The sequence below is a fragment of the Cupressus sempervirens genome, chromosome 11 (genome assembly GCF_028749045.1).
Source record: "Cupressus sempervirens isolate cs-2001-9-10 chromosome 11, ASM2874904v1, whole genome shotgun sequence".
Classification (NCBI taxonomy): Eukaryota; Viridiplantae; Streptophyta; class Pinopsida; order Cupressales; family Cupressaceae; genus Cupressus; species Cupressus sempervirens.
Genome location: NC_143128.1, coordinates 783,270,099 through 783,414,277, shown reverse-complemented (window position 1 = coordinate 783,414,277; position 144,179 = coordinate 783,270,099). Strand labels below are relative to the sequence as shown.

Here is a 144,179-nt window from a genome sequence, read left to right as displayed (position 1 = left end):
AGATTATTGAGAATGGAACATCTCCCCTCTAAATAAGGTTCAAGTGGGAATGGAACATTGACTATTATTCCCCCACAATGTAAAATTTTCTTTCACTCTTATATTGTTGAACAATATTGTATCAAATATGACAACTCCTTTCTAAGTTCCAACTTGCTCTTTTCGTCCATTGTGTTAGGATTAACCTTAGATAGAAATAACAATTACATGCAAATATAAACAATATTAGAAAGTAATAGATCGTACAGAAGAGAACACATGACACCAAGATTTACATGGACACCCAATCTCTAGGCCACGTCCACCAAACAACAAGTCCAATATTATTACGATCTAGTGATTACAACCTGATTACAATCTGCAATCCCTTACAGCTCAATACCATCGCAAGAAGCAATTTCACATCGCACATTATAAAAGATTCCTAACCCTAAGCACTTTTATACAAGTATTTTCATTGCTTTAGGGTTATAATTAATTATTACATGTTGGCCCAAATCTTGATAAAATAGGGCCCAAAAAATTATGAAGTATGTACAATACTTCCCTAATCAGTCACTACAAACTAACAATCTCCTACGTGGGGACTGATCAGGCTCCACACTAGACAACAATCTTCCACTTGAATATTGATCTTATAGCTATACCACTACTCCATGGGGCTCCCACTGGATCAAATCACCCTAGACTCTGTTGTTCTTTTATTATCTTTAGTCTAGAAGACCAACTGAAGCTAAAGAGGAGTTCAACTTCTCCCTTGTCACTAGCTTTGTAAACATATATGCTGGATTGTCATTTGTATGTATCTTGTCCAGTTTTAACTATTCATCATCCAAAATTGACTGAACGAAATGGTACCACAACTGTATGTGTTTTGTCTTTGAATGCAGAGCATAATTCTTTGCAAGATGAATGACACTTTGACTATCTGTAAACAAATAATTATCCTTCTAAAGGTGTCCGAATTCTTCTAAGAAGAGCTAAAGCCATATCATCTCCTTGGTTGCCTCTGTAGCATCAACATACTTTGCCTTTGTAGTGGATAAAGCATTAACCTTCTACAATCGAGAAACCCAACTCATTATTGCCCCACCAATAATAAATACACAACCTGTAGTACTTCACCTGGTATCAATATCCCTTGTCAAATCTTAGTCAACATAGCCCTGTGAATTGGTAGTAGAGCCCTCAAAATGTAAACACTTATTGGATGTTTCTCTCAAATATCTGAAAATCCATTTGACTCTATTTCAATGCTCAATTCCTTAATGACTCATATACCTGCTAACAACTCCCACTGCATGTGCAATATATGGCCTTGCACATACCATAACATACATCAAGTTTCCTACAACTGAAGCATAAGGTACTTTGGACATCTTATCCTCCTCTTCTTATGTCTTTGGATATATCTCCATAGTCAACTTCAAATGACCAAGTAAAGGTGTGCTGACAAATTTAGCATTTTCCATAAAGAAATGTTGCAACACCTTTGCAATATAATCCGCTTGAGATAAAGTCAATTTTTTATTCTTCCCATCTCTGCAAATTTTCATACCAAAGATTTGTTTTGCTACCCCTGAATCCTTCATAGAAAATGCATGTGCTAACTAAAGTTTCAACCCCTTAATGTGATCCATGTTAGACCCAACTACAAGTATATCATCAACATATAAACATAAAATAATGTAACTGTCATCATCCAAACTCTTAAAATAAATATAATGATCTGAATAACACCTACTATATCCATGCTCATGCATAAAATATCAAATTTTAGAGACCATTGTCGAGGTGCTTGCTTCAAACCTGATAGAGGGCCACACCACCCTTACCCACTCACAATCAAGAAAGCAACAATATGGAGACCAATAAAAAAAATGCTTCACAAGAAATTTTATTATACTTGAAGATCCTTACAACACCCACAAGATGATATCAAGCTTCTCCTTGAGCTTCCACTCCTCGAGCTTCTCCTTGAGCTTCTACTCCTCAAGCTTCCCCCTTGAGCTTGATTTAGAAATGCTCATATGCCTTGCTTAAATAGACACTTCTAACCCAAGACATTACAAACACAACCAATATGGGATACAACTATCTTTAAATAAATATTAAATTTCCACCCAAATACAACTAAGCACCCAACAAATATTAAATACATGATTTATCCAAAACCTTCTAGAATTTTCACCTACACACCTCGATTAATGGAATGACAACTATTTTTCTATTTTATGCCACCTATGCACTTCGAAAATAGAAATTCTTTTTTTTTTTTCTTTTTCTCATTTTTATTTTTATTATTATTTCTCCTCTAATTTTCGTCACTTTCTCTCTCTTCCATTTTTTTTTTTTTTTTCAATTTTTTTTAATTTTTTTTTTTCAATAATTTTTCAATGCAAGATGCTCCTGCATCAGACTCCCCCGGTAGATAGAAAAGTGTGTCCCACACTTGGACGCCAAAAAGAAAATCTACAACCATCTTCATCTTCACCAAAGGTTTCCACCTCAATAGGGACAACAAAACCACCATGCAAATCTTCCACACCAACATCTCAACCATCCAATCAACAAGCTCATGCACAAGAACAAACTGAACATAATGCTTCATTAGCAAACTCCCATTCACATCAACAACTAGTGAATCCACACTAGCAGCAACAAATCCCGCATCAACAACAACAAACTTCATATCAGCACCAACATGTAGATCTCCATCAATACATGCCAAACTCTCAACACCAACAACCTCATTGCTCACAACAAGATGCTCTGCAATACATAACTCACCCCCAACAACTGGATCATCCACCTCCAAGTGCTCCATAATCTCCATGTCAGATTCAACCAATTGATCATGAAAACCAACCTCCATCCCAACATTAGCAAGGTTAGGAATATCCTCAACAACAACCTCTATTTGCTCTATAGGTTCTGCATTAGACTCCACAGATTGATCAGCAAAACCAACCTCTTCCACCTCAACCTTGTGATGCCATCTTCTCTCACGAACCTCCTTAACTTGATCAGCCAATCTATCATCCAACCGAGAAATCATCTTAGAAAAATACCTCTCCACTATATCATGGATTTTGGCAATCATCTTAGGGTCCAATCCTCTTGGAGCCATCTTTCAAGATCTTCGTAAACCCTCTGCAACAAATCCTTCTCACGCTCCTTGTGACAATCAAATTGTTTGCAAGTCAGATCGCAACCTTCCACCTCGCACGAACAATCAGGAACCACATCACAAGTCTAGGACAATGGATTTGCAATCCACAAGCTCTCTACGATCATGCCTCAACAAGTTCAAACTTTCATCTTTGCATCCATCAATCAATCTGCATGTCCTCCCAAGGTCTTGGTGCAAACTGTCTCACACTTCGGCGATCTGCTTGTACACTCAGGAACTCCTGCTCTGATACCACTGATAGAGGGCCACACCACCCTTACCCACTCACAATCAAGAAAGCAACAATATGGAGACCAATAAAAAAAATGCTTCACAAGAAATTTTATTATACTTGAAGATCCTTACAACACCCACAAGATGATATCAAGCTTCTCCTTGAGCTTCCACTCCTCGAGCTTCTCCTTGAGCTTCTACTCCTCAAGCTTCCCCCTTGAGCTTGATTTAGAAATGCTCATATGCCTTGCTTAAATAGACACTTCTAACCCAAGACATTACAAACACAACCAATATGGGATACAACTATCTTTAAATAAATATTAAATTTCCACCCAAATACAACTAAGCACCCAACAAATATTAAATACATGATTTATCCAAAACCTTCTAGAATTTCCACCTACACACCTCGATTAATGGAATGACAACTATTTTTCTATTTTATGCCACCTATGCACTTCGAAAATAGAAATTCTTTTTTTTTTTTTTCTTTTTCTCTTTTTTTTTTAAATTATTATTTCTCCTCTAATTTTTGTCACTTTCTCTCTCTTCCATTTTTTTTTTTTTTTTTTTTCAATTTTTAAATTTTTTTTTTTTTCAATAATTTTTCAATGCAAGATGCTCCTGCATCAAAACCATATAAACTTTTCTTCAATCTGCACACTAAGTTTTCCTTACCTTTGACCTCAAATCCTTGTGGTTGTGCCATATATATATATATATATATATATATATATATATATATATATATATATATATATATATATATATATCTTCATCCAAATCTCCATAAAGGAAGGTTGTTTTAACATCAAGATGCTCTAAATGCAAATCTTCAATAGCTACAATACTTAAAACAGTGTGAACAGAAGTCATTTTTACAATAGGAGAGAATATCTCATCAAAATCAATGCCCTTTTTCTGTGCAAATCCTTTTACAACTAACTTGGCTTTAAATATTTTCTTACCTCGATCCTCTTCTTTCAAATTGTAAATCCATTTATTCTATAAAGCTCGTTTACTTGCAGTTATCTTGTTTAATGCCATAGCATTGTATCAGTTTCTACAACAGTTGTTTGTTCTCCCTGCTCAACTGCAACAACTATTCCTAAATATTCATTTTTCTCTGAAACAATCAAAGTATAAGATATAGTATGACCTATACAAAGATATAAGGTGGCTACTTTCACACATTTTGCTACTACAAGGGAACTTTTTGAAACCTTCAAATTTTTATCATTAAAAGTAACTACACAACCCTCATCACCGAGTTGCCCTATTGAAACTAAATTCCTACTTGGCATTGGAACATGTCTTACCTCATTTAGTAGCCAATGATTCCCATTCTGCAACTTAATCTTAACTTTTCCCTTTTCAACAATCTAACAAGGTTCATTATCTCCCAAATAAACAAGCCCAAAATCCCCTTGGACATAATCAATAAAATAACCTCTATGAGGTGTAGCATGAAATGAAGCACCATAAACTAAAACCCATGAATCATCAACACTTTTTAAATAAGGAAGCAAAACATCCTCTTCGAATTTGTTAGTTACCACATTTTCCTCTTTGTTCCCTTCTGGTTTATCTGCTTCATTGTTATTTCGAGTCCAATAATCTTTCTTCTTATGCCCTGATTTACCATAGTACCAACAATCTCTTGGTCCTCTGGATTGAGACCTCTTTCCTTTTGACTTTCCTCTTAATTTCCCATGATTTCCAGAATTATTTCCTGTCTCAATCGTTGTGTCTTTGCCTTGTGCATTCAAAGCACTTCCTGATGTAGATTCAGCTGAGGTTTTCCTACGAGTTTCCTCACTTAGAATAACACCAATCACATTATCAAAATTTAGGGTATTAGATCTAGAAATAGAGTTACTCACAATTATTACCAAGCCATTCCAACTTTCAAGCAAAGAACACAAAATCAAGAGAGCCCTAATTTCTTCATCAAAATTAATACCCACAGAAGATAACTAACTAGTAACAATATTAAACTCATTTAAATGATCCGCAACAGATCCACCTTCTGCCATCTTCATATTAAATAAATGCTTTACGAGAAATGCTTTATTTGAAGTGGAGGGTTTTTCATACAATTTCGCTAGGGTTTGCATCAACTCTTTTGTCGTCTTCGCTTTTGTAATGTTAAATGTCACTGATGGTGCCAGGTATAACTGAATACTTCCAAGTGCCTTTCTATCTAAAATCTCCTAGTCCTCATCTGCCATAGTTCCATGTTTTTTGGATTATCTTCCAACGACTTCTTTAAATCCTTCTGACAAGGATAGTCTTCCGTTTGCATTTTCCATAACTGAAAGTTTTGCCCATTAAACTTGTCAACCTTCATCCTACTTTTGTCTACCATCACTTCCACTCAACTGTGAAACTTTCCTACAAAGGATAACTGAGAAAATAACCTCACTTTGATACCACTTGTTAGGATTAACCTTAGACAGAAATAACAATTACATGTAAATATAAACAATATCAAAAAATAATAGATTATATAGAAGAGAACACAAGACACCAAAATTTAACGTGGTTCGCCCAATTCCTGGGCTACGCCCACCAAACAAGTCCAATATTATTACGATCCAGTGATTATAACTTGATTACAATCTGCAATCCTTTACAACTCAATATTGTCACAATAAGCAATTTCACATCACACATTATAAAAGATACTTAACCCTAAGCACTTTTATACAAGTATTTTCGTTGCTTTAGGATTATAATTAATTATTACATGTTGACCCAAAATCTTGATAAAATAGGGCCCAATTTTTTTACAATACATAATTATAAAGTATATACAGTACTTCCCTGATCAGTCACCATAAACTAACACATTGAAGGTCCAAATACTCATTTAGTTTAACATTAGAAGCGAACATGTCCTTCCATTTTATCAAACTTGTCCAGAATACACCAATATCTTGATTAAGTATGATTGTGCCACATGAATGACTCTACAACTCATTCATCAAGTTTCATTTATCAAGGAGAGACTCATAGATGGTTCAAATGAATTCTTAGAAAACTTCATTAACATCTCACAACAACTCAAAGTTTCTCACAGTAACTTTTGTAAATACAGTGACATCATTTAGAAGTCATCACTTACTCATGATGTATGGGGTAGGCCCATTAAAATCACATGGTTGCAATGTATGAATTATAATCCTCTTGATAGCAATAATTTATTGATCACTAGAGAAATCCATCTCAACATTGTTAACTTTGTAATGTCCTCCACTAATAGGGTTAGTCAGGGACAAGTAATACCTGCAAAATAAATGTTAGAATCACAATAATAATAAAACTACGTATATTATTCCACCCTCTAAGTTAACCCTAATCTTAAGGATGTCTCCAGATCGGGCTTCTTAGCTCATAGCTACCTCGTCGTCATCCTAGGAGTGCACCCCTTAAGATTCTTTTTGGATAGACATCCTCTATCAAAGGTGAATGCCATATGCATATGTTTGATAATATCAAAATATTCTGGCACATTGATTATCGGCCATGGTGGACAATGGAGATCTTAATATCTCCATGCTTCATGCTTTGATATCGATTCTCAACCATGGCGGATAATGTAGATCTTAATATCTCACATGCTCCATGCTTCGAGTTCACATTGATTCTTGGCCATGGCGGACAATGCAGATCTTAATATCTCCATGCTCCATGCTTCGAGTCTCATTAATGTCCATGGTGTTAACCCCATGAGTTAACACAATACTATCCACAAGTATGATTCATAAATATAAATAAATACATAAACATAATTAAACAAATATAATCCATAAACATACCTTTCTTACCTTCTTTTCCAAGAGTCACGACCTTTCATAATATAAATCCTTTGGAAATTCACAACACTTCATAGTTATAATCCTTTCAAAAAGTCACAACACTTCATAACTAAAATCCCTTGAAAAAATTTCAATACTTTATAATCACAATATTTTTGAAGAGTCGCAACTATTCATAATTATGACCCTTTCGAAGGTTCACATCCTTTCAATATCATTCATACCTTTTCAAAAAATCACTTCCTTATTTTCTTCATGATATTATTTTTCTCTTCCATTTTTCCTTTTTGAACTCCTCTCTTCCCATCTTCCTTTTTTGCCCTCTCTAAAATAAACTCTCCTCCCTTTTATATCTGAATTTTAAAGAGTCATTTCTGTTTGTTAAATCTCTGTTGACTTTTCATTAGATTTACTTAATTTATATTATTCTTTGTTATATTATTTATTTATTTACTTATTTGTGTTTAATATTATTTATTATGAAATTCTATTTAGAAAGTTAACATACTTTCTACAATATTATCTCTTGTATTTAATTTTATTTCTTTATTTACTTTTTGAAAATTTATTAATTTTAATTATTTAAAATATCATACAAAATATTGTTTCATTAATAATATAGATTAAATAATAATAATTTCCTAAATTTATAAATATAACTTTATTATCATTATTTATTTAATAACATTTTATTATGTAATTATTATTAGAATTCTATCTTAAAATGAGGATATGATAGTCCGCCCTTCCTCAAATTGCTTGACCTCAAGCAATTATATAACTTCTTTTGTTGAGTTGAAATTTATATTTCTTTTAGTCCAAATTCTTAGGTTTCTAACATGGGTATATTTGAATCATTTCTAATAGTCATTAAATTTTTACATTAGTCTTTCATATAAATTATTTTCTAAATTTCCTTTAACCCTATAGATAATAGGGTTAGTTAGGGACAAATAATACCTGCAAAATAAATGTTAGAACCACAATAATAATAAAACTAACTATATTATTCTACCCTCTAAGTTAACCCCAATCTTAAGGACATATCTAGATCGAGCTTCTTAACTAATAGCTGCCTCGTCGTCATCCCGAGAGTGCACCCCTTAAGATTCTTCTTGGACATGCATCTTCTATCCAAGACCAATGACATTGCATATGTTTGACAATATCAAAATATTCTGGCACATCGATTATCGACCATGGTGGACAATGGAGATCTTAATATCTCCATGCTCCATGCTTCAATATCAATTCTCGGCCATGGTGGACAATGTAGATCTTAATATCTCACATGCTTCATGCTTCGAGTTCACATTGATTCTTGGCCATGGCGGACAATAGAGATCTTAATATCTCCATGCTCCATGCTTCAAGTCTCATTAATATCCATGGTGTTAACCCCATGAGCCAATACAATACTATCCACAAGTATGATTCATAAATATAAATAAATACATAAAACATAATTAAACAAATATAATCCATAAACATACCTTTCTTACCTGCTTCTTTTCCAAGAGTCACAACCTTTCATAATTTAAATCCTTTGGAAAGTCACAACACTTCATAGTTATAATCCTTTCGAAAAGTCACAACACTTCATAACTAAAATCCTTTGAAAAAATCTCAATACTTTATAATCACAATTTTTTTGAAGAGTCACAACTATTCATAATTATGACCCTTTCAAAAGTTCACATCCTTTCAATATCATTCACACCTTTTCAAAAAGTCACTTCTTTATTTTCTTCATGATATTACTTTCCTCTTCCATTTTTCCTTTTTGAACTTCTCTCTTCTCCTCTTCCTTTTTTCCCCTCTCTAAAATAAACTTTCCTCCCTTTTATATCGTAATTTAAGGAGTCATGTCTATTGTTAAATCTCTCTTGACTTTTCATTAGATTTAGTTAATTTATATTATTTTTTGTTATATTATTTATTTACTTACCTATTTGTGTTTATTATTATTTATTATGAAATTCTATTTAGAAAGTTAACATACTTTCTACAATATTGTCTCTTGTATTTAATTTTATTTCTTTATTTACTTTTTGAAAATTTATTATTTTTTAATTATTTAAAATATCATACTAAATATTATTTCATTTATTATTTAGATTAAATAATTATTATTTTCTTATTTTATAAATATAACTTTATTATAATTATTTATTTAATAACATTTTATTATCTAGTTATTATTAAAATTCTATCTTAAAATGGGGATATGACATCCTCTTAATCAATAAGACTGAGATCACTGAAAGTTGATGAAATAAGATCCCCAGTCTTCTCCCTCTCTTTCAAGGTTGCCTGAAATCTCAATCTCCCTCTTTTTCTTGCAATAACATTCTTGGAGGAAAAGATCAAGGCACATAGCTTTTATAAAATAATATAAGAGAGACACTATAGTGATTAGATAAATAAAATACCCAATGATAATTTTTGCACAATAAGATCATTTTAATATAGATAAAATAAATATCTAATTTATATTTAATCATTTTATCATATTTGAGTATTTATTAAATGTTACCACTTTATATTCACTAATGTTTCAAAATAGTATATATATTTACATGTATATTATCACCCATATTCATAATTATATATCCCACAATATTCTATAATGATCTAAATCCATAATAATATCAAACATGGAAAGGAACATTTATAAAATAAATGTTATGAATAGAATATACCTTTATTACACTTACTTTATCTTATGTATTTTCCCCCTTAAGGCAGGTATCCATGTACCACGCACGATTGTCATCCATTTTGTTTTTGGTTAGTATCTCTATATTCTCCATGTAATGGGGATTCGCTTTGGTCTTTGTTTTCCATTGCAAACTCCAATATCTAAGAAACAATAGTTTGTCATTGGGTTGAATCACTTTATTGTGGAGATGCCCCTTGGTGATTGATTTATTTCCCCACATATCTTGATGGGCTTCTTATATTAAATCATTAGATAAACCACATGGGGAAACCATTTTAAATTCATCCATTTTTTTCTATTACACATCAAAATCTTCCTTTTTTATTCTATATTCAGAATGAAATCTTGAGTGAGGAGGCTAATATTTTATATATGGCAATGTGGTAGATGTCATATCAACTTGGTGGAGTAGCCTCATATCATCTGTATTATTGAATTATACCAAATAATTTTGAAAGCTTTGTTGTAATTTCTATCTTCAATAGATATCGATGAACAATATTATTTCATCCTTTCTTTGGGAGCCATCAAATCCAACTCATTCATATATGCTTCATAATATTAATGCTACTTTGAACATATCTTTCTTCATTGCAACATCTGATCACACCTTCATTTAAGTATAATCAAGATGCAAACCTGAGTACTTCATCGATAGAGGAATACTATTTTATGATCTTTTCAACCCAATTGTCAATCAAATTATAACACCAACATAGTTGTCTATTTTATTGACACCAGTTCCTTGAAATATTGGTGTTCTATCTCATGTTTCTTCCATTCCAATACACTTACCACTATTGCAACTTCCAATGAATGCAGTTTCCTCTTCCCACCATCTAGAAATGTCCCTCTTTTTCTCCTTTTGTAAATGTTATGTCTTCATTCGATGCTACAATTCTCAAACTTTCATTCAAGTGGTTAATTTCCTAGTCATTGATTCAATATCCACATAAATGATTTTCACTGGTGAATTATTTAATAATCATAACATACGGGGTAGGGGTGAATCACTTTGGAGCAAATTTCATACTTTATTCCTTCTCTTTTAATTTCTTCCCTCATTCTTCATTTCTCCATCTTTGTGTTGTCCTTAATCTTTACATTTGCAGTTAGGCTCTGATACCATGTTAATTTCTAGGATCGTTTATGCAAATATAGAATCGCGGCCGTTGTTATTGATGATTTCCAAATGCAGATTTGAATCTCATATAAATATGAGAAGAGACATGTCTCTATGGTGTAATCATTATTTAAATATTATTATGCTAACATGAATAATAATAATATGTATAATTACACACACACACACACACACATGTATATATGTATGTATATGTATGTATTATATACAATAATATATATTATTAACATGGATAAGTATATATAGAAAATGGTAATTACCAATAACAATAATTTATATTAGATCAAATAAATCTGACTGAAGCTACAACTTTAATAATAGAAACTATCTATTATCGTAATATATATATATATATATATATATATATATATATATTAACATGGATAAGTATATATAGAAAATGGTAATTGCCAATAACAATAATTTATATCAGATCGAATCAATCTGACTGAAGCTACAACTTTAATAATAGAAACTATCTATTATCGTAATACCCTCCCTTAATGGTTAATCTATCCAGAGCATGAACTGTCAAAAAGCGTAAAAGATAGATTATGTTTTCTTAAGGTGCTCCGCATTGTGTGTTGTTTGCTTAGATAGGGAAGCTAAGTGCTTTTGACATTCAACCTTCATGTGCCCATACTTGTACAATTGTTGCATTGAATGTTCTTTTTCCCGGAGCCTTATGAAGTTGGAGCAGAGGACCTCTATTGAGAAGACAGTTGTGAACTAGAACCACCTTATGGTTGTCATGATATTCAAAGATGGTTCGCATTTGTTGTTTCCACATGCCATAATCGTGACCGTTGAACTTGTGATTTCCCTCGAGCAAATATTAGTCAGAGATGCCATAACACATTTTTCAATGAAAAAGCGTGAAAATATGTGAAGGCACTTTCTTTGAGGAAAAATATGAAAGACCCAAAAAAATTGAAGGGTGGCCTAAAAGAGAGCTCGAAAAACTCATAAAAAATATGTTAGTTTCTAGATCAACTGGTTTGAAAATTGAGGCACCCAGAAAAAATAGGCGACAACCTAGTTGAGATCTCAAAAAACCCATCAAGAATATTAAATATTTTTTTGATTTGGTACCAAAAAAATAGGGTTTTGAACAAAAATGACCCTACTACAAAAAAAAAAACCTCAAAAAATGGTAGAAAAAACAAACGGACCTGGACATAAAATGGGTTGCAGAACCAAACCAAAAGTCATCGGATTCAGATCTCTAAGAATGGAAACCCTAGTCAGATTATAGAGAGTTGGAAGCACATATGCATGTAAATAATTTTGAAAATAAAAGGCAGATAATTTCAACCAAGAAATTATAATTATTTTTTTAAAAAATTGAATATCAACTTTGATACCATATTACAAAGTAATTGGGAAATATTTGCTTGTTATTAACAAGACCAAGAGGTCTATATATACAAAAGAATGGAATGATGTTTTCTTAGGAAACAATCATAAAGAATAGAAAATTCTAGCTAAGAGAAAATTAATAGTTCTCTACAACTAACTAAGTAATAGAAACATTCTATTATAGATATATAAAACTAAATATTAGAAACATTCTAATACTTATAAAAGATTACAATAGTTATATAACCATTAGATACTAAACAAAGATAATATAAACTATCTATTATTGTAATATATTGGTGATTGGATTGATCAAACAACTGAATTGACTAAGTATTGGATGAACATAGTAAAATAGAGACAACTTTGGTAATTTGAGTGCGCAATAGTTTATCTAATGAATTATGATGCATAACTCACATGATATGTTTATCAAAGATGTTTGAAGATATTTGTGAAAAAATATTACCAAGTATTCATAGGAAGACAAGATTTTACAAGGTTCACATGACACAAAGTGAAGAACAATGAATTGATAGAGTACATGATTTTAAATCAGTTGAACCCAATACAATTTATAATGGTGACCGGTAAAGTAAGAGGTTAGTCGAGAAGAGGCCAACATGAAGGCACAAAGTTTGAAGAATTATCTCCCATTCTTAAGATTTGAATTTATTTTGAGGTTGGATTGTGGAAACACATTTAGGGTTTTCCTACTACCTCAAAAATAGTATAAAGGTGATGTAAGATCAATATGCGATAGAATTTGATGATGTGAAGTGAAAAGTTTATGAAGAATAATTGCAGTAAAGTAGTGTTAGCATTGATCTAGAGAAGATAAGTGATCAGGAGCATAAAGGACTTGTCATGCAATAAATGCAACTTTCAGATCATCCATACAAGAGAAAATTCTCTAACAAGATTACTCCTAACAAGGTGTGCATGATCCTAATAGGTCTAAAGAAGAAATCTTTTGACTACTTGACTCTTAGAAGGAGTTCTAAATCCATGAATAGGCTTGAATAGGGTATATCCTAGCATATCTTATTTGTAAAGATTCTAAGAAGGCTTAGCACTCTTAACTAGGTGAAACCTTAATTGGGTGGATTGTAAATCTCATAATATGATAATTTATCACTGTAGTGGTGAAGAATTGTGAGTGACAATTCCCTCCATAGTTTCTCTATCTAACCAAGGGTTTCCACATGAATAATATTGGTATCAAAGTGTTTGTTTGTAAATGTTTGAATTAATTTTCTATTGCTTATTTGTTTCATTTGCATGTTTCATATTAAGCAAGTTGGTGAAATTAGATAGATCTGTGGTAATAGTAATTCACCCAATCTTAATGTTTACTACTATTAACAACTTACACTTACTTTTAAGAATGATCCTTAACCTTATCAAGCCTAGTTGAAAGCTTAAATTGTTGATTAAAAGGGATTCTTTCATTCCTATTCTCATGTAGTTGATAGTGCTTGAAGTGTTGCCAATAGCACAATTGTGTTACACTTGCAAGATGGTATTCTTGCCAATGTAGGAGTGGATAACAGTAGTTATAGAACTATTTGTATCCCACGATTATGAGTGTGGAATTGACTAAGATTATTGAACAAGATATACTAAGGAGTTTATCCTAGGTAGGAATTGGATGACATTCATCATTGATCGTGTACTATGATGTGCTTTCCTGTAGTTGGGAAATGCTATTAGCTTTGGATTCACTATGTTGTTGGACTATTTTTTAATGTCAGGAAGATTGTGCATGATCCTTTTCCAATAGATGATTACTGGAGATGAAGACTTCTTTGGCATGATCAAATTGTTGGAAGAAGGTTGTTAGATATAGGTATCGGTATCATTTTTAAAATTTTTTTTAAAAAAAATTTAAATTTATTATTATTATTATTTTGGGTCATCATTTCCCTCAACCGTATATGTAGCTATTTTATAAATATTTTTAGGATTGAGCAAGATTTTGTTTGCTCAATATGAGGATTATGCTTTAAAACTTTGATTACTACCTTATATATATTAAACCGAAAAAAAAAAATCAAAAGAATTTACAAATAGTAAATTTGAAATATTTGAAAATGTTTACTTACCAAAATGTCCAACTCATAAAGGAGAGATAATAATGACTAAATAGAACCAAAAATTAAAAGACAAAAGAGACAAAATTTATGAGGAAAATAAATACATACTACTACAATAAAAATTAGTTAAATAATAACACATTGTGCTTAAGGAGGGATAATGAAAAAACTCTAGATGCAAATTATATGGAATATTTAAAAAGAGTTTGACAAGTGCACACATTGTATTGAATGACATGTGTTAAATAATACCCAATCTAATGAAATATAAGAAAACAACCAAATTTAGTTTTGAGTAAATGAAGTGATAAATGACTTCAATTCAATAATTGGATAATATCTTAACTAATCTTATTCCTCCCTACACCCTTGAAGTTCTAGGGATTAATTAAAGAGCTAACAATGAGTGCAAAAATGGATCTTGAGAACATGGCCTTGTTGGAAATATAAGAGGAGTAACTAATAGGGGAGGGGTGAATTAGTTACCACAAAAATAAATCTCAGATCCCTTAAATGTCAATCAAAGATAAATTGTATTTTGTTGTTACTCAACAAACACACAAGCACTCGGTTAACACTAGCAAATATTGTAACTTGGTAAGCACTAAGAATCAACTTTAACTTGGCAATAATTGAATGAACTAATCTTAATGTGATTAACCTTAAATTTAACTTAGTTGCATACACATAAAAGAAATAGCATGAACACAAATGACACCAAGATCTAACGTGGAAACCCAATTTGGGAAAAACTCACAAATTGCAACTAGTTACTGATTTTCACTCTTGTGAAGTGAGCCCTGTTAGGAGCCAACCTATTAAAGGTTACAAAACACATTGTTAGGTGTAACCATGTTAGAAGATTTAATCACCTTGTTAGGAGTAGCCTTGTTAGAGGTCTTTAGACACTTCAATCTAGAAATGCCACCTTGTTAGAGGATTTACAAATATTTGTTAAGCCAACTTTGTGAAGAGATTTAAGTCACTTCTACAATGGTTAGAGAGTAATAATGAAATGACCTGATTTATGATGCAACTAAATTGTTGATTATAGATCTCAATTCTATCTTGTATACTTGATCCTTTTTAATCAAATGTATCTTTACAACTCAACAAGGATATTCTTCTTATCCTTCTGATTTGCTTCCTCTAAGCATCTTCAAATATTTTGTTATGTTCCACACATTCAATTCTCAACTTGACCTTATATTTATATCTTACACATTATCAGTCAACTTGAATACAACTTAGAATACTTAATATTCATCTCCACAGTCGGCTAGAACCAACAAAAAAATCAACTGAACTCAATATGCCAAAACAAAAAAATCCTTCATTAGCCGACCCTACTCGGTAGACGCTAACTCAGAAATGATTTTCCTATGTTAACCAAATGAACTCGATTAACATTGCATATACATAGAGTTCCTTTGATAACCAAGTGAGTTCGGTTAACATTGGTTCCATCCAACATTTCCTTCATTAAGTGAGTGAGCTTGGTTAACACTCAACTTTTGTGAACTTCCCTTTGACGCTTGAGTGAACTCGGTAGATATTGTCTTATGAACTTGGCAAACTCTGGAATGCTCGATAGACACAAGAAATTGACTTCATTGCTCGAGTGAGCTCGGCATATATTGATTGGAAATCATATGACATTTTGTGTAACATTAAAGACAACAATTAACCAATTGTTTTCAATAGGCCTAACTAAGTCGCATGCCTACAAACCAATTTGAATTGCCACAATTATAACATGAGAAAAAACTCCTCTCTAAAAGAGAGAAAAATTGCATTACTGAAAGAAGGAAAGGATGACTCTTTCACATAATACAATGAATCCCCCTCCCCATCAAGGAGAGGAAAATGAGGGTAGAAATACCCCAAATGAAAAAGTATGTAGCTCTTGTGCCAATGATGGAATATTGGAGATAGAACATGATCTACCCACAAACTATGTTTTCCCCCTTAGGATTAGAAGACATTCGAGGAGTCATCCCCATGTATTAAAACTAGGAACTTGAATCCAAATAATGCATGCCTTTGAAAACCACTCAAACATATCTTGTCCATGAAGGATAATGATGACACAAAGTAATCAAGTATATGCTTAATCAATGTAGAAAATGACAATCTAGGAGTCTTCAAAAATTGGTGGAGGAAGAAGAAACATAAGTGATGAAGATAAGATGACAACACTGATGTGACTATCAACAAAAAGAACATGAATGCTATCAATATAATCCTCTAAATATACAATATGAGACACCATAAAAAAGGATAATATGTATGTAAGACACAATTATGAAGTACCTATGTTTTGAAGAACAACATATCGTTGCACTAAATCAACAAGTGTTATGCATGATCTAATTTCAAGATAATAAAAAGTAATAGATGTTGAATATTGGGATGGTTGTCTCAATATGAGTAGTGTGAATTGAGGGACAAGTCTATGATCCATTAGACTATATAAGACTTGTGATCAACTTAAGCATCTCAACAGTACTATGATCATATGCATGCAATCTACATGTAAGAATTATTATATAATTTGTTACAAAATCGTCTAGAAATAGAGGGATAAGAGGGTCTACATATCTCTCCCAAAGGTGTGTCCAAAGAATGTGGGAAGAGTCAATATCCACTAAAGCACACATGGTATCAAGATCAATGCTAGAAAAATTAACTCTTATAAAATGACCATTAATGATCCTTTAAACTAACCTACCCATCATTGTGGTTAGTTTAGGTATAGACCCATATAATAAGGCCAACAATTAGGCCACCTAACATGTGTTGAGACACTATTTTGCCACGACTCATACTTTCCCTTTGTTGAGTTGATAAGAAAGGATGAAAATAAGAACCAACAATACCTCCTTAATTGAAATAGCTAGTTCCAAAATCCTTAGTTCATATAAATAAAGATCTCTCCAACAAACACATCAATTCCATGTGTCAAAAATATCCAAGAATTTAGATAAATGTACCTACTACAATTTGTGTTTTTTTATAGATATATAAATCACATGTCCAATTCTATAAGAATAATGAAAATTGGAGATGCTTATGAAAAGATATGAGTTGAGAAGCTAACATTAAAGATCTAAATTCAACTAAATAACCAAAATATGGAGTTGCATATGTAGATCTAAATTCAACTAAATAATCGCCCATGCTAAAGGTTATCAAAAATATCTTCCTAATGATATCATGTTTGTCCAATTTTAACATTATATACAAGTTATATATTGCTACTTTTGGAAAAGATTGCATGTTCTATTTTGCATTAACACTTCATATCACACGTAGTGATCCACCATTAGGATGAAAGCTAAGAATTTAAGGATGAGAGATGGCTTCTCCTTTTCCTTTCATTTTGATGATAGATCAATTAGTGGGAATCAAAATGCCAATGCAAAAAAGGTTCACATAATCATTTCCAGAAGTAGCAACATACAATCTATATGGTTTGTGGAAAACTACTATCTTTAATCATGTGCAAATACTATGAAAAAAATTTAAAAACAAGATTAATTTAGCTAGTTGTTAACCAACAACCGTGATCCTTTTGATCTAATTAATGAAAATTACTTATTGCATGCAAAGTATGAAAAATACCTGGATGTTTTAGAGCTTTGAACAAAATCTAGAAATATTTTTCTCATAAATTTGGATAAAAAGGTTATTGCTAGATCTTCCTTCCTATTTTTGTGTTATTTTTATTTTTTGTATTTTTCTCACAGATTGAGACACTTTGCCAAATTAAAAGTGACTTAGTTAATTTCTTTGTGGATGTGAAGAAAATCATGAAGTTATTTTTTCCAAGACGAGTCAACACAAAATGAACAAAAACATAGTAGATTTGGAGCTTTGATATCTTGTTGGAGTTATTTGTTCAACTCCACAAGCCCATGCATCGTCTACAAGCAAAACACTTGTCATATTTGAAGAGAAAAGCCATGGTTAATGTTATGCAACCTTGAGAGAGATTGATACCAAAAGGAATTTGATATGTAGATTAATTTGTAATGCAATTGGATGAATATATTATATTCTTATAAAAGCATAATGATAGAACCATTGATGCAAACCCTAGGAAAGAATAAAAGAGAGATGTACAAGAGTCCACATTACAACGAATGAGACATCATGTATTCAATAAAGATCATTCAAATAAAAGATTAAAACGCACATAAATTTAGCATAAATGAATAAATTAACAAAGGACTTAATTAAATAAATAATTAGATAATGTATTAATTGCTCCAATAAATGTGACTTATTAATTTCACGTATTACCAATCATTTGCTACATATTTCCTATTATATTCTTCTCTTGTGGAAGTCATTTATGTTACAAGCTAGGGTTGTCATTGCACCAAAAGATCGACCTATTAATGTTTGATACAACTACTAGACTTATAGAATACATGAGGCACTTAAGCCAGTCACAAATCTTGAAGGGGAAAATGACTAAACTAGCAAATAGTTGAATGTTGGGACTCACTTGCCTCGATCTAATATTCAAATATTTGTGAGGACTTTAATAATGTTTAGGAACCTCTTAGGAGATTAGTAGAATTGTGAGGGCAATATTTTCCTTGTTTAGACCCTAGTTGACTAATTTAGTGACTTTAAAACAATGATTAAGGATGAAAAACGAAATGCAATGGACCTATGATGATGCATGTCAATGTAGTGTTTTGCTAATGCAATGTTCTATTAGTGCTACTAGATTTTATTTATTCCTTTTGTGAATCAAAATTTCTTAGGTGATTTTCAAGTGGATGTCCAAATGACTTGAAATACAACAACATAATACTCAAATCAACACCAAATGTGTTAGGTCAGTGAAGGAAGTTGATGGGAAGAAATAATTGAGAATTATTTTGAATTTTAAAAGCTGAATGTTCAAATCCAAAATTATGAAAATCATCCAAATCAAGTCCACTTTGACAAATCCAATCTTCGATGATCAACACATTTCTAGAAACTGCCATAAATTCTTTATCAAAATCAGTAAATATAAGACCTATACAATAATTATTAGTTTTACAACACTCTTAACAAAAATATATGAGAAATATAAAAACTTATAAATTTTCAATTTTCACCGGTCTAAAAACATCTGACAACAGATTTAATCTTTTTGAATCACATCACCATATTCTAGAGCGAAGATTGATGTACTTTTAACTCCATGATTTCTGGTCTACTATCCTTGGTGCTATCCAATTATGAGCCGAGCTGAGGAAGTGGCCCCCGTCCCATCGAGAGCCCAGCACTGGATTACAGAATAATCTCCCATTTATCAATCTAAGGCTTGCGTAAGTTGGAGATCAAATTATCCTGGAATGACTTGGCATAATAAAATGCAGAGCAATGCGAATTTGTAAAATAAAACCATCATTTGCAGAACAAATTCCCTTGTATTAAGGCTCACTAGTTAGGCTGTACCAAAATTGAAGAACTGATAAAACCCGCTAAATCTCAATCATACATTTATAACACCATTAGTAACTATGTTTCGGCGAAATGGCTTTAAATCCTTTGTTTTATTGTATAAAACATAAGTAATTTGCCTTCCGATGGATTGCGCTTGGCAAGGCAAGGATGAATCTTAAATGGTAATACTTATCCCATATAACAGACAATGTTCTACAAGATCCAGGCCTTTGATACTTCACTAGAGAACTTGAAAAGTATCAGGAGAGATCTATAAGACATGCGACCATATACATTAATAGACAGATTCTTCAGATAAAGTCTCCATCTTTGGCCAGACGAAGACTCAGTATGAATAACAAATCAGGTAATCAGCATAAAAACCCTCTAGGGCTTGGGGCCAAACTTAGCTTTCAAGGATCTGACCTCCTTTTTACTAAGATGAAAAGCTTTCTGAAGAAGATGGTCTTCAATGCCTGATCCAAACAGAGTGAAAGGAAGCTTCAGGGTTCCGGGATTCTCACTATTGAATGTCGCCACAAGGACAGCAGGCCCACGTCCCACATTCATCTGAAAATGCACCAAACCTCTCGGAATCACCATCAGATCCCCCTTATGAATAATCCTGGCGTATAGCTTGTTTTGTGAGGTGACAAACCCACAATACACTCGTCCCTCCAACACATACACCATCTCCGTGGCTCTGGGATGAAGGTGAGGCACATTTACTGCCCCTTTCTCAAAATCAGCCCTCAGAGCCGACATTCCCAATGTGTTAAGACCAGGAAATTGGGCAACAGTCACATATGTGCTAGCAAATTCAGTATTAGTAGCAGATACATTGCCCACCGTTCTTATTCCTTCGTATACAAAGTCATCCACATTTACCTCCCTCATATCCTTGCAGGGCAATCCATTAAGATTTATGCTCTGGGTTTCGCCTTGCTTGAGCATTCCCACACAAAAATCCTGAAGAGGATCAGAATCTGCCGCTACAGAAACCACGAGAACAAGAATTACAATAAATGGCTGGATCAAACAACTCATCTGCCCACTAGCCATTGTGTTCTACACGCCTTTTGTCTATATGCAAAACAGAGTTCCAATAACATCAGTCATCTACCAAAACATTCAAGGACTAGAATTGCTTCCGATTGGGCTTTAACAGCTTCCTGATATATTGTATTTATAGGTCTACGGCTACCCATGGCCCAACCAGGTTAATGGTTTTAGAATCATGGCGTTGCTCCCATCTGATCATCGGCTTTTCCACATCTTAACCAGAGTTGTAGTAATTGCATCATAATGCTTATGCTTTAGCATGTTTTTTAATTTGTTGTTATGTGGGGTTCAATGTCCAGTCATTCTCACTCTGCTTAGCTGCTACTGTTCCGATCTCTGATTCTTCATTGGGTTTGTATCATGCATTACCCTGGTTGAATTCATGAGCAATATCACTTGGCGTGCCAACTTAGATTCTCACGCCCTGTTAGTACAGATGTCAATCAAACATGACAAAAGGTTCAACTCAGCTAATGATGGGAGAGGAATATTTTATTAAATTTTAGTTCTTTTCGATAAAAATTTTGAGACCTGATGACGTTGAATACACATCATAGAGCCGGCAAGCCTAACTTTGCTTCTACGACCCATATTCAATCATGGGTGGATTCAAGGGAAAGAAAGAAAACCAAGAAAAACAGAGGAACTTCAAATTCGATGCTGAATTATGATGTGTGGTGGCGTCAATTGCAAAATTTGAATAGTGATAAAGTCTTATCATTCAGGAAAATGAGTTCACACATCATTAAAATTTGAGTGGGGAGACAGCACTTTTTGCAGAAAAGACTGAAGCAATGAGAACCTTTGTGATTTTTCATATGTCGTTAGCCAAGCAGAGCGTGTAAATCTCAGCTGACAGACCATTAAAATCTATTGTAATGGAGGGCAAGGTTTCATGTCAAGACACGCCAATTGGAATAGTCACAGATTGAGGATGACATGACATATAAAAAGACGTGAATTTACATCCACTGCAAACATTATTGTGCAATTAATACAATGCTGGACAGCTACTAACCATAGCATTTGTTAAGACACGGATTTTATTCCACGCCTGCCTATATGGAGTCAGGTCAAGAGCACAAATTTCAATAGAACATCATTAGCCTTGTGGAACAGGGCAGGTGTAAGGAAACCAAGGCCTTACTTAAGGGAAGGCACTGCTTTCATGGGCTCATGATAAGCCACTTTGGGCTATGAATTCTATAGATTGAATGTTAGAGTGGAGTTGTTCTTGCGTCAAAAGATCGATGTGTTAGTGTCTGATTCAACCACTCAACTTATAATACAGAAGACACAAACCATAAAACCTTTGTCACAAATCCTGAAAGAAGCGCTGAACATTTTGCTGACATTGAAGGCTTGAATATGGGTGGCCTGAAGTACCAAATAGTAGTAGCCGTAATAATAGCTTTTATGATTGCTCACGCTGTAGTGGCAGATCCTGATCCATTGAAGGATTTCTGTGTGGGAAAGATTCTTCAGCCAAATAATACACACGAGCTCAATCTCAATCTGAATGGAATGCCGTGTAAGGACCCCAGTGAGGTGAGTGTGGATGACTTTGTGTACGAGGGGATAAGGGAGGCAGGAAATGTATCTGATAGTAGCACTGGATTTGCTGGTACATCTGTGAGTGTTACGCAATTTCATGGACTGAACACATTAGGTATGTCAGCTGTGAGGGCTGATTTTAAGAAAGGGGGGTTGAATGTACCTCACCTCCATCCCAGAGCCACTGAGATTGGGTATGTTGTGGAGGGAAGCTTGTATTGTGGGTTTATCACTTCAGAAAACAAGCTATATGCTAAGGTCATTCAGAAGGGGGATTTGATGGTTTTTCCAAGAGGGTTGGTGCATTTTCAGATGAATGTGGGACACGGGCCTGCTGTGCTGGTGGGAACATTCAATAGCGAGAACCCTGGAACGCTGAAGCTTCCTTCCACTGTCTTTGGATCAGGCATTGAGGACCATCTTCTTCAGAAAGCTTTTCATCTTAGTCAAAAGGAGGTCAGATCCTTGAAAGCCAAGTTTGGCCCCAAGGGATAGAGGATTTTTAATGGATCCTCTAGTTAAACCCCATGCTTTCATCTCTTCAAAGACCCTCAACTTTATCTGAAGAATCTGTCTGCTAATTTTATTAAGTTGGTTGTGGTGCCTTCTTTCTGCGTTGTGAAGAACCGAAGTCTCTCGTTCAGAATCACCTAATGTAAGCTCATCTTTTTGAATAAGGATCAAGTCCAGTAATTTAAGTCATTCTGATATTGCGAAGTTTAATGCATTGCTTTTGTTTGTTCTAAACATATCAATGAACGGTGAACAAAGCTAACTTGTTATGTTTAGATTGATAGATTTCTAATTTTGCCGGACAGCCACTTTCATTTCCTCATTCTCTACGCTTATATTTGATCACCCTGGCAACTTTTCATCCATGTATCGGGCAATTTCATTTGTATGAAGCTACAAAGGAAGCTTGGGTTTAGTTACTGCATGAGTGGTGAACAAAGCTATTATTAGTCGGTGCATGAGCTGAAGAGTAAGCACTTCTAGAATTAAGCAAAATTTTAGATGCAGAAGGTGATTTTAAAGTTATGTTTAATGGTTGTCCTTGTAGTATAGTATAATTGATGAGAATGATGATATTTGATATCAAATTCATTTATCAAGGTTCGAATTTCTAGAGGTGCTTCTTTAAAAATTATATTGATGAAGTAGTATTTATTGATTAAAGCTTTAATAAAAAATTGGTTGGCAAATACAAGGGTTTCCTAACATTCATTTTTGGCTAAAGGTTATTAGATATTGAGGAGACCAATAAATTGGTGTCCAACTTGAAATGGAGAATCATGATTTTTTTGTCAAACCCTTCTTAGTTTATGTTCTGATTTTCAGCAATAGTGTTTAACGTCTCTCCATAATTAATAATGTTTAGTACCATTTGTTTGGTTCTCCGGTACCTTATGTTTGCAAGTGCGACAATGATGCTTCCTTATGAATTTGTATTATCGTCTCTTTAAAGGAGGATGATTGATGGCTTTCTTCACAATGGCTTTCTTCAAAAGAAAGTAGACATGCAAAATTTGATTCCTACACTAGTTTATAGATATGTATATTAAAGAAATAACTAAATCATATAGTTACAAAAATAATAATAGAAAAAGAAACATATCATAACAAAATGATTGTCCAGATAAAATCCAATTGAAAGAAAAAAAACCTATACATTTAGAAGAAACTAAGTGTATTATTCAATACTTCATCATTACAATTTAGTTGCAAAGTCTTAGCCGTTAAAGGAGTATAACCACTAAGAGATCCGAAGTAATTATTATACCAAAGAAGTACCTATAAAACTCAATATGAAACCTGCATCTCAAACACCTAATAAAGAGGTAAAACAATAGATGAAATCATAAAAGGGTAACTAAAATTTGTGATCTAACACTACCAAATTTTTTAGTCAAAATTTGTGCCTAAAGCCCAAGATGAGCCAATGGGCTAACGATTACACATTCCTTTCACTTGTCATAAGCTCATCACAATATGTTGACCAATCTAGGATCTTAATTTTGACTTCGATATATCTAATCAAAATTATATTATGACGTAACCTAATATGAATTGTAAGTTGGTCAACACTTGTATCTCTCTCTCTTATAACATGTTTTTTAATATTAAAAGAAACAAATTAAGGGTGTTGTCCCTTACAAAATCACAACTCCCAAGCATGAAACAAAAGATAATTACAACTAGGTCAAGAAAAGACCATTGACAACAAACTAGCAACATAACTAGTGTCCCACATCAAGTATGAGTAGGAAACTCATCCATGGTATTGGGAGAAGGGTGATAGACTACAAAGTGATTCTTCTATTATCAACGAATAATGCTTAGGGTGATATAACTAGCTGGATCCCCAAAACGAGATGGTGGGACACTTAGAGAGAGAATCAACATCATCAATAGGATTAGAGTGCTAAAAATGTTGAAAGTAGCTACATGATGAAGCATATCAAGAGTAGTCAGTAGTATTTGAAGAAGAGTAAATATTGCTAGAGGGAACTAAATCGACAATAGGTGGAGTTAGATCCACTAGGACGAAGAAGGTAAGAGCATAAGGAGTATCTCCCAAGGGTAGAGATCATCAATCTAAATAATGTCATTGGAGGAACAATCAACAATCATGATAGTCAAATGACCTCATTGTTTCCTTCTACTATGTGGCAACATCCTTGTGACATAGAAATAAGCCTTTTCATCATGTATTTTCATCCTTTTCCATCCTCTAATATGCCATGGAGAAAAACAATATTAGACATCTTGATGCTATAGCCTCTCACAAAGGTTGAATTTTAAGCCAAACATATGACACACAAATTTTCATAAAGAACTAGAATAATTCCTTGATGCAACACCATATTTGAAGACAATTTATTGAGCTAGATAAGATCCTTAAATTAAAGGGAATTTTTGATGTGCTTAGCTTCTATAATGCACAAAATTACCATGGTCTATGTCTTTTTCATTCAATTTATAATGCCATCACATAAACTAAACAAGTATGCATCAAGAGATCTCCTACTATTGACATCTTTTAAGTATTGATCCACACATGTCCACCAAGTTTTCATCCCTTATAGAATCATCATGGTAAAAAATATATACTCAAAGGTACACTACAAATATTTGAAGAACCTCTTAAATGCACCTCAATCATCTCAACCAAGATTAGTCATAAAGTAGCTCAAGGTTTCTATTTCTTGAGTAATCTTTAGTCTAGTGAAAACCACAACATACACTAAACTTCTAATCATAGTGTTGTCATAAGGAACATGCAACAAAACTTGCATATCTATCAATGCCATAAGATAATGCTCCATTAAGGAAATATCCAAAAAGGGAAATTCAACAATCTATTATTTATCATTCTAATAAGTCACAATATTGTCATGCCCAATATTCGAGGCAAAAACACACCAATTTTTTTTTTATAACAATAGTAAAAACACGTTTCCCCTAACAATGTCTTGACATTTCCATTTAAATTTATAAATAAAGAGTATGAATAGATCGTCAAATTTAAACTTTCATTGTTAAATCGATTAATTAATTTAACCAATCCAATTTGAATATTAAAAGATTTATCACATTGTTACTTGTATATACTTTTTGAAAACATTAATGAACAATATATTTAAATCATTCAGAGAACATTAGTTAGTAGAACATCAATTAAGAAAATTATTAAGTATCAATATGATTGGTTCATTCGAATGATTATAAGTCTAATTATTTCAAAATATAAAAATCAACGAACTATCTATTGCTTAGATAGTGGTCTATTAATCTCACTATTTTGATAATAATCTAAAGGAATTATAATCTTAATAAGAACAATACCAAATTTAGATACCACTAAATAATAAAATATAACACTAACTAAAACTTAATTATACTAACTTCAATTAAAAAAGTAAAATAAAATCTCTTAACATTAAAAAAAATACTAAAACTTAAAACATTTTAATTTTATTACTAACAGAAACAATTAGAACTAATTAATATTTTAAAACTACAACTATCACTTAGAACACATATTATTTAAAACTACAACTATCACTACGACACATATTAACTAACTTAACATTAAATTTCAAAACATAACTAATTAAATCTTAAAACTTCATTTAATACTAAAATCTATAGCTAACAAATACTAATTACAAATTACTAAAACTAATGCTAATACTATAACATAACTTAAAGTAAAACTTAAAATAATAAAAGATATTAACATATACAAAGAAATTTACCTAACAATTAAACTAATCTAACTTACTATCATTCTAATCTCCCTAAACTTTTCTACATCCCTTAATCCATGTGCAATGACCCCAACTAACTTTTTACTTACAAAACATACTAACAATTTAAAAAAAAATAAAACAACCAAACACTAACTACCCCTAACCTCTTAACAACCCTACCCCCTAACCTCTTAACAACCCTACCCCCTAAACCAGTATCACCACGACACCGGCTACGGTGCAACATATTTGCACCGAGCCGGGCAAGCTGCCCAGCCCGTCTACACACCTGCGCTACTCTCACTACCATGTCCCGTGCTGACAGTACAGTCAGCGAAATCAATCATGCTGTCAGGCGTCCTCCTCTGACATGGGAATAGACAAGTTCATGAGTGAACAGATTTTTTTTTTAATTTATTAAAACAATCCTTTTTAATATTTTGAAGTTTAGTTTAATGTCTTAAAAAAATCTTTTTATTTTAATGTCTAAAATTATACATAATATTTTCTTATTTGAATATTTACAATGATATGTTGATTGATTTATTTATTTATTTATCTTAAATAATTTTAAAATAAAGAATACTAAAATAATGCTTATAAAATTATAAAATATTGAAAACACTCATTAAATTAGAAAAAAAAATTCAGTTTTAATTCAGTTGATGTACAATCATAGTTTTATCTTTGCTACCACATCAACAGACATACCAAATTGATCCCAAGCCACCAACTTGAGTTGAAACAAGAAAAAGCAAAAATTTTATTGGACACATGTTATTAAAATTATCGATCCAATATACGAGATGCTATATAACAAAATGAGAGGGAGTAGGGCATAGGTGAGAACCTATATTTTTAAAAAGATCTACAACTAACTATTTTAAAAAAAAAATCACATAAATCAAACTTCTCCCACACATTATATAACTCATCACATATATCTCTTTACTTCATATCTAGTTATATCTACTCTAAACTAAGCATGCTAATAGTGGGAACATGGTGCTTTGCTTCCTTTTATAATTAATGTTTTAAATTTTTTTAGATATTTTGCATTTAAAAATTAGATATTATTTTCTAAAATATTTTTTGTCCATTTTTAATTTTAAATTGTATGTTAAATTTTTAATCAACATTTTAGATCACACTCTACGATCTGTTATTGAGAATTGATAAGAGACCCAAAGAAGAAAGCTTTGATTTAGAATATATATATTGATGCAAAAAAATCTGACACACTTGAATGTAGGAAACACAAGCATTACTAACATGAATTGTAGAAATTCCATGTCTCTTATTATTTCATACTTATGATCATGTTTGCTATTTATTTAGAGGCATACATATTTGCTTTGTAGTAAGACAATGAAATTAGATCAAAGAACATATGAACAATTATTTACTTATACTATTTTTGCTTTATCTAATATACAAGTAATAATTCATCTTTGCAATACATACATACATACATATACATAAGGTTTTGTATTGTTCTATCATTGTTAAATTTGTATATTTTTTATTAAGGGGTTGTGCTTTATTATGCACTTAATTTTTACTTACCCTACATTCCCTTTGACACTTCACTAGGATTTTACTTTTTAAATTATGTAATAATACCATTGATTTTTATAAATTTGAAATTAATGTGTAGTTCTTTATCTTTCATGCATTCCTTGTAATGGGCAGTCTATATTGAATAAGCTACTTATGAGTACAATGTTCCATTAAGTAGGAGTTGTTACTTACACCCTACTTTTCTGATATATATATATATATATATATATATAAAGAAGTGTAGATGTTCATTTTGAGATTCACTGTAATAGTCTACAAGAATGATCACGAGGTCCATTTGATTAAATAAAACACAATGTTCATCAAGAAAATCTAATATGATGCATTTACGCAAGCCAAATCTCATAATCAAAGAGTTGGTCTATTTTATTAGATATTAGAAGCAAGTCCATATGATACATACATGATTATAGATCCTTATTGTCTAATGATGTTTGTATTTGGATGTACATATTCTCCTTTTGAAGGTATCTATAAGCTTGGTACTCTTATGAACAACTCCTAGTACAATACATAATATCAATATCTTTCTTACTATAAGAATTTTCCTTAGGGCAAGATTCACTCAAGATCGTAGAACTTGAACACAAGCACAACTGTAGACCAAAAAAGAGTATGATCAATATTTCAGAGTATGTTCTCATACATTGCTCTATATTGTATGTACAAACACACTAGGAGTGTCTGTATATAAAGGCCTCTTAGGAAGCGCCCAGAATGTCTCTAGAAAGAGCTAGGAGACAAGATAAGCATGACAACTAAGCACACATCTTATCCATCATTCTAGATGAGTGGATAAGAATGACAAGGTGTATCTCAAGTGGAGATGTTCTAGACACCACGTGCTTAATTAGTGTGTTAACTCTTGTGTTGTAGACACCATGTGTATAAATAAGCTGTGAACCCCTGTATTAACATGACAACTCACAAGAGTATGCATACTCCTAGGTGACTAATAAATAAATAATAAAAATATGCATTAACCCTATATAGCCTACCTAAAAACTATAATAATATAAATGCTCCTTCCCATATTACATCTAACTCTTTTGACTTCCATTCACAAGTCATCCTTCCATAACATTCTTCATTTACAAACCACATATCATACTACTCTACCATTCATCTTATGTATAGCCCTTGGAATTAAATCTTAATATGTGATATTTAAACCATCAGCTTTGAAAGTAGTATAACACATGCCTATATAAGCAAAGAGATACAAGAAAAGTGGCAAGCACTAACCATTATATTTTGCATCTTTCAATCCATTATAGGATGTTATATTTTGATGGTTTAGGATACATGGACCAATCCATTTTTCAAAGCTCAAAAGCTATTGCTCACTATCTACTTTAAAGTTTATAATGGGAAATTGGCAATCATATATCCAACTGAGGTATCTTCAAATATTATAATGTCTCTGCTAACAAAAATGTGTTTAATATGATAATTGGTAGGGTACCGGCTACGGTGTAACATATTTGCACCGAGCCAGGCAAGCTGTGGCTACACGCCCTGGTCTGCTCTCATCGTATGTCCTTAATTGACAGTACAGTCAGTTGCCATGCAAAAGTATTGTCAGCCAAATAGTTCATGCAATGACAAAGGATATTAATACTATACTTTATTTTTTTAAACCAAATTTTTTTCTAATACTTTAGTTTGATGTGTAAAATTTATTATATTTTTTTAAAAATAGATAATATATATTGTTTCAAACGTGCAATTATTTTGTTTCACTATATATGGGAAACTTTTTAAAAAAAATTAAACTATAATTTTTTAAAATATTATATGGTTTAATTAGATGCATACATAGAGCTGAATGGTAAGTTCATATTATTATATGTTATTTTAAATATCTTAAGTAAAAATTATAAATAATTTTTTTAATTTAGAATTAAGATAAAAATGTATATTATTTAGTTTTAAATAATTTATTAATAATAAGCTCTTAGATCTTTTTAAACTTTATTATTATATCATATTAAAATAATTAATATTTAAAATATTAATCAATTAGATATATTACATATTATGTAATATAAATTTTCATACTAGTCAAAATTATCAAAGGCACGGTAACTTGATTCTTAGTGGACTATTTTGTGAAGCATTCAATTTCAACACTAGTAAACCAAGGGCCCATTGATATAACCTTGTATTTTGTTGGTGCGATCCTCTTTAATACCGTTGAACTTGTTGCATCTATGTTTAATAAGAATTAATAGAAAAAAAAATGTAATATCAATAATATAATTATTTCAATATATAAAAGCTTGAATAAACTTTAAATCATTAAATGTAAGTATTAACATAGAAATTTTGTTTAAATCATAATTAAAACTAGCAACTGAACCTTCAGTAAGATGCAATAGGTAAGCCCAAGAGATATTGAGGGAAATAGACTAGGTATTTTTTAAATACAAAATCTTAGTTCAAATTATAAAGACAACCTTAACTCATTATCCTAATCTTAGTCATTTAAAAACCTCTGACTTTAATCACAAAACTAACCATGCTTCTTAATGTAACCTCAATCCTTACCTTAACACTAACTCTAATCCAAATCGTAACCCTAATTATAATACTAAGTATGATTAACCCTTTGATTATAACTTTTAAATATTAATCTAATCATAATTCTAACTATGAAATAAATAAAAAACTAATTAAAAATATTATTTCTAATATAAAAGATAAATGTATGAACACTAAGTCTAATTGTATATTGCAATTTAGAATATTTTTTGTATTTGCTATTATAACATTTTGTAGACACCTTAACACTCACTTGAATTGAATCAAAATTATAACCCCAATTATAATTAACCCTTTAACTATAACTCTTGAACTTTAAATCTTATGTAACCGTAATTATAATCATAAAGAGAAAATTATTTAAAATGTTATGAATAATATTTTAACAATAGATATTTATGATACACACACACTTACACACTTTAGAATTATAACAAGACTTAAATGTAAAAGTAAAATTTAAATATTTTTTTAATTTTTATATTATAACATTTTGTCAAATGGTTGACAAATCAAATTAAAGCTAAAAAATAATTAAAACATGGAAATAACCAAAAAAATCTTAAGAACTTTATAAATAAAACAAAAATCTTAAGATTTATGAAAACTAAATAATTTTTTTTCTAAATTATAACTTAAAACTAAAATTTAAAAGAAATGATACATGAATGCTCCAACAAAATATTATTAAAATATTTTAATCTCTTTTTAAAAATTTTAGATTAGGTTTAATTTTTTACATTCTATGACCATATTATCGCCACGTTGTAGCACCTTTCAATCTACATTTCAAACTAAAATATAAATTCACACAAAAAGTGGATTTTGACTTGAATACGAACTTTGTACATATTCATGCAAAAATTAGTTTTGATTGTGAATTCAATTTACAAAATTACAAGAATTAGTTCTTTTAATTTTGATGTGCACTAAGAAGAAATTTTATTTAAATCATAATTAAACATATTAGTATAACATAATCTTAAAACAAAATTAATTTTTCTATCTTTTATAATTACTTTGTTTAATTTTTATCCAATAATAATTTAATTCACAATCTTATAATGCATCATTTAAATACTAATTTTATATTACCTATTTTAGTTAACTAAACAATTATGAAATAATACTTATAAATAAGTTTTCGATAAAAAAAACTATTATCATTTTAAAAATTATTTAATATTTTCTAAAAGATAATAATTATTTTTAATTCTTTTAATATTTTTTTATTTTAAAACTATCCAAAAAAAATTAAAATTTTTTTTTACTCATGATTCGAAATATTGAAATAAAAAATTATTATCCATAATTTTTACACATTAAATTAAAACTATAAAGAGATTTGATTAATAAAAATTCATAATTTTTACACATTAAACTACAACTATGAAAATATTTGGTTAATAAAAACAAAGTATATATCTTCAATTAAAATGTTTTGCAGCGCAATTACTATATTTGGCTGACGGCATCTGACTGTACTGTCAGCATAGGACATCATAGTGCGGGCAGCCTAGGTGTTTGGATGGGCAGCGGCTCGGTGCAAATATGTTGCACCGTAGCTGGTGTCGTATCACCACCCCCAAACCAGCGTGCATGAGCCTTCCCAAGGTAAGGCACGCTCCCCAAAGGCTGGCGGCTCAAGCCTTTCCCTTTCCCCATGTGAACCAGCTGTAATTAAGGGTAGCTAATCCCATGAAAACCTCTTCAACCCATAATATTTTAAATGGATTGCAAGTCAAAACCCCTATAAAGACTAATTTATTTCAAAATCCACCTTAGCAATTTGATATGATGCACCTGGTTTGGAAAAGATGGGGGTGACGTCAGCACTTATGAGGGATTCTTATTTTATTTATAAATGGGATTATGCATTAAAGTGTGTTTGGGAGTTAAATTTTATTAGGTGAGTCCAAGTGTTCCCTTTGATGTATTTAGTTAAAATTCATTTTTAATTCACTCAATGTTTATTTTTTTGTGTTTATCCAAGATATTTTAAGGAATATTAGGGGAATATTCTCTGTGATTTTTTTTTTGAATGCAAAAAGTTCTCATTTTGAGTATATATATATATATATATATATATTTTTTAAGGTCCTAAAGAGCCAAAGTTACATGATTTTTAATTTTCAACTTCCTAGTGATAATATTTGAATCCAATTTTAGTAATTTAAAGGACAACTTGAGAGGTAAGAAGCATGTATCTCAACTTATATTCAAATCTAATGATCTATCGACATGTCTAATAAACAATTAATCATATCCACAATAGGTTTATCCAAGGACTAAGTTCTCGATTGAATTGGCACTTGTTCTCGTATTGGAGACTCACACAAAATATACTTGAAATCAATCCTTTCATTCTTTCCTCATTTATATAGTTTACAAGGGGTTATTTTTACTTTTTACTATAATGTAAAACAACATTTAAATAATCATTGAATCCTCTCTAACATAATTTGAACTTTTAAATTGCAAAATTGTATATCATCTCCTCTCTTTTTTAAATCTAATTTACCTTAATCGAATGAGTAAAATTTTGAAACAATTTTTTTTTCATATGAAGAGTAAACATCAATTTAACTCATTTTCGATATACATACATATAATTGAAAAATACGAAAATCTCATAAACAAGGATATTACTCAATCATTTTTTTATTATATTAAACCACCTGATTCAAGGCTCTGTCGGGAAAGAACTAGTAAGAAAATCCAACATCCTTGCCACTTCAACAATAACTTTAAAATACATTTTTACATGGGATTTCAATCTCGAACATAATTGACATTCAATAACAATTTGAATTTTCTTCTTGGCCCTTAACAAGGGATCCATTTCATTTTCTGCAATACATTACGAAGATCATCGAGAGAACAAAAATTGACCAGGTAACAAACAAACAAATCATGATGACAAATCAGACATTCACTCCCATCTCGGGGTTTACACAACAGGTTTAACATTGAACCAGACTAGGGAGAAGATGGATTTTTCCAACAGGAGATGTCAGACACAACACCATAACAAGGGCCCAATCGGGGCTATAAACTCAAGAACTTTTGTTCTTCCATAAATGCCCTTTCGAGGCTAATATCACAAAGTCTTTCATTCTTTCACTTTTCAAATTTCAAAACTCAAAATATGGTTTGTGCTGATGAGTAGGGGCCCATAACACCCTACCCTCTCTCCCTCTTCACCCTACCCTCTCTCCCTCTTCTTGTCCTGAGAAGAGACTCTACATTGTTGGAGTCCAACTAAAGACCTTCCCTCGTACATGGCCACTTCTCTGCCCTATCTGAGGGTGAGTAATGCCAATACAACCCATACAATCCCTTTGAAAACAAAGAAAAACCATTCAAGAAAACTTGTTTCAATCCCTCCCAAAACATACTTAACACACATACAAACATTCAAATGCAAACACAATAACATAAGCATGAACAAAACATAAACAACATGAGGTGAAGTATTCCTACCTTCAAAATCGAGTTATGGAAAATGAACAAATTTGAGATGAGCATTCCCTTCCTTCTCCTTCTCCTTCAATCCTGAATTCCACTCTAAAACTAGAAGTTGGGTGAACACTCAAAACCCTCTCAAAAATGCCTCTAAATAAGATCATAAACTCAACCACCCTCCAAATGCAATAACTCCCCACCCACTTGCCTAAAATTCTAGAGGCTTCTAACTCAACTAGACCTAAGGCTAACCTCAAGGTGGAGTTAAAGTCATTCAACCCATGATGAAATCATTCAATTTTCGCACTAAAGAAAAAATGAGATTTTTGAGTGACCATAAAAGTCAACAAAAGGGGCTAAGGGGGTGGAAAATATCCTCAACCCATACCCATACCCTTACCCCTTAGGTACTTAGATTTCATGATTTTAGGCCTTTAGGATTAATTAGGGAACTATCAAAAGCTAGGAATATTTTAGGACTTACTAAAAACCTTCTAAAATGCAGATTACTCACTAATTAAGATTAGGGTAATTAACCTCGATTACTAACTGATTAGCAAAAAGGTCACTAACCTACTCCAACTTAGATCTTTAGGTTACTTGGTTAACCCTAACTATCATGTTGGAATGCATATACAATTCACGAATGTCAAGTGACACTATAAAATCACTATTGCAAAACATCAACACTTTATGATTACAAAATGATACATTCATTCAATCTATGATACAAATAAAATACGAACAATGAGGTTTGCATCTTTTGTTAGATTCAATCTTAGTTTTTACAATTGGTACATAGGGTTTAGTTTAATTTTTCCATTAAATTTTTAGGTTAAAATATCCTGCACACTCATTGCACACATCAATAGCTTAAGAAAATCACATGCATATATTCAAAACATATCTGGATAGTTACATAAATCAAAACATGAATCTTTCATATAATCAACTGTTTAATTCATTTATGCTCACATTTAATCATTACAAATCACATAATCAATATAACATAACTTATTCATTAATTCAAATTAAAATACCAGAATAATCATTGTTAGGCATGCATATACCTAACATCATAAACATCACTAATTAAGGAATACTGAACTATCTGAAAACATAAAATTTAATCATCGAGGTACCAAAATCAACACCCTTATCATCAGGTGAAAATGCCTCGTATCATCGTTAGTGAAATTTTAATATTTAATAGTTGAGATAATGTAGTAGTTCTCGAATCACTGAGCATTAAAACATGGATGTGTCAACTGCTCTCAATTTCATTAGCACATTCACAATATAAGCATTACTTCATATCCATTTCAATCTCCTATAACAGTTTTAACAAAGAATTCATATTTGATAATTACATACGAGGAGGGTCCTTACAAATATAGAGTTCACTTACTCTAGGCTAACCAAAGATTTTAATTCACTCCAACTATTTGGATCTCCATAACCAAGACATAGTTGACAACTCCCAAGTCCCATATAATAAACTATACTAAAAATTTAGAATTTAAATCACAAATCTCATACTCAATATTACTGTAATGTCCTCGTTTTGGCTGACATCATTTTGCGTGCTAGATCGGTCTATCACGGACTTTCGTAGACGGGTGGTTGTGATGAGAGAGTCATTTTGGCATTTATTTGGTGATTGGATGGCTCATTATGCTCTTGGAGATATTATTTTATTTATATTTTATCATTACTTCTTATATTGGGCCTACATGTTATAATTCTAAGTTGAGTTGCACTTTTTATTTTATAAAGTTATTTAATTATAAAAGTGCATTATAATGGGATTTTATAATGGAAGCTTCTGGAAGTTCTTAGTAACTTCTTAGAAAAGTGAATAAATAGAGGGCTTGGCCTCTCATTTGAACATACTTGATTTGATGATTCTACTACCTTGTCTCTATGAGCATTTGTGGCACTATCTAGGTCTGCAAATATTCAGCATAATCCTTTGAGAATGATACCTCTCAAGAGATTGCATAACTGAGGAAGTGAAAGATCTTCTGAAGGGTTGCACTTCAGAGATAGTATTCGACTATCTCAAGATAAGCATAATTTGTGGCCAAGGGCCAACATCTAGAGGATTTGTTTGAAGGAATTTTTATTGGATATCTTGAGGAAGTTTCTACTTCAGTTCAGAAGGGTTTGATCGTGCAATATTCAGTTGGGCAAAATTGGAGTTTCTAGTTGCATTTTCACAATCAACTATATGCAAGATTTCATCATTATGTGGAGGAGAAGAAAGCAATAAGAAGGGTTTGATTCGGTGGCAGAAAGGAAGGGATTCATGCTCAATTTTTACATCATCTTGGAAGCAATTTTTGAAGAAGGGTTTTTAGCAGGAATTCTGAGTTTTGTACTTGTAGTAGAAGCCATTTCTTTGTTTGAAACACCCTGCTAGGGCCACATTTTTGCTTAGTGTTGGTTTGGTGGCTGTCCTACAACCTAGGCGCTGCTAATTCATGCATTTTCGTCACCAATTTGGAAGGAAAAAAAATTATTAATTTTTGTAGGTTGCAGACTGTGTGTTTCAGGTGAAGTCTGGCGCTAATTTCTTAACATGTTTGGGCATCAATTCTGAGTGTTTTTACTTGAAGGATATTTGAGAAGATTTTAGGGGATCAACCCAATCCAAAAAAGGTGAATTTTGACACTATTTAAAGACAAGAAAATATTTTAAAAATCACAGGGTTTGCAGTGACTTCGCACTCAGTCTTGGGTTTAAATTCACAGTCATAAATAAGGGATTTGTAGGGATTTTAATGACCGAAAATCATGGGTTGATTTTATAATAAAAGTGTAGAAGTTTTAGCAATAAATCATAGAATGATTGGAGGGAAAAGAAGGGGTTAAAGTGGGATGAAATTGTTGCTAGAGCAGTCACAATTCATATTCACCCTGAGCAATAAATTTTGAAACAAATCTTGAAGGTTTGTAAGTCATGAAATTAAATTGCAATCTTCTGATTGAGTGGCGGCTTGGTTGGTAGCTGTGTTGGCATCAATACAAACACACATTCGCAGGCCCAAGTACAGGCCCTGACAGTAAAACAAATCTTTAATTCATTTTCAAGCTATTAAGAACTTCATTCTCAGCTTGTGGTGTCTCCATAATTCTAGGTTCCACCATTTGGTTTTCCTTTGCAAATTGTTACTTTATTTAGCAAAGTATTAATGCTTCTCAAATGTAATGGAAGTTTGAAGGGGGCAAAGATATTATATATCAAAGGTTGCTAGGAATGATAGTTGGGAGTAAACAGATGTATTCTAGAAATGCCACAGTAATAATATTTCAACTTGAGTCATTTCCCTTGACATTGAAAGCCTATTAGCTCTTATGGTGAATATACTTCAATGGAAAATGCATGATCCATTTACACACATGGCATTATTTTAGTTGGTACTTGTCTATTCATTGGAATTTTATATCAGCATTCTATATTCATTGTATGCCAAGTGTTTGACGAAATTTCACAGTTTAGTATTAGTGGTTTTTAGTGGCCTATTTGGTAGGGGTCATTACAATTACTAAAATCTGCATACATATATATAACATTGTGAGAAGAAATTTATCACTATACAATTATAATAAAAATAATGATCCAATTTGTATGTCAACAAAATAAAAACTCTTTGCCATTAACAATATTGTTATTTAGATATATTTTGTTATGCCAAATAACATGTAAGAATATTTTCTTCATATCCATTTATTCCATTTCTAAATCAAAATTTCTTTAGATAATAAGAATATGATAAAGGTCAACTTAGAAACTAAAACTTGAGAGTATCCTTTGGTTGTAAAAGGGATTAGAGTCAAAAATATTATCTGATGTTTTGATGGATTTATCCAAGTCATATATATATTGTTGCTCAATCTCAGTCCACAAATGATTTATGTTAGTCTCATACCAAATAAGAGGTTGAAGTTGGTCTTCATGGCTCTAAACGGGTTGATGTTGGAAGCCACAAAATTGTTTTGGAAGGAAAAATCATCATTGTGGAGGAGTGATATTATGTAGTGCCTCTCATGTTTTTAGTCTATACCTTGTTTATTTTGATTCGAAAGATACTTGATACTCATGTTATGCTTCATTTTGAAATGACCCAAGGATAAGACGTTATACTTTGATTTTAGTATCATAGATGCTATATTGCTATGCAGTTTAGTTTATCATATTTTCATGTTGATGCCATTTTGAGATGAAAGCGGGTCTATGATGATATCTGGTTATCCGGTATTTGGACATGTCTCTGATTTTGTTATGTGATAGTTTTTATGCTATAGATATTTATTTCATTCTTGCTTCATTATGTTTTATGCGAACATGAGTGATGTAAATGGATTATTTCGGTATAGTTGAATAAATGGTTAAATTAGTTATTTAATGCATTTATTGTGTTGGCTATGTTATTATGTGCAATTGCACTTGATTGCATGTTTTAGTGTGCAAAATTTATATCCCTGATAGTGACACATAGAGTTAATGATTCAGCTGTTAATATTTTATCAATGGCGTCCTATATGGTCGACATATCCTTAATTAATTGTTTAAATTAAACATTTTGATGATTATTAAATCCAAACTGATTTGCATTATGTGATTAGACCAATGAGCGTGTCTGTGAATTTTAAAGGTTCACATTGTCGCAAAAGTTGTTAAAGAAATTTTTTGGATTTTGGGTTTTCAGGCTTGAAATTTTATTGAATTTAATTTCTAGCAGCTTTGCCATAGATGAATTCTTATTTCTAAGAATAACCTATTTTTGTTTGGGTCAATTCAAAGTCTAGCTAGTCTAACTGGCTATTTGCCCTAATCAATTATTCACTCAAAAAGTGAATGAGTGTTGAAAGAGGAATTTAATTCCTCACTTCTCACTTTTAGAAAATACAAAATTGAAAGATTTTTTAAGAATCCTCTTCTGGAGGATCACATTTTTGTTTGCTATGAGAGTTGTGAGCATGGGATCTTCACGAGGTTAGTCTCGTTGGATTCGGCTTTGGGAGACCTTGTTGTGCCATGATTTCTGCCAGTTTAGGCAGGTGATTTATTTTATTCTATTATTTCATGTTTCAACCCCTTTTGTTGTTAGGTAGGGCTCTCCCATTTTCTTGTTTCAACTCAATTTCTTTATCTATTTTTGATGGCTATTTTTTTGGAGGCTTAGAATTGATGTTCTCCTCTGTTTCTATTTGTTGATTTTGCCTGGTTGGTCAGGTATGAACACTTTCCCAATTTTTTGGATAAGGGTTTAGGATTTCGCATCGTTATGCTGTTCATTTTTGCATATGGTATATGAACCCATATTTTATTGGATTTTCTAGGCTTTTGTGCCCAAAGACCAAATGGGTTTTAATTTCAAAATTTTTCTAATTTTTGGGGTTTTTACCTCGTTTTGTATGTTGCCCTATCTTCTCGGGTTTAATTGACATGATGTTGGTTGTGGACCTGGATCATCTGTTTGGATGTCATTTGGACCATTGTTGCACTTTTATGTTGCATTGGGATGCGTGTTGCATCTGTTCTCCCAATTTATTTTGGTTGACTAGTAATTTGCTTATGTTTTCATCTAGTCCTTGTGTTATGATCTTTGTGATGGTGGTGCGCCACACACGAGTACGTGCGCATACATTTGTTAGGTGACTTGCGAGGCCCGATCTTCTATGGTACTTTCAAGAGTTTGATCATTGGGGTTGGGTTGGGAATATGCATGCCTATGGGCACTCACTCTTGGATGAGCATGGGTAGGGTAGGGTAGCATATGGAGGGGCTTCTATCTTGCAACTCGGTGATCACTCTCAAGGTTGGCAGAGGAAGTTTAAGTAAGTGATAACTAAATAAAATACTGGATGGTAATAAATTTAAGATAAGTAAAAAGTTGGGATTGTGCACCTTCCTTTGGGAAGAGATGACACTTGGAGTGTGCGTCTTCTATTGGGGGGTTCAACTACCAATACTATCTTGGGCTTTTGGATGCCAAGCGACTCCATGATGTCAGCCCCTACATAGTAACTCATTAAGTGTCTGACCAGGACCTGTAGTTTATGCATTGTCCCATGATCTTGGTTTCAGTCATCATTACTTTCTGGCGTGAGTGTTAGAAATGGACATTTTCTTTGAGCGTGTTTGTGGTTGGTTCATTATCTCCATCAGCACAACAGGAGTGGACCTGTAGGTTTCATGTGGTTGGGAGGCATAACTACTTATACCACTACTAGGGACTGATGCACAGAGATGGTCTATTGTTCCAATGCAACTATTGTTGGATGTTTTCACTTGGTACTTCAAGTTCTGGAATATGCTTTCTTGTGATTTATGCTTTCATTGGAAATCTTATATATCATGTTTAGATGATATTAGTTTATTGACGCATTCCCTTATTATGATGTTTAGCATATGATAGATGATGTTATTTTCTAAGTTGGAGTATCTATTGCTTTTGGTTTGGCATGTTAGATTTCATGTTCTTATGATGTTATTATGCTTTAGTAGTGATGTCCTTATAAGACAGTTCTAACTATCTAGTTGGAAATTTGGGATGTTACACGTGAGAGATGCCTAGGATCTTCTAAGTCTCATGATGCTATTACGGTTGGGAGGAACCGTGCACTTAATTCATTGTTTTAGTTCATTGTGTTGTTACTTTTGTAAACTACGATGTTGCTTTCAGTTATTTCCCTTCACTGCTATGTTTAAATTTTTCGATTCAAGTTTTGGCTTTCCGTCTTTCGGTTATTTGATCAAGTGCCTTTCCTCGATATGTAGATCTAGTACTCCCTGGTGTGGAGGAATTTCAATTCTTAGCTTTTTCACTTTTTGGTTTCTAGTGTGCTATTTTGGGTTCTCGCATGAAATTGTACATTCTCACTCAAGAATGCAAAAGCTTGCATGGTGTGTTGGGTTTTCTCACATGGCTTATGACACTTTCTTGCACGAAAACCCACACCAGTGTTGGGGTACTATGGTTGTTGGGCCAAGTACTTCCTCACGACCTTTGATGCATTTCCTGATGTGTAGTGTTGCACTTCCTTGCGTGAAATTTTGTGAGTCTATTGTCCTCGCACAAAAAAAGGGGGTGTCTCCACTGGTTTTCGGGAAGCGCATTTTAGTGGTTTTTAGTACCCTTTGGGTTTGCTAGTATTTCCTTGCTTCTACAATTTAGAGATTTTAGGTTCTGCTATCATAGTGGTTTTTTGTCCCTCAGTTGGTCGTATTAGTATGGTAGTGGCGTTTGGAGATCCATTGGGTCAAGATTTTTGGTTAAGTCTTCCGTTGTGATCTTCATGATCCTCGTATGATGGTTTTCATGTGCACTCATACTTGTTTTAAATTTATTTTATCTTGACTTATAATTATCCTTGTTCCAAGGATCTCCCCGGAGGGCATTACATATTATATCAAAATGAATATTTTGTAGCTTATTTTTTGGATTTAGGAGAATCAAAAGGGAAGGTGTGTTGGTAAGATTTAACTTGTAATGTATGACATGTCATTTATGGGAATTGCATCCATTGGTAACTAAGAATAATGTTGCTCTAATCCATTCCCCCTCTAGATGCTCCCTAATCCTACAATTGATATCAAAGAATAGTTCCTTGGAAGATGTTTAACTATAGAAACATCTAGTAGTGCTTAGACTTAGCTTTAGAAAATACTAGAAGATCTAGACAAACAATAATGCTTGCATTCTTTATTTGGTAGTTAAGTTGAAAGAAGATGATAGATTTGTTAACAATTGAAAGAGCAATTGAGCCAGATCCAAAGAGAAGACAAAAGATCTTGTAGACCATTTATCCCATAAAGGAAGTGACTTTGTATCTACTAAAGCGAAAACTTAAGAGGATGGATAGATTAAAAAATAAAAATATAACCTAAAGAATGAGATGGAAGCCATGACAATCAAAATTGCTAAAGATATCATCAACAAAATCGGAGAATTGACACATAACCTTATATCATCAAAAAAATCACAAAGACACAGTAAAAGAAAATTAGACGATCTAGTATATCTCTTCTATTGATTAAGCAGAAAATACAATGCTAGGGTCTGAAAAATGAAATACAATTAGTTTTTATTAGTTTTCTTTTAAGCCATGAACAAAAGACTACTTGAACAAATTCTTTAGATCAAATCGAACTCCCAAATTGTTATCCTTTATTACAATGTACCTTAAAAATGCAACTACAAAAGGATCATTGTTTGTTCCATGTGGAAGCCTCATCATGGTGGTCGTTACAATTGCCTCAAGTGTGTTGATCTTTGCATGATTGTTTTATTTTCACGCAATCAACATAGGTTCCACCCATTCCCTTTCAAACTCCTTTGTCATCCTGAGGGCATAAATTCCTACTTCACTCCGAGGGATCACTTCTTCCTCGCATATGGGAGAGATTGCATATTCAGATTAAATCTATCTCAACATTCACCACTTAACTAAACAACAACGTTCTACCTCGAAGAAAATAGGCCCTGCCACCTTTTTGAATAATGTGACCTATTTTTTAAACTCTATGGTGTTGACACATAGTGCTCTGGCAGGCTATCTTAAGTGTTTTCCTTCTCTTTGGCCTTCAAAAACTCCATGGTACTAACACGTTGTACACTCTGCAATAAGCACATTTGAAAATTGGAGTTCGAAGGAAAAGAGCTCAAGTACATGGTAAAAACTATGCAATTTGGCATTTGGTTACCCTGACTTTGTAGGTCATAACTTTAAACTTAATACTCAAAATCCTAAATAGAATACACTATTTGAAAGGTTTTTGAGATCTAAAATCAGTCCCTCAACACAATGTCTTTAATACAACTACTAAGGGACAAATGACATTTTAAACCTCAAATTCCACTTTGAAAGAACCTCCAAAAATGCACTTTTTGTATAACAAAGAAAATTACTAGAAAATGGGATTTTGTTTTTTCTCCACCTATCACTTTTGTACTACCTAAAATTGTTTAAAATGCCTTTGAAATGCTATGGGCGAAGGCTATAGTAGACCACATCTCCACTACAATTGAGGAGTGCATTGTTTCCTTTCAAGAATATGCAGAAGAGGGGAAAACTCCCTGAATCTCTTTACCAAACTTAAAATTTGGTAAAGATTCTATCATTGATCTTATGAATCTCTCTTATTCCAAAAAATAATTTCAAGGCTATTAAATTCTTGTATTAGGGTGAAGCAAAAAAATGATGCATATCTTTTGTACAAGGGTTTGGACATGTTCAAAATCTTTGCTTACCTTAAATAAAAAGAGTGATCTACTTTATCTTAGGTTATTTTTATGGTTAATTGAACAATGAATCAAATTAAGTACTCATTCTTCCATAACAATTAGTTCAAGGGAACTATCTTCATAGGACTTTGCTCTATGCATTGATTAAATATTGGTTTGGCATATTCAATGTGGATATTCACACACAATCTAAACTTTCTTACTATCCCTTAAGAATGTTAAGAGATGTCATTGTCAATAAAGAAATGAATGGATTCTCACGAGTATTTTGAGATAAACTAGTTAAATTGTTATAATTTTACTAAGTATTTAGGATCAATTAACTAAGTTACATTGGTAAATAAAGTTAATTGAACATTAGAAGCCGAATTTAAAATGGACAAACAATTAGAATAATAAATAATAGAATTCATGTCAATATATTGGCAATAAATGATGTTAAATATTTTGCCATTGTAATAAAATTTTGAGGTGTTAAACAATGATTTCTAAAGCTCAAAAAATGAATGCTTAAAAGTTGGGATGGATCTCCAACAACAAAATAGCTCTATAATTAAAGTATGATGCATTCAATTTGAGTTTCTATCTTTTCATGAGTAATTTCATTCTTCTAGATTCTCTACTAATAAACTTGTTTCTCTTGATATTTAGAGATATCAAAATCATTTTACTTAGAAAAATAGGGTGCATTGAAAAGCGTATGGACTGGTGAAGGGTTGTAGGAAGCACCGACTACTATCAGTAATAAAAAGGTGTTCTGGCCAAAATCGTTTGACTTCAACATTTTTGGCATCAACAATCATGCTAGGTAATTTACTGGAATACAGCCGCCCGCGAAGCACTGGAATACGAAGCAAGAACTTCCTATCGGCCCGACTGTGTTACAATAGTAAGGTAAAATGTTGTAGAATTTGCAAATCTCTACCAACGCACTAGTTCAAGCCCAAGACAACAACAACTGTCATTTCAGACACAATATATTGGGTATCCAGGTCTAATACATTTTTGGTTTCAACTATTTGGCGAATTGTGCATCACATAGTTGTATACTGTTTGACAAAATGCTCGATCTGTGATAAGGCTATGAGCATCTAGGGGCACCTTCTTTTGTAAGCTATGGCACCCTTATCTGATCCAATTACACTCCAACAACTCGTTGATTGCTTGGCTATAGTGGAGTCTGCTAATGTTGTCCTACAAAGTTGTTGCTCAATCAAAAAAATCACAGAACAGTTGGCTTTGTTGGAATCCAAGAACTACACACTATAAGATACTGTGCAATTTCTAATTGTTGAAAATACAGGTGTCAAAGCTAATATGGAATATGCTACCATACAGCTCAAGGAGCTAGACACTATAAAGGAGAAACAATCAGAGATCATTGATGGGCATTCTTCACTATTAATAGAGACTTAATTAAAGGTGAAGTCTTGGGCTTCTTTATGCAATTATGTGGCTAAGGTTCCTCTTTCAAGCATTGAGAAGTTAGTTCAAGGGAAAATGGACGATAAGCGGGTTAGATGGACCCGTGAACTAAAATTACGAGTATGTGGTCTCTCCTCCATTGATGATCCCTCGACTGTTGGATACTCTTTCCTCAAGGATCAGTTGAACATTTCAGACATCACTCTTGAGAGGTGTTGGTTAGGCCCTAATGGTACTTCATCTAGTTCCTCTCCCTCTCTGACAAGTTGTGGACTCTTAGGGCAAAGAAAAAGTTATTCTCTTTCCCCTAAGATCTACCTAGATGAGAACCTCACCCAATCACAAGTGGCAGAACTCAAGCAAGCTCGTGCCCTCATTGTGGTAGCAAGACAAGAGGGTAAATATGCAGTGATTAGAAATCTTAAAGCAGTAATTCGTGACACATTTCCTATAGGTTGGGTTCCGACGACGGCCTCTAAGGCCAAATGACTAGCATAGCAGTAGTTGAGCACCGACTCTTTGTGTCTCAACTGTTGGAACGGTAATGGTATCCTCTGGTCTATGCCTGGCTTACTCAATGATGCTATTTGTTCTGCCGACCACCTTTTTATTACAGAGACATGTGAGAGCCCCATGTGTCCTCTTCTCGGTATTTATGGCTATCAATGGCTCTCCTCTTTTAGAGACAAAGTCAGGTATTTTGGTGGGGTTAGAGGTTCTGGTGGGGTCACCTATCTTATTTGGGACCACTTTTTCAGTAGAATTTCCTTGGTTCACTTCGACAGCTATGTCAGATTCATGTGGATTCGCATTGATCGAGGAACCTTGCTCTATAGAGATACCTATATTGATGTCTATTACTTCTCGCCAGCATCTTCGTTCTATGCAATTCACATCACTGAGGGTGGGGACCCCTATGTGGACCTTCTTGAGCACATTACCAGATTATTTTCCATGGGGGACATCCTTGTTTTGGGAGACTTTAACACACGGACTAGAGACCTACAACCTCCTCTCCATGATCCCAGGTCTGATCTCATGTGTATGATTGCTTTTGATCCTGGTTCTATGGATCTGCTTTGGCTTTCTAAGGATTGTTAGGGACCCTTCACCAGGTATGGTTAGAATTTGTTACAGCTTACTGAGTCTTCTGACTTAGTGGTCTTGAATGGACTCTCTTGCTTTCCTGGATCCAAACTCTTCACTTGTTGGCCACATGGTGGTGGTGATAGCGTTGTTGACTATGTGTGTTCTACTGCCTCCTTCATCCCTCTCATTTGCCACTTTACCATCTCTCATCTTCCTCTGGCTGACCATGCCCTCCTTAGCATTACCCTTCGGGGACCCTTGACACCTTCTCCTCCTTGCTTATCTTCTTCTTCTTGCCCCCCTCTTCCCTCCCCCCATGCTTGCACTTCTTTTCGCTTCTGTGATGATGATGCAGAGCTCTTCATCCATCACCTTAGACGACTTCTCCCCCAAGACCTCTTCCCTGACTCTAGGGACGTCACCTCCATGTTCCACTTACTTGTATCTACCTTGTGGGAATCTGTCCTTCTCTCCATTCCCCACTGCACCTCCTCGCTCACCCCTCGTCCCACTCACAGGTCTTGCCCCATGAATCAGTGGTTCGATGAGGACTGCAAATCCTTTCATTGCATGCTTCGCTCTGCTCCACCCACTACTTCCTCCTCTTCCTCTTAGTTGAGGCTCGACTATCATCGCTTTCTTCACCATAAGAAACAAAAGTTCACTTTAATGCAGTGCAAGTCTCTTTGTGCCTTGTTCTTCCAGTCCCGAAAGCTCTTTTAGCGCACCATATTTCCTCGCAATGCCCCCCCTCCCTCTACTCTAGACTTTCACTCCCTTGCCTCCCACACCTCCACACTCTATGATATTCTTGGCTAGCCCCCTCTCCATCTCATCTCCCCCCCACCCGTTGTCACCTCTTCTCCTTCTCCCACATTAGTGAGGCAGTTAGAGCTATGAACAGTAGTAGAACTCTAGATGATGAAGGATTTCAAGCTGAATTCTTCCGATAGGGTATCTCTGTCCTAGGTCCCTTTCTTACAGTGCTCTTTAATCGAGTGGTTTGTGTTGGCTTCTCCGACTCTTGGTCATGACATATTATCTATCTGATCCATAAATCTAGGCTAGCCTCTGACCCTGGAAACTACACGACCATCATGGTTGGGCATACCTTCGCCAAATTCTATGCGACTATGTTGAATGGTATCCTGTGCAGTGAGCTCAATTAGCGACATTGTCGAGTTCGAGGCCAAGCTGGGTTTCACTCAGATTTTTAGACCACTGATCACATTTTGACTTTATAGGCCATCATTGAGGAGGCTCGCCACCACTCGGCGAAAGTTTATTGTTGTTTTATTGACTTTCGCAAAGCTTTTGACTCTGTTCCTCGGGCGGCTCTCTTTCAGCATCTTAGAGACATCAGAATCTCAAAGATTCTTCTTACAGCTATTATAAGGTTATACGAGCACGTTGTGGGTAAATTCAAGACTCCACAGGGCTTCTCTAATCCTATCTAGAGCACTATAGGGGTGAAACATGGTCTTCCTCTCTCCCCCACTCTCTTTGGCATCTATATTGACCAGCTTGAGGCTTTTCTTTGCGATTGTTCACTCCTTGGTGATGGTTGTTATTTACATCACTATTTTCCTATTTGTTGATGATGTGATTCTCCTAGCATCTTCTCCCGAGGGTCTTCAACAGCTCCTTGATGGCTTGGCCTCTTTCTGCGACTCATGTGAGCTAGTTGTAAATTTGGACAAGACTCGGGTTATGGTCTTCAATTGTTTGAGGACATCCCATCTCCATTTTTACTTTCAGGGCACCAAGATTGAGATTGTGTCTTCGTATACTTACTTGGGGGTTAAGTTTTTTGGACCTCAATTCAACCTAAGACCAGCCATGTAGCCCAGAGTCAACAAGGGGTTTGGCTCCCTTGCTCTTCTTGAGCAACAGTGCTTTCAACACCACTTCCAAGACACCATGACTAAGATGTGTCTTCTTGACTCCTTGGTCAAGCCGACTATCCTCTATGGTTCTACTGTTTGGGGCCCTCTCTCTTGGAGTCTGACTAGGCCTCTATTGAGAGAGTCCAAACTCTTTTCCTTCTGCATATTATCAGATGTCACCAGTTCACACCACACAACATCGTTCTAGCTGAGTTTGGTGCTCACCCTTTCGGATTGGGGACCATCTTTGATTTAATTTAGCTACTTCACTAGCTCTGAAGCTTCGTTGATTCCTCTGACGATCATCACAGATATTCCTACTTGGCTTATTACTCCTCTATGGAGGTGGCGAGTTCTGACTCTGGTCACAGATCTTGTTGTTGGTACAACCAAGTCTCTGCTCTCTTGGTCTCGATTGGTATTAGTTTAGATCGTCTTCCCCCCTTCTAGTTTTCGCTGGACGCTCCAGCTCATCTTCTTCCACCTTAGTGGGAGTTGAATGAGCGTGTTAGACTTGACATCTACAGACAGTATGTTATCACGACCTAGAGGAATCCCCCAGGTGGGCTCTGTCTGCACATGGCTTTCTATGCTAAGCACTTTCTTGAGATCCAGGATAGGATCATCTTATGTCCCTGGTACCTCACCCGTTGTTGGACTCATGCTCTTCGCATCTCCTTGGGATCTTTCAAGGTGGGTTCTCACCAGCTACGTATTCAAACTAATCACCAAATTGGTAGGGAGGACAGTATCTGTCGGCTTTGTCACATCGGGGAGGTCGAGACCGAGTCTGTCTTTATTTTTCGTTGTCCCATTTACTATGAGGTCCGAGGGAGATTCTACTGTTTATTTAGAGAGTGTCGGTCTCTTCCCTCATTTTTCAGATATATTGACCAGCATTATCTTGCACTCTATCTTCAGGAGACCATGCAGCTTCGTGAGCACACTATACAGCGCCAACTTTGCTCAACATCAACCCCTATGCAACTTATCACCTCTTTCTTCAATCCTACAATTCTTGTCTGAGGACTGGAGCAACCTCTCTACACTATCTTGGTTCACACCAAATCTGTGAGACCTCGTAGAGATTACACTCAACAACGTCCCTCTACATGTGACCTTCCAGAGTACCTGATTGCTCTAATGTCCATCTTTCCATTCTGGACTACTTCTCGCCTCTGAGGAGTTCTTAGCTGTTGTTATTCCCTTTTCTTGGTTATTTTGTTGTTTTGCTTTCACATTCTTTCTGCAGACATTCTTTGGTGCTCCCTCTGCTGGCGTCTACCCCTTTGTATTGTTTCGAGTCCCTTAGACCTCATTGGTCTCTTGTTGGACATTAATAAATTTATCTTATCTAAATACCAATTTATCTTCATATTTAGGCTACAATGAGTGATTAGTAATCTTGACAAGCACCTTTGAGTTTGGTTAAGTTAAAACTTGGTTTTTTTAACAATTGAAGACATGGCAAACAATTATATACTATGTAACCTATGTTGCTATAGATGTCTAATGTTCAATGTGATTATTTAGGGTATTGATTTGTTATGTGTGTCTTTGAGACCTTGTTGGTAAGGAGTTATCATATAATACAACAAAAAATACATCATATGGTAACTCCTTACAAATCAATACCCTAAATAATCATAATGAGTTAGGACTTGTCCTTTTTAAAAGCACCCTAGAATAAAATTCTTATATATTGTGCTTAAATTAACAACTACTCGCTAAAAGGGGTACAAAATGAGGTAAAATTGAAAAGGTTCAAACTCAAAACTAAAGTTTGTTCCACTCAATCTAATGTTAATCTAAATTAATAGAACATTAAAAGTTGAGTTTAACCTTTTTATTAAAGAAAAAATCTTGTAACTTCTACACATAAATAGACCAATTACAAATGAGACTTCATGTAAGTAACAATCTAATCAAAATGAATCCAAACCTAAATCAACATATTAGAACACAACTTATTGCTAAATTACTATTCAATTATTATTTTCTTAGATGAGCATTTCACACAATAATATTTTCCTTGTTGAAAAGAAAAGAAAAGAGCCATTGATCTATTTGTAAATATTAAACTAAAGAATGAAAACCTTCAAACCTTTTAGTTTATTATCGTAGTTGCATCGCCTTAGGGGATATGAGGGCGATAGAACAAGGGGGCATAGGGGTATTAATTTGAGGTCGGCAAGGGGATAGTAGCAGGGGACAGGGTGGGGTTGTATATACCATATATATGGTACTTCAAATGTTAATTACAAAATGATATATTGCAATATAAGATGTCAAGATGTAAATGAGTAAATAAATGAACATTGCATTGAATTGGAACATCAAACATAAATAGTCAACACTGCAACGTCCCTCCATCCTCGATAGAGGTGGCGAAATTTGGTGGCACCACTAGGGACAAGGGAACAAAGTCCCCAAGTCCTCGATGCATCCTTGTCTCCAAGACGTGAGACAAAAAAAGGGAGGACATGTCCCTACATTACTATGTTTATTATTAATGATAATCGGAATCAACAATTTTATATATATATATACATACACACACACACACACACACACACACACACACACATACATGCGCAAAAATTAAATAACAAATTGTATATTATGATCTTTCTTTTATCTTTTCCATTGTGCTCATGCTTTTTAACTCTCATTTTTAAATTTAAATGCTAACAATAAAAGGGGAGCCCTATGTTTGGGGTACGGAGAAAGAAAACTCCATTAAGGAATTAAAGACAAGATTGATAGGGGCACCAATTCTAGAACCAAAATATGCATTTGTTGTTGCAAAGCCATTGATCTATTTGTAAATATTAAACTAAGGAATGAAAACCTTCAAACCTTTTAGTTTATTATCATAGTTGCATCGCCTTAAAGGGATACGGGGGCGATAGAATAGCAGGGCATAGGGCTCTTATTTTGAGGTCGGCAGGGGGATGATGGCAAGGGGGTTGTATATACTATACATATGGTACTTAAAATGTTAATTACGAAAAGATATATTGCAATATAAGATATAAAGATGTAAATGAGTAAATACTTGAAAATTGCACTGAATTGGAACATTGAACATAAATAGTTAAATCAGCAAATAGTCAAGACTGTACTATCCCTCCATCTTCGGTGGAGGTGGCAAAATTTGGTGGCACCACTGGGGATGAGAATGGAGTCCCCAAGTCCCCGGTGTGTCCCTATCTTCGGGACATGAGCCAAAAAAGGGGACATGTCCCCATTACTATGTTTATTATTAATGATAATCGGAATTAACAATTTTATATATATATGCGCAGAAGTTAAATAAAAAAATTGTATATTATGATCTTTCTTTTATCTTTTCCGTTGTGCACATGCTTTTGAACTCCCGTTTTTGAATTTGAATGCATTGCTTGTTTTATTTACAACCATATAGACTACAAAAAATTTTACTTAATCAATTCTATTATCAGATCAAAAATGCAAAGTTAGGCCTTGATTTGGTCTTCCATATTGCAGTACATCTCAGAAATATCTTCAACAGTTGAGCCTTCTTTTTTAGTCTCTTTGACCATATTAGCTTTCAGTGCGACAGAATAAGCCAGGCGTGACGCTGTATATAAAAAAAAAAGTTACTAATCACAAGCAATAATCAAATAGAGATTCCCTCACTGCCCCTTCAGCCTGTGTATTTTCCAAATGAACATTCAAAATCCTATGCGCAAGCAATTGCATTCCTCAGAGACTAGTTGAATTTATATCCCTTCAATAACAGAACTACCATTCCTAAAATAGAATACACGGGCATGAAAACTGGAGATATCCCTCCATTTAACATATTTATCAAACTCAAATCATCAACTTCCATGCCTCAGACTGCCGTTGGAATCTTTAACTACAGAAGCCTCAGAAGAGATGAAACATCCTGCAGGGTTGTTAAAAAGTGGCAGCTCTCTCATGCCCCGTAAAGGTAGCAGCTCATGCAGGTCTGCCTTGGATTGATCACTTCGAAACTTGAATGTGGTATAGATTTATATCTGCTCAGAAATTAATCAATTTGAAATTTGCACATCGTACCATTTTCTATCTTTCTATATTGAATGCAGAGAACGGAAGAAAAAAATTAAGTTAATTTTGCTTCACAAATATCAACATCAACAAAAGGTACAAAAAATCAGCAGTGTAATAAAACTACAGTCTTAGGCATTACTTATACACTGCAAGCTAGTTTGAAAATCCGGTTGGTAAAGAGAGCAAAGCATTGCCATCCAAAGGAAACACTTAAAAAGGAGATATTATGTTCACTAAATAGCCACAGCCACATCAGAACGTTGTCTTAATGCTTCAGTACGTTTACTTCTTTCCATGGCATCAACCAACCAATTTATCCCATCTTTGATACCCAACCTGCAGCAGATATGTTTGTACTGTGAACAGTCAATACTAGCAATGTGAACATCACATCATCTTTTTTCCTAGTTTCCATTACAAGCAATGCAAATATATTTATGCAACTTCAAATGTGAAGGATTCTACATTCTAGTATCTTACCCATCATATGCAGAAATTGATTGAAACATATATGGCCTTTCATCCAGTTCTTTCAAGTCAAGATATCGTGCTAGATCTTCAGCTGGAACAGCACCAGCAAGATCCTGTGTTGAAGAAAATAATCGCATTACATGAATAGGTGAAAACAAGAGACCGTAATTAAAAAGAATTGAAGTGAGCAGTATTAATAAATTCATTCAATCCAAGCTCGACCAAGGAGATATAAATGAATAAAAAGTTTCATTCATGTTGTGCATCATATGCAAGACCTCTAAAGAACATTAGACCAAAACTAATCCCAACCAAGCCAAGCGACAGCTCAAAGAAGGTGCAATAGCAAACTTTTTCCCAAGGGAAACAGCTCCAAATAAATCTAAATACCCAGTTCTGGGCATTGCGTCTCTCATAACAGGATTAACCATATGCATCTCAACAATTTCACCCTTTAAGATATTCAAGTAAGGCCAGTGAAATAAAATCTAGAAGAGGGCTACTGCAGTAGACCAAAAAGTTAAAACTGATATCCTATTGTTCAATGGCACAAAAAGCACCATATCCCTTGCCATGTCATTCTTTTACTCAATTGGATGTCGAAACTTTCTTAATATGAAAAGCAGTTTTAGGGAATAAGAATGAATCGGATCTAAAACCAGAGGATCCATCTCCCTCAGCCCACTCAAGTATGCCAAAGAAATACATAACCTGGCCATAATCAAAAATTGCAGGCCTAGTCATCCCTATAGGATAGTGTCTGTAACGAGAGACGCAATGCATCAAAGTTCTTGCCAATAATTTGAAAAGAAGGAAAATAAAGATTTATAGATAGAAAGGAAGGATACGAAGAGAGAGCTAAAAGAGAGAATGGTATGTTGTTATAAGGACAAGTAAATGTAGAGTGATAGGGAGAGAGGAAGGGAATTTTAAATATATTAATAATTATATATTATTTTTAAAAATATATAAATAACAATAGAAATTATATTATATGAATAAACTACTCATTTCTACCAATTCAATTATAAGTTGAAATATTTTATTTTAAAAAATAAATTGTTGATTACTTAATTCAAACGACCAGAATATCTAGTAAGTTTGAGGGGTAGTATTAGACTATTAGTTTTACAATTTGTAAAAAAGTATAAAAAGAAATAAGAGCAAGATCGTAAAATAGTAGCTAGTAAAACGTTAGTGTAAACTTAAAGAAATAACATTTTACAATTGGCAAAAATAAACGTCAATGTAAAACTAATAAATATATTTAAAATAAGAAATATAGAACATTTAATTCTATACTTGAACTTGGTAATAAAGTAGATTGCGATAATTAATATAGATTAGACATTCATTTTTGAGATAGAAGATAAAAATGATTATTTTTTAAAATCTAATAACTTGTCACAAATGTGAAGAAGTTGTAATTAATGCATTCATTAATGAATGATAGAGTTGTTAGAAAATATATGTATTTTTGTTGAAGAAAATTGAATTTTCTCCCTATCAAAAATAGTATGGTCCAATATAATGAATGAAAAATGTGATTTATAAAATAATGAAAAATTTAAAATATATATATAAACATTTGAAGTTTCTTGTAATCTTTTATATTTTATGAGTTGATTGGTCAATTGAATTGAATGAAAGCAATAGTATCCTGCTAATAATTAATTAAAGATAATAGAAGAGGCAATTACTGCTACTAGTTAATGGTAATCAACAGAGATCTCAAAAGCACTAAAAATGACAAATGAAACATTCTGCTGGACATTTCCATGATTATAAGTCCAATGACCAACGTATATACATTTTTTGTGGCTAGCAAAGTTGGCTCCAATTTTGTTGAGATAAAATGAGGTAAAGCTTCAATTTTGTTGAGATCAATTGACATAAACAAAAAGTACAGTAATGAATGACATATAAAACTTCACATTCAGAGTTAACTTTTGTATATACCCAATTAGAACAAGTGAGGGATTGCTTAAGCTTCAAGTATTGATAAAGAAGAGGAACATGAATGTATGAAAAAACTCAAAATGAACTGCTATGCAGTTCAATTTCAATGTGCTTCAAACTGCAGAGAGACTAGAAGACATTAATCAATATCCCCCATCAACTAACCGAAAACCATGATTTTGAATTCATAACTAGAAAATCATAGAAATTTTAACCAGCATTTGCCTCTAACCTGTTTGCATAGAGTTACTGTACCAAGTCATAATGATTACAAATCTTAGAAAGCAGTAGGTATCTGATTACCACTCAGTCCTACTCCTGACCAAAAGCTTCACTCTGTTGCCATACACCAAACTCGATTCAAATAAAACCCCTCAAGGCCCTAGACACCTCTTAGGCTAAAGTCATAGACTCAACTAAGACAAATCTGTCACCTTAACCTTAACATTAGGTCCCCACCCTCTATACCCATGATGCCCTTCATTGTAGCTTTTACGTCCAGAGAGATGGATATGGCTTGAAATGAACTGACCACATTAAATATAACGTGCAAAATTTTATTAAAGAAAAGGGCATATGTCAGCAATTCCTGTTGATTTATCTAGCTCTTGGTACTGCTGCTCTTAAAAAATATTTTCCTTAAAACTTTATACTTGCTAAACAGTCAAATCCTCAGGATCTTCTCCAAACAGCTTTGCCACAACAGTTTCAAATATAGAGGATGGATTCTTTTGTTGATGCATCCAAGACCAGCTATCATCCTATTTGTTGCTGCTAGGATCTCTATACTCCTTAAAGATCACCTTTTGTCACATCACCTTAGGTAGAGATCAACATGCCAAAACTTTGTCTGTCAGACAGGCTCTTTTGGTGAGATTATTTGATTTCAAGTTATAAATAGTGTAATTTAATTCATAGTTAGCAAACTCTCCGAGTACTCTCAGAGTTTCCGAGTACTCTCAAGTTTTTTGCTAGGAGAGTACTCTCAAGTTTAACTCTCATGTATTTATAGATGTAAAAAAATGTAGGTAAAAATGTTGATCCAGGGAAAACGTTGGATTAAATGCATTTTTCACATCATTTTAGTGCTATAAAACTACACATTTTCTCTATTGAAATGTCAATTACTAATTTAATACATTTTGTAATTGTATTCTACAAAAACATATATGTTTATTTAAGAGATTTTAAATTTTAGTACTTTCTGAGTTGCTGAGTTTTCACTGAGTTTTTGTCAACTATATGCCGAGTTTTTTCCGAGTTGAAAATTTTGGGCTTGCCGAGTACTCTCCGAGTCCGAGTCTGCAAACTATGGTTTAATTGCATGCTTTGTACTAACTTTTGCAGGCCATTGAAGCTGCCTGATATATCCTGGGAAGCGACATCTCAATGCACTAATGCCTTAAGCCTGATGCGTTTCTTATCCTAATCTCTATTTACCCCATAAGAGTAGTGTCGAGACATGATTTCAATAATTGCATGAAGACTTGTATTTTCCTCTTTCATAATAGGGAAATTTCTAAAATTGGTCAACTACAAATTGGCCAACCACAAAGCTATTCCCCTCCTGATCAATTTCACATCCAAATACTTACTCCACCTTCCACATTTTTATCAAGATTTTACTGTAGCCTCCTACATTTCAAAAATTTCAAATCTCTCGCAATTATACTTTTGCCAACTCTCTAAATCACAAACCTGATATCAGGCTCTCAAGTGTCCAGTTCAAACTACATTTTTATGCGTGACTGCGCCAAAGAAAATGTATTTTTCCAATACATAAGAAATCACATCAGACTCTGGCAAAAGCGCTTCCCATTACCCATAGGGTAATTACAACAAATACCATGCCTCCAATATCTTGTGCCAGGAACACAAGTGCTCCTTAAAAACTCCTCTTGAACAACCCCAAACCAAGTCCATTACACCTAATACACCATGGCAACCAGATTAAGTTGGAGCCCCACCTATAGAATCTGAACCATTACAATTCAATTATCCAAATATTGTTACCCAGAGATTCCAGGCAGGCCACGTTCAGATAAAACCCACACAACAAAACTCCAGGCAGCTTCAGAGATCGTGTCAACCCAAACAAATAGACTCAAATGAACTATCAAAGTTTTTCCATTGCTCTTTTTTCCACAAAATATTTTTAAATGAAATCATGTTCCAATTCTTTGAAACATTCTCTAAGGTGTGACTTTTTTGGCAAATCAAAACATCTTGAATCACTTTGCGATTGTTGCACCCAAGCATGAAATACCCTGCAAGTACATGCAGGGATCGCGAGTATTCATGGATCAAATCCGCAGGTCACTCATTCACCGAAAACAATTGAGACTGATTTTATGAAATAATGTGACAATTTTTTGAATCACTCAAGTAAAACACTGACCTTGCCCTAACACTCATCGAAAGAATAAGTCAAAGGAAACGCGTTTCTTATTTTAGGGATATTATTGTTTTCTCACACAAAGTGGTGGGAAAAGGACGCGACAGAGAACAGATTGGGGATGGAAATAGAGTACATCTCAGCAGAAAAAAAGGCCCAACTCAGCAAAGTCCCGAAGGAAGCAACTGAGCAGATTTTCCATTTACCATAAAACATATAGACTTTTAATTTTGAACAATATCTAATTTGTGAAAGTGTGGACAAAATTACAAATTAATTTTATTGTTTCAAAACTTCAACAATTAGGAAGCCTAATTTATGCTAACAAATAAATGCATCATTTACATCAAACATGTAACTTCTGATTCTGTAAAACTGGATTCCTATATTAGCATTTATCAGGATCTCTTTGTTAACATTTCTACAGAATCACGAGACTGTCTACTTCAATGCATTTATGGATTGAAGGTCATAAATATTTGCAAATAAATATAATCTGTGTCTCTGTAAAAATTATTGCCAAATATTATTACGATAATAGGTAGATTCTATTATCCCTGTTTAGTATCTAATGGTTATCTATTGTAATCTTCTATAAATATTACAACGTTTCTAATATTTAGTTTTTTGTTTCTCGAATAAAATGTTTCTATTTGTTTCTTAAGAAAACATCGTCCAATCTCTTGTATATACTGATCTCTTGATCATTGTTAATAACAAGCAAATATTTTCCAATTACTTTGTAATATGGTATCAGAGCCAATACTCTAATTTTTTTCGAAAATAATTATAATTTCTTGGTTGAAATTATCTACCTTTTATTCTTGAAATTATTTACGTGCATATTTGCTTCCAACTCTCTCTATAATTCGACTAGGGTTTCTATTCTGAGAGATCTGAATCCACCAACTTCTAGTTTGGTTCTGCAACCCATTTCTGTCTAGATCCGTCTATTTTTTCTACACATTTCCATCAATTTTGTGGTTTTATTTGCAACAAGGCCGTTTTTGTTCAAAACCATAATTTTTTGTACCAAATCAAATAGATTGTTTCATTGTAAAAAATATTAAAAGCTTTCATTTAATTTCGATCAATGAAAATGTGAATATATCATTTTATCAAAAAATAATTTTATAACTATCTTTTAAAATTACCTTTATTATTTCTAAAGAAAGTTGTAATCACAATTCATAAATATGCTCTATCTTTTTGTAGTTTCGTTGATTTGTTCCTCTTTATAAGTCCTCATTGCACCTATAATTAACCTTTAATTTTACTTACTAGTATATAACTAATGAATGGTTCATAAGGCACAACACTTACTGAAGGTTTTGCAAATGGGGTTGCAAGCTTTGGGTTTAACTATGGAGGAAACTATGTAGTTAAGTGCACTCAAGCTGGAGTAGTACTAGGATGGGTGACCTCCTGGGATGTCCCGATGCTTCACCCTTGTGAGCATCACCTAGATCCAATGAGTGCTAAGTGTTCCATTTATTTTCATGAGAGATGGGTTCACGTTGAATCACTACTCATGAAACATGGGTCAATGAATTTGACTCAAAATCACACAGTTAAATCCTGATAGCAATATCATAATTTGACTTGATGTAGAAATTGTCTCCTACTTATCAATTGATGAGCTTAAGGGGCTTTCTAATGAATGGTTCATAAGGCATGACACTTGGTGAAGGTTTTGCAAATGGGGTTGCAAGCTTTGGGTTTAACCATGGAGGAAACTCTATAGTTAAGTGCGCTCAAGTTGGAGTAGTACTAGGATGGGTGACTTCCCGAGAAGTCTCGGTGCTTCACCTCTATGAGCATCACCTAGATCCAATGAGTGCTAAGTGTTCCATTTATTCTCATGAGAGATGGATTCATGTTGAATCACTACTCATGAAACATGGGTCAATGAGTTTGACTCAAAATCACACAGTTAAATCCTGATAGCAATATCACAATTTGACTTGCTGTAGAAATTATTTCCTACTTATCAATTGATGAGCTTAAGGGGCTTTCTAATGAATGGTTCATAAGGCACAACACTTGGTGAAGGTTTTGCAAATGGGATTGTAAGCTTTAGGTTTAACCATGGAGGAAACTCCATAGTTAAGTGCGCTCAGGCTGGAGTAGTACTGAGATGGGTGACCTCCCAGGAAGTCTTGGTGCTTCACCCCTATGAGCATCACCTAGATCCAACGAGTTCTAAGTGTTCCATTTATTCTCATGAGAGATGGATTCATATTAAAATACTACTCATGAAACATGGGTCAATCAGTTTGACTCAAAATCACACAGTTAAATCCTAATAGCAATATCACAATTTGACTTGTTGTGGAAATTATCTCCTACTTATCAATTGATGAGCTTAAGGGGCTTTCTAATGAATGGTTCATAAGGCACAACACTTGGTGAAGGTTTTGCAAATGGGGTTGCAAGCTTTGGGTTTAACCTTGGAGGAAACTCCGTAGTTAAGCGCGCTCAAGCTGGAGTAGTATTGGGATGGGTGACCTCCTGGGAAGTCTTGGTGCTTCATCCCTATGAGCATCACCTAGATCCAATGAGTGCTAAGTGTTCCATCTATTCTCATGAAAGACGGATTCATGTTGAATCACTAATCATGAAACATGGGTCAATGAGTTTGACTCAAAATCACACAGTATAATCCTGATAGCAATATCACAATTTGACTTGTTGTGGAAATTATCTCCTATTTATCAATAAATGGATTCATGATGAATCACTACTCATGAAACCTGGGTCAACGAGTTTGACTCAAAATCACACAATTAAATCTTGATAGCAATATCATAATTACTAGTATATGTTACATTATTTTTAAGCATTTCTTAAAATTACATTAATTATTTTTTATTTCTAATGAAGTGCAATCCCAAATCACAAAACAAATATAAGAACTTTTAAATACCACAGGGATGGCAAAAAATTAATGCCTGTTGGGTTTTATTGCTTGCTTTGTTAGTTATGCCATCTCGTCGGATGTCATATGTGGTTGGCATGGTGTGTTATACATTGGGTGCGGCTATCCTCCCTACAAATTGCACCACTGACTAAATTTCAAAAAAACGAAGACACGATGAATTTTTTTGAAATTTTCAACATTTGATCTTCATTATCTATATATTTTGTGATAAAAAACAACAAAATTTTTGAAAATTTTGCTTTGCATTGCGAATCTGAAAAAGAATCATGTTTGACTTTTTTTGTCTTTAGTACATTTTGTCTGGAGATTAGCTAGCACCTTAAACATCTACATGCATAACCACATTACCATTTATTTAGCATAACCCAAAAATATATATCCTTATTATATATCATAGCACCTTAAACATCTATATGCATAACCACATTACCATTTATTTAGCATAACCCAAAAATATATATCCTTATTATATATCATCTGTCAAAACAAATAAATATATTTATCCATCCAGCAATTGTTCTTTCCTCATGAGCTAAATTTGCATACCACTTTGAAGATTTTTATGCAAAAACATATTATATCATACCAATTTTTATTTTTTTATTGTATTCTTTTATATGGAGGATAATCATAACTGTACCGGGACCATAGAAGTAACCAACAAGGAGGCATTCGGAAATCTAGAACAGGGACCATAGAAGTAACCAACGACCTAAAGTTCAAACACTACACCAGACACGCTGGACTATTCACCCGATAGAAACAAGTATTCACTATCAACTATAGCTCTACAAAAACAAGTGTTCGCTGGTGAATTATAGCTCTACAAAAACAAGTATCCACTAGATAACACTTTGTTGAATAAAAAAATAAAATAAATTTTATGTAGGCTCAAGAAATTTCACACTTTGATAAAGAGTTCAGTGTAGGGAACATAAGGATTGCTTTTGCAGGTGACTAGCTCAGATGTAAACTCTGGGGCAGTGTGTAAGCAGACCCTAGGAGTGTGTAATACACTGACCCAGAGGTTCTGCAAACTTTTCCTGTAAATTTACCATATTCAATGCAAAAAATAATCGGTCTTTGTTTCCGAAATGCCGTGTTGCAGAAGCGTCTGTTATAGGTACAGAGGAGTGTAAATAATAATCTATATTTGGGCGGAAAAGAATTCAATCACATTTTACAGAATGGGAGAACCAGAAAGAAATGAAGATGATGAGGAGATCTGGGCGTTAAGATCTCACATGTATTTACGGCAATTGGGTGCTCCACAGTTGCATGGATCTTTATCAGATTCTGGAGCGGCACCAAATCTGTAGTCAAAATTCAATTCTTCCCCTGCTTTAATATCTCTGGCAGCAATCAGTTCAATGCGGTCTTCGCCATCGATTACCTTTGCACTGAGGTTGGGATCACATGAATGATTGAGTAGACGAGCCATATTTCCTTTCTTTGTTGCATCAATGATTTTATTTACTGATATTGTGAAAAAATAATTGTTTATTCCCTTTCCCTTATATAGTTTTTCTCTGGAATCTGCCTCGGCAGATTTGATTTTCTGACCTCTGTATTCGATTACCATTTCGCCCTGTAAGATGGGTACCCGAGCAAACAAGTCGAATCCGTGTACTCCAGATTTCCCAAAACAAACCCTCTTTTTTTCGTTCTCTAGGGCATAACGAAGGCGTTCCTTGAATGAGGAAAATTCTGGTTGTTGTTGGTTGAAAGAATTCATGGCTTCTATCACCTTTGCAGAATGGTGACAGTAACCCTTTGGCCGGTGCAGAATGGGCTCTACTTCCTTGTTGTATTTGAAGGGCCATGCCCTGCATCTGCTCGCTGTTGGTATCTCCAAGGTAATGAGTTCGATTTCCACGCCCTTGCTGCTTGCTCCTTGTGTTTCTCCTCCTCCTTGAGCTGATGAATGAGTAGAGGGAATTGAACCTGTGATTGCTGTTCTTTAGGTTTTTCTTTTGGGGTTTTAAAAATTAAACCGGGAGAATGCTGAGATTTGGGGGTTTTGTGCTCAGGGCAGTAGGAAATCCACTTGCCCACATCTCTGCCACTCTTGTCCTTGGCAACGATGTTAAACTGAAGCCAAAAGCCAGCTAATGCCGCACACATGGCATGAAAGGACCTAGGGCATTTGCAACATTGAATGCATGAGCCATGAATCTGATTGCATATAATACATGATTTCTTGAAAGAGTTACAATCAGCTCTTAGCACTCCATCTGCAGGTTCCATGGCATCTTCATCCTGAAACTCAACACCCTTGACCAGCCAAGCACATGTAACGTGTACCCAAAAGTAGCGGGTGGTGGTGGTTTTTAGGGCACCACCCACAACGGGACAGAGGCAGCATTCTCTTTTAATCTCCGGCCTCTCACATGCTCTGCAAACCCATGTAGCAAGAGCTTCATCTTCCACATCCCACGCACCATAACATTCTTGATGAACCGCAATCTGACATGTATTGCAGATGATGATTTTGTTTTTCTCCTTGTCTTGGTCTGACAAGCATACTCCACAAGTTCCAATGCTCCAGCTTGGTTTGTAGGGTTCATATGGGCATAGCAAGTTTACAATCAAGTCTCTTTCCTTGGGTGTGAGCGTCGGTTCTTCAACACCGGTAGTAAAATAAGCAAGCCCAACAACACCTCCTTGTCGGAGCTCGGTGAGCCAATCTACGAGACAGGCATTGATGCCCTTCAATGTCAAATTGGTCTTCATCTTCCTCTTTCTACATCCAGCGTGCAATTCCCAATCCCCAATGCTCATAATATTGCCCCTGTTACATTTCCTGCACTCACACAGTACTAAATGATAATGCGGAAGGTAAACTTCTTCCCTGTCTCCGCACACAACATTCACCCGGTAAGGAGCATTCAAAACCCTATCATCCACTACTTCCCCTGCCTCCACCATTTCCTTCTTCTTCTTTGCAACCTCAAAGTAAAGCCGGCACTTAGGACACATATATTCATCATCATCTTCACACTTGCTGCCGTTCGGATCACATTCTGAATGGCACCAAACATCACACTTTTGACAATTTAGCCACATATATTCATCATCATCTGAGCAAACCCTTCTGCATACGTCACAGAGCTGTTTGTACAAGTACATCATAGCTTGTCTCTGCACCATTTCATCCTCGGTAGCACTATTTCTTGGTGGTGCTGTTTCATTCTTGTCGAGCCCATCTCCAAACACAGACGACTCTCTCAAAGTGGCCTCCTCAATTGCCAAATCAAAATCATTTTTCGACCTTTTATTTGCCACTGTTTCAAACTCAACCTGAAATTTCTCTAAACAGGGCCAAAAGGGAAAGATCATTTCAGGCCTTGCCCAAACATAATCCCTTGTTCCAACCTCTTTGAAAGAAGGCCCCAAAAGCATCACGCAAAAGCAGCCAGGATTGTAAACGCTCAAAACAGATGGAGGAAGATCTTCATTTTTGTAGTCAATAATCTTTCCAGGCCAAGTGGGCATGTTCCTAAGATCAGATACAACCCAAACTATTATCTTCCGTACTGAAATCTTGAAAGGGAGTTTTAATCCTCTGCTGCTGCACTGCTACTAGGATTTGTTGATCCTCTGAAGTTTGACCCCATTATATTGGATATTAATTCGTCCTGAACAAGATTCTTTCGCAGTTTTTTGAAGTTGGCCTGTTCATCTGATGAAACTGGATTTTTTCGTTTGCGTTTCCGCTTTGCAGATTGTTCGGGAGGATCCAAGAAACGCGATGGCACCTTTATCTGGCGGCGCTGATTTGAAATTAAATCTGTGTCTGTGTCTTTTTGTTTCCCAATTTCGTCCTCTCCGTGCGCTTCTTCATTGCCAGGAATTTCAATCACCGCCGTACTTTCTGGGGCGATCACTTTGCGTGGGCGACCACGCCCTCTTTTGGGTTGCGTTCCTCTTCCATAAAATCATAAGTGTTCTTCAGTTTGAAGTTTTTAAGGCAGAAACGACGGATTTTGCCTCTTTTTTTATTGTGACAGTATAACCCCTCTCAGACAACTCGTCCAAATACTTCGATTAATTGTTAATAGGCCCATTTGGGTTGCGTTCTTACAGAACTAACAGCTTTTCGAGGATCTCACAAATAGTTACGGTTTGCATTAAACAAAATAATTTGTTTGTTTGATTGAAAGATGATTGAAGGATGATTTATTGGTTGTAAGCTTACAATACCATAGATCGCATTGTGGTGTGGTCTCTCATCAGACATTAATATATTTATCTTATTCATTCATGTCACTTCTAATATACATTAACACTGACCAATCAAATCAAAGAATTTAAAACATTATATGAAACATCAAATGTTTATATCATTTTCAAATTTTTATTATTTTATAAATCACATTTTTCATCCATTCTAGTGGTCCATACTATTTTTGGTGGGGAAGAAAATTAATTTTCTTTCACAAAAATACAAATATTTTCTAACTTCATTTTGCATCTTGCATTAATTACAACTTTATCTTTTTCACATTTGTTGATAAGATTTTTTTTTCAATCATTTTATCTTCCACCTCACGCAACATGTCTAATCAATATTAATTCTAATAACAATATAATTTCAATATGTTATATTTTTGTATTTGAATTTCTAATTTTTTTAAAACTTTGATTTTTTAGCAAAAGTAGTTAAATTATTACTATTATTTTACTTTTGTAAAAATAAATTAAGCAATATTATTTTTTAATTATATTTTATAATAGTGTTTGTAATATGTATAATTGATAAGTGTTACAATTTGTAAATTATATCATTTATTATTATTATTTTTTTATATTTCAACAATTTATCATTTAATTTAAATATATTTAAAACTTTGGCAAAATGAGGGGTAAAAATTTATTAAGACAGAAAAAAATACAACAAGGAGAGCTCAACAAGGAGCTCAATCCTGAGCAACAAGATCATCAAATTCTTACACCATCTCAAAGGACAGTTGCCTCCTATCCCTAATATTCCAACCCGGATCATGACTAGATGCCCATTTGGCTAAACAATCAGCAGTTCTATTCCATTCACGAGGAATATACGTGAACCTAATGAACTGAAAAGAGGAAGAGAAGAAAAGAATCTGCTTAACAATAGTGGCCAGCTGCCAACTAACATCCTCAAGCTCTTGCGAAGAAAGCATGTTCATCACCACCTGGGAATCAGACTCACAGATAATCTTACTCCATCCCCGCAAGCAACACTGTTCCACAGCATATAAAATAGCCTGAGCTTCCATGAGATTGTTAGTATAATCACCCTTATGAACTGAGAAGAAAAATTTAACATCCCCAGAACTACAACGAGCCACTTCGCCAATACCAGCCGGACCAGGATTCCCAAGGGAAGAACCATCAGTGTTAATTTTCAGAACTCCACAGGGAGGAGGAGTCCAGTGCCCATCTCGGTTAACCCGACCCTTCCTCTGATGGTGAAGCTGCCTAGACATAGAAGGAAACCTATGAGCTGCAGCCCCATCCTGCAGATGAAAATTGAGGCGATTACAGATAGCAAGATCAACCGGATCCATACCCCCATCAAGCTCACACTTCACAAGAATAGTTTCCTGAAGAGAATGTGATATTTTCCACCAAAGATGCAAAACACCAAGCCGAACATCTTGGAATATGCGACGATTCCTCTCCAACCAGATATGCCAAAGCATGAAAGATGGGCCAGCAATCCAAGCAGCATGGAGAAAAGAAGACTTGGAGGGAGCAGTACCCAAGCGGGCCCAAAACTCAGGCAAAGAGGAAGCATGCCGACAAGAGCAACCCCAAGCGCTCCACCAAAGGTGCCATATCTGAGTAGAATAGGAGCAATGGAAGAACAGATGGGAGATAGACTCCTCTCCATTACCACACAAAACACAATAAGAGGGGCCCTGAAATCCACGTTTACAAAGATTATCCCAGGTAAGACAACGGTTGTGAGCCACTAGCCACATGAAAAAATTGCACTTTGACCAAGAAACTTTATTCCAAACTTGCTTCCACCAAGGGACCTCAGCATCCCCAAATAATTGTCTAGTTATCTCCTAATACCTAGTAGAGACATGATATTTACCAGACAAGGTACCGCCCCAAGCCAAAACATCTGGACCAAGCAAAGAAGAACACTCTCTAGAGGCCAGAATTTGAGAAAGCTCCTGACGATCCATGTCTGTACCTCCAGGAGGCCAATCAGAAGAATGCTTCCATCTGTAACCAACAACAGGTCCCAATTGATAAGGAGTCTTGTAATGAGCCACTTTATCCCATCTAGCGGCAAGAAAAGAGTCACAAAGAGACTGAAGATGAGGGTATATGGATAAAATGGAAGGGAATCCATCCCAAGCATCCGACCAAAACAAAGCCTGAGAACCTCCTTTACATATCCAGAACAGACCCCTCTTCACCAACATTGCATCTATCTTCAAAGTATGCCAAACCATTGAGCCACGACCTTCAAGAGGAAGTGCAAAAACAGAGCAAGGATCAGCACCATGAAAATATTTATGAGTGATAATACGAGCCCAAAGTTGATGTTGTCCAGAGCACCATCGCCAATAAAGTTTAGCAGTTTAGCAGCCAAAGCTTGACTGCTCAATAGAGCAGATCGAAGACCAAGACCACCCTCCTTTTTAGGCCTACAAACAGTTACCCAATTAACCAAGCTCCATTTAGTACTACGCAAATTACCACTCCAAAGGAATTGTCGAGAAAGAGCATCAAACTCCTTGAGAAAGTAAATAGGTGCAGCGTGAACCATGCTGCGATAAGTAGGAAGAGCTTGGATAACAGCTTGAAGAACAGTAACCCGGGCAGCAGCAGAAAGCCATCTATGAGTCCAATGATTTACCTTATCCTGAAGCTTGGTAATCAAATTTTGCCAGAAGAGACGTGGTTGCCTGGAAACAGCGATAGGAATGCCAAGATAAGTCAAAGGAAGTGATCCTATCTGAAACCGTAGGATACCAACAATCCTATGCTGAATAGAATCAGGAGTGTTAAAAAAGTAAATGGAAGATTTGTGCTCATTAACTTTCTGGCCTGAAGCTGCCAAATAAACGTCCAAAGCATGTCGAAAGGCTTCAGCTTCCTTGATCCTAGCAAGACCAGCAAGAGCAGAATCATCAACAAATTGAAGATGGGAAAGAGAAGGTAAGCCATTACCCCACCGCCAGCCTTGAATAGAATTCTGGGACACCTGATGCTTAATGAATCTGCCCAAGCCTTCAGCCATGATGATGAATAGATATGGGGAGAGAGGGTCACCCTGGCGGAGGCCTCTAGAAGCACCAAATAGTTGAGAAGGTTGACCATTAATAAGAACAGAAAAAGAGGCAGAAGTAACACAACTCATAATCCAACTCACCCAGTCAGAGCTAAATCCAAAAGAAAGAAGAATACTCCTTAGGAAGCTCCATTTAACTCTATCGTAGGCCTTAGCCATATCCAACTTAATAAACATGGCTCTCTCCCTTGAAGTAGCCATAGAGTGAATAGCCTCAGTAGCAATAACCACCCCATCCAAAATTTGTCTGCCAACAAAAAAACCACCTTGTTCTTCTGAGATAATAATGGGAAGCCACCTTTTCAGTCTCTCAACAATCAACTTAGTAATAACTTTGTAAACCACATTACATATGGCAATTGGTCTAAAAAACTCCAATTGATTAGCACCCTCTCTCTTAGGAATAAGAGTCAAGAATGTAGAGTTCAAAGCTCGAAGCATCTGCTTGCTAGCATAGGATTCTTTAACCAACTCCAACAAATCATGATTAATGATGTCCCGAAATTCCTGAAAGAATTCAACTGGAAAGCCATCAGGACCAGGAGCCTTCCCCTTAGGCATGCCAAAGACCACCTCCTCCAGCTCTTCCAAAGAAATAGGACACATGAGATAATCATTCATTTCCTGAGTGATAAGGGAAGGAATACAGGACAAAATAAGATTTTCTTCATTATCAGCAGGAGGAGAGTCCTCAGAGAAGAGGGTAGAGAAGTACCAAATAGCCTCCTGGAACAAAGCTGGCAAGGAATTCAGTTGGATACCTTGAGAATTAACCAAAGAAGAGATAGTGCTCTGATTCCAGCGAGATTGCACTGTTTTATGGAAAAAGGCAGTGTTTCGATCACCTTCCTAGAGCCAATCAACTCTAGCCTTTTGCTTCCAAAAAATTTCCTCTCGAAGTTCCCATTCTTCTAGAGCTCTAGAAGCAAGGGATTCAGCCTTGCCAAGATCCTCTGAGAAACCTCGATCTCTAATCTCCCTTGTGATGACATCAACATCTTCTTGAGCAAGCCTCTTCATAAAGTGAAGGTTCCCAAAGCATTCCCTATTCCATATCTTGAGTTGCCTTTTAACATATTGAAGCCTTTTAGAAAATGAGAACATGGTAGTACCATATGCAGGAGCACCATCTTTCCACCAACAAAAAACAAAATCATGAAGAGAGGAGTCACAAAGCCACATCAACTGGAACTTAAAAGGAGGATGCTTCGGAACATAAGCCCCTATAGCGGAAAATTTGATTGGCCAATGATCTGAACCCCTCCAATCAAGGATTTCTGAAGAGATAGTAAGGGTGTCACTAACCCAGAAGCAAGAAACAAGAAATCTATCCAGACGTTCTGAGATAGCAGCAACACCAGTCCTGCGATTATTCCAGGTATAGAGACCATTAGAAGGCTTAACATCAGAGAGATGCAAAAGAGATATGTGTTGCCGAAGAAGAGCAGAAGAAGGCCCCAATCTAGCCAAACCACCATGCTTCTCCTCCAGACTTAAAACTGAATTGAAGTCCCCTGCTAACACCCAAGGATGATAAGGATGACAATTTCTAACATATTGAATATGTTCCCAAAGTTCCTCCTTTCCCACAAGATCAACAGGTGCATACACATTGGTAACCATGATTACCTCTCCTGAGTCTAGAGCAGAAGCTGGCATAGAGAGAGCTGAGCGAGAAGACATCCAGCCAAGAGGAGAAATTTTTTGAGGATCCCAAAATATAGCTAAACCACCCGCACTGACTGTTGCCCTAACACACTGGCATTGGCCACGAGACCAAATACTAGAGGCATGTTGGACCATAGACTCCACAGAGAGCTTAGTCTCTTGGATACAAAAAACATTAGGACTATGATCAACCACCAAGTTATGAATAGCCTTTTGTCTAGGGATGCTATTCAACCCCCTTACATTCCATGAGAGAATAATCATCATTGGGTAGAATTGGGAAAATGAGAATCCAAAGGTTTCACTGAACCAGACTCAATCAATATATCTCCTGTGAGTTTAATCTTCTCTTGGTCTGTTTTGCGCCCACTCCTTAGAGGGGGAGTAGAAGAAGCCCGCTTAAAGGGTCGAGGCAACAACCCCAAGGGGTGAGGAGAACCCTTGCCCTTACCTGATGGTAGCACATCCTTAACCAAGTCAACTAAAACAACATCATTATCCTCCAACACTGCAGGAGTCACCAGAGCCTCTGTCTCAGGAGCTACAGGGACCTCACAGTTCTGATATACTACAACTTGGGATGCCCCACAAGCATCATTAGGAACAGATCTCTCATCTGGGCAAACTGGATCAGAAGAGATAGGAGGAGGAATACCCTCCTCTAGAACCATACTATCCAGCACCTCAAAGTGGTTAAAACCTTAATCAAATAATCTTTCTTTCAAAGGCCTCTTTTGACCACGTCCCTTAGCTCGAGGGCGAACAAGGGTAAATCCATCCTTATCCTGCATTTGAGCCTTACCCTTACCTGTAGCATCTTGCGGATTCATCCCCTTGGTAGTATTAGCCATTTGAGATTGTCCTTTCCCTGTAGTATCTGCCAAACCACCAGCATTGCCAGCTGTAGAACCATCCACTCCTTTGAAACTCGAGTTACGGGGGCACCGACGCTATAAATGACCATACTCATGACAAATCCGGCAACGGAAAGGGAGGGATTCATAATCTGACTGCTGCACCCAAGAAGAATCCCCCATACAAATTTCCAAAGAATCTGGTAATGGGTTATTCAAATTAATTTCAACACAAATTCTAGCATAAGAAATAACCTTTTTATCGAGGGATTGATGTGCGATCGCAGCCGGCTTCCCCAACAAAGCAGCAATTTGTCGAAGGATGTCTTCACACCAAAATTCCAAGGGAAAACGAGGCAAGCGAACCCAAACTGGCACTGTTGAAGGGAGATCCTCAGCAGAATTAAAACCTAAATGCCAAGGTTTGACAAATAACCCCACATGGTTGTAGAAATAAGGGCCTCCTTCAAAAACACGATCCCGATCAAACATGCAAGAGAATACAACAAAAAAATAACTATTCCCTGCCAACATAATCTCCATATCGCCTTCCACCTGCCATGAGCGGCGGATCCATGCCTCAAGAGCGGATAGGGAAATCCGGATGCCAAGAAATTTGCATATCAAAGCATGCTTGGTCCAATAATCAATGTCCTCCATTACAACTGTTGGAGGAATAACCAGAACAGGGCGATCATGGCTACGCGGAAAACAACCATTAACTTTTTTCAGCTTGGAGCTCTCCCCTGAATAAAACGATTCAGATCGCATTGCATGCATAGTTGGAGAACAACCATCTGTTCTCACCAATGGAGAAGAAATCCCAGGCCCTGCCATGCAAACAATAAAACCCCAATCCAAAATTGACTGCAGAAGATTTCCAAAAACACCGACGCAAATTATGTCCAGTAGCTAGCAATCCAAACAGAACAGAAAAATAGTAAAGATCAAACACCAAGAACAGGCTAGGCGAAAAACCCTAGCCTAGCCGGCAGCCAACGCTTCTCCACATTCTCCCCACCATTCATTCAAAAAATCCCGAATTCAATGCCTTCTCAAAGTTTTCTACGAGCTATTCTTCCTTGAGTTCTTATCAAACCCTGAGTTTTTAAAAATTATGGGCCAGCTGAGTTATTGCCATGTCGAGTTTTCAACTATGGTTGCACCCTACCATGATTCAATCAATTCCATACTTGTTTTCTTCTTGAAACCACATTTCTTTCAAACTTGAACAGACATCTCATTGGGACCTTATCCTCGGTAATGGCCAAAGAGGATACTGAATAGTGATCAAAACCAGTGATTGACATTATGATTGTTTCAATCACATAGGGAGAATTACGACTGCATCATTGCATAGAAATTAGTTGATCCATTGTTCAATATTGTTAAGACCTGTCATTCTATTAGTTTAAGTAATATTGGCCCTCGTTTGGTATGGCATCTCAATCAGGCTGATTTTTATGGACAATGTCTTGAAATTCTATTTGAGATTGTGAAATTTTCGCCACCGCTCCCTCCTTTGATTGGGATGATAATGCATTGAAATCTCCCCAAAAAGAATCAAATCACTATGTAAAAACATTACCATGTAGGAGATTCACTCCTATGTTCTGAATTTGTCCCTGGATCCAAGAAAACCGTATGTATTAAAAAGATAAATTTCAATTTTCAAATAGGACCAATAGTTTCACAAACTTGTCAGTGTTTGAACTTGATTAATTGGTTCCATTTTAACAACACACCATAGGAAGCCTCCAGCCACAAATCTTCCTTCCCATCCTCACAACAATTTTAAAACTTTTATACTTCCTCCCAAAAAAGTTTAGTTTTACCTGCCACTGTTGGTCTTGATTAATTAATTCCACTTTAACGGCACATAGGGACATGAGGAAGACCAAGACTCTCAATGCACAAGCTGCAGCCACAAATCTTCCTTCCTATCCTTTACTACTATTATTTGAAACTAGAATAATCTCAAGACATTTCAATTGTGGTTTCTTCCATAGACTTTAATTATGTGTATATTTAGTTTTCCTTCTTGATGCTCATGCATACTGCCCTGAGTGAATCAACATCCTTTTCAAGAGGAGATCCATTTGTCATCCGTAAACTTGGGGAAGTGTCGAGACTTTGGAATCTACCTCATTTAAGTCAAATAGTTTCAAATCTTTTCTTAAAAGCCTCTGGTACATCAATCTTCACTTTTCTATCCAATTCTGGATTGTTTTGTTTGGGGGTTTTGTGCATTCTGATGTCAGATGAAATTTATTTGTATCACAACAAAATCTATTGAAAATCTTTTGTTCCACATTTTTTTTCCATATGCCATGCTCTTTTTCAATCATGATTTGAATTTGTAGTTCATCATTTTTCCCAACACAAATGTAAGCATAACTTCTGGAATCATTTTTGATGGCCTCGCCATCAATACAGAGAAACTGCCCACACTGATTTCTAACTTGTTTCAAATCTTCAACATTTTAAGAGTCTGATATTTCTTTAGGTAAATTATACAATCAGATTCATACCTGGAGCTCCACAATTGTGCAGATAAGTGGATTCAAAAATTGTAATCCATTATAGTGCAAAATGTCTTGTACCTTACCTTCCAACATGCACAAACCCTTTTTCAAATATTGACACTCTCTTCTTCATTAGAAAATTCTGTTATAAAGAATCCTTTTCGGAAATTTTGATGGAGAGGCCGATGCCCCAATTTTCTCGCACTCATTCATCTAGGCTTAAAATGACAGCTATCCAATAAATTCTCAAACAATTGCATTTACAGACAATTCCTAAATGTAACTATCCACTGAATGTATTTCAAGGCTTAAAGTTATTTCTTCCTTTTTATTTTTTTCCTATGATAATGACTCTTTCTTCCTTGATGTTTTCCCCATTATCAACTGAGAATTACCGATTCTCCAATTCTACTTTATTTCTTACAGCTAATAGTGACTTGCACTTGTGAAGCACATCATAATGTTGATCTTGATTTCATTACATTTCCAACCTTTTTTTCCACAGTTTCTGATAATTCTGCTATTTCTTCTACTAACACACCTGTCCCATCTCATTCAAGGTTTAGGTGATCTGACCAAACTAAGCCCTCCTTATTCGTTAAATTCATTTTTTTCTGGTTTTCCTTTACATCTGAAACTCTTTCGCCCTTTCAATTGGTTTTTCCTATGCAGGATTTATTGCACCTTTCTGCTTAACTTTGCACATGTTTTCTTTATAATTATATGTTATCATGTTATAGTCCAACTATTGGTACTTTTTTATTTTATTTTCTTCCCTAAAATGATTCTTCTGCAGTCAGGATAAAGAGGACCTAATCGAACTCCCAATTATGACTATACTTCCATTCTTCTTGTTCTTTCATTCTTCTGTAATCATAAACTCCTTGACCATGGCATCTATCATTTCTGTGTTAACTTTGGAATAATTTTGGCAATGCCCCTTTGTAAAGCCTAACTGGGAAGTTGCAAGTCATATGTAACATTCCTGATCTAAGAAAATCATATTTCAAAGAAAATGGATAGAAGAATAGATAACTAATTTTGAACTCGACTTATAACTTGGACACAAAAATTGAAAAGAAAAATACAGCTTGTAATATCTCACACACCTGCTTATTTGCATAGATTAATATTGGAGCACCTTGGAGATCTTCATGCCTCAAAATCTTTTCTGCTTGGTTTGAAGAACACAGTTGAAAATCACACGTAAGCTGAAGTATGATTCTTAAAGTGTGCAAAAACATGCAATCTCCATGATGTGTCCAATAAAGGACTCACCAATAAGCTATAATTGGAATATAAACAAAAAATCAGATTTAAAAAATTTATAATAGCATTACTCACCTAAGGCAGACTTTGTGTCTTCAAAGCGTGACTGGCAAGCCGCATCAACAACATATATTACAGCATGTGCCTCCTCATAGTATTTTTCCCATATTGTGCGTAAACCAATCTGCCAAGCCAAAGACACTAACACTACTTGACATGTTGCTACAACAGATGCATATATTTAAATATTAGAGTTTCACAAAGGTAGAACATAGCTAAATGCAATTAGTAGAGTTTCATTTTTGCAAAACAAAACTTATATATAGACATCATGTAAGTGTGACAATAAAATGATACAGCAATAAATAAAATTAGAGAAAATTTAAATGTCTCATATGTAATGTCGGGAGACAATTACCACTTTCTTCTGAAGACCCAGAAAAGAAGACAACAAACATGACACATGATTACATCACTTTATTGTGCACCAATATGATTTCAAACAGAAACATATACCCTACCAATTATGAGATATCAATCTCCAATCTTCTTATTAGAAGATTTAACTTCTGATGAAGATTAGGAGCACAGCCAAAAAAAGAACTTCTTTAGACACATTTTTTGTCAAGTATCACAGACAACCATGTTATCTTATAGGTGGATGCTGGCGCACATCATACATACCTGTCCTCCCAGGTCCCAAAAGACAAGCTTTGATTTGAAAGCCTCTGCACGCCCTATGTTGAGCCCCACTGTTGGTACAATTCGATCAGGTGGAAGTCCTGATGAATCTGAAAACATAGTTTTCAGCTTTTCTAGTAATGTCTGTTATCAAGAAATAAACATAACTGCTTTCAGACTACCATTGAAAGACAAATGAATACACAGCCTTATCCAATGCCCTAGCATTGTAGAGAGTGATTTCTGATGAGAAGAGCAGCTCTCCTTTTATTATCATCATCAGTATCAACAAAACTCAAAACAACAAGCACTTAATTTGAAACAGATTTATATCATTCCATTAATTACAATAAAAAACAGAATTAAAAGGAATTTGAATTTAGTCCGAAAGAAAGAAAAATTACAGTTTTCCCAGCTTTGTCAATGCCAAGAATAAGGACATGAAACTCTGTCTTGCTGAAGAGGTACTTCCATAGTCCATATAGCAATGAAAACATCCCTTTTAAATTTACTTCACTTGATAACCTTCTGCCTTTTCTATGAAGGTGCTAGCACATAGACTCTATGAAGAAAACCTTCATAAGGTCCACCACAACATATCTTATTTAATCATGGTACCTTCGGCTCAACTCGCAAAACAAGAACAGTGAAAAGGCATGACACAGCTGAAAAATCAATCTTTTTAATCTGCAATAAAACAGGAATGAGACAATTCAAGTGTTACAGTTCAATATTTAAATACAAATAAATAAGTCAAAGCTGACATAAACTCAGACAAGAAAATTTTATATTTCTGTGCTGTTAAATATGGTACTTGGTCTTCCATGGAATAAAATTTAATGTCGACCCAAATTTTACATAAATTTTGTCTGATTGTTTCAAACATCAAAATTTTCATTATTAAACATAAACCTAAAGCTAAAGCTAAATGCTTAAATCTGGTGACAAATCTTCTTAGGAATAGTTCAAATCAAGCTTCAAAATTCATGAAGATGACATTTATACAATTCATTGTATCGCATCATCTCAGGTGTGAGACAAGTAGGTGGAAGAGGTCCAAGGAAGCCTGGGAAGAGACAACTCGCAACATCTGCAATAAGGGTATAGTGGAGACAGAATGGCACGTTATCATGGAACACACTGCTCATGAGGATGTTTGCACCCAATACGAATACAGCTTGAAGGTTGACAACATGCACCATTTAATTGATAAACATAAGATCAACTGGACTGGTACTCTTTTAGTCAAGATCTATAGCAGAAAATCTGACATCAAAAGGAATATGAAGATTGTTTATGGATGTCATTCCCTGGTTCCTTGGACTGTTCAGTCTTGTGGATGTCATTAAAATCATTCATTCATTCATTTCAAGTCAAAATATCCAAACTACAACATTTTCTCATTTTGACTACTCAATTCTGAAGTGGATCACTGGATACTGCCTGTTCCCAGTTTGTTGCATTGCACCTACAAGTTACCAGAATGGCCTACAAGCTTTTGGCCCACTGAATTTTATCTAATCTAATTTATTAGAAGCAAGATATTTCAACATAATTGAAGAATGATGGACTAATGAATATCTCTGTAAGTTCATGTCAAGATTGAGTTGGTATACTGTAGTGTACGCAATTCAGGACCTTAAAGATTGACATTTACAAAAGGCAGAGATTGATGAATAGAGACTAAGGCATATCTCAAGTGCTAACTGGTGATTATATTTATTGGAAGGAGATATATGTATTTATTAACTAAAAGATAATGTTGACACAAACACCAAAGTACGTGGTGCAATTAAACGACAGCCTTAAAGAGATCAGTAGGACTCGATGAGGAGAATAAGAAAGGATGGATGGATAAGCAAAAACAGTGAAGCTAAAGGATTGACCCTATGATGATTCTCCTGTTAGTTAAGAGATGGAAAATCAATATCATTAAGAGAAACAATTGAATGAAGAAGGGAATGCATTCTGATTAGAGATCAAGGCAGTCATCAAATGATTGAAACGATTAATCAATAGCAACCATCCAAATCAATAATAAAATAGCTCAAAGAATGTAAGCTATTTATTACTCTATCTATCAAGTCAAGTATCAATTAGGATAAGCAAAGAGAGTAATAATAATTATTGAATTGACTGATTCAATCATTAGTCATCGATGTTAGAGAATAGCAAACCATATAACAAATCGGATTGTCTTGAGGTACAGTCTAATTCATAACAGTTAATAATGTGCTGATCAAAACATTGTTACTACTGTCCAAAGCATAGCAATACCATAAGACAAAAAAAAATAGGCTAATGAACAAACTTTTTTATTAAACACAGTTGGCTTATGACTACACCATTTGCCTAATGTCATAGAGGCAGCGATTAGTAAGGAGGTTAATTGATGGGATTTCAATAGTGAGAAGAGTGCACTGGGTATTATTCAAGAGGTATGATTAATTATGAAGAACGCTGATTCCAAAAGGACATGAGACATGTTCTTCACCACCTAACTCATCCTTTCAAACTCAAAGTATAACGAGGCATTCCCATCCACTCATTCAACATCATTCAGACTTTTATTTATTCTAATTCATCCTATTCAGATCTACTCAGATTGAGCACTTGCCTTGTTGATGAATCCGGTTGCAGGCATCTAAATATGCATCAGAGATGCCACCATTATTGTTGCAAGAATATATATTCAGATTAGACATGGAAACTTCATCGCTCTAAGCAATATCACAATCTTTTGTTGCACACACAGATGGTTATATCAGATATAGCAGCACCTTGTGATTGTTCAAGCATATTGACATATCAGGCATATCACCAAATCATCTTTGCTTTATTAAACCAATATATCAGACATAGCATTGTAAGAAAATTCATTGTATAGTTCTATTGTCATATCAGAGAAGGCCGAACTATATATCTGCTTACTACAGTGATTCTTATTACATTGGCAGGTTGTACATATATAATGAATATATTGATTTAGATTATTATCAATATTAACATATATACACTTAATTAACTTACATAATTTACCTATCTTATTAGAAATAGCAGTGATTTAGCTACTCAAAGCACTCATAAGAAGTATTAATCACAGTATTAATTTAGTCTATAAAGAAATTAGCCTCTTGCAATTGAGTTTGCAAGGTTTTTGTCCCTATTTCCAAAGTTAGCCAAAAAGGGGACATTACATAAACAACTAAAGTAACAAAGACTGAAAGATTTTTTTATCAGTAATTATACTATTTTTATAGATAAGAAAGTCTAATTTCATTCATAGTTCATACTTTGAAAGGAACTCCCTATGACAGCAGCAACTATACCATTTCATCTACCCCTACACTTTCTGAGAAAGCTACACAGACATGTCTACCCTACTTGAACAGATATGCCATTAACAGCATATACTATCACTCCAAAGGTCCAATATACAAAATTTGGACAGTTCAGTTAGATTCGAATACAAACATATGAGATAGGACTATTAGCAGTCTATACATTGTCATCTCAGATCATACACCAAATTAAACACCTTACACAAAACCACTTTCCTCAGAATACTGGGCCTTCACCGCCTTGGTTTTTCTGATTTCAGCTGCCATGGTAGAACCCTCCAGGACAAATATCCATCCCTTGGCCTTGCGCTTTCCACCTTGCTGCAGCATGGGCCAAGTGCCAATGGACTTCCTTGCACTTCTTTTTCCTAAAGCCCTCTTCTGGGCCTGCTCTGCCTCCTCCATTTCCTTTTCCCTAACATAATCCTTCAGCAAATTCCATGCAACCCAAGCTGCTGAGATGTTCCTTTCTCTTGTCATGCTCCACACTAGGAATGGTTGGTAGGATTCTCTCGAATCAATAAGAAATCACCACCCTTCTTTAGCAACCAAAAAGCCAACCCCCAATTATGTGTATGACAGCATCAGGACCATACCCCCCATCCACTTTGCCTTAACACAGCCCTCATGGCTCATTGCTTCCTCTCTGCTACCCAGTTGCAGAGCCCAAGTCATAACTACAGACCATCTCAAAAAACTCAGCACCCAGTAACAACTCCATAATCTGCAAGAACCTGGTGTCCTTAAATCAAAAGATGCCTTTCATCCTCTGTCTTGAAATTTTTCCTCTGAAAAGCCTCTGAGTTCAGAATGTCTTGAGAGAAAAAATTGCCTCCATTTAGTTGCCCTAGTCATTCCTGCACTTTGGCTATCTCTGCACTGCAAATGAGCCCAAGTCATAACTACAGACCATCTCAAAAAACTCAGCACCCACTAACAACTCCATAGTCTGCAAGAACCTGGTGTACTTAAATCAAAAGATGCCTTTCATCCTCTGTCTTGAAAATTTTCCACTGAAAAGCCTCTGAGTTCAGAATGTCTTGAGAGAAAAAATTGCCTCCATTTAGTTGCCCTAGTCATTCCTGCACTTTGGTTATCTCTGCACTGCAAATGAGCCGTTACCAGCACATTGCCTGTTTTTCTAGCTATGTCCTAAGGCATCCAGATCCTTCTACATGATGCACATTATGACCTCTGTACTTTCACACACATGTTAGCTTCATCCAGCCTGCCAACTCTTTATTGCTTTCATCATTCCCTGATCATCATTGGGATCAAATTTAACAAGCAAGCGCAAATACCTATCAAATTGAATCTTCAATATAAAGATAACAATTCAGCTTATGATTTGATTTGTCCCGAAAGCGTGCGTCTAGAAGTTAGAGCCAACACATCGGTACAGACTAGCTGAGACATTGAATACATCTATCTAAAAGATACTGAGATATTAGTCTTATGGAACCTATCTATCCTAAATAACAAATTTAACATCAAAGCCTAAAGATTAATCTCTCTAGCATCTTTTAAATAGATTTATTTAGAATATCTACGCTAATTTACTTCAACTTTTCTTGAAGAGCTATTTTATTTTTCTATACCAATATTAAATTTAAAATTTGAACTACTATATAAACACACATGGACACATAAATTGGTTAATAGATAGATAAAAATGACATAAAGCTACTTTATATAAAACTGTTTTATTTGCTGCATACAAACATGGATATATGGATTTTAACTTTTCGTTTAGACTTCAGAGTTCTTTTATTTGATTTACTATAGAGGTATTTTATTTTAGCTTAACTATTTTATTTACAACACACAGATGAACCCATAAATTTTGGTGTTTCATAGTAGATTTTTATAGTTTTCAGGAAGCTAAATCCAAACGAATTATTTAAGAAAATGGCTATTTCAATAGCGCAGAAATAATATAAATTGTATTATCTATATAAAATTTATATTACTTATAGACCTATCTAAATTACTTATGCACACAAATGGAAAACATAAATAGGTAAATAGATAGATATAATTGACATGGATCTATTTTATTTACCCAATTTTTATTTATTGTACTTTACAAAGCTATTTTATTTACTGCATAAACACATGGGCACATAAATTATAATAATTTTAAGAACTTCTTTAATCTATACAATTTAATTATTTAATTATATTTTATGAGCCATTTTGATCATTTGAAGCTTTCAAAAAGCTTAATGAAAACAAAGTTATTTACTAAATACCTCAAGCCCATGGCTATGTCCATAGTTTGTAGAGACTCAGCATGCCCAAAATTTCAAATTGGCAAAAACTCTGCAAAGACTTTAGCATCTCAAAAAGTAATCAAAATTCAAATCTCTTAAAGAAAACTATTATTTTTCTAAAATACCATTACAAATATTTTAAATTAAAATTGATATGTCAAAAGAGAGAATGCATGGTTTTATTGGAAAAACATGTAAAAATACACATTTTGACCAGCATTTTACCTGCAGCAACAGTTTTACTGACATTTTTTGCATCTATAAGAAGTCGAAAATTAAACTCATGAAAACTTCTCCAGAAAAAAAAAAGCACTCAACAACTTTGAAAGTTCTTGTAGTGTTTGCAAACTGTTGATATTTCAATAGTTTGACCGACTATTTTATTTATGATTAAAGCTATCTATTTTTTTACTTTTGTTTTATTTTAAATTTGAAAAGGTAAGTGAAAATCAATTATTTCAACGCAAATTTTTATTCTCCTTTTCAAAAAGACACCTTTCATAATTTCATTTGTCAATTGCCCAAGGTTTTTGTTCAGTTCAATTTATGTTTTGGCAGCTTTGAGTGCACTCCACCCTTGCTTTTGTTAGTGGTTTGCCCAAAAATAAAGATAAACAGCAATAAACAAAATAAAGAACACTAAGACACATAAAGGCACGACAATTTATGCTTCGAAAATCCTCCAACTTTAAGGGAAAAACTCAGCCACACCAAAAAAATCTCTTTTATTAAATAATAGAGGATTGAAATTTGAATACAATGCTTCTAGCTGATGCTACACACATCACACAAAGCAACAATATATATCTTGAATTGATACACTCCTCATATCATAACCGAAATTACCGAAATTCTCTTTCTTTTTCCACGCAACTTTCTTCATATTTCCAAACACATGTCTTTTAGCATGTTGCATGTCTCTTCATATTTCCAACTTGTGTATACAAAAGAGCATCCACAAGTAATTAGGATATCTCCAACAACTACAAAACATCAACACTCCCTCTTAGCAAAGGAGATATCATTTGTGCCAATAGTGGCATGTTGTGATGGTTAAGTTGTTGCGTTGTTATTCTTGCCATCAAGGTTCAAATCTCATGGGGATGAGGTCCCTCGTTTGTGTCCTCACTGGTTCATAGCTCCAGGTCAAAGCATTTACCCCTCTTTAAAAAAAAAAAAAAAGGAGATATCATTTGTCAATTTCATGTTATCATGAAAAACACAATGGCCACACCCATGTAGGTCAACAGCATAACTTTAACACAGATTTTCTCAACATGGTATAGTCATCTCAGCATGGCATTCACCTTGGCTCTCCCACGGAGTGAAGGAACATATAAGATAACTCATGGAGTCTCTCACATGACATCCACCATAGCTACTCCTAGAGAGTGGAATATGGGTTTTCACCTCAAATTTCTCTTCCAAAGAAGAATGCATTGACAAGGGATTGCACCTTAACTTCTCCCTCACGGAGAAAAATTCATTAACAAAGGATTGCACCTCAAACATCTCCCTCACAAAGAAGAACTCGTCAAGAAGGGATTTTACCTCAAACTTCTCCCTCAAAAAGAAGAACTCATTAACCACATAAAAGATCATCATAATTATGAGACTCCCTCTCAATAGAGGCAGTATTTTCACAGCTTTGATTATCATAATGAAATAGAGTCGATTCTAATGTAGACCAAACAAAGAGCTTGAGCTTGCTAATCCTCAACAAAAGATTTGGCACTACCCCTCTGCTGCTCAAGCAGACTTTGAGTCTTGAATTCTTTCTCTTCAAGAAAATAAATCACAATGACAAACTGTATAGGTTCTTCATCTTAATGAAGTTATGTGTCACCAACTCAACCCCATGACTGCAAGCAATGTCCAAATGTTCATCTTGTTGCTTTTAGATCCATCTTTTGTAATACATTTTAGAGAGATTACTAATAGTTAATAGAGAGAAATAAACCAATGTTAGAGTATACATGGTTTACTATTCAAAATATAAACATAAAATACTTATCTCTTTATCAATCTTTCTCGCAAAAAGCAGCAATCTCTCATTGATTTGTTCCTTCTCAAAACATTTGATTTCTCCCAAGCAATTACTTGAAACTTGTAGTTTCCTCTCTGCAATACACACAAGATGAAACTTTTCACAAATGTTCTACAAACCCAAAAACCTGGAAAAGAGATCATGCAACTCCTAGTTTCATCTCCTGGAGCATACTTGGCATGCAATGATACTCTTCTTTGTCTTCCACCACAAAGAATCCCTTCCAAGCATGACAATGACAACACATAACACTTTGGCTACCAACATTGGTTGTTATTCCAGATAGACTCCCAATCCTTTACAATAATACCAAAAATATTGTCAAAAATTGTCTTCCCAAACCAACTCAATGGTCACACCAAATACTCCTTTAGCAGGATTCTATAGAAGAAAATCATGTAAAAATCAATGAACACTACATAACACTCTGTTGTGAGGTTCGCACACCATCGCCCCAAAACTTTGGGGACCCCCTTTTTTAATCGTCTTGGCAAATTTTTGGATTGTCCAACAATTTGGATTTGATTTTTTCATATTTTTAAGCCTTGGACACCTTCAGGTCAAATGGGAGAGGTTTAGCTTATTTTCACCCGGTTCCAACTTGATTTTCCAAAACGACCAATTTTATCCTTAGGCCGAACAAAATTTTCAAAAACAACATTTGGCAAGATAAAATTGTAAAATTTGTACATAAACAATTTCTTTTGAAAATTTGGATAATTTTCAAAAAATGAAATTTTGTTAGATTTGAACTTTTTTGGAAAATCTTGAAATTTTTTTGGTGCAAAAATTAATTTTTGTTATGATGAAAGCAAATTGCAAAATTGATTTTAGACTTTAGAGAAATAAATTTGTGTTAAAAAAACTAAAATTGCTTAGCAAAAACGATTTAAATGGAATTGCAAAAAATTGGCTTCAATGGATTAAAATTGCCTTGAAAATTTTTAAGCCTTTAATGAAATTGGTAATTTAATATTGAAAAATGGTTTTTGGCTAGCCAAAATCCGATTTTAATGACATATTAATTGCTAAATCATCATTAAATGAAAATATTTAGCATCTCCAAGGCATTATTTACTTTCTATTTGCAATTTTGGTCTAATTGGCAATTTTTTTTTTTAAAATTTCATCTTAGCAAAGTTAATGTTTAGCTAAGCATTTAATTGGGGGCCATAATTTTGCATTAGTTATTATTTTTCTTGCTCCCAGGGTCCCAATCAGCCAGCTAGGAGGGAGTAGCAAGTTGGGTATAAGAGAAAACCCCTTTCCTCTTTTCTCCTCACTTCTCATTTTTTTTCTCTCCATGGTGTGAGCGATTTTGCAAGAGCAGATTTTCTTCTTGTTTTGGCGGTTTTGCAAGGCAGATTTTCTCCTTCCTTCGGTGATTTTTCTCTTGGGGCAGAATTTTCATTGTTAGAAGATTTTGAGAGAGCAGACTTCTTCTCCATTGTTAGGTGATTTCTGCTAGGGCAGACTGATTTCTCCCATATATGGCGATTTTTTTGTTGAGAGAGAGAGCACCTTCTTGCTCGGGCGAATTAGTTTGAGGGCAGCATGCTACATCCTTGACATTTTTTGAGGGCAGATCTGATTCATATGCCCTAGGCGATTTATGATGGAGGTCTGATTTTCTCCATTTGGGACTGTATTTTTTTCAGATCTGGGCAACTTTAGTTTGGAGAAGAAATACATGATTACGTCTAATTTTGAGGCCAAAGGTGGACAATTCCAAAGAAGTAAAATTCTGATTTTCAAAGGATTTGAAATTCTCAAGGTCTGATCCTAGTTTCCAAAAGAAAGATCCGGCTATTGGTAGAGGTGACTTCTAATCATTTAGAGTTGAAAGGGGTCCTTAAGCTGACTTCCTTCTTTCGTTCTTGTCTAGATATTGTCTCCCTTGGTTCTTCTTGCATTCATTGTCCACCACTTTACCATCCCGTAATAGGGTGACGAAATGGAGGATGCTAGTGCAAGCAATAATCCTAAGGGAACAAATACTAAAAAAGACAAAGAGGATATGATGCCCAAAACAACTTTCTTCTCGAAAATGAAGCGAATAGCGGATACCAATGTCAGTACAGTAAGCATGATACAAGTAAAGAACAGACTAAAGGAAGGTCAATCCCCCTTGGCAAAAACGATATACAGAAGTGGAATTGTACACGCAGCGGCTTTTCCTCCTACATTGCCCTATCTGGAATTGGTTATGGAATGCACATCCCGGTTTGATCTGATCAGTAAATCCATCATCTTTGGTGAAGGGAAGAGGGTGTTGGCCAATATTGGCGGACAAGCAATCGAAGAAACATTTAACATTCCCCAATACAAGAACATGACAGTAGTAATGATGGATCAAGCAGCTAAATCATTTCAGGATAATTAGGAGGCTTATTTCACACATCTGAAGTAGGATTGGCTACACGAAAGAAAGAAGGGCATAACTAAGTCATCAAAGCTTACAGCGGCAAACTTCAAATCAAAATACGGAGATCTCACTGCGCTTCTCAGCTGGATCATGGGCCTAGCTCAAGGTATGCAACTTGAAAACTGGATGTACTTCTTCATTGATGAAATTGAAAAGGGAAAAGGAAGATTTGATTGGGCTATAATCATAAGCGAGAACCTAGGATTGCAACTTAGAACCGTACAAAATCAAAAGCAATTCTACATGGGATCCTATCTGTTTTACCTAATTGCAAGATTATATAAGAGTCCAAGACTTAGGGCTTTAGGAGAAGTTGGCAAGGGACCGGGGCAATATTTGGTGCACAAATGCTATCCATAGCTTCATTTGCACAACAACAAGGATTACAAGATATTCTGTGACGCCTTTGCCATGAAGACAATAAGGGTATTGCAAGAGACACCTGCTAAGAGACTTTCATCAGAAGCAGAGGCAAAGATAAAGAAGTTTGGGAGTTGGTTCATCCAATTTCCGAAATTCACCTACATTAGAGTAGCAGGAAGCACAGTTTGTCCCAAGAGGCTTCCAAGATACCCACCTGACAAGGTAGTTGTTGTGAGGTTTTCACACCATTGCCCCAAAATTTTGGGGACCCCCTTTTTTTTCGATTGCCTTAGCAATTTTCGGTCCAGAGGTTTCAAATTTGAAGATTTCACGTCTTGGACACCTTCAGGGCTAGTGGGGAGAGGGTTAGATTTATTTTCACCCGGTTTCAACTTGATTTTCCAGAGCCACCAATTCTATCCTTAGGCCGAACAAATTTCAAAGTTAATTCCAACTTGGCAAGATAAAATTGTAAATTTTGTACTTACACATTTTCTTTTGAAAATTTGGATATAATTGTATAAAATTGGATAATTTTCAAAAAATGAAAATTTTGTTAAATTTGGTCTTTTGGAAAATCTTGATTATTTTTGGTGAAAAGGATTAATTTTTGTGATGGTGAAATAAAATTGCAAAATCGATTTTAAGCTCTAGAGAAATAATTTTATTTGTATTAAAAAGCTAAAATTGCTTAGCTAAATCGATTTGGAGAGAAATTGCAAAAAAATTGGTTTTAATAGCTTAAAGTTGCCTTGAAAACTTTTTGCTTTTAATGAAATTGGTAATTTAATATTGAAAAAATGGCTTTTGGTTAGCCAAAATCCAAATTTAATGACGTATTAATTACTAAACCCTCATTAAATAGAAAATTTTAACACCCTCAAGGCATTATTTAATTTCTTTTTGCAATTTAGAACTAATTGGCAATTTAGAAAGTTAATTTTCATCATGGCAAAATTAATTTTGGTTAAGTAATTAATTGTGGGTCATAATTTTGCATTAATTATTTGTTTTTCTTTCTCCCAGGGTCCAAGAAGAAAGTTGAGTATAAGAGGAGGCCTCTCTCCCATTTCTTCCTCACTTCTCACTTCTCCTTCTCAAGGTGTTGGTGATTTTGCAAGAGCAGATCTGCACTCTTCTTGCTTGGCGAATTTTGTGGAGGGTGAAATTTGTGGGGGCCGAAATTTGTGGAAGCCGAATTTTGTGGGAGCCAAAATTTGTGGAAGATAAAATTCTGATTTTTGCAAGAGGCTGCGATTTTGGCCCTAGGTTAAGTAATTTTATTTGGAGGTGAATTGCATGATAAATTTCTGATTTGCAAAGGGGATTTGAAATTCTTGAAAGTCATATCCTAGGTTTCGAAAAGTCACTGTAAGATTATTGGTTAAGGTGAATTTTCATCATCTAGAGTTGCAAGGGGTGCTTAAGCTGACATCCATCTTTCGTTTTAGTCTAAGGATTGCTCCACTTGGTTCTTCTTGCCTTCTGGTCCACCACTCTACCATCTCGTAATACAGCGACGAGCATGGAGGATGGTAGTGCAAGTAAGAATCCCAAGCGGGCAAACACTAAGAAAGACAAAGAGGATATGATACCCAAAACTTCCTTCTCGAAAATGAAGAGAATAACCGACACCAATATCGGTACAGTGGACATGATACGAATGAAGGACAGACTAAAGGAAGGACAATCCCCCTTGGCTATAGGTAGAGGTAATTTTCATCATCTAGAGTTGCAAGGGGTCCTTAAGTTGACATCCATCTTTCGTTCTAGTCTAAGGATTGCTCCTCTTGGTTCTTCTTGCCTTCTAGTCCACCACTCTACCATCCCGTAATAGGGCCACAAGCATGGAGGATGGTAGTGCAAGTAAGAATCCCAAGCGGGCAAACACTAAGAAAGACAAAGAGGATATGATGTCCAAAACTCCCTTCTTCTCGAAAATGAGGCGAATAACCAATACTAATGGCGGTACCATAAAAGGATATACAAAAGGCAGTGGCACATCACGGCCCAGGACACTTCCATTACGACCATGATGAGCTACAACGGAGCAGCCCTTTATTTTGAAGACATCAGAGAAGAGGATATCAATGAGATAAGACTTGGATCGAGATTGGATGAGCTAGAAAAGGTTGCTATCAAGAAGAAGCATTTGGGCACCCTTTTCTCTCTCAATGCTTTTATTGGATTTGAGAAAGAATACGAGAAGGGTCACGAAAGGATATTACAAGCAGCAAGTGGCATGGCGAAGTCAGCGGAACTCAGGGCAAAGCACACACCTTGTCCTCCTATGGAAGAAATTAACGAAAGGCTAGCTAAGTTCATTGCCTTAGCTATGAAGAAGAAAGAAAAGGGAAGATTTATATTAGAAGATCATTTGATGTAAGCCCAAGTGGCAATTTCTCTTTCTTCTAGAATAGGACAAGTGTCTATTTTTGATTGGCCATCATTTTGGTGCCTTCTCATTGGTTGCCACTTTTTGCACTTTTTTCATTAGTCCATTGATGAGGTGGCGGCTTCTCATTGGCTGATGGGGTGACAACACTAATTAGGGTTTTGAGGATCCAATCTGGATCGTTGATCTTGTTTTGATCTCCATCGTTTGTTGTATTTCTGGCCCCTATAAAAGGCCATTTGCTCTCATTTGTAAGGGGGTTGGAGAAATTGTTGCGAAGATAACACCAAAATTGCTCTCTTTTTCATTGTTGCGATTTGCATGTTGATTAAGAACATTGGGTATTATTGCATGTTTTCTACTCCCACTTAGTTAGATTTCCTTTCAAGTTGTTAAAGTTGGTTCCATTTCAAGTTGCTAAGTAGGAGTGAAGTAGATGGATAGTTGTATGGTAGCATTGGTAAATGTTTGATAGGGATCAATACTAGACCACTAGCATCCTAGCGGCTGGTTGGGAAGCTCTGTGTGGCAAACTAGTTTATTATTCCTTTGAATCATTGCACCTGTGGAAGTGAGGCCGTTGGTCAACTCTCATTAGGTTCGATCCCCGTCCATTTGCTAACCTTCCATTCATAGGAGTAGGAGTAGAATAGTGAGTAGTTAAGTAGTCGAAGCTTAGAGAAGTAAGTTAAGTGATAGAACTCATCCATTCACCTTCCACAACCATCGCTTTCCCATCAACATCATCACTCGCAGACACATCCTCCATCACCACAATCAACATTATCTGCCTCCGCACATTTCACAAACCGAGTCATCATCTCCATCATTCCACCAAAGTCCAAGTCATCCTCAAATGAATAGCGTAAGGCCGCCTAGGTGATTACCAGCAAATCACATCGATAAAACTGACCGAGCATCCAACGGTGTAAGGAACATTGGAGCTATTGCTTATGTCTTCATGAATAATAACATTTCAAGAGAGGAATTGTATGTTTGATACTCTGTATCAAATGTTCAATTGCTAATATGTTATGTAAGTGATACAAAACTAGCATCAACAATAGTTTTAATGGAATTGGCTAAGCAACTTGAGCACTATGATAGAGTAATGAAAAATGAAGGTAAAGTAGGGATTACCTTATCAATCGGAATTAGCAATGATAGTTGCCCCAATCAAGTCGCCTTTGCAACTGCGGAGAAGGAATTGGAATGATATCATCTAGGGTGGTACAGAGCAAGGCAAGGATTTGATCCTAATGGTCTTATCAAGGTATCTCATGGTAATGCATTTAAGCATGTTCCCACTATAGAGGACTTTTGGGCCAATGCCAAGGATGACTTTCATGTGAGAAAGCTTACTTTCTCAAGATTGTCGGTGAACATGATGAGAGATATCAAATGGAGAGGCCTTGATATTCCCGATCAATTGGAAGATGATGGTAATGTGTTGAGAGGAGATTATGATACAATAGAAGGAATAGAGTTGAAGAGTTGAATCTAGTAGATTGGGATGACCATCAAGATCCTTCCTTGGAGGCACTTACAAGAGCAGTTGATCTACATACTTAGTCGTGGTATAATTAAAGCTACAAAGACAAAGGATTCCCTTTACTTATGAGAAGATGAAGCCAAAAGAGGGTCCAACAAAATTAGTCGGGCAAAAGGGTGAAGGAAGTAGCCAACAATAGGAAACAATTAGAGGTAGAAGGAGAGCATTGAAGGTGGAGAAAAGTAAAGAACATCCACAACCTCCGACCAAGAGATAGCAGAGACAGCATACAGTTCCATCAAGAGAGAGCATAATTGAGGCTAGAAGCCAAGAGGTCAATTCAAGTGATAAAGGGGCCATGGTAGAGGTGAGCTCCGATTCAGAATCAAGTGGTTACAGTGAGAGCACCGAGTACTTCCCTCTCTCAGAAAACCAACAAGGAGATGATATGGCAGTAACTAGTGGAGAAGACAATGGGTCGATTGACATTGAGGCAATAAGTCAAGAGCCCAAGGCCGTTGGTGATGCTTTGTTAGTCAAACCAAATCCCGATTTGCGGAGATGCATCGCACCACTATGGTTAAGGAAAATGCTTTATGCCGAGAGGTGAGGTAGTAACTGCCCGAACAGTGAAAGACATCTGAGGATTAATAGAAGAGGGTGATAGCGAGAACCAAAACCAAAGGCAAAGACAGTGGCAAAGGTAATCAGGAGCAACAACGATGGCCACCGAACAGTTCAGATTGCTATACCAACAGTCAATAAGGCAATGGATGAAATTGCGGCCCGGGAATATGAGATAGTGGAACACAACTTGGGAAGAAACATGGATGATATGGAATGTGAGGAGAGTCGGGAGGGTATAGCTTCTATCAGAGAAAGGTTGAGGAAGGCAAATGAAAGGATTGTAAAGTTCCAAGAACAAATATTGGAGAGATTGCCAGCCTATCCAACAATTGCACTAGGCAGCCCTTCCTCAAGACAGCGGGAGCAATATGGAAGAGATATTAGCTCAACTACATGAAGTCAGGGATTGGATCCACGATACAATCCAAGATGGGTGAAATTTCTTGCCTTCCTTCATCTCGACATTCCAGTCATTAGTGACTGTTAGAGAAAAGTTCAAAATATTTGAAGAGTGGAAGGATTTTCTTCCCATCAAAGATTTAGCTATTCCTAGGCTACAGGCATTCATTGGGCTACTAGAAGCATATTTGGAAAGGGCCAAGTTGGTTGATGAGAGAGGATTGAGTGCGGTTGAGTCTTGGTCTGTCGCCTTGACTACCAATTTCAAAACTCTTGAAGAGATACAGAAGGCAATTGCACAGCACAGCCCAAGCATCGACACTTCCATTTCAACCATGATGAGCGACATTGGGATGGCACTTGATTTTGAAAACATCAGAGAAGAGGATATCAATGAGACAAGACTTGGATCAAGATTGGATGAGCTAGAAAAGGCTACTATCAAGAAGAAACATTTGAACACCCTTTCCTCCCTAAGCGCTTTCATTGGATTTGTAAAAGAGTATGAGAAGGATCATGAGAAGACACTACAAGCAGCAAAAAGCGTGATGAACTCATTAGAGCTCAAGATAAAGCATACACCTTGTCCTCCCATGGAAGAAATCAACGAAAGGCTAGCTAAGTTCATTGCCTTAGCTAAAAGAATGAAAGAAAAAAGGGAGAGTCATATTAGAAGACCATGTAATGTAAGCCCAAGTGGCAATTTCTCTTTTTTCTAGGATAGGACAAGTGTCTATCTTTGATTGGCCACCATTTTGGTGCCTTCTCATTGGTTGCTACTTTTCCAACTTTTTCATTGGTCCATTGACGAGGTGGCGTCTTCTCATTGGCCGATGGGGTGGCAGCCCTAATTAGGGTTTCTAGGATCCAATTTGGATTGTTGATTTTGTTTTTGATCCCTACTGTCGGTTGTAATTTCGGCCTCTATATATGTAATGACCCTTACTATAAAGGCCACTGAAACCCTCAAACTGGACTTAGGAATTTTGTCAAACAGTTGGCATGTAACCAAATAAGGCTACAATATTACTAATTGTTGTACAACAAAACCTCAATATATGATGCCAATAATGTATGAACAACAATTCCAGATTATAACACTACCAATCTAAGAGATAGATGACAATATGAAACTCAATGCAATTCTGATTTTATGACAGCAAATAGAACTGATTACAATGAGAGACTGTCACAACTATGCACTTCTAACACATCAAGCTCTTGACAATGCAATGTTATGACATGAACAATAACCCAGTTCAGATTTGGAATGCAAATGACGAAACTTTTACAACAGTTATTAATGACTGGAAATAATTATTTATGCAATGACAGTGCTGACTGTTCTAATCCAGAACATGCAATATTTTGGCAATCAAAACTTCAGTTTGTGCACCTGGAATAGCTCCAATTTTGCCGGATATGAATGTTGAATTAATGCCACACGAAGACCTCACAATCTGCCCCAAACCAACTCACAAAATTGCTGCTGCTGCCTAACTGACAGGGCCGTACAGGTACGGCCTGGTACGGCTGCTAGATAAAAATATTGCAGCGTTTTTTGTCACTCCAAAAGCAATAAATCTGGGTGCCTAGGGTTGCTGAATAACCCCCTAAAATATGAAATTCATCCGTCAAGCCAATTAGGAGTTATGAGCAAAAACGTGGGTCCAAACCCTAGACTGGCAGTCTGAAAATAGTGCACAACTGTGTCTACAAACCCTGTTAATCAATCCACAAATGCTAGGGCACAACTGAAACCCTTATTCCAACCAAAGTAAACCCTTATAACTGAATCTCAATGAAGTCCAAATGAGATGGCTGAATTACCAACTCCTCAAATGCAACAATTCAGGTGATATTTCACACCCTCAAAGTTGCCAATCCAAGAGAGTGATTCGTTCCCAAAGATCAAATAATTTGCAGACCCAAGAGACTACAAATTTGCTCCACAATGGAAGAAGTAGAAGAAATCTCAAATCCAAGCATGTCCAAAATGAGAGGCCCAGCCCTCTATTTATTCACTTTTCTAAGAAGTTGCTAGAACTTCTAGAAACATCCTTTATAAAATCTCATTATAATGCACTTTTTCTAGAACTTCTAGAAACATCCTTTATAAAATCTCATTATAATGCACTTTTTATAATAAAGTAATTTTATAAAATTAAAAGTGCAACTCAACTTAAAATTATAACATGTAGGCCCCAATAACACATAATAATAAAATATAACCTCTTAACACTTCTTCAAGAGCAAGATATGACCATCTGATCCGCAGAATTGACTCTCTCTCCACGCCATTTGCCTACGAGAGTCTGGAATAGGCAAAATCCATGATCAATGTCATGTCGAACTAAAGAGGGGACATTACAGTCCGCCCCTCCTGAAATTGCTTGGCCTCAAGCAATCTCAACGCCAGGTGCTGCAAAATAGCTTCCCCCTCCCAAGTAGCATCCTCAACAGGTAGATCTTTCCACTTAACCAAGTATTCTCTGATCACTCTTCTGCGAAGCTGCTTTTCTCTGCTCTCCAGGATGGATTCTGGCACTAAAATCAATTTTCCCTCATCGTCTAAAGGAGGTAATACTGCGGAAGGTACCACATTCTGACCCAACGCCTTCTTGAGGCGGGACACATGAAACACATTGTGCACCCTATTGTCTGTCGGAAGCTCCAACTCATAAGCCACCTCACCAACTCGCCTGATAACCCTGAATGGTCCGTAATAGTGTGGCTTGAGTTTCTCTGCACCACTCTTCTTAAGAGTAGATTGCCTGTATGGCTGCAACATGAGGTAAACCATATCATCCACCTCAAAACTACGCTCAGTCCTCTTCTGGTCGGCATACTGCTTCTACTGGTTCTGAGCTCTCGCAATATTATCTTTGAGAGTAGCAACTATATCCTTACTCTTCTGTAATAATTCTCCTGCACTGGGTACCCGGTTGTCGCCCAACAACAAATCCAAGAAACTAGGTGCTTCATAACCGTAAAGTGCCATGGTGTCATCTGTATAGTGATGTGATATGTAGTATTGTAACAATACTCGCAGAGATATATCCATGTGACCCAAGCTCGCTGTTGAGCTGCCACATAATTCCTTAAATACCCTTCCACCCATTTGTTCACAATCTCCGTCTGACCATCGGTTTGTGGGTGATAGCTAGTGCTGGGTGTAAGCTCCGTGCCACATAACTGGAATACCTCCTGCCAAAAATGACTCATGAAACGGCTATCCCTGTCACTCACAATGTTCCGAGGCCAAGCAACAATAGCGCGAATCTTTTCAGGATCCATCCGCACTCCATCTGCACTAATAATGTGTCCCAAATATAACAGCTCGGTCATCCCTAAGTCACATTTGGACTCTTTTGCATACAAGGACTCCTTCTGTAAAATGCTCAACACTGTCTCCAAATGCTCTAGATGCTCCTGCCATGATCGGCTATAGATCAAAATGTCATCAAAAAACACCAGCACGAATTTCCTCAACTAATGGTGGAAAACTCTATTCATAGTGGACTGGAAAGTGGCAGGTGCATTGGTCAGACCGAAAGGCATGACTACAAACTCAAAGTGCCCACAATGACATCTGAAAGCAGTTTTCTCAATATCCTGTTCACGGACTCTGATCTGGTGATATCCTGCTCTCAAATCAATTTTCGTGAAATAACAAGCCCCATGCAATTCATCTATCAACTCATCAATGCGAGGAATGGGATACCTGTTCTTAATGGTTCTCTTATTTAATTCCCTGTAATCAACACACATCCGAAGAGTTCCATCCTTCTTTTTTACCAAAACAACAGAAGATGCAAAAGGTGACTTACTTGGTCGGATGTGCCCCATAGCTAGCAACTCCTCGATGGTCCTTTCGATCTCATCCTTGAGTCGCTTTGGGTGTCGATATGGTGTGATCATGATAGGCTTAACACCTTCCTCCAGCTCAATAACATGCTCAATGCCTCTATCCGGTGGCCTGCCTGGTGGAATCTCACTGAATACCTTTTCGTATTTAATCCTCAATTTCTGAATATCAAGATGATATTCCGTCTTATGTTGCTCCTCCTGTGTAGGTGTCAAAGTACAAACTGCTGCCCACTCTATATCATTATGCCTAGTTAATATCTCCAACCGCCTAAATGAGATGGTCCTGATGTCTCCATTACGGATAGCCTTAAGCACATGAGTCCTTCCATTCACTTCGAATTGTAACTCCATATCCTCTAGTCTCAGGGTAACCACCTTCAATGAATGTAGCCACTGCATTCCAAGTACTATATCCATGTCACCCATGTTGACCACATGATAGTCCGCCTTAAACTCAATAGTTGTTCAGGCGCAAAGGTAGGTCTCGTACCATCCTGTCACAACGAAGAGTGTATCCATCAGCTACCTTGACTCTTAGTCCCACGAACTCCTCAGTAATGAGTCCACGCTTCTCCACGAATCGTGCATCAATGAAATTATGTGTGGCACCTGTGTCCAATAATGTAATAACCTTCTGTGTAATAACCTTCTGCCCAGCCAAAACTCCCCGAAGTCTGAAAGATCCCTCTCTCTGGATACTAGACAGTCGTGCTTCCTGTAAATGTAGCTCTGTTCCCTGCTGTTGCCCTGCACTGTCTATCTCCTGCTCTCCCTCTGCTTCATCAGGATCCTCATCATGATGTTCTGAACTATCTGAATCTGAGCCTTCGTAATAAGCCCACATTGCTCGGTTGGCCTTCCCTTTTGGCCTCATAGGACAATCATGGCCATACTCATACGGGCCTTTGCAATAGAAGCATAGCTTCTTCCTACGCAATTCATTAAGTGTCTCCTTGTCCAACCTCTTACTTTCCTCCTTAGGTAGCTGTGCCTCTCTATGAAAGGGTTTCCTGTCCCTATCTTTTCCTGAAGGGAAACTCTTTGCCTGGAATTTATTTTTAGAAGCTGAAGAGGAATCCATGTCACGAGCTTTCTTAATGGCTTCCTGCAAAGGGGAGGGTTGAGAGCTTTAATCCACCCTCTCAACGGATCAACTAGCCCATCCATAAATAAAACCAATAGCCTCCGTTCAGATACATCTGTTACTAACACTGCAAGTTTCTGAAACTCTGAAATGTATGTTTCCAATGATCCCCATTGTTTAAGCTGAGCTAACTCCTTGAAATGGAGTTCTGGATCCTTCTTATCAAAACGTTCAATCAGTCTCTCCGTAAACTCCACATATGAGGTAATGTGTGCATGACCCATAGTGATCATACCATGATGCCACCACTCGTGTGCTAACCCATCCAGGTGAATTGCTGCATACTTAATAGCTTCTTCCTCAGACATAGGGTTCAATTGAAAGTATGTGTCAAGTTTTTGAACCCAAGCTCTTGCTGTAGACTTCCCCGAGCCATCATAATATGGTAACTGAAGTTTCCCTACTTTCTTTCGTAACTCATAGCTCTGAGTCCTGTCATGTCCACGGGGCATATGCTTCATCCGCACATCCATATACTCTCTAAAGGTGATTGCAGCTGTAAAAGCAGGACCTCCTGCTTCCCAATCTCTCCTTAGCTGATCCTGTATGTCAGTGATCTGGGGTTCTGGTACTGGCTGCTCTGGAGCTCTAGGAAGGAACGTGGGAATCATAGGTCTCGAACTCACTGTCCTAGCTTGCTGGGGTGCATGACCGAAATTGTTCCCAATTTGTTCGCCTCCATTATGTATCCCATCCTGATTATTCCCATTCTGATTGTTACCATTCTGATTATTTCCTCCACCTATGTTAGCGTTCAACCCCATTTGACGAGCCATCATCTGCATCATAAGCTCCATTCTCTGATTCTATTCCTGTGCTCTTTGTTCGTCTAATCGCTGTCCCTGTGCCAAGGTGTGTAATAACTGTAAAAATCTTTCCTCTTGCTGATCTGGACCGGCATTCCCGCCTCTATCCATATTGTAGTCGTAGTCTTGATCAAAGAATACCTCCCCTGTGTCTGTATGACTGGTTTCTATATCCACCTGTACAGATGAGCTAGACTGTTCGCTCTGCAGGTCTGAAATCCTATCTTGTCTTGCTTTGGTATTGCGGAAATTATAAAGCCTCTGTCGCATGCTCAAACATAAATGTTCTGATTTTAGTGTTTTGACATTTCGTCAAACACTTTCCCTTCTATCCAGCTGTTCCAAATTCCCTATAAGACCTCCACAGGATGGCAGGACTTATAGCTCTGATACCACTGTAATGACCCTTACTATAAAGGCCACTGAAACCCTCAAACTGGACTTAGGAATTTTGTCAAACAGTTGGCATGTAACCGAATAAGGCTGCAATATTACTAATTGTTGTACAACAAAACCTCAATATATGATGCCAATAATGTATGAACAACAATTCCAAATTATAACACTACCAATCTAAGAGATAGATGACAATATGAAACTCAATGCAATTCTGATTTTATGACAGCAAATAGAACTGATTACAATGAGAGACTGTCACAACTATGCACTTCTAACACATCAAGCTCTTGACAATGCAATGTTATGACATGAACAATAACCCAGTTCAGATTTGGAATGCAAATGACGAAACTTTTACAACAGTTATTAATGACTGGAAATAACTATTTATGCAATGACAGTGCTAACTGTTCTAATCCAGAACATGCAATATTTTGGCAATCAAAACTTCAGTTTGTGCACCTGGAATAGCTCCAATTTTGCCGGATATGAATGCTGAATTAATGCCACACGAAGACCTCACAATCTGCCCCAAACCAACTCACAAAATTGCTGCTGCTGCCTAACTGACAGGGCCGTACAGGTACGGCCTGGTACGGCTGCTAGATAAAAATATTGCAGCATTTTTTGTCACTCCAAAAGCAATAAATCTGGGCGCCTAGGGTTGCTGAATAACCCCCTAAAATATGAAATTCATCCGTCAAGCCAATTAGGAGTTATGAGCAAAAACGTGGGTCCAAACCCTAGACTGGCAGTCTGAAAATAGTGCACAACTGTGTCTACAAACCCTATTAATCAATCCACAAATGCTAGGGCACAACTGAAACCCTTATTCCAACCAAAGTAAACCCTTATAACTGAATCTCAATGAAGTCCAAATGAGATGGCTGAATTACCAACTCCTCAAATGCAATAATTCAGGTGATATTTCACACCCTCAAAGTCACCAATCCAAGGGAGTGATTCGTTCCCAAAGATCAAATAATTTGCAGACCCAAGAGACTACAAATTTGCTCCACAATGGAAGAAGTAGAAGAAATCTCAAATCCAAGCATGTCCAAAATGAGAGGCCCAGCCCTCTATTTATTCACTTTTCTAAGAAGTTGCTAGAACTTCTAGAAACATCCTTTATAAAATCTCATTATAATGCACTTTTTCTAGAACTTCTAGAAACATCCTTTATAAAATCTCATTATAATGCACTTTTTATAATAAAGTAATTTTATAAAATTAAAAGTGCAACTCAACTTAAAATTATAACATGTAGGCCCCAATAACACATAATAATAAAATATAACCTCTTAACACTTCTTCAAGAGCAAGATATGACCATCTGATCCGCAGAATTGACTCTCTCTCCACACCATTTGCCTACGAGAGTCTGGCATAGGCAAAATCCATGATCAATGTCATGTCGAACTAAAGAGGGGACATTACAATATAAGGCCATTTCGCTCTCATTTGTGAGAGAGTTACGTTGGAGGATTGTTGCCAAGATACTATCAAAAAATTTCTCTATTTCATTGTTTTGACTTGCATGGTGGATATACATGATCATTTTGGTGTATTGCATGGTTCTTATCATCTCTCAAATTAAAGTAGGATTTCATTTCATGTTGTTAGAGTAGTAGATGGCTAATTGTATGATGTTAGTGAATGTTTGATAGGGATTTACAACTAGGCCATTAGCATCTTAGCCGTTGGTTAGGGAGCCTTGCGTGGTAAACTAGTTCTCTTTTCCTTTGAATCACTACATCTATGGAGGTGGAGCTGCTGGTAAGCTTTCATTAGATTCGATCCCCATCCATTTGCTAACCTTTCCATTCATAGGAGTAGGAGTAGAATAGCAAGTAGTTGGGTAGTCAAATTTCACTCTAAGAAAGTTAGGAAGGTAGAAGCCATTAGAACCAGTATTACCTCCACCTCGCACAATCAGCATCATTGGCAGACATACCCTCCATCACCATCACCATCAACATTATCTATCACTCGCACATTTCACAAACCCATCATCATCGCCACCATCCCAAAACCCAAGTCATTCTCGAATGAATAGCGTAAGGCCGCCTACGTGATTACCAGCAAATCACATCGATAAAACTGAGCGAGTATCCACAAGTGTAAGGAACATTAGAGTTATTCTCATATCCCATGAGCATTAACTTTTCAAGAGAGGAATTGTGTGTTTGATACTCCGTATCAGATATTCAATTACTAGTATGTTATGTAGTGGTACAAAAACTCACATCAACACACTCCTACCATCAGTAGGCTGTAAAGAGAACAAAGAATTTCCATAGCTTGCAATGCAACTGCTTATATGTTCTTAATCTTCAAGCAAAATGATACATTCACTTTTACAGTCAAAATACATTGCGAAACACATATTGTATCTTGTACACAGCTCCAATTAATCCTCTAACTTATCCTCTTCGCAAATACACTAGTTAGCCTCTCACACAACTAGTCATATGATATTGTGAAGTAAATGTCTTCAAAGAGTATCACTGTAATTTTTTTGCTTTAATCTAATTGGCTATGGCTTGAGATAGAGGGTCAAGGTCTATGTAACATGATACAAAATAGAATGCATGAGCTTGCTCTTATTGTACCTCTCTTCACAGGCCAAAATATCTTTCTTGAGACACAACATTTGTTGAGATTGATGAAAACTTCTTCTGATGCAGCCCTTTTCCTTATCAATGTGGAGCATCATGACAGGCTCCTTCCTTCCCACCTTTATAAGGCTTCTCACAATCCAAGTGCGTTGTCGTGAAAGCTCTAAGAACAATATCATGTATAATAAGCCCAATGTCTGCAATATTCTTCCCCTGAAATAGAATGCATGAGCTTGCTCTTATTGTACCTCTCTTCACAGGCCAAAATATCTTTCTTGAGACACAACATTTGTTAAGATTGATGCAAACTTCTTCTGATACAGCCCTTTTCCTTATCAATCTGGAGCATCATGACAGCTTCCTGCCTTCCCACCTTTATAAGGCTTCTCACACTCCAAGTGCATTGTCATGACAGCTCTGAGAACAATATCATGTATAATTAGCCCCCATGTCTGCAATATTCTTCCCCTGAAACATCACTGCCATTTCCGCTTCTTGGTAACAAGCTTCATACATCCGACACTTTAAATTGGGACTTGTTGCCATCGGCAGACTTCAATCCCCTAATTTCAAGATTGTCTACAAAATACTCATTACAAGCTGCAACAGAGATACAAACTAATGAACAAGAGAAACTCCCTTATCCAACCTGTTTTGATACCATCTTAATGTTTTTCCCAGAAATAAAAATAAACAGCAATAAACAAAATAAAGAACACTAAGACACAGAAAGATGGAATAATTTATCTTGGGAAAAACCTCCATATTGAGAGGAACCCAGCCACACCAAAAAAAATCTCTTTTATAAAATAATAGAGGTTTGAGTACAATGCTTCTAATCGTTGCTACACACATCACACGAAGCAATGATATAAATCTCGAATTGAGAGACTCTTCATATCATAACTGAAAGTCTCTTCATTTTTCCAGATGCAAATCTCTTCATATTTCCAAACACACATCTCTTTGCATGTCACATGTCTCTTTCTGTTTGAAAACATGTATATGAAAGAGCACACGATGCAAGTAATCAGGATATTTCCTGCAGCTACAAACACCAACAGCTTCCACTGTAGATTATGCATCTTTCCATGAAGAAGAGATAGCACGTATGCTGCAGTAAATAAATACTGAGTCAAATACCTACTTCTTGTTTTGTGGATCTGTAGTCCTCCCCAATGGAAATCAGTTGCTGCAAACTCGTTTTTCCACACCCTTGCAACCACAGTGGGCACATTTTGGGGTTATTTGTGGACCATTTATTGAGGCTGCAACCACATGCAGCAGACAGGATTATATTTTATTGTCATATTACCATATTTAGAATTTTTACCATAAATTACAGTCCAAAAAATCTGAAAACTGTATGGAATGCAGGGTAAAAATTGTGGGTGAACCATCAATAGTTCAAAATATTAGAATGATTAAGGGTCACATTATTTGAAGTGTAAATTATTCCACTTTTACCCCCAAGCATTCTAGCAGTTTAAGGACAATGTCTAATAGACAAACTATCATTAAAATTTACTTCGCAGTCAGGGATGATTGTCAAATAATCCACCATTAATGGGGACATTGAAATCCACCCACTTAGCCTTTTGTTTACACTTATGTTCCCACTGCTCTGCATTTTTCTCAATTCAGGTGTATCTACATGCATAGTACCCCATTTAAAGCTCTTAAAACTTAAATGTCTTTCCCCTTCATTTTATAGTTGTCTGACTGGATCCGAGTATGGCACAGGCATAGGCATCTTCAAACTTTGGTGCAAAGTAATAATAGCTTTTTCTAGTCAATTCTCACAAATCACTAGTTGTACAACATCTCTACAAGAATCTAAAGTCTGCCTTCTTGGGTTCTTTTCGAAAGAACCATTCTTTGCAAGATGCTAAGGAGGCTGTCTAAGAAAGCAATACTGTAATGTTAGAAGGGTAACAACAAAGGGTTCTTAAATACTAGCGGTAGCACCTAAAACAGAGAATATAAATAAGATATAGTCTCATGAAAAAAATCATTGTACGAGAAATAAGAACAAATGTTTAATGCCTAAGCTTTATAATTCAAATTTGAAAGTGATATGCAATTATATTACAGTTGGGGTCTGATTTTGAAAGTGATATACAATCATATTCCAGTTGGGGTTGCTAAAATCAGAAAACATAAAAAATTGCAAAAACATATGGGAAGCTGTTTCTATTCATTTTTTATTATTTTTAACCAAACTCCATATCCCAATTTCCGTCATGTTATCAGTGGCATCATGATTCCGATTTCTCTTTTCTAGTTACATGAGATGGAACACAGTTAACTCCAGATATATCTTCAAAACTCAAATATATTATCATATAATTGAGAAATCATGTCACTTTGAGATAATCTAAGAAAAGGGAGAGGCAATGCTGATATTTTGGTCCTGTATCAGCCAGAATGCCTAAAAACTGAGATAAATTTCTCAGAAAACCCAAAATATTGTCTAACAAGCTAACTCTTTCCTTTGTTAAAAATTTTAGTGAATCTGTTCTCAAGCTGTTTATATGAGTCCATAACATGGACATTAGCATATTGAACACTGCTTTCACACAATTATTATAAACAAGCCCTGATAAGCAGCATGCCTACCATCCAAAAGTGATTATATTCACCGGCTTATGAGGCTCATTGAAGAACAGTGGCAACAGATATCTAAGCAATGGAAGCCACCTCTGTGAAAATAAGCACCCATAGCGAGCATGTTGATTTCTTATCTAATGAATACTAAAGCGAGATTCTTGAATCAAGACAAGTTGCATATGGATATATTTTATACATGAGCATCACAAACCAGCTCAACAGCTTTAGCATTATCACAGGCAAGTGCTATAATCACCATCACAGAACAACTTTCCGCAGCTCGCAAACAACTTTCATTTGATAAAGTGAACTACAGAAGTGCATTAGCATCCACTGAAGCAAAAACTACGCTAAACTTGAATTTTCAATTTCGAGAAAAGATCTATCACACATCAAGTAATAGGAGTTCCAACAGGCCTATGATCTAGTAGAAATGCAAAACAATTGCCACAATGTAACCCTGGTTCAAACTCTGTGGGGCCCTACTCCACCTCGAAAAACCTGCGATCAGGATATCAATAACAATGAAAGTAGATGCAAGTCCCAAATGAATTCCAATGCACTAGATACTCCTTAGGTGACTTTTGAGCCATACAATTTCCTTAACAAAGATAATGTTCTAGATGCCTACATTAAAAGAGAGCATATAAAAGAATTAAATATAATTAACTAATTGATAAAAACAATATCAAATGAAGCCACGCTTTATGCCCACCGCTGAGCTTCTGTCGTGATAAAGATCCAAGATCAATTCCCACTGGCTGTGACCTCTGCGTTGAATAAGCATATGATAATGCAAGCCCGCCAGGCAATGATAACGGGCACATCCCTGGCAAATTTTGGTATGATTGAATCCCGCGGGTAGTACGTCTTAAGTTTCATGGGGATAGAGCGGTACCACTTTACCTTCTAATGGAAATATTCAAAAGCAATTTAGACTCATGCCTACATAAATCCCAAACCCAAGAATGAAAACAAACCCAACATAAAAGAGAAATTTAATCTAACAGGTTTGCAGCAATATGATCATGCGACAACCCAGAAAAACAAATTGCTCCAGTCATATGTTCATCATACCCTAGAAATAATTGGATTGCACAGTCAGGGCATGGTGTTCGGATCAATAACAAAAGCAGATCATGTTCTATTATTAAACTCCAATGGATCACATTCCTCATCCCCGATATTGCTTAGCTAAGTATACAAAGATCAAAACCCCCGAAGTCTTTAATATAAAAATATATGTAAAACAAACAATTAGATTTTGTTCTCAATAATAATTAAAGTTGACATCAATCCAAGCAAGAAAAGATGGGCATACACTCTGCCTTGTAGACCGAATGCAAAATACATAAAGCAAACATTTAAAATCTAAAGAGAAATCGATGGATAAAAAATCGAAATATGAATCTTGACGAACCTGCTTCAGCAGATGATGCCAAGGTCGGGAAAATCGTGCCTACCAGAACCCTTGTTCACATTAAACAAGGGATCTCAAAAGCAATTGAGATGAGCAGCACATTAAAATCTGCTCCCAAATCGTTGAGGCACTTCAGCGGTTAGCGGCCAGATTGCGTGGACATTATATGACAAATTCTTGCTAAGTGCATTTTTTGTCAGAAAGTACCAGTTGCAGCCCGCTTAAGAAATTATTGGTACCGAATCATGCAACGCCGTCAACAGGCAGCGATTTTGATTAGTTTTGTTGTTTCCCGTCGACCAATCGTATCGAAGTAGAATTTAAATCTATTTTCTCGCAAATTTATCAGCAAAACTGATTCGTGATGTTGTCCTCGTAACCATAAGAAGTAGCAATCGCACCTTAGGATGCAATAGGGTATGTGGAAGCTAACTTAGTTGAAATGGTGTATAAATAGATGTAAAATTCTGTGAAAATTTTGTGAAACTCAAAGAAATCATGTTTCATTATTATTTATATTATCAGAAGGAGCATTTAGTATACGATCTATAAATTATCAATCTTTAACTTCTTCAAATTTGTATAAGTTCATATTTCTTGTTTCATAATCAATTCAACATCAAATGCATTTACAAGTTGTTTGAACACATTTTAACTGCCTATATATTTTTGAAAGGAAGTTCGTATTGATGATGTTCCTTAGGATCCAAGCATGACATTTCCACCAGTTTGAATACAAATGTGAAGACTCTTACACATCTTCATGCAATTGACATGATTGCGAAGTGTCCAAACAATTAATTATTGTATGTGTATAGTCCATCACAATCCTCAACATCCCACCTACATGCAAAGAAAAAAATTCCTTCACTGATCATTCATGTAGCTTCCTCCAAGCACGATGATCCCTATAAATGAGCACCTAGATTTTGCATACACATTTCTTCGAATAGTTACACATGTTTGGTCTATTCGTCCACATTCACATTCATGGACAATGAAATGTGTATCATGTATGCTACCATATTTTGGAAATATGCTTGCTTAATTATAGGCACAACATTTGACTAAAAATATGTGTTGTATGTATGACAAAAATGACTATTTCACTATGCTTTGTTGGATGCTCGTACCTTGTTCCAAACTTTCCCTTTTGGTAGTGTTAGAAAAAAATAGTGACTATTTTTGAAATGTGTCTTTACACCTTCTAATTGTTTTTTCTTAAAAAAATTAACAAACTATTTAATAAATTAATTTTGTGTATCTGCAATCATAGTATGGACATGAGGGATCAATAGTTGTAAAGTTTGACACACATTCAAGTTCACTGATTATTGGCAAACTTAACTTCAGTAGAAACAATTTTCTTTTTAAATGTATTTTTAAATAAATTCCCATGTGGCTCAATGTTATCAATGTATTTGTTGGTTTTTAGGTCACACCTAATATTTTGGTGAAGAGCAATTATAGTTAGCCGACATTATGTTTTAAATCCAATGGTGTAGAAATAAAGAAAATTTCAAAGTGACATATATTAAGATCATAGAGGCAAAATAAATATACATCAAAATGTAATTCACTCTAAGCCAGAGAGAATATTGAAGAGCATAACACACAATAGGAAAATACTACAATGATTTTGATGGCCTGTATTTTCATCATTCTAAAATTTTGAAGAAATATTGTGAAACTTCAAGTAAATTGATGAAATTAGGGTTTACATAATTTTGTTGTAGAGGTTAATAGAGAAAACTTAGATTTTGACTTGTGCCCTAGGTTGGTTAAGTTTCCTAAATCATTTTTTGTAACCCAAGGTTATATTGAAAATGTTTTAAATCATGTCAAGACTTAGTCAAGTTTTTTTTATCTAAGGTTTGATATTATAATTTATCCTAAGTCTTATATCTTAGTGGAAGTTCGTAATTCATAATGAATATATTCCATATTCCCTCTCGATCTCATGATCAAGTGTAAGTGTAGCATCATAAAGGATATTTTAATGTGTTCTAACCCTACGTCTAAGATTTCAAGTGTATCATCGTAAGAGGGTTGTGGTTATGTTATGATCTTATGCCTAGGCATATGAATGTAAGATCGTAGTGTTGATCTCTAAGCCTATGTTGTTGATTAGTGTCCAAACACTTAGTCATTTACTAGGCAAGATTACAAGGTCATCAATGGGACTAAGTTATCTTGTATAGATCAAGCATATAATGCTTATACTAGGCAGGATAGTGAATGTCGAGTATTCAGTAGCGACCGAGAAGATGAACAAGCCGAGCAATATACGAGAGACCGAGCATATTGATAAGCTACTTTGCCAAGCAAATAGGATTATAGAAATCGAGTAACATCGTGAAGATGTTTACATGACCGAGAGTTAGAGCATTCAAGTGTCGAGTAGTTCAGTTTTGACATATAAGTTTGTAATGGCACAAACACATTCGTAAATTGTTTTGGCTGACTTTTCTATGATATTTAATATTTGAAGAACCAACAAAGGAGTTGATTACACGTCATTACAAAAGGTAATGATCCCAAGGTGTACAATTCAACCAATTAAAAAATGGGATTGAAATGAAAAAAGTTGATGAAGCATAAACCATCGATCAAGATCTAGAACCTTCACATGGCATCTATTTAAGGAGGATTCTAACCCTAGAATCGAAGAGAGGTTGATGAGATGCATAAGAGTATCCTTATGCACATGTGAAGGAGTGAAGGTGAAGTCTGAAAGCAAAGCAGATAAAGAGCAATCGGAGCAGTGAAGGACTGAATAGAGTTATCAGATCAGAAGATCAAATCAAAGATACAACAAAGAGGAGACCCAAGATCAGTGTGCAAAGAAAACTGAGGGTCAGGAACTGAATTAGTTATTGTTAATTGAGACAGGGTAAATCTCTTAATAGAGTGGTCTTAATAGATCTATGTGATGTATCTCATTTGCGTTTGAACATTTCAGTTTTAATGGTAGATGTGTGAGATGAATTAGGTGTAGATTTGTGTTATTGGTTTAGAAGATAAAAGTTTAAAATCTTGATTCACCACCCCCCCCCCCCCCCCACCACCCCCAACCCCTCTTAGTATCTTGTTTCTCATATAATTATTCTAACAATTGGTATCAGAGCATAGTTCTCTTGTTAGGAAGCCTAATAGCTTAAGAGGATAAGATCATGGAGATGGAAGTGTATAAGATGGGAAAGATCACTGAGAATTAGATGATTGAAATCCATATCGTATTGCAAAAATTAGAAGCAACAAAAGAGGAGTTAAGAAAAACCCTAAAAAGAAGAAAAAGAGTTAGCTATTCAACTAAATGACACTCAATACAAAAAGTTGACAGAAAAGGACTATTGGACAGTGGAAAGACTGGTATTAATGATGAAGCAATGACATAATTGCTAGAAAAGAATGGTACCCTAGCAAAAGAAGTAAAAGATCTCAAAATAGAACAAGAAATTCAATCAGTTACACTTTGTAAAGTAACTGAACAAAAGAAGATAGCAATGGAAGAAAAGCTCATGACTGAAGAAGACAAAAGACATTTGGCTAGCGGACTTGAAGAAATATCATTTGAGATACAAAAGCTTACAAATAATCAGCTTGATATGATAAATCAATTAGTAATTGCAAATCAAGAAGCAAATAGAAAAAAATTGGAATTACAAATCTAAGACTAGAGAATGAGCAATTGAAAGGTGAGTTAAGGCATGAAAAGGAACTCATGGAGAGATTGAACAAACTCAATGAAGCAATCAAGCACTTTGAAGAAATGATGAAGTCACCTAGAACAAAAGACATCCTTGGACTTGGATACAACAAGCAATCTTCATCTACTAAAGAAGGAGAATCATCCAAAAGTGGAGAGCAAAGGAATGAAAATTCAAAAGACAAACCTACATGTCATTACTATGGGAAAATTGGTCACACGGCCAACATTTGCAGGAGTAGAAATAGTAAGCAAATTCCAAAACCTAAACCAAGTGGTAATTGTTTTAATTGCAAGAAAGCAGGACATCAAGCACATGAATGTAGATCAAAGAACAATGACTCGGCCAAGAAGATATCTAAATTCCATGGTCATGGCTATAATTGTCCGAAGTATGATATAAAGCTCATGAGTGCAGACTCAAGAAAAAATCAAAATGGTTACCTAAAAAATAAACTCATATAGCAAGGAAAGGCAATTCCTACAATTGGGATTACAATAAATGGTACAATTATCATTATTGTGGAGAATATGGACACATTCTAGAGAATTGCTTAGAGGAAATTACAAGAAATGGTTAAATGGAGAGGTAGTATGTTTTAGTTGTCTCAAAGTTGGATACACCAATAGAAACTACAAAAACAAAACACCAAGTAATAGAAGTGAAAAAACTAAAGGAATGAAAACATGGATAGAGATAATAAGAGTTGGAAGTAGTAGAGAAGATGAAAATGTGATCACCAAATATGATGGATCGGTGATCACACCACATCTCACTAAAGAAAGAAGGTATGTAGGAAATGTATACTCATTGCTACATTTTACATTAGTTCCTACCATAAAAGTGATAAAGGTTCATATATGCATAAGTAAAGATGTATTAAGAACTATTAGAAAAAGAAAATCATCAAGTACCAAGCATCAGTGGTACAATCTATATTGACCTAGCTTTGCAGTATAGACCGAGTGATCAAGGAAGATATCCCACTAATTGAATGAATTGATTATAATCGAGTGAGTAACCTTGACCAAGCTAGCTATCATACACCAACTATGAAGACATTAATTGCAGACCTAAAATGAAAGATTGAAGGTATTTATCAAATTTAGTGATCCATTTGTATTCACCAAATGATCAAAGAGCTTACAAGAAGATTTCAAGGCAATCAAAGTGAGTTTAGCGAACAAAGCAAAAGCATCACAACAATTTAACAACAAACTTGTAGAACAAAGTATCATTCTTGATGCTAAGTTAGATATTCAGTTTAGATATTTGCAAAAAGTTTTGTTTAAAACTCTAGTTCAAAATGACATCTGGAATTGAAATAATGAAAGATAGTAGTGCACAAATCATACAGAATGATCAAAGTCCTCCACCCAACTTCAAAATTTGAGTTAATATTGAAAACATTGTTGATGATATCAGAGCTTTATCATCAATTTTTCCTAGAGTCTTGATTGTTCAAGATTTAAGATCATGTTATAAATGCAAAGTTGGAGAAATCAAAGATTTTGAAATTAGAGTAGCTTATGAGAAGCTATGTATTGATGAAATCCTAAAGGAAGAATATAAGATCATTGTTGAGAAAGGGCTTACCCCTCCTACCCTATGATTTTAGAAAGTTTTTAAAGTTGAATGGATTAAGGTTGTACTCAGCCGAGTTCATGATATAAAAATATGCTTGGAAGGTGGTCCAATCAAAATCAACAAAGAAATCATTTGTAGGGCAACTAGGTACTCTACATTGAACCGACTGAAGAGCATAAGGAGAGGTTTGAAGAATAAAATTTAAAACCTAACCAAGGCAAAGTGGCATGGTCATGAAATGTTAATTGATGGAATTGAGGACCCATTAATTGAATTTGGCGTTCATGTGATTGCACACAAGCTCTATCAATCTAGTAGATTGAACATCATGCCCTGTGTAGCAGTGGATTTGGGCTACAAAATTGTGAAGAAGGATAATTCATATGATCTTGACGAGTTGCAACTTCCCCAACTTACAAAGAACCTACAAGTAGTAAGAAAAGCAAAGAACACCTCTTGTAAGTTTGGATCCCTGTTAGTTTGCAGATTTTTCTATGTACACAAATATTTCTCTACCACTGGAACAATTGGATGGGATGGGAATAGAACTACTATGGATCAACTAAGTGATTTGATAAGCAGATTGGGAGAGAATTTTGAAGCAATAATGGACATAAGATGAAAAATAGAATGAGAATTCCAAAGTCAGTTGTGGAAAAATAGTATTATGATGCATGTTTCATTATGGACGCATATTTTTTATATGCACAAGTAGTGTTACCAAGGGTAGCATGGGTAAGGCCAATGCCCTATGAAGTAAATGTAGATGCTAGTGCCAAGCAATTTGGCACATATGAGACTATAATTGCCAAGCTGACTATTGAAACCAACATACCTAAAGTAGGGAAGAAAAGAAAGAGAAAATTTATTGAGGTTGGAATTAAGGAATAAGGAGAAGGACCAAGATGACCTATAGAGGCCAAGGAAAGAAAAGGTAAAGAGATTGCAGTTGTAAAGCCAAGGGCCACCAAACAAAAAAAAGGTTTTTGTGAGAGAACCTAAGTTGTAGGTAAAGCTAAAGAAGGACATGCAAGAAATGGTGACACCTTAGAGGCCAAAGGGCAAGGTGATCATCCCCAGAAAAAGGACTGCACAACCCCTTACTAAGTTATTGACTGGATGTCCATCAAAGAAGAGGAAATCGACTAAAGTGCAAGCTAACTTGAGGAGAAAACTAATCGTTTCACAAGAGGAGGAGGAAGATGATGAAAAGATAGAGTTTGATGAACCTAGAAAATTAAAAACTATGAATAGACTCCCTCCAATGATTGTGGACTATGTATGTGAAAAATCGGTTGAATCTGAAAATATTTTGGGATTCAAAGACATTTAATATGATTCTTTGAGTAATGATGATCAAGTTAGGCATTAAGGTGCAATGATAGACATGATGATCAAGTTCAGGCGCACACTCGTGGAATTGGGAACTGGTTTTCTAGTGGGTTTATACAAAAGAGTGGATGCTAAGTGGAAATGGGCATTGTCCACTAAGAAGTGAATAAGAGTGACATAGTTCAAGGTAGGAGAATCCCCAAAGGAGATGTCCCAAACTCCCAGAAAATAACCAAACAATAGGAACACAACAACAAGAAGCAATAATGCAAGACATGATACCAAATCACAACACTTCATTCATAGATATAACTAATTACATGCAATATGCCCAACTATAAGGCCTTTAAGGTTAGGGCCAAATACAAACAGTAATTACAAAATTAGTTCTACAAGATCCAGTGAGATCCAACTTACAAATCCAATCCTAGCTAGTCCAGATACACAACTGGATAAGAATACCAAGAAGAATTCACACTTGTACCCTTAGGTCCACCAAGTAATCCTCTGGTTTCTAAGTCGCAGCCCTAGCTCTTCAAACTTTGCATCTACGTTTCATTCCATTCCCAAGTTGGAATGATAACTACTACCTAAGGACTCCACAAAACCCCTATCTACACTTCATTCCCTTCCTAAGTTGGAATGATATCTACTGCCTAAGGACTCCACAAAAGCCCTTACTTATACCCAACTAAGCCACAAGTCGGCCCAACTCATTACAAACTAAATTAAATCCCTTACATTAAATATATGTCAAGCCACAAGTTAGCCACAACACAAATTAAATACCCATACATAAATTAAATGCCAAAATTTGGCTCAAAGACAACTCAGCACAAACAAAACCAAAACCAATACTAACACTCGACACATACATGAACACTCGACATCTACTAGAAAACTCAACACCAACAGGTTCACTCAGCACATGAAGGAACACTCGGTCAACACCAGATTGCTATAGTAACTCGGCATCCACTAGAGCTACAATAACTCAACATCCATTAGAGCTACAATAACCCAACATCCACTAGAGCTATGGTAACTCAATGTGCACTAAAGCCAAAGTACTTGGCATGCACTAAAGCTATAGTAACTCGATATACACTAACCAACTCGACAACAACAACAAAATTGGAAACCAATGGCACTCGGCTCCAACATGCAGGAATGCAAGAAAACCTAGGATGCTCCTGCATCAGACACCCCAAGTTCAAAAAGATGTTCTAGTAACTAGAAGAACATATTATAGGATGCAACACATAAATCCCAAACTAATTCTTCACATACATATCGTCCAAATCTTCAACTTGTACACTCTTTCCCTTGTTCTTCTTCTACTTCTTCACATCCTTCTCAGGTGTGCTACAGGTTTGCTTTCCACATTGATCTCCAACCTTCTCAGAATTTTCCAACTCAACTCAACTACCAATACTCAGGTTCCTCCTATTGAGCTCTTCATTTTGCAAAGGAATCAAGGAAAATTTCTTGCCCCCTTTCTCAATAGTAAACACATTGTTGACACAATCATGCAAAACCTTGCAATCATATTGCCAAGGTCTACCAAGCAACACATGACAATTGTTCATGTCCACAATATCACACAACACTTGATCCTTATACTGCCCAATCTGGAAATCAACAAGGCATTGCTCCCTCATTTCCAAAGCATGCTTACCTTGTAACTAGCCAAGCCTGTAAGGATAAGGATGCCTTACTCTCTTTAAACCAAGTTTATGAACCATCTCCTTAGCAACAAGGTTATCAGTACCACCACCATCCACAATCACCTTGTAGATTTTTCCACTAGATTTACAACAAGTCCTTTGACAAGATTCCAATGTTCTTTGACCCACCAGTACTCACCAAGCCAACAAATTATCTCCTTTCTTAGGCTGATTGTCCTAGACTTCAACCTCATTCATAACAACAGCTATCCTACGAATCGGACATTCAAAAGATCTATTCCCTTCTTTTCCACATCTAAAACAATTACCTCTAAAACCACCTCCACCTGTCCTCCTATTTTGATCAACAGGTTTTGGTTCACTTTTAGCACTCAGTTTAGCTTATGCCAAGATATCATGCTTCTCCTTTCCTCTAGCATTACTTTGACTTTTCCTCTTCAACTTATCTTATGCCTTCAGGGCATACTGATAAGCATCCTCAACTGAAGAAATGTTTAGCATACCAACCTCATCCTGAATATTGAATCTGAAACCATTAATGTATCAAGCTACCTTTTTCATTTGACAATTCTCTATGACCTAACTGAATAGTCAACTTGTAGAACTCCTTGGTATAATCTTTCATAGTCATATCTTTTTGTTTTAGATTCTACTACCTTTTAAACAACTCAAGTTCATAATCAGCAAGAATGAACTTAGCCTTCAACTTAGTCACCATCAATCTCCATCTAGAGATCTTCATTTTACCTTCCTCTTCTCTGTCTCTTTGCAATTCTTTCCACCAAAGAGCAACATGTCCTTTCAACTTAGTTTGTGTCAACCTCACTCTGAGTGGAACCTCAATATTATCAAGCTCAAAGTAGTCTTCCAATTCACCAATCTAATCAATCAAATCCTCAGTAGTCAAAGTACCTAAGAAATTAGAAACCTCCATCTTATGCTTTAGCTTCAACTAAGATCTAGGTCTAGCAAACTTACAAGCCCTAGTTCCAATAGGTCTCTCCAAACGATCAGTTATGTCCTCGCCACTAGATCTAGTAGCTTCAAATCTTCAACAACTTCCTCATAACTTCCTTTAGTACCCACATGCATAGGTACACCACCTAAAGCACTCACAATTTTAGTAATCATGTCACTCTTCATCAATGCAATCTCGAATCTAAACTCTGCTCTTATCTTCTTTGAGATCCTTTCTTCTACAACATCACTAATGACGTAGGCAAGAGGATGAATAACTAAGGCCAAGGGCTCACCCAGCTATCCAAACCACCCTGCAAGAGTTAATACAACATAAGCAAACACAAGTGGACAACAACCAAAGGAGGAGAAGAAAGAAATACTTTTATTGATTCATCAAAATATCTTCATACATGCCTAGCTAAAGGCCTTTTGGGTTACGACCAAATACAAATACAACTTCCAGATCCACGATCCAGCTTCAAATTTGCATTTCCAAACTCATATCCTATTCTTTCTAAACTCTCCCTCTTCTCCTAACTCTAAGCCTAAACACCCTATTTATACTTGCCAAAATGGCTTACATAACATTTTAGAACATAGAGAAGCCACAAGTCGGCTCTCAGCAAACATAACTACCTATACCAAAATTAAATGTGAGTAGAGTCGGCCTAAGCTAGAACTAGACATAGACAACTCGACAAACATAGGGAAACTCGATAGCAACTAGAACTTGGTAGCAACTGGCACTTGGCAGCAAATGGAATTCGGTAGCAACTGGCACTTGGCAGCAACTAGAACTCGGCATCAACTGAGACTTGGTAGTAATTGGAACTCGGTAGCAACTGGAACTCAATAGTAATTGGAACTTAGTAGTAACTGGAAACTTGATAGCAACTGGAACTAGGTAGCAACTAGAAACTGGAACTCGGTAGTAACTGAGAAAATGAACAAAATGTGCAGGATCACAAGGAAAACCCAAGATGCTCCTACATCAGACAACCAGGGTTGGAGAAAAATGATTCTCCTGAATCATGCAAGTGTCACAACCCGAGTTGAATCCAACTCAGATTGAGAAATCCATGTAGCATCTTCAATAGGTCTATTCTTCCACTTCACCAAATATTCGTAGTAATCTTTTCCTCTTGTGCTCTTACCAACTCTCTGATCCAGTATCTGTTTAACTTCTTCAATCTGCCTCTTAGGATAATCTTCTAATACAACAACTTCATCATCTAACTCATGATACTTATACAAATCAGCAATATTGAATATAGGAGATATATCCATGTCATCAGGTAACTCAACTTCATAAGCATTACCACTATCAAACTTCTTCAAGATCTTACAAGGTCCAAATTTCTTCATCTTTAGCTTATTGTATGTTCCAACTGGGAATCTTCCTTTCTTTAGATGAACCATCACCTCATCACCAACTTGAAAATCATGGTGTCTTCTAGACTGATCAGCATTCTCCTTATACTTTTGATTGCTTTGTTCCAACCTCAACTTCACTTCCTTATGCAAGGACTCCATAGAAAATTCTTCTCCTGTAGTGCTTTTCTTTTCTTCACCAACAACATCTCTCAAATCTAATATACCTCTAGGATGCATTTCGATAACAATCTCAAAAGGTGTCTTCCCTGTACTCCTATTCACAGAGTTATTATATGCAAATTCAGCTTGTGCCAATACCATCTCCCAATTACTTGGCTTATTCCCAACTAAACATCTCAACAAATTTCCCAAGCTTCTATTCACAACCTCTGTCTATCCATCTGTTTGTGGATGGAATGTAGAACTGAACTTCAGCTCAGTACCCATCTTCTTACACAAAGTCTTCCAAAAATACCAACAAACTTATTATCTCTATCTAAAATAATACTTCTTGGTAATCCATGCAATCTCGCAATCTCTTTAAAGAAAAATTCAGCAACATGCTCAACATCTGATGTTTTCTTACATGGTATGAAATGAGCCATCTTAGAAAATTTGTCCACTACAAAAAATATAGAATCAATCCCCTTAACTGTTTTAAGCAATCCAAGAACAAAATCCGTACTAATGCTAGTCCAAGGTTTCTCAGGAACAATAATAGGTGTATACAAACTAGTATTTTGACTCACTCCCTTTGCAACTTGACAAACTCCACAACTCTTTACAAATTTTTGAACATCCTTATACATTTGTGGCCAATAATACTTCTCTTTCAGCAAACTCAATGTCTTATCAATTCCAAAATGTCTAGCTAGTCCACCACTATGCTTTTCCTTAATCAAATTCAACCTCATAGGACTTCTAGGAATACACAACCGAATACCTTTGAACAACATACCTTCTTGAATGAAACATTCATCGTACTTACTTATTTGGCCTGTCAAATTTGGTGCTCTACACTCTCTCCACACCTCAGAAAAATTAGGATCAACATCAGACAATTCTTTCATTTCATCAAAACCAAGAACTTCAACTTTCATTTTAGTCAACAAAGAACGTCTTCTACTCAATGTATCAGCAACTTTGTTAGTAACTCCACTCTTATGCTTGATCACAAATGTAAAACTCTACAAGTACTCAACTGACTTCATATGTCTTTGATTCAATTTATGTTGACTTCCCAAGTATTGTAAAGCTTTATAATTAGTATATAACACAAATTCCTTGGGAATCAAATAATGTCTCCACTTCTTCAATGCTTGAACAATGCCATAAAATTCTTGATCATACACAGAATACTTCCTTTTAGCATCATTCAACTTTTCACTAAAGAAAGCAACAGGCTTACCTTCTTGACTTAATACAGCTCCTATTGCATTACCACTTGCATCACATTCAACTTGAAATACTTTGTTGAAATCAGGGAAAGCCAATATAGGTAATTCAACAACCTTTTGTTTCAAAGTCTCAAAACTCTTATAAGCTCCATGTGTCCACTTGAATTCCTTTTTATCTCCCCTCATTGTTTCAGTCATAGCATTACAAACAACACTGAAATTCTTTATAAACTTTTTGTAAAAACTAGCCAAATCATGAAATGATCTTACCTCGCCCACATTCTTAGGTGAAGGCCATTCCAAAATTGCTTTTACCTTCTTAGGATCCATCCTCAATCCATCAGTTGAAATCACAAATCCCAAATACACAATCTCCTCATGCATAAAAGAACACTTTTTTAGATTAATCAGCAACTTTTCCTCTTTCAACCTCTGCAATACTTGTCTAATATGCTAAAGATGTTCTTCCTTAATCTTCCTGAATATTAGAATATCATCCAAATAAACAATCACAAATTAACCCAAGAATCTTTTCAGAACTTCATTCATCAACCTCATGAAAGTACTAGGTGCATTATTCAAACCAAAAGGCATAACCAACCATTCATACAAACCATCTTTTGTCTTGAAAGCAGTATTCCATTCATCACCTTCTTTGATTCTGATCTGATGATAGCCACTCTTCAAATCAATCTTGGTAAAATACTTCACTCCACTCAAAAAATCCATTATGTCATTCATCATTGGCATAGGAAACCTATATTTCATTATTATCTTGTTGATGGCTTTGGAATCAATACACATTCTCCATTCTCCATTCTTTTTAGGTGCTAATACAATAGTTACAACACATGGACTCAAGCTTTCTCTGATCAAACCTTTTTGCAACAACTCATGCACTTGTTTGTTAAGTTCTTCATTCTCTGCAGGTGTCAATCTATATGGTGCTTTGTTTGGAAAACTAGCTCCAGGGATTAGATCCATACAATGACTTATACTTCTTATTGGAGGTAAACCATCAAGAATATCATCAACAATAATTTCTTTATTATCATTCAACAACTCTGCAATTTCTTCAGGCACTCAATCAATACTACCATCTGTCATTCAGTCACTGCTGACTAGCACTTGGTTAACACTATTTTCTTGCACTCGATCTCCATTGACAAAACTCAATTTTCTTGGAATTATAGCAAAACAGACTTGATTCTTTTTCATTTCCCTTTCAAATTGTTTCCCATTAACCATGCAAATTTTTACAGTAGTACAATTAACCTCATCTGGACTTTCGATCAAAGGCAACAATGTTTGTTTCTTCCCATTTACCCAAAGAGTATATTGATTCAATCTTCCATCATGTACAACATATCTATCATATTGCCAAGGTCTACCCAACAAAATATGACAACAATCTATGGGCATAATATCACACAAAACTTCATCAAAGTAATGTCCAATTTTGAACTTCACAAGGCATTGCTCACTTACCAATATCTTATGCTTATCTTTAATCCATGAAACATGATAAGGTTTGGGATGTTTCAGCTCTGCAACTGCAACTTTGTAACCAGCTCTTCTAATGCCAGATTTGTAGAACTTCCACTATTAATGATCACTTTGCAGCATTTTCCAGCCATCTTGTCTTGAAAAGACTTCTCCTTAAAACAGGTTCCTCATCACCTACCTTATTACATAAGGTTCTTCTCACCATCAAATTTTCTCCAGCCTCAGGTCCACTTGGTGAACTCTCATCATCTTCTTAAATCACATCATTTCTGTTACCTTGCCTACTTTCAGAGGATCTACATTCAAAATATCTATGTCCCTCTTTACCACATCTAAAACAATTACCATGAAATCCACCTCTAGAATAGGAATTACCTCTTCCTCAATAAGAACTAGTGCCTCCTTGGTAAGAATTACCACTTTTCCATTTAATCTTGTCTTTGTCATCATTCTTCCATTCAGATTTTCCTTTATCCTACATAGAACTTTCAGATCGACCACCTTCACCATAAGCTCTACCTCTGCCTCTCTGGAATCTGCCACCTCTACCTCTTTGTCAAGATCTCCTTAGCCTTCAAGGCATACTGGTATGCTTCTTCTACACTTTCCAACTTCACAAAACTTATTTCATCTTGTATTCCAGATCTCAATCCATTAATGTTCCTTGCAATTTTCTCAACATCATCATCCACATGTCCAGATCTGATGTCTAGTCTATAGAATTCCTCAGTATACTCTTTCACAGTCATGTCTTTTTGCTTCAAATTTTGCATCTTTCTCAACAAGCTAACTTGGTAATCAGAAGGAAGGAATTTGTTCTTTACCTTGTTCACCATCTTTGGCCAAGTTCTGATCTTCTCCTTTCCTCTCCTTTGTCTATCAGTTTGCAAGTGCTCCTACCACAATGATGCATGACCTTTCAACCTAGTGACTGCAATCTTCACCTTTCTATTATCAGGAGTGTTTTCATACTCAAAGAACTTCTCCATATTAGAGATCCAATCCAACACAGCATTGGTGTCTAATTTTCCATCATAAGGAACAACTTCTACAGTAGGCTTTGAATTCGCTCTAGACAATACTCTTAACAATCTTGCTTCATCTTGGTCTTCTTCAAGTTCTTGATTAGGGTTTGGTGTTGCTGCTTCATCATCACTTACATAATTAAGATGTGCTCCTCTCCTCTAGGTTGTCTCCACAACATCTAATCTGGCTACAATTTGTCTCAACTGATCCAATATAGCATTATCAACATTATTTCCTCTACCATGAACCATCTTTACAAATCAGGTTCTTGCAAGATCGTAACCCTCTGCAAGTTATAGGTCAAAGCCACAAATCTGCCACCCTACAACCAAATCCAAATCAGTGTTCTACACGATCCAATCTCCACAAGGATGAACCTCAAGCTCTGATACCAACTGACGCAAGCAAGAGGATGAATAATTAGGGCCAAGGGCTCACCCAACTATCCAAACCACCCTACAAGAGTTAACACAATGGAAGGAAACACAGGTGGACAACAACCAAAGGAGGAGAAGAAATAAATACTTTTATTGATTCATCAAAATATCTTTATACATGCCCAACTAAAGACCTTTTGGGTTACGGCCAAATACAAATACAACTTCCAGATCCACGATCCAGCTTCAAATTTGCATTTCCAGACTCATATCCTATTCTTTCTAAACTCTCCCTCTTCTCCTAACTCTAAGCCTAAACACCCTATTTATACTTGCCAAAACGGCTTACAAAACATTCTAGAACATAGAGAAGCCACAAGTTGGCTCTCAGCAAACATAACTACCTATACCAAAATTAAATGTGAGTAGAGTCGACCCAAGCTAGAACTAGACACAGAGAACTCAACAAACATAGGGAATCTCGGTAGCCACTGGAACTCGGTAGCAACTGGCACTTGGCAGCAAATGGAATTCGATAGCAATGGGCACTCAGTAGCAACTGGAACTCGACAGCAACTGGAACTCGGTAGCAACTGAGACTTGGTACAACTAGAACTCGATAGCAACTAAAGCTCGGTAACAACTGGAACTCGGTAGCAACTGGAACTCGATAGTAACTAGAAACTCGATAGCAACTGGAGCTCGGTAGCAACTGGAACTAGGTAGCAATTGGAAACTAGAACTCGGTAGCAACTAGAAATTGGAACTCGGTAGCAATTGACAAAATGAACAAAATGTGCAGGATTACAAGGAAAACCCAAGATGCTCCTGCATCAACTAAGATCATCAATTTCCCTAGGGTCCAATCTTCTTGGAGGCATTTTCCAAAATTTTAGCACACCCTAAGGAATAGATCCACCAATCCAAAAGATCAATTAGCCACAAGATCAACCTTCTCTATAAGTCCCAGTGTAAACTGCCACAACTTTGGTGATCTATCCACACATTGAGGAAAACATTGACTCTGATACCATTTGACGCAGTATAAGGCAGGAGAATCCCCAAAGGAGATGTCCCAAACCCCTAGCAGATAACCACACAACAAGAAGAAGCAATAATGTAAAATTTGATACCAAATCACAACTCTTTATTCATAGATATAATTGATTACATGCAATATGCCTAACTTTAAGGCCTTCTGAGTTAGGGCCAAATACAAAGAATAATTACAAAATTAGTTCTACAAAATCCAATGAGATCCAACTTACAAATCCACTCCTAGGTAGTCCCGATACGCAACTAGATAAGAACACCAAGAAGAATCCACACTTGTACCCTCAGGTTCACCAAGCAATCATTTGGTTTCTAAGTCGTAGCCCTAGCTCTTCAAAATTCACATCTACATTTCATTCCTTTCCCAAGCTAGAATGATAACTACTACCTAAAGACTCCACGAAAACCCTTAATTATACCCAACTAAGCCACAAGCTGACCTAGCTCATTACAAACTAAATTAAATTCCTTACATTAAATATATGTCAAACCACAAGTCAGCCACAACACAAATTTAATGCCAAAAGTTGGCTCAGATGCAACTTGGCACAAACAAAACCAAAACCAATATTGGCACTCGACACATACATGAATAGTCAGCATCCACTAGAAAACTTGGCATCAATAGGTTCACTCGGCACATGAAGGAACACTCGGTGAACACCAAATTGCTATAGTAACTCAGCATCAACTAGAACTATAGTAACTCAGAATCCATTAGAGCTACAATAACTCAACATCCACTAGAGCTATAGTAACTTGGCATGCACTAAAGCTACAGTAACTTGGCATGCACTAAAGCTATAGTAACTTGACATACACTAACCAGCTCGACAGTAATAGTAAATTGGAAACTACTGGCACTCGGCTTCAACATGTAGGATTGCAAGAAAGCCTAGGATTCTCCTACATCAAAGAGAGATAACATTGGCACAAGCTATGCCAGATTTAGGGAAGACTCATATGTGTATAGTCCTTAAAGATTTTGTCAAGAAGTTTATGCCGAGGGACAAAGCATATAAAGTTTTGAAAAATAAAAATCATGAAGTTGAGCAAGATAGTATTCAAGTATGGAAAGAAGCATTTAGATTTCTTACTCCATTTGTTGAAGTGAGGGAAGGCTAAGATGCCATAGAACTCAAAGATGAATACAAACAAGAAATGGCCAAGATAACCAAGAAGATTCAACAACTTGTAAATTGGCGTGAACGAAAAGAGACAGTCACAATTGAAGATTACACTGACACCCCTCCACCTAATCCAAATATACTAACAAAAGAGGAAATTCAAGGCTTCATGAATGATTCAAGAAAACTTTGTGCTAACCCAATTTTGTTACAGATAGTTGAATATCTAAAGCTTGAAAATAAGAAGATCGATGATGTTAATATCACATCTCCTACAGAGGATACATGTGCCAAGCAACTTGGTAAGGCTTTAATTGTATATACACCACCAACTTGTATGCGAATTTTGAAAAAGGAAGCAAATTTTGAGAATGATTCTTGCACTAAATCGGTAGAGGATGAAGTCACACAGAAAGAGCAAGAGGTTACTCAAGCTCTTATTCAATTATCGAGTGCAAAGGCTGTAGAACCAACAAATTTGACACCTATGCAATAGGTGATTTCTACACAAGTGTAGTAGCCAAAGTCAAGATCAAGTGAAAAGGAAAAATAATTGTAAATATCACTACCCAATGATACACCCTTGTGATCTCAATATGTGACTCATGTAGGTGAGAAAGATGATGAATTAGTGAGCCTTGATTAGGTAATTACATTACCTAAGTATGGTTTGAATAATATTACATTAGAACAAATGCAAGAGTTGCAAATCTTGTTGAGCCAAAAGGCAAAACAAGAACAACTAAGAAGAGAGCAGAAGAGAAGACGGGTACTTCATATTGTCAAAAATATTTTTACAGATGCACTTGGAATCACAGATGTGAACAATCAACATACAATTGTGGATAAGCTAGTACATTTAGTTGATATAATTTAGTCAGAAGACATTGACACAAATGAGAAACTATTAGAATGGTTTGAGAGAAGAATGTAGCATAAAGTATTACAAAAAGTCTCACAGGAACTTGTGCATAGACAAGCTGAGATTTATACTTCTATCACACAACTGGAAACAATTTTGACAACCATCAATCCTTTATATTTGAAATTGTGTGATATAGATTTCTTTACAGTAGATGCCACACACTCATTACAGATATTACGTGCAAACATAAGAGAAAATGTTATTACAGTGGGCAAGAACTCAAGTTCAAGCTCATCCTCTTATACGGAATTGACATTTACTCAAAAGAGGTTAGCTGAGCTCACAGATAAAGATACATAGATCACAAGTTGATGTTGATTCAACTTCAGTTAGTGCCACATATCAAGATTATTTAGAAGGTGGTCTCTGTTGCTAAAGACATTTTGAAGAAAGAGACACATTTCTCACATATTACAGGATTCATTGATCTAGCTGTCGAGCTAAAGATTCAATTTTAGATTTTGGAGCAAGTACAGGAAAGATGGAATAAAGGTTATGCCAATATTGTGAAGAGTCATAATTTTTTTTTTGATAAGTATCAATTAGCCCCTACAACCCCAAGTTCTATCAATGACAAAAATAAGGGGGATAAGACAATGTACTCAGGGATATGATATAAAGAAATACTAGGAGAGAGAGGTAGATTAGAAAAAAAAAGGGATATAAATCAAGGGGAAGCAATATGTAGATCAAAGATCAAATATCATATTTTAGAGGATCTTATTATGGTCTCAGGGGGAGTATGCATTTTTAAATGAAATGATTTCATGACAAAGTATTTTTGCCACTAATGTTAATGGGGGAGATTGTTGATCTCTATGCCTATGTTGTTGATTAGTGTCCAAACACTTAATCATTTACTAGGCAAGATTACAAGGTCATCAATGTGACCGAGTTATCTAGTAAAGGTTGAGCATATAATGCTTATACTGAGCATGATAGTGATTATTGAGTATTTAGTAGTGATCGAGTAGATGAACAAGATGAGCAATATAGTAGAGACTGGGCAAATTGACAAGTTACTAAGTGCCAAGAAAATAGGATTATAGAAGCTAAGTAATAACATGAAGATGTTTACATGACCAAGCATCATAGCATTCAAGTGCTGAGTAGTTCATTTTTGACATATAAGTTTGTAATGGAACGAACACATTTTTAAACCATTTTGGGAAACTTTTCTAATATATTTAATATTTAAATAGTCAACTAAGGATTTGATTATGTGTCATTACAAAAGGTAACGATCTCGAGGTGTGCAATTCAACCAATCAGAAAATGGGTTTGAATCAACAAAAGATGATTAAGTATAAACCATCAATCAAGATCCATAACCTTCACATGAAATCTATTTAAGGAGGATTCTTGCCCTAGAATTGAAGAGAGGTTGATTAGATGCATAAGAGTGTCCTTATGCACATGTGAAGGAGTGAAGGTAAAGTCTGAAAGTGGAGCAAACAAAGAGAAATCAGAGTAGTGAAGGACTAAACAAAGTTATCAGATCAAAAGATCAAATAAGAGATATAGAAAAGAGGAGACCCAAGATCAGCTTGTAGAGAAAATCGAGGGTCAGGTACTAAATCAGTTATTGTTAATTGAGACAGGGTAAATTTCTTAACAAAGTGGTTTTAACATATCTATGTGATGTATTTCATTTGTGTTTCATCATTTTAGTTTTAATGGTAGATGTATGAGATGAATTAGGTGTGGATTTGTGTTATTGGTTTTGAAAACAAAAGTTTAAGATCCCGATTCACCCCCTCCTCTTAGTGTCTTGTTTCCCATATAATTATGGTAAAGGTAAAAGTTTCTCCCAATCTTATGATTTGAAGGGTCATGATGATACGCTCAAAGGAGAAATATAAGTGTGTAAGGAATATTGTAAGGGTTTCCTGAAGATGTGATTAAGATATTGAGTGTAAGTGTGTAAAAGGTTTATATGAAGATTTTAGTCTCCTGAACATACGTTCCAAAGGAAAGCATATGAACAGAAGTATGCTTTAAAAGGTGCTCGATGCTATGATTGAAGGTTAGGCATAACATTGTAGGATTCATTTTGATGCTTCCTAAATTTATGGTTGAAGGTTAGTGCAAGAGCGGAGGTCTATTTCCAAAGGGTACAATGTTACAAAAAAGTTTGTTGATAGTTAAGCATAAGATCACAATTAAAAGGTGACATAACTGTTAAAGCTTCCAACTTTCTAATAAGCTGCTAAGCATAAGAGTGAAGGTTCCCAATAGTTAAGTTCACAGAGTTACAGTGAAAGAGAAAATCTAGTGGAATGTAAGAGCATAACCATAAAAGACAAAGAGTGCATAAAGAGATTTCACAAAAATATGAAAAGGACAAGGGTTTCAACCAATCAAAGTTTTTGTCATAAAATAAGAATGCTAAGTTGGATGCTAATTGTTGGAAACAATTGATTAATTGTGTATTGGCTTTGATGTTACACAAAATGTCATATCATTGCTAGTCAGTGTATGCCAAGCTCACTTGGGCAATGAAGATAATTTCCTGTGTCTGTCGAGCATTCCAGAGTTTGCCTAGTTCAAAAGACAGTGTCTATTGAGTTCACTTGAGAAACAAAGAGAAGTTTGTAGAAGATTGAGTGTTAATCAAGCTCACTTGGTTGATGAAGGAAATATTGGATGGAACCAATGTTAACCAAGTTCACTTGGTTACCAAAGCAACTTTGTGAATGTGTAGTGTTAATTGAGTTCACTTGGTTAACATAGGAAAATTGTTTTTGATTTAGTGTCTACTGAACAGGGTCAACTAATGAAGGATTTTCTTGTTTTGAGTTCAACAGATTTGTTTGTTGGTTCTAGTTGACTGAAGAGATGAATATTAATTATTCTAAGTTGTATTCAAGCTGACTTGATGATCTGTAAGATATAAATATAAGGTCAAGTTGAGGATTGAATGTGTGCAAGGCAATAGAAGATTTGAAGATGCTTAGAGGAAGCGAATTTGAAGGATATGAAGAATATCCTTGTGGAACTGCAAAGATACATTCGATTAGAAAGGATCAACTATACAAGCCAGAATTTAGATATGTAATCATCAATTCAGTTGCATCATAAATTAGGTCATATCATTGTTACTCTCTAACCATTGTAGCAGTGATCTAAATCTCTTAACAGAGTTGACTTAACAACTATTTGTAAATTCTCTAACAAGGTGGCATTTCTAGATCGAAGTGTCTAAATACCTCTAACAAGGCCACTCCTAATAGGGTGATTAAATCCTCTAATAGGGTCACACCTAATAGTGTGTTTTGTAACCTTTAACCGGATTGGCTCCTAATAGGGCTTACTTTAGAAGAGTGAAAATCAGTACCTATTTACAATTGATAGTTTTTCCCAAATTGGGTTTCCACATTAAATCTTGGTGTCACTTGTGTTCATGCTATTTCTTTTATGTGTATGTAACTAAGTTAAGTAAGGTTGATCACATAAAATATCATAAGATTTGCATGTTAAGCACTTACCGAGTTACAAAATTTTTTAGTGCAAATCAAGTGCCTGTGTGTTTGCTGAGCATTAGTATTTTTAGTGAAGTTTTTGTTCTATGCTGACATCTAAGGGATCTAGGATTTATTTTAGGGGTAACTAATTCACCCCTCCCCTCTTAGTTACTCCTCTTATATTGCCAATAGCTAATGTCACCGAATTTCTAAAATGACACTCTACCTATAGAATGTGAATCCTCGTACATTTAGGCATTTAATGAAATAAATAGAGTTGATAGGGTGCATTCTTACATAAATATATTCTTTGTAACCACAAAAGTACTAGTTTCCAAAGTCAGAAGAGATTGTTGAGTTGCAGAGAGCTTGAATTTTTAAATTTGTTAAAGATTTCTTGAGATTTTTAGAATCCAGAGCTTGTTTACAGAAGAAAAATGGTAGAAATGGGAGGTGACAAGGTGCAATCCAAAGAGGTGGAAATTTTTTAAGCTTCATCTTCAAATACAAGAAAAATAAGGCAGAGGAAGCATAACAAGTATGCTGATGAATTGGCTAAACTCCTGCCAAGATCATCAAGTGTAATCTCTGCAAATGACCATAGTTTCAGTGATCCTTACATCTATTGTAGAGATGCCATCTTCCCAAATACAAATGGGTATGATTTTTTCATGTTCTTTTATAGCAACAAATTCAAGAAGCCACCAGCTTCAAATCCATGGAGAAGGAACTTGGCAAAGCCTATCTTTCCTAAGGTGTACGTGGACATAGATTTATTGAAAGCCCTAATAGTAGTGTATATCCTACAACCAAGTCTTTTCACAAGTAGGATATGATCATTATATGCACATTGGATCGTGCATCTTTCATTGAAGCTTTTGGACTTGATGGGTAGATGAGTGTGGAAATAGACATCTAGGACTTCCAAGAGAATTTTGAGATTGTAAGAATTTACCTTAGGGCAAAATTCACCCAAGAACTAAGAACTAAGAACTAAGCACTACTATAGACTAGAAAGAGTATGACCAAAATATAGATGTATTTGATTCAATATATAAATGAAAGTACACTAGGAGTGCCTATATATAAAGGCCTATGAGATGCATTTAGAATGCCTAAGAATTAGCTGCATGATAAGTCATAAACTATGTAACATGCAAATTTATGTTGCAGACAACATATGCTAAAAAGGGAGTGTGAATAACTATGTTGTCAACATGACAACTTAGTGAATGATGCAAACTCTAGTGTTGTAGACACCATGTGCTGAAATAGAGCTGTGTACTTCTGTGTTGTCAACATTACAACTCATAAAGGTACACAAACTCCTAAGTGTCTCACAAAATAAATAATAAAATAATTCAATATAATAAAATAATGCATTAACCTAAGTAAACTTAAGTAAGTGTAAATAGTAAATATGTATTTACACCAATAGAGATGAATGTAATATTTTACACTAGTAAGGTGATGATTCACCACATTCCATATGAGTTGAAATCATTAGGAGGAATTCCTAAGAAGGTGGATAAGATGTTTCCAATTGACAAGTTTAAGAACTATATGCAAAATACATTTTATGGTCTGTATAAGTATTTGGAAAGTGATGGATCAGACATGGTGTATGGAGGACCCTACCTCGTGGCTTTGAACATCTAGGATCCATTCACTAATATTGAATATGACTATGTGAGGTACATTATTGAGAAGATGCAAGAACAAATTGCTACTACTAAGAGGGGAGAATTTGGAAATTTCAAATTCCACCACTATTTGATGTTGATGCATCTTATTTTGTACAAAAATGTTGGCTACTTTAGCACTAATTTCATTGATCAGATTTCAGACCTTGATGGAGACTTTCCAGTGCAACTATGGACTCAGATATGGGATAGACATTACCCCTATTCTTCTTTTGTTTCATTCTTTAATAATTTTAGTTCTATTATCATCAGGATGTTAGGTACCCTACTAGATAGGCCTCCTAATTTTTTTAGAAGAATATTAAGGCCATCATGGTTAAAAGATAATGCCAAATTAGATCATTACGAGGGGGATGCCTTTTTGTTTGAACATGTTTTAGTTACGAGGGTCTATGCATGCCCACACCCCCTACATACACTACCAAAGTATATACCTCTTGAGTTGGAAATAATGGAATTTTTGTGGCAACTTATTTTGATGGATAGGGAGAACTTAGGCCCTAAATTTCACAAGGGAACATTCTCATGTAGATTTTTCAAGATAGGGGATTTTACAATTGGGAAAGAGTTGATTGACCAAATTCATGAATACTTGAGGCTCTACAATTTTTCCTCTACCCCATATAGAATCTATGACCCTGAGAGTGTGGTTAGAAATGCATTGAAAGAAATTAGAAATTATATTCTCCCTAAAAAAAAATAACTACCTCAAGAAGAAATCATCAGGAATATTTTGATTGAAAGTGATGTAGAAGATAGACCGAGGAAGTTTGAAGACATTTAGAGGGTAGAGAAAGAGATGAAGAAGAAGGATCCTAATTTTGAGGATTTTTGTATAATGGTTGCCTATCCTTTTAGGCTTGAGAAGATGTTATAGATTTACTATCGTATAACATCTCAATTGCCATAGGCTTTAGGAGAAGAAGACAGGGTGAATCCAAATTCCCTTGAGCCAAATGCAAAATTGCAAGAAGAAGAGGAAGATCATCATGAAGCTTCTGCTTGGGTAGAAAAGGGGAACAAAAGGTAAAAAATTGTTTGCATGCCTGAGAAGGTAAAGGAGAGGACATTGCAACTAATGTCTAGCAAGAGAAAGTATTTTGTTGATATGAGGCAAATTTTTATACAAGAAAGAGATCTACATGTGACTGCAGCAAGGCTGGACAACAAGATCATCCAAGCTGAGAAATTTTTAGAAGATGATGATTTCATCAAGTGTCTAGAGTTCAAGGCTTTTCTATATAAGGTGAAACAAAGTGAGTTAACTCTAATGCTAAAACTTGGAGAGAGTGAAGAGAAAACAACATATCTTATTGAAAAGCTTCTGGCTTAAGACCCTGATAGTGAGACTATGACTGTCAATGATGCCATGAACCTTGTGCAAAGAAGTGGCATGCTGTTGGTACCAAGATGGGATATGGGAACAACCTTTGTGCTGGATCAAATTAGAAGACATGATAAGGCAGTGTCTTATGAAGCCTTTTGTGCTCAATGCCTAAAAAGAGGCTTAGGATTCAATATAGATAGCAAGACATTAACTATGTGGAGATTTTCTACTAAAACAAATAAGCCTAGGCTTATGGATATCCAAGACATAGCTCAAGGTAGTTCCATCACATGGACCTTGGATTCCACCACTAGTAGTGAGATTTCAAGTGCTTTGAAGCATTGCTCTTTCATGAATGAGGCCAAAGTAGGGCATATTGGAAATCAACTTGCTCAAACCTTTAGAGAATACATAGACGTGAGAAAATTATACAAGGAGGAACTGAAAAAGAGCTATGTATTTGAAAAAAGGTTAAAGGAGTTGGAAGAGAAGGTACAAGGGTTGGAGAATGAGGTTTCCTCTCCAAAAGAATGGTTCAAGGAAATGGAGCAAAGCATGATAGAAATGAGGATTAATGAAAGAGAAGGATCCACTAAACAAATCCCACTCTTGACAGAAGATAAAGTAGTAGGAACTGAACAAACAATTGTTGTAATGGAGACTAAGGCTCCTACACAATATAACTAATTGAAGTGGATGTGTTAAAGGGGATGTTGAATCATAGGGTGGAAGTATTAAAGAGGGTGTCCCAAAATGTTCATAGAATTCTCATAGCCTTGCAAGATGCAGAGCATACATGCAATGAAGCCTTAGCATGGTTAACCCCTATCTTTAATCAATGGGGTCCATATATTCAATTCTTTGACAAATTGATTATTTTAATAGCTAAGAAGCCAAAGCTACCAAAAAAAATCTTCATAGTGAAAGAGGCTTTGGAGTCAATTAAAGAATTGATTGGGTTTTTTCACAAGCAAACTACAAGTGATATAGGGGAAAATCAGGATAATAAGTGAAGGTGTGGATAAATTCATTCCTTCCATTGTTGATAGTGACAATAAGTTAAAATATAGGCAGGAATGGTCAAAATCTTTTGATTACATTTTCACATTGGAAAATATTGTAACAATATTTGATGGAAATGTTGATGAAGTGGCCTTCAATGAGTTGATTAATGCTTTATTCAAAGTAGAAGTTGATATGAACTTGTTTGTGGTAGAATCAAGAGCCATTATAGATGCTAGGTGGAGAAAGTTTGTTGATGACTTGGATACTATTAGAGGCACTGATTGGCCTACCAAAAGGGAGATATATGTGTGGAGGCAGTTGGAGAGATCAAGGCTCTACCCATGGGAAGTACTTAGAAGACATTTGATGTAGGCGATGAAGATAGAATAGAGGAAGAATAGGATCATAATAGGGTGTCTTACTTTTGCATGCACTTGCTATAGACACACCTATATTTTAAGAAAAGATTGTACTTGAATACCAAAATGCCAACTATTAGTTTTGAGCTACTTCCCATATCTCTCAAGTGTAGAGAATATTTGTAACTATTTTTGTCTTCACTGTATCTTGTTTTTAATGTCATTCTTTGACATGTGTCTTCCCAAATTATAGCTTGTTGCAATACTTATTCTATAAAAGGATTTCCAAGATTGGGAAGAAGAGTTCAAATTCTTATTCTGTGATGATACATAACATTTTGAGTCGGTCCTAGATTTTTTGTTAAGTACTTGATGTATTTAGCTTATTTTCTATAGAAGTTCGGAGATTAATGGAAGTCTAGTTTTAATCCTATAACTCTATCATAACTATAATATCGGAACTATGTTTTTTATTTTCAAAGAAGTTAATACAAGCAAGCATTGTAGGGTATCTGTGTCTCATAGTTTTGTCTCCATTTTCATGCTTTTGTGATTTTGAGGATGAATAAGCAAGTTTCATTTTATTCAAATCAAGATTGACGAGTTGTATATCATTTTCAAAGTTGATTTTAATTCAAAGAATTAAGTAAATGCTTCTATGGAATGATAAGGTCATTTAGGGTATGAAAGGGATATGATAAGTACAGGAATTGAAGATTAATAGTTGATACATTTAATTGCAAGTCAATTAAATAGATCTAAATGATAATTGATATGATTATGTTTTGATAGTAGATTACGACATTGGTCTTAGGTTGAAGAAGTAAGGAAAATGTCAATATTATCTTAACATGAACACATTTTATAAATCAAAATCATTAAAAAATTACTGTAAAAATGAATGCAATGTTGGTCATTATTTATTGCATGAATCTGTCAAGTTTATTATTGACTATAGTTGGCTTGTCATTTATTTTGCAATTTTAAGAAGTCTCAAGGCCAAATCTACTATGAAGGGTTTTTAGTGCAGAGCATTATTCATAAAAATATTGTCAAATCCTTAGGTTAACCCACCTTGGTTTAACAGAGCCTAATTTGTAGAAAGCATAAGTGCTTTGTTAAGTTGGTCCAGGCCCAAATAAGATATACCTTGTTGGCCTGGTTTTTTCACCTTCAATTTTTTTTTGCAATTTATAGTGAAAAATCCAGTTGATTTTTTGAAATTAGGGGTTATGTGTTTTAAATTATGTTTTTCCCTAGATAAAACCTCTAATTTTGTGTTACCATAGTGTTTTTTGTGCCCTAAGTTTCAGAAATAGGATTGCTTTTGTTCGAATTTTCAAAAGAGCACAAGAAATCTTTTATAAACCCTAAATGCCCTTGAAAAACCTTTATTCCATGATTTTTGTGCAAATCTTTCAATTTTTTTCCCAAAAATCTTTTTAGCTTAGTACATGAGTCTTATAACCTTGAGTTTGTTTGTGGTTGGTTAGTTATTGATTTAAAAATACTTTCTTAACCAAATGGGAGTTATAGTTCTTGATCGTCGATCAAATAAAGATCTACGATCATTGTATTTGTTAGAGTAAAGCATTAATTTAATTTAATTTATTAAATTCTCTTTATTCCCTTCTTAAGATTTCACTTTATACACCTTTTGCATCTCTATTTAATAATTAATTAGTAATTATTAAATAGCTTTTACCTTTTAGGTTACCCTTTTTGGGTTTTGATCTCCTTTTATAAGGATTGATCTTTTGTAATTATCTTACATCTTTTTCATTTCTGAGAATACAATTTGCATATTTTTAGAGCAAAACCCTTACCTCCACTCATCTTTTTCTTCTATGACAGGTTTTTTACATGTAGGTATTCGAGAGATTTTGTGGATTTGTATTGATCAAATCCTTCATGGTATCAAAGCCAGATCTGTTGTAGCTTGTTTGTTATTTGGAGAAAAAGGATAATGAGGGTTTGAAAGAATAGATCTAGAGTTTTTCAGGTATTTCTTGTGAAAATAAGGAGGATTTTTTAAGTAGGTTGAGGCTAAGTAGACATCATAGATGGATTCATAAGGCGTCAAAATCCTCATTTTCATATAAAGTTTGTTGATTTTGGACAATGTTGATCTGGGAGGTAGTTTCTTTTTGCACAATAGGGTCGTACGACCTCTACACATAATTCAAGAAGTAAATTTTTTAAAAAAAATTGCAACAAACAACCTTTTTTTGCTACCGTGGTTAGAAAAAAATTGTTGATGGTCACCGAAACTGTTAGCAGTTGTGGGAACCACTAGTGGTCACCGCCAAAGGTCCTCTAGACCGTTACAGCTTCGGCAACCACCAGCCGACTACCTACTACCTTCGACAGTGGAGCAACCACCAGTCACCACCTCCACTTTGCTTAGTCGATCGATGCACACCTCTGCTCTACCTTTGCTTTGCTTTAGTGGAGATTTATTTATTTATTTTAAAAATAAATTATTTTGTTAGCTTTCGGAGGTGCTTGTCTTTTTTTTGCAATATCTTGAGTGTACAAGGGTCTTTTTTCGATCTAAAAAAAGTGCTAGAAAACTAGTTCCAAGATGTAGATGATGGATCAAGTATTTTTTGGATTATTTTCCAGTTTGGTACCTATTTTGGTGCTTGAAGTTTGTTGATGACTTCCATCTTCAGGGGGGGCATAACTTCTTCATTATAGCTCTATTTTCCATTCTAAAAAAAGCGTCAAAAAACTCTTCTCAATCACTTTCTAGCTTATCTATCATTTCACTAGTATTTTGTACTAGGTATTTGTGATTCATATCTAAAACTATTTTTCTCTTTTCTCATTTATGCTTTCCTTTTGTAACTTGGGGTTTGGTTATTTGCATTGTGGGGGGTGCTTTTATATTACTTTATGTTATTATATTAGCATATCAGAAACATTCAAAAAACCCCTTCTAAAACAATGGCCGAGACCTCTTCTAGTCTAGTACTTCTAATCCCACATAACTATCATATATGAAAATCCCATAAGCAGGAACCTCTCCATTCAAAGGGTTTGTGGTCTTGTCTAGACATAGTGCAACTGGTTTTTCAGGGTTAATACCAAACTTGGCTATACAGGAATAAGATGGATGGAGCCATGTGTTTGATTTCTTTGAGTATTTTAGATATCTTACAATTTCATCTTGAAGAGTGTTCTGTAAGGAAACTTGGCAACAAAGAATATAACCGTTTCCACATAACCCATAATAGATCTAAAATAAACACAGAATTAAAATCCACATGCAAGAGAATAGAAAACATACCCACAAAATGTGACAGAAGATATACCCTGGGAAACCCTCATTGAGGGAAAAACCCAGCCTCCAAAAGCATCCATCACCATGTATTATTCAGCAAAAATACCATTGCCATACAACCATGGAAGCCTTCATGGCCATAGCCACAACCGAGAAAACTATGTGAACAAGCATGAATCCACACATCCCATGCCATGCTTTCAACCTTCACAAATGCTCCCTTGGCTAACCTGTCAAGCCTTGTCTTGCTCGACTCTTGCCTTTTGTCTTCTCCTTGTCACTCTCCCTCTTTTTTTTTCTCACTCTACAACAACTACCCTTGTGGCTGCTTATATAGTAGCAAGTCCCACAAAACCACTAAGTGGTATTACATAAACCATGTGCTAAAATCATATGCCACCTAACCCACTGACCCCACATTTAATATTAGGCATTTAATTCTTTTCACCAATATTAAATAATTAAATAAAATATTTTCACAATGTTACAATACAACTCATCAAGAATATTCCATGGGAATCTTTACATGTTGCACGTCCATCTAGGCACAATATTACATAATAAAACAAAACAATAAAATAACAATATTATGCAATGTGTGCAACACCCATTATCTCAACAATCTCCCACTTGTTGTATACATTGCATAGGGTCAATCCGTAGCGACATAAATGAACAAGGAAACAATCCCTCCCAGCACATCCACCATCATGGATCAAAATACACCAAGTGCTCCATCCTGGTACCTGCAACAAAATCAAAGTATCTAGCATCTCGAACATGAATGATCTCACCTCCTATTATGCCACTCCCACTAGACATACATAGAAGCCATCCAAAGAGAAAACCACCCAACCTGTCGCATTAGAAGATCATAAAATCCTGTACCAACTGAAATTCCAAGCACAAAAACCTGATCCAAAGGTAATCACATGTATCTGTAGTTGTCAAAATATCCATAGTTGAAATAGCACCCACAACAAAGTGCCAAACCCATCCAACTATCCATACCTCAAAGGTATAACAAGTGAATCTTATATCACCGACATATCCAATCTATAACCTGCAATCACAAGCCTCAAGAGCAATACTTGCCACATATATACCAAGAAGCTCCCACTGCAAAAGATAATGTCAAATCTATAACCAGTCTACTCACAACATCTCAAAGAAGTGAATCCATGTAGTATCAAGGACATCCACAATACATAAACCAATATCCTACAAGGAAAAAATTCTCATAACAAGTCTCCAATAGTTTCCAAGTTCTCCACAACCAACAGAGGAAAGAGATAAAGAAATAACCATGTCATCTCTCACATGACAAACATGAGCACAAACTAGTGATCACAATCTCTAACCAATCTCAAATCCAATGTAGTCAAAACTAAACATCCAGGAAGATAACCAAGACCAGAGAAACCATGCAAATCATAACATGTATCATGTCCTTCTACACACACCTCTAGATGTAAACTGTGCAAGTATGATCTCCTCCATAAAATCCCAACAAGAAGCCTCAACAACACCCAAACCATACCATATAACTAATCATGGATGTAAGCCTCTCACAAGAAGATCAAACTCAATAAAACCATTCCTAAATCAAGGAATAACCATTCCTAATCCAAGGAATATGCCCAATAAAACCATCTCCCAAACTCAACCAGCATAAAAACATATGCACATGGAGATAACCAATGCTAAAACCATCTCTCAAATGAATCCTCTAGAACTAACTCATGTACCATAGCTCAAGATCCATATCCATGAAAGACAAGCATAAATATAATGCAACTGAGAGAAACAATGGGCTATACCTCTCAAGTAGCAAATTGCCGAGTAGACCAAGAGTGGGGAATGAGAATGCTCATCAAGATACCCAAGTCTCCAACCAAGACTCATCTAAGAACAATATCCTCTCAAGTCCATATCAGGTGACTGCCCCTTGGACTTCTTGCTGAAACCATCAACCGTCCAAACAAATACTTCTCTAATCCAAGAGAAATCAGCGTCACCACCGTCTCTAAGTATACATGAGCACCTGTAACCAATCAATCCATGCCAACTCCAAATGCAACATACCAATATCATGAAGTATCCAGCTTATGATCAGTGTACTCAATACTAAGAAACTAAACCAAGATCAATGTCAAAGTTCCAACCATGGCCTTAGGAACATAAACATGACAACATGATCTTACCATCTCAACTAAAGAGATAACATGCTCCACATGAACACACCATAACATGTCACAACTCTAAACGCGTATCAAGAGTATACCATGACATAATAATGAAACCATCCTCACACCAAGGATAACATGCCAAATAAAAATATAAACCACACCTTTGCCAAGAACCCTGTGAGTCCTCAAGATGCAACCATCTCCACACACCATGAAGATAACCAAGAACTCCATGAGTTCTCAAGATCTAACCATCTTCAAACACTCAATAAATATATCAATGCCAACAACTCCCACTCAACCGTGGTACCAAGTCACCTATGGCATCATAAAATCCATCCTCTCTAAACCAAGAAGATATAAACCAAACTAGGAACTAATCCTGCACTGTCACCCCATCACTGTCACAAGCTCCCACTAAATTGTGTATCCAAGCTATCCATGACATATGATGAAAAAATCCATCCTCTAACCATGAGAATCAACCAAGGTATCAAACCATCAAAGAACTCAAAGTGCACATCATGAGCTCCTCAAAAGGAACCAAATAACCATGATCCTCAACCAAGAAGATATACCACCATAACCAAATCAAAAAATCCAAGCTAATGAACATAAAGGATGTACCTGTATATCCAATCATGTCATGCCAAAATCCATAGCACCATGATCACATCCATGAACCGAGCATCTGGCTCTCAAAGTATGTCCAACCTGTCAGCATAGTCAACCACAATCCTCTACCATAACTGTACCTGGTAACAACATCTCATCCCTTCTACATGAAGATAAAATCATGTGACTTAGGGCATAGACAACCCAAATCCAAGCCACCAATCTGAATATGCACCAATAATGAAAGATCAATGGGCAAAGACAACCCATAACCAAGCTATAAATGCAACCTGTAAGTATAGACCGCTTACAACACTGCACAACTTGTAGACCCAACAAGTCGTCATGCATATCCAAATCCAAACATTGATAACCATATCATCATGAGACCAATCTGAAATATGAATTTAGTATACAATGACATCAAATCTTAAATTTCCAATGCCATAAACTCACAATGTTACCATAGTCAAAATATACCATAAACTGTTCAGATAAATATATCAACAAACAAATCATGCCAAACCTACACCAAATTTGAACCAATGTGTAGAGCTCTCCAAGAGCTTTCTGTTGACTACTCAAAGTCCAAAATCCAACTCCGTATGCCCAAGTTATGCCCCAATTTGTGCTCAAAATAAATAACATCTGACTTTAGGGCTCTTAAAACCTAACAAAATTTTACAATCATAGAACCAAACTTACACCATCTTGTAGTGCTCTGAATTAGCTTTCCAACGCATGTAAGAACTCTGAAATCTGATATTCTGAGAGAAAGTTATGGTTGTTTTACTAAGACAGTCTTTTTACCATTTTCAGTACGATTTTTCATTTTTTTTTCTTTTTCAGTTTCAAAAATTCCGACGGGATTAAATTTGACGGCCATCATGGGCTGAAACTACAAAAACTCTTTCATTTCCTCTGAACTTGGCCAAACTAGGGCATATTATATATCAAAATTTATGAAAATGTCAACCCAGATCCAATGGTGAGGTCTGTTTTTACCCAGGAGGTCATTTTTGCATGCTACCCCCCAAAACTCTCATTTAAATGAAACATCCGAAAAACTCTTTATCCAACAATTTCACATGCCCAAATATTTTAACATCCTATCATAACAGCAAACCCAAAACCCTTAGATCTACAATAAATCATTCATATATCTTGCCCTTTCTTTTATCCTCTCATGCATTCCCATGGATTCAATCTAGGGTTACAATAATAATAAAACCGTAGCTCTGATACCACTTGTAAGGAAACTTGGCAACAAAGAATATAACTGTTTCCACATAACCCATAATAGATCTGAAATAAACATGGAATTAAAATTCACATGCAAGAGAATAGAAAACATACCCACAAAATGTGACACAAGATATACCCTGGGAAACCCTCATTGAGGGAAAAACCCAGCCTCCAAAAGCATCCATCACCATGTATTATTCAGCAAAAATACCATTGCCATACAACCATGGAACCTTCATGGCCATAGCCACAACTGAGCAAACTATGTGAACAAGCATGAATCCACACATCCCATGCCATGCTTTCAACCTTCACAAATGCTCCCTTGGCTAACCTGTCAAGCCTTGTCCTGCTCGACTCTTGCCTTTTGTCTTCTCCTTGTCACTCTCCCTCTTTTTTTTTCTCACTCTACAACAACTACCCTTGTGGCTGCTTATATAGTAGCAAGTCCCACAAAACCACTAAGTGGTATTACATAAACCATGTGCTACCTAACCCACTGACCCCACATTTAATATTGGGCATTTAATTCTTTTCCCCAATATTAAATAATTACATAAAATATTTTCACAATGTTACAATACAACTCATCAAGAATATTCCATGGAAATCTTTACATGTTGCACGTCCATCTAGGCACAACATTACATAATAAAACAAAATAATAAAATAACAATATTATGCAATGTGTGCAACACCCATTATCTCAACATGTTCCACTCCTCAAAAAATGTGGAACAAGTTTAAAGACTTGTTTGGCACAATCAATGAGTTCAAAGCACTTCAAATAGAGGTAGAGTTTACTTCTCTTGTACCTAATGTTTTCCCCTCTATTAAGGACTTTCTTATGAGGCTCAAACAACAGAGGACTTTGTTATAGAGATGCAGGAAAGATAAGACATATAAGGAGTGCATCTACCTAATTCTCTCAAAGCTTTGAGGAAACTTTCAAATTTTCTCTTCTACCTTCTATTCCACTATGGATGCCTTGGGTCCCAGATTTACCATGCCCACTTTTCAGGTTTTTTATGACCGATTGACTAGAGAGCAATCCAAGCTTACACAATTGGATACTATCACTGGCTCAAAGACTCAAGCATTGGTTGCTCAGACATCTATAGGGAAACAAAAGAAGAAATTGAAGCACAAGATAGATTCAATAGGCAATGCGAGTTCCTCCAAGCCTACTTCTAAATCAAATGCACAAAAACCCTCTCAAAAGGGTAAATCTTCTAAGTCCACTGAGTCATCCTCGAAGACTAAGAAGTTCATAGGTGATCCTTATAGTTTTTGTGGCAAGGAAGGACATCCAATTTCGAGGTGTTGAAAACATCTTGAGGCTTTAAAGGAGGCCATGCAACAACACTATATTGCTTCTCTGAAGCTAGCACCTCCTCCCTCATGGAAAGGACATGCTCTTTTTGCACTAGCATTATCCTCTACAACTACTTGGATTCTTGATTTTGGAGCTTCACATCATATGACACACTCACTCCTCACTTGCTTAGAGTATTACTACATAGATTACAATTGGTGATTCTTCTTAGCTTTCAATCATATGTTTAGGAACTATCTCTTTAGAAGGTTTTTGACTACATGACATTCTCTTGGTTCCAGCCATTTCTATGAACCTCTTGTCTATCTTTTAGATTTATCATTCAAGATCTAGAAAGATAGTTGAGTTTCACCACATGATGTGGTTATTTGAGACCTCCATGATCTTGACTTGGTTATTGTTAGAAGTTGTAATCTTTCCTTGGTGTGTTTATAAACCAAGGTTTGACCTCCTTTCTTTATTGTTATAATATATTAGGATATAAGCCAAGGTATCCTAATATATTTCTTTTTTGTCCTTTTTCCACTACATCTTATTTTGTCGTCTAGTGGAATATGTGAGGACAAATATTTATTGTAATTTGTAATTTAGATTATTCCTCCTTAAGAGGAATCTCACACTTGGCCTCACACACTTATGAATGGTGGCATTCATAGACATGGGAATTACATTCTAACTCCTCTCTCTCATCTCTATATAAGAGATGACCCTCCTCTCTCATTTCTTATGAGGTTTCTTCCTCTTCTCAATTATTGTATGAGTGATTGCTCTCTCTCTCTCTCTCTCTCTCTCTCTCTCTCTCTCTCTTCTTAGGCTTTTCATGCCTCATTCATAATGTCACAAGGGGTTTTCTTTGCTTTCCCCTTTTCAAATATCTTGTCTCATGGTGTTGGATCTTGAAGCTTTCTCTCTCCTATCTTATGGTAATATCTTTTCATGCATTAACTCGCTTAGATTCTTTCCTGGTATTGCTTATTTACATATTTCTTTTTCCATTTCTAACAGTTATTGCTATAGGGAGTGTTGATCTTTAGTCTCACTTATATTAGTTCAATGGCTTTGAGAGATCTAATTCTACAAGTGTTTCTCTCATTGCTCATGCTGACACAGTGAGAAAGCTTTGGCATGAGCATTTTGGCCATGTCAACTACATATATCTATAGCAGATGAGTACACATGAGCTAGTGATTGTTACCTCAGATCTCTTGTACTGACCATGTGTGTCAAGGTTGTGCACTTGACAAACATCATAGAGATCCTTTTCTAGTAGGTAGATCCACACATGCTAAGGCACCATTGGAGTTGATACACAGTGATCTTATGTCATTTTCCACTCCATATTTTTTACGTGCTTGATATGTGCTCACCTTTATTGTTGACTTCTCTAGACACACATGGGTGTACTTTTTGAAGTAAAAGGCTAACATCTTTGATTCATTTTGAATCTTTAAGACATTTTGGGAGAAGCAGTCTAGTCTTTTAGTTAGTTGTATATGCACTGACAATGGGGGGGAATATGTGAATCAGTCTTTCAGAGATTTTTGTACTGAGCATGGTTTATAAAATTAGTTCACATTTTACCCACACTCCACAATAGAATGGGGTTGCATAGAGAAAGAACAAGACATTATAGGAGATGGCCAATTATATGATATAATCTTGAGCTATGAGTTCTTCATTTTGGGTTGAGACTATCAATTGTGCCAACTATATTCAAAATTAGATGCCTCACAATTCATTGCAACACTTGACTCCTGAGGAGGCTTGGACTCATGTCAAGCCTGATGTTTCTACTTTTGGCATTTTTGTTAGTGAGGCTTGGCCATTTATTCCAAATGCTCAGCAGAAAGCCATGGTGAGGAAGAGTCAACCACTTATTTTTGTTGGCTACTATGAGGATGTTAAGGCATATAGTTTGTTTGATCCTGATTCTAGAGATGTCTTGTTTCAACGAGATGTTCAGTTTGATGAATGTTATCCTCCATCTCCAACTTCTTTCTCACTACCTAGTACTTCCTCTACTCCTCCATTGAATTATGCATCCTCTAAGGAAGATCTTGATATTGATCCCCCTTCACAACCTCCACTAGAAGTTATGCAAGTGTCCAAGTGGGCTTGTGATATTGTTGATGCAGTTGGACCTTTGGCAGGTGATCCCATAGATACTCATCACACTTGTGCTTAGACTGTTAGTAGTGGCCTTTTGAGTCATGTCATTTCAGATGATCCTTAGAGTATTTCACAAGTGATAGGAGACTTAGAGTGGGATAGGGTTATGGATGAGGAGTACTCTTCTTCGATGAAGAAACACACATGGGATCTTTGTCCTCTTTTGAAAGGAAAAAACTTGATTTGGTGCTGTTGGGTGTATCATACAAAGTATGCTACAGATGGTTCTATTGATAGGTACAAGGAACATCTTGTTGCTAAAGGGTTTTCACAGGTTGAGGGTATTGATTACTCCAAGACCTTTGCCCCTTTTGCCAAGATGAATTCTATTTGCCTTGTACTCTCTTTACTGGCTTCACAGGGATGGATAGTTTTTCAGATGAACATGAAGAGTGCTTTTTTGCTTGGAAACCTTCATGAGGAGATCTATATGGAGCAGTCTCATGGTTTTGTGTGAGACTCTTCATTGGTATGTCAGCTTTAGAGGTCTTTATATGGTCTCAAACAGGCTCCTAGGGCTTGGTATGAGAAGATGGATTCCTTCTTGCTTGCTTCACTATTCACTTGGTGTCATTCTGATCCTACAATTTACATTCAACATCATGGGCTTGACTTATTGATACTTGTGCTTAATGTCAATGACCTTATAATCATAGGAAGCTTAGTCTCCATGATACAGGGTGTTCAACAAGCATTGAGAGAGCAATTTGAGATAACAAATCTTGGACTTCAACACTATTTTTTGGGTCTACAGGTTGTTCAGCCTTTGAATGGGATAGCCATACTCTAGTAGAAGTATGATCTTGATATGCTTTAAAGATTTGACATGCTTGATTGCAAGCCTCCCCCCACACCTTTTTAGTTAGATGTTGTTTTATTTACCACTTGCTCTGCTCCTATAGTAATTACCACTCTATACAAACAACTTGTGGGTAGTTTTTTGTACCTAACACACACACACACGTCCTTGTATTTCCTTTGTTGTTGGACTTGTCTCTTGATTCTCCCATGATCCTCATGAGAGTCATTAGCAAGCTTCCAAACATATCTTGTGGTATATTAGAGGTACAACATGTTATGACATTGACTACACATCAGGGCATCCTCACATTATTGGTTTCACAGATTCAGATAGGGTTGCTGATATTAATGATCGCAAGTCTACTTCTGGTTTTGTATTCTATATTGGTTCTAGTCCTATCACATGGTCTTGCAAGAATCAACATGCTCACACATTATCATCTACAAAGGTAGAATACAGGGCAATTGTATTGGCTAGTCAGGAGGTTTTGTGGCTTCAATAGTTGATGTTGGATTTTCTCCTGATAGTCCCACCTTTCTATGATGTGACAATCAGAGTGTTATACACATTTCATGCAACCTAGTTGAGCATCATCAGACCAAGCACATTGAGCTTCACATGCACTTCATCAGTTATCTCATTTAGGATGGTACTTTGAGCTTGGAGTACATTCCTACTACTGAATAGGTTGCAAACATCTTCACTAAACCTTTTGCATCCCTATAGTATCTTTAGCTGCATTATATGCTTGGGGTGAAGGAAGTTGTCCTTGGGGGATCTTAGTGATGAGTCCTTCCTTCCTTCTTTTTCATGCTATCTCTTTTTTTAGTAGAGTTTTTTCACTGGGTTTTCTCTATTTCCCTGTTTCATAGAGATTTAGTTGTGATTGGGTACCTTATTAGACCTTGTTGTTGGGACCCAAGTTTTCTTTTAGCATTGCATTGTAGTTTCCTTGCTCTTTCTACATTGTTTATAGCTGCATTGTTGCTCATCTTAAGGGGGGGTGTTAGAGTAAAGTTTAAATTTAATTTAAATTAATTAAATTCTCTTTATTCCCTTCTTAATATTTCACTTGATGCACCTTTTGCATCTCTATTTAATAATTAATTAGTAATTATTAAATAGCTTTTATCTTTTAGGTTACCCTTTTCAAGTTTTGGTCTCCGTTTACAAGGATTGATCTTTTATAATTATCTTACATCTTTTTCATTTCTGAGAATACAATTTGGATATTTCTGGAGCAAAACCTTGGCGTCCTCTCATCTTTTTCTTCTATGACGTGTTTTTTACATGAAGGTATTCTAGGGCTTTTGTGGATTTGTATTGATTTGAAAATCCTTCATTATTCTCACAAATTGAAGTTGCAAGGTTCTTAACTAAAGCGAGAAGGCAAGAGGATGATGCATGGAAGTTGGTGGGACCTATTTCAACCTTGGGCAACAAATGAACAGATGTTAGATGAGTTGGCATATGGGTGAAATCTAATTGGTTGATGATGCTGATGTAGATGGCAGAGTTGCAATCTTGTAAGTACCGTTGATCAAATATAGATCTACAACAGTCATATTCTTCCAAATTTAAGTTGCAAGGTTTTTAACCAAATCAAGAATATGACGTGATGCCATGTGCCTAAGTGGGCCCTATTTTATGAAGAAGATGCAGTTGAAATTAGTATTTTCATGACTGTTGATCAAATTTTTCATAGAATGAAAGTGCTGGATGATTACTCAGATCAAGGATGTGACCATTCGACATGTGTCTATGTGGGCCACATGTTGTATACAATCACAGGTAAAGTTCTTCATCATTGATCAAATAAAGATCAACAACTATCACTTTCTCACAAGATAAAGTTGCATGTTTTTTAACTAAAGAGAGAAAGAAACAACATGACATGTGGCAGGTTTCTCTAAAGGTTGTGCAGTCATAATAATTTAAAACATAACCATCTAATTATTTTAGATCAACGATCATTTTTCAAAATTACAATGTTACATGAAAATCTAATTGTTGGAGAAATTAATACTGATCAATGCCAATTCATGTGAAGGGAACTATGCATAAAATAGGCAATTCAATTAATTATTGAATACTGCACAATAGATATTTCAGAGTGGAGCAAGAACTAGAGCAGATTGTGATTTCTTGAGTGATGAAGTGTTGATTTTCTAGTGTCATAAGCATTTACAGGTAAGTGTAGATATCTTTTGGTCTTTTGAGATGTTCTTCTCTAAACTATTTTTATTTTAAGAATTGCAAAAAATGCCTCCATGACGTAATTTTTCTGGGAAGATAGATTATCAACATAGTAATGTGCATGATGACTTTTTAAAACAACTACCTCAATCCACAGATGAACTAGTGAAAGGGAAGGAATTGGTTTTGAATAACCCTAGGTTGCAAATCAGTGAGGGTTTGTATGATAAATCTAACTGGTTAAGGGATGTAGAGACATATGTTGAAGGTATGGAATTATTTAGGAAATGGTTTTTAGAGAGAAATCATGACACTCCATCGAGTAATGTCTAGAAATTTGACATTGGCAAGCTAGTAGTTCTTGATGTATCTTTTGATGATGACCTCTTGATGATGATAGCAAAAAGATATGATCCAGTGTTGAGGATGGTCAAGAATCATTCTAGAGATAATTTGGGTAAAGTTGCACCAGAGCTAATTAGAGAAGTTTTTCATTTGAACCCTAATTATGCATTGCAAAAACAAATTGATTTTGAAGACCTACAAGCTAGGTATGATGCTCAAAAGGTTTAACTAAGAAAAGGGCCACTACAAGAATGTTTTGTGAAGATAAGACATTTGCCCTTGGTTACAATAAATACCCTTGAACCATTGCTAAAGAAATATTTCAATCCTAGAGCACAAGCATTTTATTTTTCTCTCTGCAAGATATTTGGAATGGATGAATAGGATCACATCCAAGGATCTATAGTTTTTATCATGGCTCAGACATTGCAATATGACATGAGCTCAATCTTTGATTTTGTCATATATTTAGCATAATAAATTCACAATGGGTTGATAGGTATTAGTAAGGCTAAAGTAGAAAAATCTTTCTCTAGTAATCCCTTCTTATGTACATATGTTTCTACAAGGGTGTCTCTATTTTCTCTAAAGAGATGAAGTTGGAGCTGGAGAAGGATGGACAAAAGCTCCCTATTCAATTGTGGAATGCAGACATGACCTAGGAAGTCACTGATGCCATCTTTGTCAGATTTGATAAGTATTTTGTGTCTAAGTTGAGGGTCTTCTTGACTAGAAGTAATCCTCGAATACCTCAGCTTTTGTTATAATTAACTAGACCCAAGGATTTTGCTTAAGGACTAAAGGTTACTCACAATTAGGGAGATATTATCCCATATTTAGTCTCTATCATATTTAGAGTATATGGTTTCCTAGGGTAGCCTCATGTCTTACCTTATCAAATGCCATTAAAAGTTGGAATGTTAACCTCATAATGGTTTTTGACAATTGAGTGCCAATATACTTAACCACTTTCTATATTGGAGCTGAGTACACCATGTATGCTGAGCCACAACATGAGCCGAGTCAAGGAAGACTTCAAGTGCCGAGTAATCTTTAGGTGCCGAGTAGCCTTCAAGTGCCGAGTGAAGATCAGGTGCCGAGTTAAGTTCAAGTGCTGAATGACTTTAGGTGCCAAGCATGATACAAGTGCTAAGTGATATTTAAGTGTCGAGTTACAGATGATGCCGAGCAATACAGAAATGCAATAGGAGCCGAGTAAGACAATTTGTTATTAGTGCCGAGCATCTGAAATCAGCAAGTGCCAAGTAACATAGAATGTACATATGAGTTTGTAACTTCATTGATTCATATGTAAACTGTTTTCATGGCTGACATATGACAAATCTTGAAGGATTAAATGATAAGATCAAATATATTGTATTTTCTATGCAATCTACATACAGCCAATAAGAAAAATGGAGAAGGCATGCAACCAATAAGAAAAGTGCAAGGAATGAGTGGGAAGCAAATATTCAATATGGATCGTAGATCCATACCTAACCCTAAGTCTTCGAATGTCTTTATAAGGAGACAAAATCTCATTAGAAAGAGAAGTGGATGTACAAGGGTGTGGAAGGAACACTATTTCAGAGTAAAGAGTATTAGATCTC

General features: G+C 35.6%; 2 protein-coding genes and 2 pseudogenes across 9 annotated transcripts; 1 reads left to right on the top strand and 3 right to left on the bottom strand.

Moving 5' to 3' along the window:
• Positions 1–20,082: 20,082 nt before the first annotated feature.
• Positions 20,083–21,462, bottom strand: LOC149531923 (germin-like protein subfamily 3 member 2 pseudogene; annotated as a pseudogene). Its single transcript, XR_016358532.1, has one exon. The product of XR_016358532.1 is annotated as a germin-like protein subfamily 3 member 2 pseudogene (transcript).
• A 552-nt stretch (positions 21,463–22,014) lies between these two features.
• On the top strand, positions 22,015–23,320 carry LOC149531922 (RmlC-like cupins superfamily protein). The gene has a single exon (XM_089809171.1). The coding sequence runs from the start codon at positions 22,433–22,435 to the stop codon at positions 23,111–23,113; it is 681 nt and encodes a 226-aa protein (XP_089665297.1). The 5' UTR covers positions 22,015–22,432; the 3' UTR covers positions 23,114–23,320.
• Positions 23,321–51,553: 28,233 nt separating this feature from the next.
• GB1 (GTP-binding protein 1) lies at positions 51,554–102,723 on the bottom strand. 7 transcript variants are annotated; one of them, XR_016359232.1, is made up of 9 exons: positions 102,467–102,723; positions 79,831–79,900; positions 74,642–74,924; positions 74,241–74,381; positions 73,632–73,740; positions 73,397–73,458; positions 52,658–52,761; positions 52,317–52,513; positions 51,554–52,143 (listed from the first exon to the last, which is right to left on the bottom strand). XR_016359232.1 is itself a non-coding variant. In XM_089811798.1 (8 exons), exons 3-8 carry the CDS (start codon positions 74,732–74,734, stop codon positions 52,411–52,413), a joined length of 612 nt encoding a protein of 203 aa, XP_089667924.1. In that variant the 5' UTR covers positions 74,735–74,924; positions 79,831–79,900; positions 102,467–102,723; the 3' UTR covers positions 52,219–52,410. The 7 variants fall into 7 exon arrangements, 4 of the variants coding, with proteins under 4 accessions (XP_089667924.1, XP_089667925.1, XP_089667922.1 ...); XR_016359231.1 differs by lacking the exon at positions 79,831–79,900; XR_016359229.1 differs by lacking the exon at positions 79,831–79,900 and having other exon boundaries at positions 51,914–52,143; positions 52,658–52,763; positions 73,390–73,458.
• Positions 61,078–63,878, bottom strand: LOC149531921 (histone-lysine N-methyltransferase ATX4-like; annotated as a pseudogene).
• Positions 102,724–144,179: the final 41,456 nt, after the last annotated feature.

What these genes read in the sequence shown, in the direction of transcription:
- LOC149531922 (XM_089809171.1), top strand. Translation starts at nt 22,433, where the DNA reads ATGGGTGGCCTGAAGTACCAAATAGTAGTAGCCGTAATAATAGCTTTT.
- GB1 (XM_089811796.1), bottom strand. Translation starts at nt 74,734, where the DNA reads ATGTTTTCATTGCTATATGGACTATGGAAGTACCTCTTCAGCAAGACA. An exon ending in TTGACAAAGCTGGGAAAACT is followed by an intron (nt 74,382 to 74,641) that starts GTAATTTTTCTT and finishes TCTTGATAACAG; the next exon opens with ACATTACTAGAAAAGCTGAA. An exon ending in AGACACAAAGTCTGCCTTAG is followed by an intron (nt 73,459 to 73,631) that starts GTGAGTAATGCT and finishes CAAACCAAGCAG; the next exon opens with AAAAGATTTTGAGGCATGAA.